This window comes from Ammospiza caudacuta, chromosome 1 (assembly GCF_027887145.1).
Source record: "Ammospiza caudacuta isolate bAmmCau1 chromosome 1, bAmmCau1.pri, whole genome shotgun sequence".
NCBI classification, from domain to species: domain Eukaryota; kingdom Metazoa; phylum Chordata; class Aves; order Passeriformes; family Passerellidae; genus Ammospiza; species Ammospiza caudacuta.
The window spans coordinates 9,241,240-9,363,135 of NC_080593.1; the positions used below are offsets into that span (position 1 = coordinate 9,241,240).

The following is a 121,896-nucleotide window of genomic DNA, read 5'->3' on the forward strand; positions in this document are numbered from 1 at the left end:
TCCCTCCTTGTGTGTCCTGCCACCAATTTTCCCTCAGAAACTCTGCTGTATAAAAGTTTTCCTTCTAAACACCTGTAGAACCTGTCTCTCACAAGTGTCCCATCTGGTCTGTATTATTTAGAAGTTCAGCTTTGCTGCCAATCTCTTCTCGTTTGGCAGTTTAAATAAACCATTTTTGAAGGCTTTAAATAAGAATTCTCTCTTACCCTGGCGGTATACAGAAGGCTTTCCACAAAGCCATCTCATTTTCTTCCTTAAAACATTCTCTGACCACAGTGCTTGGAATGAAATCAAAATCAGGCATTTTTTAGGTTGTGATGGTATCTTTCATGCTGTCCCTGCTTTGCTTTCTTGTTCACTCCCCCTGTACCCAGATTTTCTCATCACAGAGGCCATCACTCCATAGATTGAGCCACCAAAATGGGATAACAAAAGTAACCAGGTGGGATCTAGGTGAACCAAACCACATGCAGGGAAATCCCTCCCCACATTGTTCCAAAAGCATAAATTGACCCAGCTGAAACCTCAAAGCCGTTGCTCTAAAACACAGATTGAAACTGATTTATGTTTGAAGGATGTCATGACCTCACAAGGAAGTGGGTTAGGCAGATAGTTCAACTAAAGGGAAGGCAGTATTCCTGATAGATCCTTTAGTAGCTCTCAAAAGTTCTTTTAAAAGATCAAAGGCAGTTTGTGCAAATTTCAGATGATTAACGATATACATCTGTAGATGGATGAGCTCAGAAGGAGAATTTTAGCCTCAAAAATTAACAAATCCTGCCCTAGAATAATGAGACACTTGAGCAAGGGGATCACCAAAACCCCATGACTTGCTGGGATTCCTTTTTTCTTCATGAGAAATGGGTTTGGATGCACAAGCTGCCTGATGGGGTTTTGAAAGCTTACACAGAACAAATATGTGCTGCATAGTACTGTCAGATTTGTGCAAAGATTCTGGTATGAATGAAGGAGTTTACCCTTTCCTTCCCATCTAGGGCTGAGCTCTCATCTAGGTGTCATCACCTTGCATTGTAATTATTGCAATTATTGCAGGTTGCTCTTCCTTTCTTGTTTTGTCAAACACCATTAAAACCTCACCATGGACTCAAGTTACACATGGCTTGTTACACAAACCTTGGACATTTCTCCATGGATTCTGGTCATCCAACACAAGCAGCTTCTTCTGCTCTTCAAAAGATATGGTAGAGGAAGATTGGTAGCATTTGTGCACTTCTGGTGTTATGACAGTAGAGAAGCCTTTTTATCTGTTCTTGCAAAGCAGGTATAGGCTATTTTCTGTTTCAAATAAACCCCTGATAGATATGATTCTGGCCTTCATTCATCAGGGAGACATTTGCTGTTTGTACAATTCAAGATATTTTCACCTTCTCAAAAGCTTTGTTAATTTCAGATGCATAAAACAGTTATTTCTATTTGGGAAACAAAGCAGGTGTACACCCAATGCCAGACAGTCACTTCCCCAGGTTATTTGATGAAACGCCTGCATTGTACCTCGATGGCCTGCTCAATGCCCATGTGTAGCATGGGCATAAACACATCCTGCTTTATTACATTCTCTAATCCATCATCTTGAAAATATTAAGCAAAAGAGACAAGTGACTGATGGAACAGAGAGCTGCTTCAGAGAGGTGATGATGGTAATTTGAAGAATTATCCCAATTGCTTAAAAGTTCCTTTCCACAGTGCATTTTAGGGTAGTTTTTCTGCTTGTTCCCCTTTTAAATTTTTTTAGAAGACTTTTCACAACCAAGTGTGTGTTGTGAATCAAGTCTTTGAATATCCTTAGATGTGGGGCTGTTGCTTCTTTTAACATCAAGATTAGCTGGAGGTGAACAACTGTCCACAGACAGGTGGGAGAGGTTTGGAAAGATCTGCCAATTTCTGGCTACCCTGAAAGTTTCAAACTTCACAAGAGGGAGCAAAAGACAGCACTCATTAAGGTTACTTTAGATTTGGCACAAAAAGGCAAATGCCTCTGGAATTCTTTTTGTCCTTGGTGTTTCCTTAGCTTTTTTTCACGGGAAAAGCCACTGTATGTGAAAGCTCTCCCTCCAGCTTCTCTGGGCTTCTTCTGGGCTTCACTCCTTCCCCAGCTGCCCCTTCCCCTAAGAGCCAACAGCTTTTTTTGTCCAACTCTGTATCTTTTGTCAGCACAGAGATCATCAGCATTTGGTGGGAGTGTAGGTCAGATAAAGGTGAATTTTTCCTGTAGCCTGTCAACTTTCTTTCTCTTTTGTTTTTCTGCATGTGAGAAACGCTGCATTTGATGTGCATCACCTCTTGAAATGTAATGTCTCTGTTGGGAAAGGGGAGGAAAAATAATCAGATTTCATTTTAAATGTTTGGTTTATCATTTTTTCCTCCAGCCAGTAGTAGTTGCCATTTCTTCCTTTCTGCCACCCCATGTGCTGTTAACACAAAATTCACAATTTCACAAAGTAATTTTGTTTTCACTCAAAAGAGTGCAGTAATCACAGAAGCAAACTGATGACCTTTCAGAATTTTTCATGTCAGCATTTTTTTCCTTTTCAGCTGTTAGAATGCTTTAAAGTCAGGTTTGGTTCTGGGGTTGTTTTCTTTCCTTTGAAAAAACAGGTGCTGCATTCATGTTCCCATGTAGTCCATTAAGGGAGTACATTTTTATATATAACTATTCAAGCACATAATACATGAGTCTTTTAATTAAACTACCTAAGTGAATATCTTAATGAATTAAATGTAATCATCTTGAAAAGGAATTTTGATTCCAGATTTTTATGGTAAGAAATATAATTTAAAGCTATTTTATGATGAAGTACTTTATTCTTTTTTATAACCTTTTTTAAAAGCACATGGGAAGAACATCATTTGTAACTGAGCTACACAGAAGTATTCTAACCTGGAATAATTTAATCCATGAAATTTCATGTGAATATGTGGAGACTTACAAAATTCTCTTAACACTTTTATTTTAAAAATGTGCATGTTGTAGAGTGTTCATGGATTGATTAATTAACTGTTTTTATATTCTGTAATCTAGTCTGTTTCATCTGTACCAACGAGATGAAATATATTGCAAGTAATTGTAATTATAATTATTTTTTGAAAAATTTACAGGTAAAAAGTTGTCCCATGTGTAGAAAAGAGCAGTATCTGACAGGAGTAATACATGATGGGGCATGCTTAGTTAAATTGAATTAATTAGGTAAGCTTTACTTCTGCTACAGGTGTGTCACCAGACAATATTTATTTCTTAATAATGTTCCAAATGCATTACACTTTTAGTAAGAAACTAGACAGAATGTATGCACTGGAAAAGTTAAAGTTAAAAAAAAAAGTAATAAGTCATTGTTTCATATAAATAACTAAATTATAAAAATTCAAGTTTCCTCTTTTTGAGCAGAATTGTCTTACAGAATTTAAGCTTCCTGGAGGGGATATATTGCTAGAAAAGAGTCTAAAGACTTAAGGGAAGCAGTGCCTCCTAAGGATAGAAAATTAAGAAAGCAACTATTTGAAAAAATGCTTTGCTGTATTTGCTTCCTTGGTCTTTTTCCTTGGGGCAATTCAGCTTCCTTAAACCAGAACTCCTGAATATCAGGAGTTTCCTCCCTCCCTTTTCACTCATTCCTTCTCATTCACACTGAACAGGCAGCACTGTTGTTCTGTCAGTCTGCTCATTCCATCCTCTTTGGAACCAGTGCAAAATCCTTCCCTGGAGCAGAGAAAAAGAATACAAAGGGGGCTGAAGAACACTGAATATGAAGGTGACTGAAGAATATGAAGGTGACTGATGTTCCATGTTCCACGCAAAAGTGCTCAAGCCCTTAATTTGGAAAAAATTAACCTGCCAGTGGATTGTGACTGTCCTCAAGAAGCAACACTAGAACAGACAACCCTTGGATTTTCCTGCTGTTTGAAAGTCTGGGGAAGAAAATATAGGCATTTTTCCCAAGAAGGCTGCCAGTTTCCCACGGTCCCAAGACACCATGCAAAGCCATGAAACAAGGTCTCAGCTACAGGAGGCTGGAGAAGGCTCCTAAATGTGCTCAAAGCTGCAGCTGAATGTCAGTGGTCACAATTTCTCTCACTGAAATTCTGCTACGGCACAATCCCTCCAAGCCACCTGCCCTGGGCTGGCTTTAAGGTCCCTGCCTGTGGCACCTGGCTGCCCACATCTCAAAAAGCCACAGGAAGATCTTCATCCAAGAGGGAACAAAATGGGGACTGCTTTTCCACCTTCTATTAAGAATAAATTTATAATGTCCTCTCATAATGATTAGGTTTGAATAAATTCAGTGCAAGTCATGATTAAAGGACCTGCACTTATTTTCCTTAGTGGCTTTCAAGTGGGAACTGTAGATGAGTTTTCCTGCTGTTCACTCTTAAAGTGTTGGTTAATTAAAACATTAAAGAAAGTTTTCACAAGGAGCTATCCATTTCCAGCCACTAAAAAGCTCTTCTAAAATAGAATTTGCTTCTCAAAATTGAACTGTGCTTTTAAAATGTCACTCCCTAAACATTAGCATAATCAAATGGCATCACAATAGCAAAAAAACCCCAATTATTTTTTTAATAACCCTGCCACCTTTGGAAGGATCACAAAGGTTAAATGTCAAGTTTCATATGCTTAAATAAATATCAGAAAATAAAAAACAAGGTCTGAAATATTAGTACTAGGAAGGACACATATTGCTTGTTTCAGGGTGCTACAGTAGCCCTTATTACACCTGGCATTAAAATTTTTAATAATCTAGATCAAAGGAGATAAGAAAGGTCACTGAAACCAAAGTAGGCTACTTTTTAGCACTCCCATACACAGAGAGCAGGGTGTTGCTTCAGCATGTTAGGTAGTGAATTTCTTTGATCCTCCCTATAAATGTCACTCTGTATGTCATTTAATTGTGGTATAGCCTTTTATTGGTGCAGTTAAATCTTTTCTAATGCATTACATTATCTCCAGCTCTGCTAAAAATCCTGCCATTGTTTAGGAAGCAGGAGGTAAGTCATTGGGAAATGATGCAGTTAACTTTAGTTTCTTCCTCCTCCCTCCACATGATTTCTCCCAACGATTTTAATTTAAATCTCACCAAACAGTATAATGGTCCTGGAATTTGTTTAGTCATTTGACTTCCTTTATCACACAGAGATGGTAAACATTCTGTTGCTAACCTGAAGTGGCTCCAAGCAGCAAAACTAGGAGGATATTAAACCAGTAAAAGCTTATCAACTGATTCATTGATATGCTGTAAATTCCAGCCTTTTCATTTTACTTTTGAGGGTTGCCATAAGTCAACACATTAGTAAGCAATTTGCTGACATTGGATCACTTAAAAAGGCTTCCCCATGGACAAAGTTCACCTCGGTGCTTTGTTTCATGGTTTCATTTTATCATAGTCCTGGGCTGCTGTACAGATGACTGATGCAGCTCTGCATACCGATGGGGGATTGCACAGTCACTCTCTGCCACTCTGTCCAAGCTTTAGGAAGTCTCAGGCATAAAATGGACAGGGTATGGTGTTTCCAGAAATAAATTCAATTGCTCTGTTTCATATTTCAAGGCTAAAAAAAAGTTATTCGGTATTATGTATTAAAATTTCATTTTTACATCCTAGAACATGACAATAACAAATTATTTAAAATGCTGATTTCCTTTCCATTCACATTGATAGTTCACACTGATTTACCAGTTAACAAAAATTCTGGGTTAAATTTTAGTTACACTTCTTTCTTTCTTCCCAACCTTAGACTTGATTTACTGATGTGAGCTGGGTCAGATCATACTACAGAAAATCCAAGAGTAGCTCAAAGATGGTATCTTAGCAGCAGAGGAACTTCATAGATCCCTGTCTCATGCAGGAAAATAGTTTTCTTTTGTTTTTTACAGTTCCAGCTCAGGGATACTCACTTGCTTTCACCACCAGGTCAGGTCTGGTCAAGTCTGATACCACTATACATGATGACCAAGCATAACTCAGAAGTGTTTTAAAGTGATCAACCTTTACTTGATGGTGAACAGAAACCCCAAATTATATGAGTTGGGTGTAATCTTACCTTGTTCCTCCTGAAGCCAGATTTTAATATGAAATCAGTAAGAGCGGTTCAAATTGCAATGCAGAGATCCAGTTCTAGAACCCAGCTAACAACGGTCAGGTAAAACTTACCAGGGCTGTTATTAATTAAATACATAATCACATTAAAATATTAAAGATACAAGCAAGGTTTCAATGCTTTCTCATTCAGAGAGCACATGGTGTCACCAGTCAGGACTGTTTGGAGACCACAAAGTGTAAATATTGGAGGAGGCCTGAGGTGGGACTGTTGTTTGTTTGTTTTGTGTTTTACACATACCACTGAAGGTCAGTGTGAACAAGAGACTGGGATGTTTCTTTCTTGGCACTGAGCAGTGCTGAGGGGAAGCACCAGGTTCCCAACCTGCTGTTTGCTACACAGAATTCTCTCAGAGAGTACAGGAGGGGCTGCTGCTTTACCCATCATTTTGGGATTTAAATACATCCACAATACAAAGGCTCCCGGGAAACTTTTATGGTACATTGCTAAATCAGCATTTACTAACAAGGAAACAAATCCTATTTCCACTGACAAATGGATACATCCTTTCAATATCCTGTTCTGTTAAGGATCATCTGGTAACACAGTCAGAACAGTTCTCAGCAGTGAATCAGACCACAGAATCAAAAGAATAAGATCATGTTAGCAGAAAATTTAGGAAACTCAAAGCTTATATAAATTCTTAAGTGAGTTTTCCACATCATCTCTGAAGGATTTTTGTGAGATTTGGGCTCTCAACTTCTTTGGGTCTAGAAAAGTTCATTTTAAATACTCTGATATATGCTATGGAGGGTCACTTTCACAGCTGGAAGGGAGCAGATGTGCTGGTAGAGAAAAGCTACCGGAAGAAAAAGAAGTGAAATAAAACAGTAAGAAAGTGTTCAGGTGCCATGAGGCTGTCTGACCTTGAGCTCAATCCTTCTGCCACCTCACCTCCCACTATCCAAACCACACTCCCTGAAAAACTGGATCCTCCTTTTCCTAGCATGTTTTCTGTCACAGGAAATAAACTGAGAGAAAGGCTCACATTGCCTGGTCATAATACAGATGTCAAAATGTCCCTTAAAACTGCTGCACACATTTATGGGCAGAGATACACAGACCTGTGTGAAACCCTGCAGAGCTTTCAGACACAGGGGTACATTAGGAGGAAGTGGCCACAGTGAGCTGGGGTTGCACTCAAGATGATTAAATTCAAGAAAAGCAATCCTTTTAGGTATTTATTTTGTTGAGTCCCTGTGGGAGCATCTTCAGATATGAAGATGAGATTGCCCAGTCCTATGTGCAATATGCAGAAACATACTCAAAAGGCAGTAAAACGGCATAAAAATACTGAGGACAACACCTGAGATCCCTCTTCTCCCACTGTCTGTCAAAAAACCAAACTAACCAAGCCCAAAAAATACAAAGAAAAAAGTACTGAAGATATGACGTAGTGCCAGAGCTCAAGCTTGGAGGTTTCTGTCTCCACTTGAGCTCTGCATTTCCAAAAATACATAAGCATCCCCACAGACAGCAAAAAGGATGATAAGAGGCCTCCATAAAACTGTTGAGGGAATTGGGATCACTTCTCATATAAATGAAGGGAAATGTAACCTTTCAGGTGTGGAAAATAAAGGGAAATGTAACCTTTCAGGCATGGAAAAAGCAGTGCAAGCAGAAAGACTTGTTTTACTATGGATGTTTGAGAACAAAATTAAAGCTTAAAGCATGGCCAGGGCCCTTGACATTTGACATTTATGAAATCTTGGACAATTAAACAGTGGAATATACTGCCTGGAGACAGCACAGCAATCCCATCACAGACAGCCCTGCCAGGCTGGTTAAATACCAGCAATAATGGAGCTATGTTTGATCCTGTGCAGCTGGATGGATCAAACATCTCCAGGTCCCTTCCAGCCACGTGATCCTTGAACTTTAAAAACAGCCTAAACTCTCCTGTGAAATGGAATTTAAAGTCTGAAGCTGTTTAAGTTACAGACAGTTTAGGAAGCATGGTGGTCAGGGGTTTAACATGTAAAAATTGCCCTTCAGTCAAACTATTAAGGAATTGCAAATTACTTACAAATTACATAATGAGCATACTTTGCTATAAACAATCCCCACTGGCCTAAAGCAGAGAGTTCCAATTAATTGCACACCTGTCTTAAAACACAGGGCTGTGATGCCTCTGAATGTAGAGGAATCTCCATCACATTCCCTACCTCAGATATTTTAGAAACGCGACCATTTGAGAATTTCAAAAGCAGGTTAAACTGGGAGAAAGAGGAAGTGAGAAGAACACAACTATTCATACCAATTACAGACAGGATAACTTAGAATGACAGAGATTATTTCTTCATTGCTTATAATAAAAAAAGGGACAAAACTCTGCTATAAATCACACTTTACCTTTATTGAAAAACGGTAAAAAAAAATTTTCCTACAAAACATTCAGTGTAACATTTCAAACAAAGGAAAAAAACATATTACCACTGCTTTCCACAGAACAGAAGTATCAGCCTAGCTAAGGCAGCAGATTTTTTTTTTGTAACACAACAAAATACCCACAACAGAGAACATTATAAACAATAATTCTGGGTGACCTAAAATGAACCAGGAAGGGTTTGATGGGGAGAAGGTATCTACACCAAAACTGTTGGGATTAAAGTAACACTCAAAGCACAATTTTTCAGCTGTGTTATACCTTGGTCAGATACATCCATGTGAAAGAGAAGTCAGCTGCTCAAGACTGTGGAGTTTACAAAACCTGAAGCACAAATCAGACCAAGAGGGGACCACCAGCTCCATTCAGCACCTCCCAGCCTCACGCAGTTCAGAGATTGTGCGTAATTTAGAATTGTTTTTGTAAATTGTGGTATTAACCAGGAACACTGCAGTGAAACCCTGAATGTGCACAGTGAAGGTACCTGCTGCCATCATCACAGCCCAGCCAGAAGCATCAACAGCCATGGAAAGGCCAGCTCAGAATTGTGGTTTTATGGTCATGCCACCTAAGCACACATGAAGCCAATTCCATGTGACAGGGACCAGGGTGCCAGCAGCACCCTGAGGCAACATCCTCAGCATTCTCACTGGGAATTTTAAATACAAAAATTAGTGGAGACAAGAGCAACACATGATCTCTATTTAGGGTTGGGCTAATGTAGGGTTGGGCCCAAACCCCACAGGAAAGGAAATATTTTGTGTACATGTGTTTCATACACACACACCAATATTTCAAATCCCATACCTAAATATATTTTCTTTTTCTATCCAATTCTCCTTAAAGCAACAGAAATCACACTAACTAAGGCAAAACTACTTTGAAAGCTACCTTTAAGAAAGTAAAAGTGACTGAATTTTTTTGTTATATAAAGCCAAGGAGGAGAAACTACTCAGAGAGATTTTGTGACTCTTAAGAATTTTGGTCCAGACTGGAAAAAACTCATGTTTAGTGAGAAACAGGAAATCATGCACCAGCCAATTTTCTTCTTAAACATTTAAACACACCCACTGAATCACTGCACAGGTATCACCATCATGCCACTTCTCTGAATGACCAACTCACACGGGGAGAGAAGGCCCAAAACATGCTCATACACATGAAATACAAAAATCCAGAGAAAGGTGAAGAGCCTGAGCTCAGCACCTCTCACAGGCTGACCCTGCTGAGAGCTGACACAAGGCGTGCCCACCTCCCACTGAGGGAGGTCTCTGTGCACACCCCGCAGCAGAGCAGGAACCCAGCAGGAGCCACCCTGCAGTGACACCACCCCAGGGCTCCCAGTGGCCACACCAGCTCCTTCCCCTCACTGACAAGTGGGGCTGTACCCTCACAGCCCTGGAAGCTCAAAGCACAAATATATACAATGACTAAGCCCTCTCACTCACGATCCAAACTGACTTGAGCTCTTGGTATATTGTTAGAGGACCCTTGTTAGTGACAAGATTGCTTAAACGGAACCTAGTGGTTAAAAACAAATTCATAAATGTGAACGTTTTTGTAGTGGAAGACCAGTTCTAACTAGGGAATGAATATCTCTCTATGTGGGAAAAGAAATACATGAAAATCAAAGCAGGTGCCCCAATACTTCAATAGCTGGTATCTACGGAAGCAGGGAATAGAGGAAGAATGCAAAATACAGCCCAAGAAAGGAGCTTCATCCAGTGATGCTGACTATAAAACAATGTTATGGGGGTAGGGAGAAAAGCAACAAGTGCTTGGGGTTAGTGATCAACAACCATCCAGAAGCAGCATTCCAAAGTGCTCAAGTAGGTACATATCAACATTCAGATACCTAAAAGCCTTTAAGAATCAGGATTTCCTAATTTCTATTTGATGTAAGGCCTTCATACAGATAGTTTCTAATTAGCTTGGAATCAGTGCGTCAAGAATATCAGAATTTACAGGATATTTCTCACACTATCTCTTTGACTGTTTGGAGTCACCTTCTGTATTTGTCAGAACATATAATGCTATGTATATTTTTAAAAAATCATTAGCATTAAATGAAGCTAAAAAGTTACTGATAAAATATGGCAGTTAACACAAAACTAGCAAGCATCCTAAGGTTTCTGTTGCCAAGACAGAGATACCTTCAGAAGTTCACAGGCTTCTATAAAAGCCCAAGATACTGTTTCACTGTGAATCACAAAGGAGATTTTAAGAAGTGATGAATTTTTTTTCAGTGTCAGTGAATTATTGGCTTATTTAGAGAACATACAACTGACATTTGTATACTAATGATACACGTTATTTTTATCTCTGAAGAGTTCTAGGTGCTTCAATTGTGAAATATTTCAAAAGCCTTCCATTGAAGTTGCCTTCTGGTGTGTTTTCTTACAGTGCATAAATCAAATCTATGTGGATTCTTCTGCTGTTTCATGTTTTGTCTATCTCAAGGGGGCAAGGTAGAAAAGGGGGTAGATATTTTATCACTGTGTGGCTGGTGGCTGTGGCCTTAGTTTGCTCTTGCTGAATGGGATAAATTCAAAAGTAGCATTTTTGTAGAGTTCAAATCTGACAATGTGACTGAAATAACCTGCCAGCTTACCAACAGCAAATTCAGTGTTCATGGGTTGGGGAGGGAAGTCAGTGTAGGCAATATCCTCTCAATTCAACTAAAATAACAACAAAAATCCTAATACTAGGAGGTAGGGAATCTTATTTCATTACAGCAATTAAAGCTTCACAGTTCACATCAACACCTTTTAAAACAAAACTAAGCACATTTCTTTCTGAAGAGGTTATTTATATGGCCTTAATGTCCTGTCTCTGCTTAGATTATTTCACCCTGGTTTAAAAATATGCTATTTTCAAGATCAGAGAATACATTAAACAGGATTTAGCTGTGTATTTGTTACTTCAAAATTTTAGATGCCAGTCCACTAAGGGTAAGGCTCAGTTGCTGTACATACACCACCACCCCACTTCTGGGAGAGGGAGAAGAGATGGGAAATAACCTAGAGCATGCTACAAGAACTCAAGGAAAGCCACATGCAGGAAGAGGCCAACTGCTTTCTGTTTCTACCTTACTCCTTTCTAATTTAGACTGTAAATTCTTTGAGAAAAGGGCCATCATTCATTACACAGCACTGGGCACATGTGAGCACCTCAAATAGCCTCAGCTGCTGCACAGCCTCAGGGGTGAGTGGCAGAGACATGGTGGGAGGGACAGGGGCTGCAGGGCCTTGGTGCACATCACTCCTGGGGACACTGGGGAGATGTGACACCCCTGGTGACACCGGGGAGGAGGATGTGACACCCCTGGTGACACCGGGGAGGAGGATGTGACACTCCTGGTGACACCGGGGAGATGTGACCCCCTGGTGACACAGGGGAGATGTGACACCCCTGGTGACACAGGGGAGGAGGATGTGACACTCCTGGTGACACCAGGGACGACATGTCCCCAGGATCTCTCCCCATGTCCCTCCTGCCAAGCACCTGCTGCAGGAGTTCCTCCCTGCCTGTGTGGGCAGCCCAGCCCTCCCTCCACTGGTGCTCCAGGGGTAATTGGGAGCCAGACAAGGGAAACCACTTGTCAAATCTTTTCATTTCTATGACACTAAAACAGCCAACAGGGTCAAAGGGATCAGAGGAACAGGGCCAAAGATAAACAGCACATTACAGACAGTAAACAAAGCTCCTTATGAATGCAAAACTGTCACTTGTACAGTAACCAATATTACTATTTTTTAGCTTAAAGTGATAAGCATGTGTGCTTCATGCTTAGAAATCCCACAAATATTACAGTTCTGCAATTGCATTTAATATTGTGCTACCAACACAGAAAAAAAGCCAAAAAACAGCTAACTTAAAACACTCAGTTTACATCTATTTTTTGGTCTTGTGTGGTATCTAGTTGAAGATGGAAGCATTGATGTGCTTTTTGCCTCCTAAGAAGTGAGGCAGATGTTAATGTTACTAAGATCAGCTGTATATACCTTGAAGGTATAGACCACCTGACTCTACATGAGTCAAATACAGGAATGTATTGTCAATATCCATTAATGAATTACCAGTTGCTTGTATTTAAGTGACCATATGATTCTGTGAGAAGTATACAGTGACCTGTGTCCTGCATGCAGTGACAAAGCTTTGCATAAGCACGTCATCTTCAAGGCCAAAGGCATATTTTAATGTCACAATATCAGCAGTTGATTTTAAAACACAACACTGCCAGTGTAATTCTGAATTTCTCATCCATCTTGGAAACCACACAGCACCTCAACCATCCCACGGAGTCCAGTGTCAAGTTTTCCCTAAGGTAGCCTTAACCCACGCATCTGCCTGCAGAATCCAGCAGAAGGGGTGGGCACAGTCAAGGCTCTAAAATTTGTTCTGAAAAAGAATTTTAAAGTCTTGCCTGAAGCTTGGGTGCTTCTCAGCAGGAACTGCTTCTGCTCAGTTGAAGTAATTGCCCAACTCACTTGCAGAAGCCACACACACATTAAAATCCACCTTTTTCTGTGTTCTTGGGTCACTGATGCCATGACAAACATCTCTCCAAAGGCACAAAGAGCAAGACTTATGCTGGTTCATACTCCTAGGTTTATTCCTAATATTAATTTCTTCAGAGTGTATTAACTGTCTTAGCATTGTAACAGAAATATTTATTATCTAAAAGCTAACTGGCTTCACACACCACAGTTCACCACCCCATTAAGACATGAGGACAATTTTGGTCATACAATGACTTGCATGGAAAAGGGGACATATTTCACTGGGTTTTAACTATGATGCCAATACATAAGGCTATAAGCTCTAAGAATACCTGGCTGATGCCCCTAATAATATATCTCCCAATATTTTAAATATAAACTCATTTTAGAACAAGTTTTAATTATAGCTCTCTGTTATTGGTTGCAGAACTTTGACTCAGATAAAGATTTCTCACTAAAGTGTCACCACTAAGCAAGAGAAAAGATGCTTGTAAATCTTAGTGAAATCAAATAATTTTACTTTTTCTTCCAAGACTTGATACAACACATCAATAGTCAGTTCAATAAACCTTGAATTTATACTGATCACACACACACAAAAAAAAGTAATCCTCTAGCATCATATTTACTACAGAAATATTTACATTATGCCCCAGTTCAAGTCAAAAAAGGCAGCTGAAAAATGATAAATCCTCATGTGTACTGGAGCATGATTTTTGAAGCACTTCAGGGAAAAAAAAAAAACAAGCAGACATTCACACACACAGCAATAAGGTCTACAGCCCAGAGCAGTCATCTCAAGAGAACAGCCAAAGAGTTTCTGACACAAGGTTTACCTTATTTTGGAACCACACTGGAAACCAAGTTGTCACCAATGAATATAAGACCTCAAACTACAGACAGGCAGACTTGTTTCACAGAAATAGGAATTGAAGAGGAAAATTTTCTGGCTCCCCACATGAAGGGGCACTCACTGAAGGTGTCCCCATTCCAGTCTGTTTGGAGATTACTTGTGGCTGAGCAGGACAAAAGTGCAACCAGATTTTTGAATACTTACTTGTTATTTTTCTTTACTATAAACTGCTTAAAGGATTCCCTAAGGCTGCAAGGAAATGCTACAAGAAAGGACATTATCACCCACTGATGCCGTCTTGAATCTAAGGCCTCTGAGCAGTTCAACACTTCAGCAATTCAAACTACCAAGACTGCACACACACGTTTTACTTACCAAACCACCTACTGTCATCTCTACAACCTTAGAACTTAATTTATGATATCTACACATATAGGCCTATATACATGAATATGTGTACATTAAAAAACAGGCCAGTGACAGATAACTGGGTTATGCCACTGAACAGAAATCCTGGTAACTGAAGTATAAACTCAAGAGAAATTTACTTCAAATTAAAGATTGTAGAAAACTGCAACTGCAGCCTCCTAGGCCTGTGCTCCTTGCATTGATTCCAGGTACTGCTTACACACAGTAGTTCATCAAAAATTTCACAAGGGTCTTGGGTAGGGAAAGGGACCTCCAGGGCACAACAGCTCACAGAACTGAGAGCTGTGACAGAGGGTCTACACAGCTTTTTACAAAGCATACTAGGCTCAGATTGAACACTGAAGTTAATCTTCATCTTGGACTTCTGTAAGACATTGTTTGACCACCAGTAAAGCAAGCTGGCATCTGGAGCTAAGGACAGAGAGCTGAAAACACACTGGCCTGCTGAGAAGGCACCATGACACAGCCTACTGCATCCAGCACTGGGATCTCTCCTGTCCTATTTAACTCACTCTCAGTAGAGCTGTTCATCTCCTGTCATGGGTACCTACTCCAGCTACTTTACATTTCCAGTGAGGGTCATATTGGCCTTCAAGTGTATGTTTTCTTCTTTTTCTTTTTTTATTTTAATCAAGTCCCAAAGTTATTCTTTATAGCTGTGTTTGTATAACACAGGAGGTACTGTGCATTCAAATGGTAGCAAGTCTAAAAATAAAGATGTGAAACTGTCAACAAATAAAAAGGAATGCATTTTTCTCCTCAGCTTCCAGTCTTCAAGGCACCTCCTGCATTAACTTCCTGGGAAATAAACAAGCAGACCAAAAGTTCACTGGAAAGAGAAGAATCCGATACACCTAACTTCCTCAGAAGCACACAGCATCAAAATGAGACAAGGCTCAACCCAAACTAACAACTAAAAGCAATATAAAAATGCTGATGAGATGACAGGAATGCCATGAGATTGATGTTTTCAGCTCTGCTGACTGCAGGTGATTGTTATCACAGTGTTTTCTGATGGCCATTTGCAGAAGGCTTTGTCTCCGGGTCTCTTGGATTGTTTGATAGGTGAAGTTTATCTAATCCTGCAAAACATTACAGAATAAGGAAAAACTTAGACTCCCCCTTGTTTCATGCACACAGGCATTCAAAAGAACACAGAGAACCCAAATCCTACTCTGTGATTGCAGACTTTACATTTGCTGAAGACCAGAACTGATGTTCTACCTCCTCTAAGAATTGCTTCTGGGAAATTCCCTCAGTGTTGTTTAAGTGAGAAAATCCATTATAAGCATGGGAGATGGAGAACCCTCACTTTCCATTGCTTAAATCACAGACTCAGATGTTAAGAACCAAGAAAGACTTGCAATAGTTTACCCTATTGCCTAAAAATACCTAAATAATTACCTAAAATTATTAATTGTATTATTTTGATAATTAATTATTAATTATTTTAAACTAGAACATCTTTTTGTAAATCACCCACTGCTGATCTTAATGTCATTTGTGATGACCAGATCATGTCTCTAAACTATTTATATGTCAAATTACGTTTTTATACTACACTATTACTGATTTATCTCTGTTTCCAGCCATTTGTTCTTATTGCACAATTCTCTATTGTGAGTGCTAATTCAAGTCGCACATCCTGCCCAAGGCAAGCAGTTAAATTACTCTTTTTGAGGAGGAGGGAGATGAGGAAAGATGGCAAATTTAGCCATATTTTATTCAAAAGAGACGTGATGTCAGTCCTTCCTTGCTTGGTACAGTTTCTCTCTGAAGTCTCCTATCAAGTTCTCTAAAGTTAAGGATCAAATCTGGGAAGAGTTTCTTATTCATTTTGTGTAGACTACACTGAAGTGCCATGATGTGCAAAGTTAAACTTCTTGCATTGTTGGAAGTGGAATTCCAAAATTGACTGCACTACTAAAAAATCAAAATCTCCTAAATATTGTCTTATTTCTAGTCCTAATATGTGAATTTTTTGGTCATAGACCAATTTTGGTTCTCATTCTCTGAATTCCATGGGACAGTTTTTAACAGACATAGTTTGTGATGTACAGCACTGAAAACAAACCCAGTTTGTGCCAGGAACCTGCACATTTCAGGGTTTGTGACTCCCTGTTTGTGTCAAATCCAATGATCATTACCCTACTGTGCTTGCATTTTATGTTTCTTAATCTGCCTTCAACATCTGTAATTTTTTATTAAACACTTTATTTCTAATTATTTTACAACAATTTTAAATTAATCTTCCACGAGGATTCTGAGAAGTGCTTGGATTTTGTTTCAGCATCTCAACTCAAACAGTGAAAACTAACATCAGTAACTTCTAGATGATTCTATCTGAATCCTCAGCTACAAAGAAACACTAAAGTTTCACCATTATTCCTCTCAATTTAAATACTACTCTAGGGATCTAAAGAGAGAGGAGCTTTGTTAATTAGTAAAGATAAGACAGGGTGACAACAATAAAAAAATAAAAAACATTTTATGCTCTTAGTATCAAATGTGTTTCAATCCTTTCTTCAAGAAACATCAATGCAAAATTTGATCAAATTTTTGATTATATCAAGTACAGGCTTTACTCAGCCAGTTACTAAGGTTCTGTACATTCTGTACAATGATTTTCTGAATAGATGTTCCAAAAATGTATGACAACAAAGTTGACATCTCTGCTAACTATTTATAGGGAACTACTAGGTTGATTTAGACAAAACAGAAAGACAACCCATAGACAAGCTGAAGTTTAATGTGGAATAATTGCTCCTAGCAATGAGAATGTTTCTATGCTCTCCAAAGACTGAAAATCCAACTGAAGACCAGTAAGTACCACAGGCATATCACTGAAATCAACACTGTACCTTAGCTCTGGACTCTTCAAAAAACAACACGTTATTCATCCTCACACTTTAACTTAGAGAAATTTCCAGAAAAAAAAGTATTCTGTGAGCTGTGACAGAACTTTACCAGTAGCACATCAGGGTGTCAGTGGTGGAGAAAGGGATGGTGAAGCACAGAGTGAATTGTCAGGGCTGTGTTACCTAATGCCTTCAGGAGCTCCTCTCGCACAGCAGACGTGAACTTTCTGACCAGACACAACGTTGTCATGATAGCAAAGAGCAAGTTGTAAGATAACACAATGTAGAAGTTCCCCAGCCAGTTGAACCTTCCAAAGTCTCCAAGGAGATCAAATCTGGTGATTCCTGTTAAATTGCATACAAGATTTAGATCAAAATAATCATAACATTTTTTAGGAAACACAAAAATTTGATTCTATTACATTTACATTTGGATGCAAAATTCTTACAGATAGCACACCAGAAGACATATGGTTAAACACACAAGACAAGGTTTGTTGGTCACTATAAAACTGTAAGACACCTTTATCAAAATGTTTTTTAAATTTCATAGTGAAATGCTTGAATAATGGGAGTTGAAATGAATTGTCTATTCTAGGTAAGAACTCTTTTTATAATATCAGTAAATGTAACAAGGAAAAAATCAGCTTTAGTATGAAAACTGCTTGAAACCTCAGTTTTGATAAAATCCTTAATGATTCCAAAAAAGAATGAAATGCTCCTTGAGCTTTTTTTAAAAAAAAAACAGGTAGCAAACAGCCTTTCTGTGAGAGCCACAACATCTTACGGTAAACACTAAGCTCTAAAGTGTTCTTCCAGAGCACTGCTTTTGAAACCAAAGTTTAAAAACATCTTTCCAAGTGCAGTTTTTCTCCTGGATCCACCCACCACTACAGCCATGGAGCATTTGCACAGAAGGAAAAGAGGCTGAAAGGTGGTGCTGACAGGTCTCCTTCACAGGGCACCTCCAGCCCTGACACTTGGGCTTTGTGCTGATCAAAGGTCTGTCAATCAATAATTAAGTGATCAACATTTTTCTGAAACATGGAAACATCCACAAGGTGTAGGGCCCATGGCAGAAGGCAGAAGAGGAAGAACCACAGGTTATTCCTTTGTCAGGTGTCGTGGAATACTGCACTGAACACATGGCAGAACACTGAGATGACAGCTACATGATCATTGTCTAGAATTCAAAAGCTGCTTTATTCCCAAAAAACTTTGGCACAGATGATGTCAGAAGGAAGTGTGCCCTCACAACAGTGCAAAAGCAGGAAGCTGACCCTGTCCCAGAACTAAAATGGCAGCAGCAAATGAGGCAATCACAAAGTAGCCCTGGCTCTGAAACTCCTGAAAGCTCCTGATTTTCTATCATCTTACTTTGAAAGTATTTTGGGGCTTTTAAAAACTGACTTCAAAAGTGATAATAAATGAGGACAATTAAGGGTCAGCTGCACTTCTTCCAAGGGTAAACCTGACACTTAGGAATCTCACTGTATCTGCACACCCAAGACTTGCAAGGCAGTTATCACAATGTTAAATGATATACACACTTCTTATACTCAGCATCTGTCATTTAAATTAAAACATCGAAATTGAATTTGGTACCTAATGAAAAAATACTGAAATGAAAAGAAGTTTCAAAGGATGAAACAAAACAATCACTGATCAAAACAGCAAAAGAGGCAGGAAGAAATACTAAAAAAAGCACAGAAGGTCTTAGCACAGAAAGAAAAAAACAACTGAATTAACTGGTGAAGAGATGAAGGACAATAAACACAGAGCTGCTTTCCCACTTCAAGGCAAACAGGGTCCTCAGCATTTCCAAAGCAGCAGTGCTTCAGCCAGATTGTGAAGCCACATGAAAATTAAGAAAGTCAGGTTTGAATGTACAGGCTCCCAAAACTTTAAAGGAAAAGGAACAAAACAGGCAGAGCACTGGAGTTCTCTGGGAAAGGAAAAACATTCCTTGACACACAGAGGTCCAGAAGAACAGTGAGCCATGGAGCAGTGTTACCAGGACAAACACAAATGAACCCTGACACTTCTCTTAGAGTAGGTGGAAAAATTATTGTCCATAAATTACATTCAATTACATTCAATTTCTTCTTACAAACAGAAAAAGTCACTGCTCATCAGAAAAGTGACACATAACAGCCTGTAAACTCAAGGGAGAAAAAGGTTAAAAAGGTTTTGATGTCTTTCTTACAGAAGCAGTACCCACTCAGCCCACAAAGTAAAAAAACCCAACACTTTTAATAACTCCTCAGTAATTGAACAAAAACTTGCATATCTAGTGGCACAAATATATACACACAAAAGCTGATGAAATTTTACCAAATAAACTATTAAACAAAAACCAAATGGTAGGTTTTAGACAGCACACACAAATAAATTTAAAATCCCCATTTACTTGTACATAATACTCAAGTGTAGAATTCTAGGAAAACTTCCATACACCAGAAAGTTCAATTTTCTCTGGAATTCTTTGTTTTTTGTATTCTTGACTTGAAGAGCCTTGTTCCTAATTTGCTTCTCTGCGATTAGCAATATGGTGCTGGTGGGAAACATTTCTGAAGGGCTACTAAAAGGCTGAAAAGTTCTGGGGAAATATGAGTTAACTTATTTAAGTAAAATAACTTATTTTAGTTTAAAACTTTCCTGGAGTTCTAGAAGAATGACAGATTAGACATATCCACCACATACATATCTAATTAGAATGCTATGAAACATGTAAGAAGAAACTATTTCCATTTTTTAAAGTTGAAAAAGGTCAGTGCATGTATTAGATAACTTTTGCTTTTTCACCTTTCCCATAAGGATAAAGTCTAGTCTTTTCTCTATAGCCTAGAATCTCGCTTTTTTAATAAAGTGAAAAGACTATGAATCTGCTTAACATATTTATTTCTTTTCATCTATTCAGTGCCACAGGGAGGTGGCATGTAGTGCAACACACATTGATATTTCTGCAAAAGCACCACATGACTCACTGTACTCTAATACACTCTATTAATCCTGTTTGGACAGCTGTGACTGTGCATTTGTTAGCTGTGTGTTAATTGTTCCATCTTTTTTCTTCTTTTATTTATCTCTATGGCAAACTATTCAGGAATTTCACTTGTTAGTCTGGTTTTTAAGTGAGTTTTACCATTAATCTGTTTCCTATGAGACAACAATGGACCCAGCGTGTACACTTACTCCCACAGAATCTGGTTATTATCAACTGGTAATCTCATGGATCATTAACAATTAATTTTATTTTCTTTTAAACAAGTCTTGAATGCAGTAACTTAGTAGACACAAACTCATGTTACAATTCTAGTCTAAACAGTGATTTTTCTATGGCTCCATATGCTAAAACCATTTCACTTCTTAGACCTTTATTATACTGGTTTTATTTTAAAACTCCACTGCTTTAAATACTTGAATTACCCTTTTGCATTTTTGGGAAGTTTTACAACAGATTTTTTTAAGTTCTGGAATGCTTATTTTAAGATTCAACTCTCCAAAATGCACTGCAGTAGGTTTTTTATTTGCTATAAAAATGATTTATAATTTATTAAAATATCCCCTCATACATAGCATGAGAATATCCAGTATAATACTGGAAAACCATGAACTACTCTTGATTCAAGAGTATTTTCCCTGAAAGGAAGAGCAGCTAGAGAACTACTGAGCACACACTGCTGGTCTGTGGGCCTGAGCTCAAACTTCTAAGCTTGTACTTAAGACTTGTACAGCCTGAGGTGAAGATTTTTGTTTTGTTCTATTTAATGTTCCCAATGAAATTCACATTAGTTACAAGGATTCTGCACTACTTAAAACATGTAATAGCCTTGCAATTTAGCTTCAAGAATTCAAGCTGAAGATTACCTAATTAAAGTGAAGATACAACACATTTTTCCAACTGGTTATAACAGATTAACTACTTCAAATGCTACTGCCAATCCTTAGCAATAAAATCAGGAGTTCTTCAGTTCTGCTATGGTAGACTCCAAATTGTTAAATTTGAAAAAAGAAGTTAACAAAAAATACAAGCATGTTATTGTAGGGGAAACGAAAGTAGCCTGGTATCACTGCTGATTTAAAAACTTAATAGATGAAGAGTCATTAACTCTTTTTAAAAAGCCATTTGCACTCAGTGTTACCTTGAATTTCAGACACCAAATCCCAAATGTATTTCTTGACGGGAACTAAGCACTAATTTCACAGTGAACATGAAACTATTTCAGACTGCTCTGGACAATCAGTTTTCCTATCTTTTCATCTGACAATCTCCTGTTTTAAGAAGTTTCAAATCTGACCTTCTTAAAATAATCTATTCCCTAAAAATACTTAACATCATTTTCTTTTTAGAAAGTATGTCCTGCAGTTTCATGTACATAGATGTATGTTCAACGGTTAATGTTTGTGTAGAAACGAAGGCCACAGATACATGTTTTTTCATCTGAAAGTGATGACAAATTACATCCCTATTATGAAAAATACAGGTACAGGCTCTTCTTTTTTCTTGTTTTTTTTTTTTTTTTTTTTAATTAAACATCCTTTATTATGATATTATTTCCATTTCACTTACCCAGTGTCCTTGACATCACTGGCAAAGCAGAGCTCAGCACCAAGATTGAGACACAGTTTCCAATTATCTGTTTGAAAATGACACAGCATTTAAATGATAAACGAGATTGCTGAAGGGAACACAAAGAAAAACAGCAGTCAAGATGAAAAAGAATAATTCTTAAAAGGCACATTCTTCAAATTGAACCTAAAGCAATTTACTGTAACATATTGTTAGTCTTGCTGACTTCTGTCACTCCTCTCCACATGGTATTACACAAGACAAAAATGATTCCAAGAAAAAAATCAAATATGCATTCATGTGCTTTTAATCAAAGTGTTGTGTATGCTCAGATCCAAAATTATTCAAAACAACCATGTTGCAAAGCATCAACTGTTTACTTACTTCCTGTGAATGTTTTATAAAAGAACAATTCCATGGGCTTAGAATGGATGACTGATACATCAGCTTAAGCCTTGGATGTAACTGCTTGCAGGATTAGCACTATTTAAAAAATTACAACAAAGAGCTTCCTTTCAATTCAATGCCTGTTGTCTACTTTAAATAATACAAAAAAATTCACAGCTGTTAGATTTCTTCTTGTTCTTGTAAAGCCTTTAAAAAGAGTAATTGAAACTTTCTTTCACAAGGGATCATTTTCTTCAGGTCTAGTTCTATCAGAAGCCAAAAGGAAAAAAAGTAAACTTGAAAGTAGGTAGACATTTATACATTCACTATTTATCTCCACACTATTCCTGGTGTACTGTAAACAATCAATAGGAAATATTAAGAACAATCCAACTCTCTACTACTTATTCCTCTAATCATTCTGTGTATATACCCACTCACTTCCAACAATTTGTAGTAAAAGTATCTTATTCCATTATTTAAATTAAAAAAAAATATAGAAACAATGAAACATATTGAAAAAATAATTAAATTCAACATCTGTTTCTTGGTTACTGATCACTTTCCCATGTCAGCTGGGGGAATATTTTGCAAAAAAACCTAGGCATGTTCCTCCCAATTAGGTAAAGCATTGGTTATGCTAAAGCCAGTGCTAAATTGTAGAAAGTCAAATTAGCTTCAAATTGGACAATGCTGCTGAATAGCTGTCCTCAGTCTTAGTTTCATTATTCAAATTTGAATTACTTTGTCTTATTACTTCTAGCAACCACGTTGCTCAGATCTCAAACAAGGTCCCTGAAGTACAGTTAACACAATCAAAGTTACTCATTAGCAATAAGTTCCCTTTGAAGGAAGTTCTTTCACTTGCTTTTCTATAGCCAGTTAACAAGCTCTGCCATTCCTGGCTTTTTACAAGTGAATGGATGCCATCCAAACTAAACAGAGCACATCCTTTTTCCCACTCATTCAGCATTTTGACAATCTTCCAGTTTGTGTTTACGCAGCTTACAAACAAATACTGATCACGGCAAATGAGCCATTCAGGGCAATTACTAAGAGAGTCAGTTTGTCTTGGGTGGCAAGAAAGACAGGAGGGGGCCATGCCCATCCCAGATTGTACCTTACCTTTGTCATGGTTGTGTCATCCTTCCTGGGAGTGAAATTCTCAAAAAAACGAAGACTGTAGAAGCCGACGACAGAAGATACCATAAGATAGCTGTGAGAATTAAGGAAAAAAGGAACCCCCAAGGAATGCAAGTTTCACTCAAGTTCTCAGCAGTCTCCTAAAAGTCTTAAGAACTAAAGAAAAAAGAAACAAAAACAAGTGTTTGAGAAAGACTGACCTATCTTTCTTCTTTCCAGGCTAGTGTCTTAGTGTATTATCAGTGTCCCAGAAAACTAGACAGAATACTTGTTAACAGACTGAATTCTTTCAGAAAGGATACAAAATCAAAATGATTTCAAGTGCTGCTCCCACGAAGCCAAAGGTGGATAAGGAGGCATTTCCTATTCCAGGTCCCTACAAGGAAAAAGATACTTTGCATAATTAAATAAGATCCAAGCAAGAGTTCATAAAGTTAATTTCTACCCAGAACACAACATGCAACATCTTATAGGCAATACAGCCTTTTCTCAATTCAGTGTTTCAGGGGGGTTCTGATGTCCCACATTCCAAGTCCCCCCACCCCAAGCAATGGCACCAGCAGCTTTCAAACTGCAGTGAAATGCATTGCAAAGACAGAACTGCAAACTTCAGATTACTGATCTGCTGTAGTGCATCACTGGATCTACATAAAGCTTCTGCACTATTTTAGTAAGCACTCACTAGATGACATGTAATAAATGTTTGTGTGGGCACAGAAATGAAACCTAGAAGCAAAGTCAAGGTCAAGGCTCATTGGTTTCCATGTTATTAAAGCAAAATCTCTTACTTGCACTTCTGCAAGGCATCCAAAGCTTTACTAAAATAATAAAAATTGTAAGAGAAGATTACTTTACCCCCGATCCCTTTGGCATTGCAGTCTCATCAACCAACAGGTAAAGAATGTTGAGAGCGACTAAAAGAACTGAAAAGGACTATAAAAAAGAGGAAACAGTCTTGTTATTGAAAAGTATTCCACATTTTTAATCTTCACATTTATCCTCCTCACCAGACTCCATAATGTCCAGTTTTTGTTAAATGGTCAAGAAAAGAATATCAAGATTGCTGCTTAAACAATCTTCACTGAGAAAATTTAAAACTGTTTTGTCAAATAACCAAGGAACTCTATACTTTTAGCTGGGAAAAAAAAAAAAAAAAGAAAATTCTTACTGTCTCAGTCAGGAGCAGTATCATGACAGCTGGATAAACTAAATTCCTTTCCCAAGCAGAAGCCTTTTTCCTCCGTTCTGTTCAGAAGAGAAAAAACATAAGTCTAATACCATAGATCAACTTAGAATAAAACAAGGAAGAATCATTCAGCTATCCATAAGCTCACTATAAATATAAGTAACAACAGTATCCTGATCTGGAGCAAACATCAACCAGTTCATAAGAACATCCACCTGTACTGCTCTACAAAGCAATGGCAAAAACATGAAACCTCTCTAGAGGAAGGCTGGGGAGACAGAGACAAGCAGATTTTTCTTAGAGGCATGTTTCCCCTTAACTTTTTTCTTCCCTAGCACACAGCAGTTCCATAAAGTTTAAAATCAGCTGAATTTACAAATACACTGTTTACATGTATATTTTAGCATCACCTAAAGGTCAGAATTTCAGATATTTAAATAGTATTTTCCTCTTGTAAGGCAGGAGAGACAGAACTAACTTCACTGGACATCATTAGCATGTGCACGAAAAGATTGTTTGAATTTTACAGAAATAATTCAAACACAAAAAGGAAAGTAATGTCATCAATTAGCACAAATATTCATAAGCATATTATACACAAAAAGCTACATGCAAAGAGGTGGTACAATTTCTCTAAAATAATGTTAAAATAAGATCCAAATCAGACTCCTTACTTAATTTTTTTTTGTTGTTGGAGGGGTGCAATGATTTCATCTAACATGTTTGCAAATGCACAAATTTAGTTAAGAACAAACTGGAATCAATCAAGCAACTGCTCCAAACTAAACACAGCACCTTAATGTCATTTAGTAAACTACAATCTACATGAAACACCAGAAAGTTCATTACCTAGATTTGTTTTCTTGCTTCTCACTTTTTCAAGCTCACGTTCCAACTCTACTGTCTGGTATTCCACTGTGGAAGAGACACCTTTTAAAACAAAAGACATGATTTTCTTTTGGATGTGACTGCAAGGCACACAGTGACAATCTGGATTTAGGAAATATCACATTAAGCACTTGTGAATTTAAGCTGCAGGTGTTTCTTTGAGACTCTTCAAATACTTCTCAAAAACAGCAGAGTCTACCCAGAAGATTTCAGCATCATCTCCTGTGATCCCAGTCTGTTTGCTGATGCTGAACTTTCACACAAGTCCAATGACCAGCCATAGAGTGACAGACAGGATGTCTCAAATGCCTCATTCTTAAATCCCTATAGGATTCTGGTACCAAGATGTAAAGAATCCCCAGATGCCCTTCAGGAGCATTATTATTTAGCAAAAGTGGACCTTTGCCTTTAAAATGGCCAGAGCTCCAGATTCAGCTTCTGCCCCTCCCTCCCTTTTCCTCAGCAAGCTCAGTTTCCACACTCTGACCTGCTTGCTGATGGATCTTGTGCTCATACCAGTGCCTGCTCTGTCCCTCCATGCCAGTCAGATATTCCCACAGCCACCATGAGACCAACCTCTTCCACTTTCCAGTTCACAACATACATGTGTCACTGTTGTGCAACTCCCCATACTTTCTCCTGTACATCAGTTTAGCCCTGACAACCATAATATTAATCCCTTTTCTCCTACTAATTTTCTGCCAAAAAGCTGCTCATCAACTTTTCTTCCTATCCTTATGCAGCCTTGAGGAAACCCAGCCCATTTTCTCTCTACATCTTTTTTCTCTTCCATTCTCTTCTAACCACTCCTCTTTTCCAGTGCAAGCACAATGGGGTTTCCTTCATTGATGCCAGCTCCTCTACAAACCCTGCACAGTGTTCAGGCACTGACACAGCACTGCAATGCTGACTAGAGACCTGTTTCTGCTGTTTCAGTTCCCATCCCATTATTTCTGCTTTAGCTTTCACTATCTGCAATTACAACCTGGAAATATTCTGCCTGGGATAAGTTAGAAACTCTCCACTCACCTTTGTTCAGAAGTAAAAGGGATGAAAGTGGGGCAATCTCACCTGAAAATAAGTTAAGGGCTCATATTTTCCCTGTCTATTCCAGGCCAATTTCACTCTGCAATAACACACCATGGCAGTGACAGTTCAAGGTCTTAAACCCAAAGTCTTCTCTGCTGTTGTTTTGCTGATTTACATTCACACCTTTCACCTGCTGGTCATTCCCTACCCTCAGCCCCACCTCTGGCCATGGGCTAACCTGTAAGAGCACCAAGCTCCATGGACTTTTTTTAAACAGTCTCTAATAAATTTATAGGAGATTAATATTCTTGTCCAGGCTTTTATCTGATATCTTGATCACTTGCCTACAAAATCTAAACAGCACTTAGGCTGCTGGCACAGCAACACTACTTTGTAGTCCAGTCTCATTATTTCTTTATTTTCTGTTGTCTCCTCATCCATCCAGCAACCTCAATACAAGAAAAAAGGTGACTCTTCTTATGGCAGACTATGAAATACTGATTTTTTTCAATGCAGTCAAATCATCAATGAAACATCCAACTGTTTAAAATTTTAAATGTTTAATTGAATTAACTGAATGTTTCTTTCACTCACATTTTTGCATATAACATGCAACTTTTGTGCTTTCTCTAAACATTTATCTTGAATATCAGTGACATAATGGATAATATTTACAGGCTTCAAATACATAAATAACTCTAATCTCAGGACTATTCAGTAAGACCTACAGACACTGTTCCATTACAACATCTTATCAATTGAAGTGCGTGAAATACAAATGTCAGTTCCATTTCTCAGTGTTTTTTAAAAAATTAATCATAATACACAGGTTTTCAGAAAAAGTCTTTAAAAAACCCAAGCCAATTATCCCTATAAAAATAAGCTTTTGTAATGATGCATTTCCCCCAGAAAAGTCTAAAACATCTGTTTTATGGAATGACTAATTACTGTTAGGTGGGAAAAAGGACAGCAATAGAGCTCAGTGGGAAAAGAACATTCATGGAAGCAGCTGAACAAGAAGGAAAACTCAAGTCAACATCTGATGTTTTCTTCTTTTCTGTAACTGATTTAGGAGTCTCTGAGGAAAAGCTCAGTTCAATATATATCTATGTTTTTTTCTCCCCTCAACACAAAAATCCAGAGCTGAAAACACTGATTTCATGGGAATCTATCCAACAAATCAGCATCATCACAGAAGGTCCCTAAGACTCAGGTCAGTAGAAATTCTGAATCATATCTAAGTGCTGTTGTAGTTCCTCCTTAAAAACAGTTGCAAACAACAGGTTGCTATACAAAAGGATATTTTATGAGAGAGGCAAGGTTTCAGATGAGTCAAAAGAGTATTTGGAAAGGATGCAGCTAAATTCTTAAAAGCTCTCTAACATTAGCTTTATTTCAAACACGCACAAAGTTCAATGTCAGCGCTGTCTAGCCAATAAATCAAATTGGTAGACGAGACTTGTTTGGACTAGCAATGAAAAGTTAGAAGGGATTCTCCAAGAAAGCCACAAAGCAGCTCATTTAAGGTCAATTTAACGGTATTATTCTGTTTTTCTTCCAGCCCCGACATAAGATTTCAGTACCTCAAAGGAAATTGTAAGAGTATCTATTTGCATTCCCCCAAGGTGATTGGCAGTTCACCACCAATTAGTTCAAAATTACACTGTTACTAGTGTGCAATAAAAACAACACCTTTCATCTTTCTTACATAGGTAAGGATACCTTCAGAGCCAATAACTTTGATCAAGTAAGTATTTTTGATCCTACCCCACCCGTCTCTTTGGATTCAGGAAAACTAATAGCTGAAGGCAACTTTTTTCTTTTAATATAAAAAAGTCCCAGCTTTATTTTTCAACTGTAGGAGTGATGTGGGTACTGAAATATAATACACTGGAAACAAACATTTTCCCAAAGCCCAGTATCTCTTCAATAGATAAAAATACTGGGGTAGATAACACAATCAAACTTTCCCCTCCCTCCTCCTCTGATTTTCAGTTAGACACTGCAGACACCTGAGGAGGAAGAAAATTAGTTCCCACAAAGAAGATCTACAGTTTCACAGATAGATTTATTTTCAAATATGAAAAGCTTTACAATCATCAGGTATCACTTAAGCCTCTGCTCTGGTCCTCTTCATTTTAATCAAAATTCAACTCTTTAGTTATACATATAAATAAAGTATTTAATTTCAGAGCACTTTACTGGAAACTTGCCCAGCAGGGTTACTTAAGCACCATGGATTCCACCACCAACATGGTGGGAGAGTTGCAACAGCCATGGCAGAGGAAGTGTGTAACTGAATATATCCAGTGTGACACAGCAACAGTGACAATCTGTGTGCTAAAACACAGATTATGGCCTCTAGCATCAGAGACACCTTTAACTGATGTAATTAGCACCACCCCCATTTATACACACTTTAGAAAAGGCAATAAACATGGTAAACATGACCCTTCATAGCTCTGGCAATAATGATGTCAATGCTTCTGGCATGATTTTTTATGTATTAGAAAGGCTTCTGGAAGAGAAGAAAAAGGTTTCCATGCTCACCATAATGAGAACTGTGCTTAAATTTACTAAAAAACTACTACAAAAATCCTGCAAAGTATCTTCCTGCACATATAACACCTTGCCCCAACTCCATGCAATATGCAGTTTAGATTTTCATTTACTTTTCAGCTTAAGTCCTTTAATTTTCTCTGTACATCAACCTAGGGGTTTTCAAGCATTCCTTTTGGGGGTGTCCATGCCATTCCCTCAGCACTGAAACAGAGGGAATCCAGTTCCTCTCCTGTCTCAGGACATTAAATCCCATGTCTTTCACTGCTCAAGAGCAGGCTGATGAGTGCTCCATAGAATATGGGTGGGCTCAGCTCCACTTCTCACTGAATACCAAGCCACGTGCTGAAAGCAAATCCAGTCTCGTGGGACACATCCTAAATCCATACCCAGCTAGCAGGCACCTACAAACAGCCTAGGCTGATGGTCAGGGGTGCTCCCAGCACACATCCTAAATCCATACCCAGCTAGCAGGCACCTACAAACAGCCCAGGTCCACTCCACAACTGATATCAAACGGCAATATAAACAACTCTTGAGAGACTTCTGCAAGAAAAAGAGCAGCCAAGCATCACCTAAATAATCACATTCCCCATCTGAACACTGCTTCCAATAGATTCCTGAATAACTACTGGGACATTGCTCTGTGTTGTACACAAGTAGAATCACCATGACAACATAAAATATTCAGTAACAAATATTTTACAGTTCCCACCTAACATCAAACACACACAATGATTATCATCACCCCATCACAGCTTCAAAGACACTCACTGCCTGCACCTTTTTGTGTGTCTGTGTAAATGCACACATAGTGTGTCACTATAAAGACCTGAAAAGGTGAATGTTACTTTTAAACTGAAGTGATGGCTGATTTCAGCACAAGGAAATCACTACTCCTCCACAAATTTTGAGCCCTGGAATAAAGATGACCACCATGATCTCTGCTATCAAAGGTACTTCCCCTGACCAAGCAACTTTGAAAGGAGACTTAATGAGACCTCAAAGAAGGAAAGCTCAAGATATATGACAGAAGACTGAAAAGCAGGAGAGAAAAACCAGGAAATTTTAAAAATTAAGGCTAAAATAAGTCATCATGACACATACATTGTTGTGCTGTTTTTACCTGAAAATTCCTTGGTTTTCAAAACTGCAGTAATTGCATAAATTATGAATGGATGGCTTATCATGCAGTTAAAAGCAAGTCAGAAGATTTGTACAACATGATTTCCAGGTTTATAGAACCAATAAATTTTCCATAAGTGGTGCCTGCCTGTTGCAACACTCCTTTCTCTTCTAAGTCAAAACTTCATACTTTGCTTCATACTTCATGTTTTTAAACACTTCATAACAAAAACACCTTATCAAGAAATGCAAAATTTTAAGTAAAATTTTAAATACAGTAATTCTAAAAACATTTGTGTAATTAGTAATTTTCCTTACTTATTAATAGAATGTTTTTATTTTTTAAATTCACCAAATAACTCCTAGAATATAATAGAGTGCTCTGATTTTTAATGGATTACTACCTATGATTTTAAATAACGATCAACCAAAACACAAAAAATCCTCCAAATTAGAAACAAAAACTCATATTGCAGGAAGTCAAGCCTCTTGCTAATGTAAGTTCATTGTCCTTCAAACAAGGCTGAAATAGAGTCATTTACCAATCCAAGCTATTTTGCTGAAAGGGTGGTGGGTCTGGACAATGACTCAACTGCCTTCTCAGGCTCAGAAGATTCCCATGTTAGAGAGCTGATGAACAATTCAAAAACAAAGCAAACCACACATAGACAAGAACCAATCTTGGAAAACCTGGTGAGGAAATGTACACCTGTAACATTTGTTACAGGCTAAGATGTTTAAATTTTCTGTTTTGAGAGAAGAGGCTGACCAACAGAAACTCCTGACCAGAACCACTCTACTCTAAATACTGTATCTGAAGCAGTACCATTACAGGTATAGCATACATACCATTAAGCTTCCTCTGAATTGCTTCTTCCTCTAAAGTGATGATATACATCTGCTCATCTAGGTCTTCCAGGATCTGTATTTGCAAACAGAAACATGAACTGAGTATCAGAGACACTTGTTTTCCTGACTGCACTCACACAATCAGATTGACTTTGCTCCTGTAACCTGAACTTTCAATACACGGTCTACAACTTTACAATAGTGACACAAAAAATTCACAGATTATTCCATTCTGTTACACAACTGTATCTTTACTGTAGCAAAGTTAAAGGTTTGATTTTGAGCTAAGGATTTTATGTTCAGTTTCAATTTAAAGAGACAGAACAGAATGTCTGACCTATATTCAAACCATATCAAACATCACACCAAATTTAAACAGAAATAACTAAAGATTTTGAAAAATTGTATTAAAAAGCAACTTTTCACATAAGCCAGTATTTCATGAAAATATAAATTGCTATAAGCTAAAACAAATCAATGAAGTCAGTCTATCTCAGCTACCAGGTGCTTTGAGACTAGAGATAAAAACAGTAGGTATTTTCTTTGTATTTACAGGGTTGAACCAATTATCGAAAAGGAAAGCAAGATCTAAGTGCACCCAAATTTTAGTAACTACAAACTAGGACATGTGACACTGAAGTCACTAGAGCACTTGTATGTGGTACAAACTTCTTCCTTCCCTCACAGCATCCAGACCATGAACCAAAGAGCATCTGTGTGTAAAAAGCTCTTAAAGATGACAACTACCCACATTTCACCCATCTGTGTGTACCCCAGGAACCCTTCTTGTTACCCAGACTTTCTTTGCTCTTGTGTTCTTTGCAACTAAACTCAGAATATGCCCACATATTCAGGCACTGATAAAACACAGAAGGAAATACTGCTAATAAATATTAGTAGCATTGACATAAACAGCAAAATCAGAGAAAGTCTGTATTATTATAAGAAAAACTTGGGAATAAAACCAGGCTTTAGTGCTACATGAAAAAACAGAAATAGCGGTTATAGAAACTGATGAACTGAAGAGTCCTGTAAAAGTGTAAGCATTCTAGATGAAAGTACCCAAATACCATTCCACCTTCTCACAGGTAGCACAGGAGGACAGAATTGGGGAGCACAGGAGGACAGAACTGAGGAGCACTTACTGTTGGTTTCACCAGCAACTGACCCATAACTGTAAACATCCTCGAGAGCCCCACTGGCGTACACACTGCAGGGGAGGAAGAGCATGCAGAACAGTAATTTGTAAGTCAAAGAGCGGGTGTTTTTATTTGGATGCTTAGTGTGCTATTTCACATATCACCATTTTTTGGTTTTGAAAAGAGCAAGAGCTTAAAGCTCCAACATGAACTTTCAAGCACACTGTAATCATACGATTTTGATCAAGACAAGCGTCTCTCCCCTCAGAGCTTAACTGTGACTTTTTGTCAACAAGGAACACCATATAACTGGAGATCTTAAACCTGCTCAACTAATTAATTAATTATTCAAATCATGTGGCACCTGAGGCTATGTCTTCACCAGTAAACTCAGCAGTGCCAGGATGCATTCCTGGGCTCTAAGACTGGATTGCCTACACCAGTAAATTGCTAGAACTATTCCTGGCATGATTTACCCTGGGCCAGTTAACACGTTCCCAAACAATTCTCAGTGCAGTTCTGGAGTTGAGGCAGCCCAGGGACCATTATCATGAGCCAAAGCTGCACAGGCACCTGCTAACTGCAACATCCTGGATGGAGTGACACTGGCTGGCCACAGCACTGAAGAGCATCTCGGGCACATTTCATCTTTTAGCACAGGTGTAGCTGCAAGGCCAAGAGATCCTGAAGCTGCTTTGCTCTGCTGAAAGTTATCCTTCAACTTCCATTGAGAGTAGGCTCAGCTACCAGATTTTAGATTATTTTCTGTGAAATAACACTGGGCTCTTTCTGATCCTAGCCTGTGATGGTTTCCAGGAATGATGCATGTCTGCTTCTTGGGAGAAAGGCTCAGCCATGATAATAGAAAATTCTAACAGTTTAAGGAAAACTGCCTTCAAATGCCAAAACATGCCAGAGATGAAAGAATTTATAACAGTATGGATGAGCATGTATATACATCTATAGTTTCCATTATAGTAAAACATTGTTGCCAAAAAAAAAACAAGATTTAGATTTTATTGTGAGGACTGCATTTATTTTTATTAATTAGTGTTTCCCTATAGCTACTGCATACTATAGGAAAAATACAAGAGTATTCAAAAATCTAGCTTAAGCTAGTTCGCCTTTACTGCAGAAGAATCCTGAAGAAAAAGCCAAATGAAGTGATGCTCAAATCACCATTGCAATAAGCTTTACTCAAACATTGTTTCAGCAATTAAACCAGTTGAAGATCTAAAGCTCTACCCCAGCAGCTGCCCCACTGCTGTAAACTGACCTTTCAGCTACATAGAACTAACAGCTTGGAGGGCCTTCATCTCAGGGATTTGTTTAAGTTGCACATCTCCAAAACCTGGCATTTAGTCACAATAACTTCAGTGAACTGGTTTACAACAGCCTCAGAACTCAGCAAGCTGAGTTTTCAGCTCTACTGAAGCAAACTGCAGGGCAGATTTGAAGTTTTGCAAACCAACTTCCCATTAAAGTGTTCAGCACCTCTGTGAATGCCACTCTGGAAGAGCATGCATAAGATGTTGAGGATCCCATTGTTTAATCCTCCCACCTTCCTCCAAAGTGGATTTGAGAACCTGCACATACAGAAAACCTAAGGAGACTCACTGAGGTCTCTTTCATAGATCTGTTTAAAGGATATCACAAATGATCATTCCCCACCCTTTCTCCACAGTGACAGCCCCACATAAGCTTTGTACCTGTCAAGCTTAGAGAAGGAATGAAACCACAGTAATCTAGAAAGGGAGATGTTTTGTTCCTCTCAGCAATTTTCTAGAAATTATTCAAAGAAGGGGCTGAGATTATAAGTGGGATTTGGAGCCTTCCATCATGTTTCTTATTCCCCTGAACATGAATGACTGAACTCTGGCTAGGAGCAGTCAGTGTAAGTTGGGTTTTTTACTGCATTTGTTTCAGATGCTATTGTGTAACTGCCCTGCAGACTGGCCAGAGCCCAGCTGCGTGATTATGAAAGCTGGCTGCAGTCTTCCAACTCCTGCCTATACATTTTCAATTACAAAAGGAAGAACGGTAGTTTACTGAATATAGGACAAAATGTTCCAAAATAATTTTCTCACCATACTACCAGCCTCCTGCAGACATTTCATTTAAAAATTGTGCTTTTCTTTGCAGAATAGAGTCCCTATTTTTCAACTACCTGCTTTAACAAGTTATTAGTCAAAATTGGGTGAGTTGGAAAGTTTCTCAAAAATTTAAGGTACCATTTATTTAAACTTCAGAACTCAAACCTAACAAATTCACACCTAAATTTAAATTTAATCAAAAAAAAAGAAAATCCCACTTAACTTTCACAATCAAAACTGGTTTTTTAACCATAAAAAAATTGAACACAATACACAAAAAATCCCCCACCATAACACCATCCATCTTTTGGAATAATGAGGAAAATACTTACACAGAAGTAACAAGCATCCCATCAGTGATATACAGGAATATAAATATGGGAGGTAGAATTCCCAGAGGTCTGTAAAGAAAACATTGAGCACAGTGTTAGCTAATTACCAAGAGGCTGCTTATGTCACAGAATTTAACTTCAAAATTGTGCTGACTGAATTAAGACACCTCCTTCACAACTTGTGCAATACTCACATAGCATATACTAGAAATAACTGGAAACCTGCATTTCTGTATTTACAATGAAAGTGGGTGAAGGTTTTTGCATTCCATACCATATAAAGACTCCATACTGGCAGCATCATTGTCTATGAGTGCTGAAGCCACCCATACGATTCCAAGGATAAGCAGTGCAAGAAGAATGAGCATTACAAGGGTTTCCAAGATCCTCGCTCTGATGCCCTATGGGCAGAAGAGGGGAGAGGGAGGAAAAAAACATAGCCAAGAAGTTGGAATCAGGTATTTTCAAACCCTTTTAAAATTACAAGTAAATAGCAGCTCCTTCTTCCTAAACACATACTCACGTTTTATCACAGACAAAAGCATAACATGTAATGCACATTTAAAAGGTAGTGCATAAAAAAGGAAGTACTTATGGCTTTATAGTGCCCAGATTGCATTTTTCCCCTTAAACCCAAAGAAAAACGTTTTAAATTGCATATGCCTTACAGTTCTCATTAATCTCATTATTCCATAAAGTACTCTTTATACCATATGATTTTGTTCGAGCATTTTTAAAAGATGGATTACTTTTCTAATACTTTCAGCAAAGAAAGTGGATTAGCAAATTTTTATCTATGATTCCAATCAAGGGAATGGAAAGCCAATTATGGCAAATAGCCAAATGGCCCGGCAAGCCTTAAACCCCGCGCAGGTACAATGTAGCGATTCCCCTGAAATCGCCGGGCAGCCGTCAGTCTGCGGAGCCCTCCAGCGCTCGGCGGCGGAACTGCCGCTCCAGCACAGATCCCGCAGGGCTCACCTCTGAAAAAGGGAGCAACGCTCCGAAAGCTGATGCTACATTCGCAGATATATATATATATATATATATACATATATATATATATATACACATATATATATATATACACATATATATATATATGTGTGTGTATGTGTGTGTGTATATACACATATATACACATATAGGCGTGCGTATATAGGCGTGCGTATATAGGCGTGCGTATATAGGCGTGCGTATGCATAATATACCAAATAACCAAAAAAACCCACCAAATAACACCAAAAAATCTGATTTACTTTTTAATGGTATCACTAATTTAACTAATTTTGAGTAATAGAGTGATTAGGATGCTTTCTTCATGCATCCACGCCATTAAGGAACTACGAGACTGATATTTAAATAACAATTTTACTTTTTTTTCTTTGTACATCTCCACGAGCAAATCCAACTTGTTTTTCATACAGATTCACCCCAACTTGGAGATACTTTACTGCAAAGAATACTTGATAGTTAAAAGCAGAACATTTGTTTTATTTTATTGTTTTTTCTATTTTTATTACATCTTTCCTCACTCCTTAACTAGGGGGTTACTTAAGGGTAATCTTTATATGACATTTACCCTAAAAATTATGCTCTCTACATAATCACAGCATCCAACCATGAATGAGGACCCCAGGCATCCTAACCATGAGCACTGATCTCTTGTAGCACCCCAGTTCCTCTTCTCCACCAGTCCTCTGCAGAACAGCAAGATTACCACTGACAACTCTCTCCATTCTGCTCAGGGCACAAGAATTTTTATATTGCACAGCACACAGACTAGGATTCACTCATTTAAATACAGTGAAATCATAATACTTTAAAGAACTTTGGGGAAGTGATAAATAGAAATATTCTGTCATAGACACTAATGAATACTTGGTAATGGTCCAGGATAAAAAAGAAATTAAGACACTTAAAGCACATAGGTAAATACTTCATCTCAATTAGGCACCCATAAGGCTGTGCCCTGTGAAAACATTAATGTTCCAGGCACATTTAGTTCATACTTACATACATTAGAGTACCTGCGAAATAGCTGCTATTTGAAAGGAAAGTAAGGTACAGAATTTTCCCCCATGTACATGGAGAAAACCTCTGGAGAATCACAGAATGACTGAGGTTGGCAAGGACCTTCAGAGGTCACCTGGTCCACCTCCAGCTCAAGCAGACACCAAAACCTGGTTGCCCAGGAATCTTTTGAGTCCTCCAAGCTTGGAGACTCCAAAACCCCTCTGGACAACCTCTGGCTTCATTTTCAGTAAGACAAGGTGCACCTGAAGTACTTCTATTTTAAGGCAGTCAAATTTTCATTTGACATTTACTTTTCATTGGCCAAATAATGCTGGGATCCTGATTAAGTTAGAGGAGTTAAAAAAAAAGAAGTCACAATTCCATTTTGTGTATTTTAAGCTCAACCTTATAAAATTAAGTGGACAATGGAAATGCATATTAAAGTGGTTGCCTGTCATACACCCCCTGCTGTACACTAAGAATACTGCTATGACTTCAGGTTACATTTCTGTGCATCAGGGGAAAGGGGTGGGAAAGAAATAAGAGAAGTAAAAAGACCTGGAAAAATATATTCCTTTTTTAAAAGTCTTGTCTAACACAAAGCCTACTATTAGAAAGGGTATTCACCCCTCAAACATTAGAAAATTTGTATCTGTAACCAGGACAATTCCATTTTATCAGTGGAAACAGTTAAAGCAATATAAAGTATGATTGGTTCTTCAAATACCCCTGAAGGTATCAGAGGAAAAAAACAATGAAGAGTGACATGAACAGAGAGAAGAGGTTCAGAAAGCACCCTCACTTTTGTACACACTGGGGTTATTCCTACTCTCCAGGGACATGCAGAGAAGAGTGAAGGCTGTGTACACCAAGAGGGAGAGAGAGATGACCTGGACCACAAAGAACAAAATTATAAAAAAACTAATGCATGCTAAAAAGAAAGGCAGAAGTGTTAAAAAGAGTCTGATCTTTGGTCTTCATGCCTCAACTTCCCTGCATGCCAGTAAAGGAGAGGGACACATTCCCAAGATGGACTCAGGATCAGTGTTTAGGAAGCAAGAACACCTGACAGTTTGAAGGAAGGCAGTACTTCTCTTTCTCAGCAGTGATTTTGGTTTTAGTAGCTCTCCATTTTAATGTCTTTTTACATGAAAGTGTCTAGAATAAAGCATCAACTATCATTGCACTACAAGCCTATAACATCTCTGGTAATTCTGAACAGGAAAACAAAACACACTCAACACCTTCCAAATTCTTCCAGCTGAGTTTCAGATTATCCATAAAGCAAAAGCCACTCCTGCAAGTCAATGCCCTGTGTGGTTCCCTGCTGTCCCTAAGCAGAAGTCAGACACCTTCCAGGCTGACACATAAAAGGAGTCTCTTTTGGAAGATTAAAAAAAAATACGATAAAAACTTTTGGAAGCAAATTACTATAATCCAATAGAAACTGTAATTTATCTATTTATCAAGAAAACTGGGGGGAAAGAACTGACAGATTATACCCTCCAACCCCCCCAACTTCTTTTTTAAACTTCAAAGTTTCACAGCTTATGAGTCCACACAGCTCACCTACACTTTCACTCACAGCATGATTTCAAAATCCACCAAGTTCATGAGCACTTAACCAAATGAAGTATTTTATTAAAGGAAAGATATTTAACACATCAATCCCAGCAGACTGCAACTTGCCAGGAGCTCTGTTAATATCTGTCATCTTCTCTCTGCACTAATGGGGGGAGTGGGAAAAAAAAAAGCATTTGAAGCTCTCAAGGCCTGCCTACAAATAAAAGCTGTCCTACAAACACATTCTAAGGTTCTTGTGGTTTGTACAGCCTTAAAGATACCTGACTCTCAGACTTCTAATTCTTTAAAATTCAATTGTCAAGACAATCAAAAGTTTTCACAGCTTAATCCTGAGCTACTTATACTGCCTGGAGCACCAGACCTAAGGGTTCATGTTTGCAGAAAAGTCTAATTTTAGCAGGAAAGATTTTAATTGTTTTAGAAGTGTCCTGACAAATTTTTAATTGCTACTCTCTATCATCAAAATCTTACCATGTTTCTTTTCTATTCTGATTAACACAGACAAATCATCCCAGATGACAAATAGCCAAAAGATATTAAAAAACAGCACATGGCCAAAAAAGGTAATTCTTCATCTGAAAAACCCAATGAAGTACAAATGGCAACAGTCCTGAAGGAATAACAGATGTCATACAAGCAACTCAGCATAATTACCAAGGAAACCACCTCTCCCTGCAGTACATTTGTGTTGAGGGATGATTATTATGCCACTTATAACACATTAAGACTTTTCCTGCTATATGTGTCAACACAACACCTAGAGACTGCTTTTACTTTAGAAGATAACATGTGCGGTGATAGGTCCTTAGAGCTTTTCAATAAGGAAAAGGAAAACTTCTTGAAAATGGAGGCAAAAGTGTTGGGTGGTTTTTTCCTCCATTTAAAATTCTGTAATTACTTTGAAATATACAAATGTAACACCATTACATGCTTTGCCATTAATCTGGCACCAATCTGGTAACAAGTGAAGACCTTGCCTTGCACACAGGTTGTCCACCAGGTTCAGGCCTCTCACACAACCAGCAGGGCACAGGGATCTCTCCTGACTCACAGGGACTGCACACAAAACCTCCTGCCTGCTCCTCTCTCCATAAAGAGCCACATGAAAGCTCTGGAAAGTTTAAAAGTTTAACTCTGACAACTGCCATTCTAGCAGTGCTAAGCTAAGACATGCACCATATTCCAGGAGAGACACTGTGGAAGGTCATGTGGCACAACCTGGGCCAGAAAATCACAAGATGTTATTTTTTAGGAAAGAATTATTAAATAAATGAAAGCAACTGAGCCATCTGTTGCTGATTTTTTGCTCTGCCAGTTGTGAGGAGAAACACAATCATTATTCTTCAGAAATTTAAGCATAGTTTTAAATGCTGTCCAATGCTGTATGGATTTTAACACATACATCAAGATATTTACCAAGAGTTCTGTTGTTCTAATGCTGATGAATGATCAAAAAACCTTTCAGTATTTTATCATCTCTTTTAGCAAGAGGCAAAATTCCTGGTAAAGGTAAAGAACCACAGCTCCATCCTTACTTTAAGAAAAAGCATTTCTTTGTTGAACCATTACCTGACTGTAGAGATTTTGATGAACATATTATTAGCTGCTATAAAATGGACATTTTTGGATCTACATTGCTAATTCAGGACACAGAATGGCTTTTATTAATTCCACATTTTAACCTAGCTGCAAAGTGCAGGAAAAAAAAAAAAAAAACACCCTATCATCAATGAAATCAAAATTACATGTTACACACAAAACCAGAGAGTTCTAACTAAGTTTCTATGGTGCTGAATATGTGAACACAGTTCTGCTTGGACATCTTGACCTCTTGCAAGGTAGGTAAACACCACTTTTTACACCATGCCCTGACCCATGGGGAAAGCCTGGGAAACATTTCTGCAATCATGGCACATTTAAAGTACACATGAGGCCCATTGTTCTCACGTGACAGAAAGGAGCCTTAGTAACCTCAAGATTTGTTCAGTGAGGGGCTGATGGCAACAAACACACATGATAACATCTGCAGGAGAAGTGGAGGCACTAAAGAAGGGAGGATTTCACTGAGTATGAGGTTGGGGATGTTATATATTAACCCCAATTACATTTTTAGCATGTGACACCCCTCTTTCTCAATTTGTTAGCATTAGTGAAGAGATGAGTGTCAAGCATTTCACCCCTTTCTATGGTTTGACACCAGACTTGGAGCAATCCTTGCTGTGACCTATTCAAGGCAGTCCACAAACAAGTTTTTAATAAGTAAAGGAGAACAACTTTGCATCAGGAAGCATTAAACACATCCTACATTTAGCACACTGATATTTAGTCAAGGGGTCACTACCTCCTGAGACTACACAAATTAAGTCAAAAACAGATGCTGTAGTTTTAAACAAAATCAGTTCATTTTAAAAATGTAGCTGCTAATGACTCAGAACCTTCAAGAAGCAAGCTAAGAAATTTTAATCAAGAAGTAATATATCCAGGTATCAGATTCAAGTAGGGGAAAAAGAAAACCAACATTTCCTTGCCCATACAAGAACCAAATACTTCAGGCTATATTACTGACTGTGTCTTCCCCCACAGAATCTTCACAGCCTACAGGGATTTTAAGATTAAAATGTGCACTCTTCCTCACAAGTATACTTGAAAGCTTATATTTATTTTCTGCACAATACAAACATGAAAAATTCAGTCATAAAACATTCCCAGCAACTTTCAGCTGATTTTTCTGTTAGTATCCTTTCTCAAATGGTTTCACAGTTGTTACCACGCTGTCAATGGAGCAAGAGTAGGAGGCCAAAACACTGAACTTAACAAACTTACCAGCCACACAGGATAAGTAACAAAATTCAGAAAATTCTGAAAATCCAGAAAAAATAAAGTTTTGTTGGGAAAAAAACCCAAAATTTTTTCTTTGGGTACTGGCTAAAGACATGTAACAATAAGCATTAGAGTTATGCTTGCCAAGTGAAAGACCAAAAATCCCTCAAGTAGAGCTCAAGAAAAAGATGTCTTTACTTAAGAGCCTGGGGAGGAGGCCACGTATCCAGGATCCAGTACACTCTCTGCAGTGACTCCTCTGCCAAAGAAAACCTATGCTCCCTACTTCGGTGTCCCAGAGGAGCATCCAAACCACAATGTTACAGCATAGTTTGGGGTCCATACCCATTAAACATTCCTGTTGACACCACTGCACACAACTCAATGAAATAACCTAAGAACCAAGGACTCCTTGAAGATCTGAGTCCTTGGGAACAGAATAAAAAACAGTTCTTTCTCACTTTTTTCTCTGGGATCTATTTAATTATCCAATGCAAGATGGACTCCAGCAAGAACAATACAATGGGATTCATTTACTGCCTAGCAATTAAGGCATTGTTTCAAATACATGGATTGAAATAAATCGAACAAAGATGCTCTTCCACATTAGGCATCACTCCTATAAATTTAACAGAGAAATAATACATTTCTCTGTTAGCTGAAGTACTATTCCTTACAAATTTTTTATCAGAATACATACTAGAGTACAGAATACATCCCAATTTCTTAAAATGAGGAAAAGCTAGACAGAATTGCAGCCCAAATGCAAGCAGACACTAACTGGAATAAAATAATCCCAACCTACAGCTGTCAGATGCACACGACTACCCTGCAGCAGCTCGCCCTAAAAGGGAATGGATGGAGATCTGTGGACATCCAACCCAAACCTTCTGGGGAGAAGGGAAATGAGAAATGAAAGGATAATCACAGTAAAATGGTCACTGTCCCAGTGTTACCCCTTTCCCCCACAAGTTTGTTCTGTTGCTCCATTCATTAGCCCAGCTCTCACTAATTAGCTCTGAGATGATCCACTCCCTCCACCTACCAAGTTTCCCAGACTTTCCAATGCCACCTGCAACAACAACATGGGAGCTGTGGGATTTCTGACACTGTGAGCCTCCCTCTAATCATTTACTTTTGGATCAGAAAGAATCTTTCCTGCTAGACTGGCCTGATAGGAAGACAAATAGATGCTTTCCAACTTCTTTGTAGCTTGGCAGAGCACTAAGATAAGTAACATTAAGACTTGGAATTTGTGATTGTGTTTTGGCAGAATGAAACCCTGAAGACAGCTACCAAAAGCAAATGACATGTACAAGCACAAAGGTCACTTTTAATGTTCTAAAATAAATAAAGAAAACAAAAGTAAATCCCCTGAAGTCATGTCTATTACTAATGCCCTGAGAGGGTGAATAAGCCCAAGAAGAAAGGAACTTCTAGGAACTGGCCAAAGCACCAGAATGCTGGAAATTCCCATTAATAAGCTGGGAAACTCTTGAAAAAGGTATAAAAAAACCCAAAACACAGGGATGGGAGAAAGTCTTTGGTTTTCCCCCCTCCCCTCCTTTGTAAATAAAATTGTTGTCTGCCTCACAGATTTTCACTACAGATGTGTAAGCTCCTTCTTTGTCAGTACAGAATAAGTGACTCCTAATACAGAGTAACCCATAGCGTGAAGTAATTTTAATAATACCAAATAAGTAATACAGACTACAGGCCTAAATATCACATGGTTATCAGTATACAAAACCCACTGCTTTCAGAGAAGGAATAAAAAGTGGTGTCTGCCTAGTAAAGTTTCATTTAATAAATGAAAATCCATTAGAAAAACATTTATTGCCTTTCAATGATTAAGACAATTATATTAAACCTTTCAACTTTTAATATAAAATTCCCTGGAAATTTTCTTCTGTGAATTAAAATTACAATTATAGTAAATCTGTAAAGTATTTTTAAATTTTATTATAAAGCAACAAAAGTGCATAAATAGATTTAAAACAGAGACAAAGTTCTGCTTGTTCTAAACAGCCACTACTTGATGTCAATGGAGACTCAAATGAAGACCCTAACTAATGTGGAAATATTTAAATATTTAAATCTTAATAAGACAGTCCTCACGCATAACCAGACACTTTTATAAAATAAATTATATCCTCCAACTAAAACTAACAGCAAATCAATGTAATGTTTCTGACTATTTATTGAAATAAATCCAAACACTGAGATGGGAAGATGCTCACTTTGCCTCTTGAAGGCAGTGTGCCTCTCAGATATGCCAAACCCGGACATGCCAAATTCTTTGCCTGTTTCCATTGACTAAGAAATGGGTCTGGATCACAGCTACTTCAGGGATCTTGCATGTGTGAATAATTCCTTCCCAATGGATGGCAAATTTTCCATGAAACACTTCGGTTTTAAATTAAATTGTTACATGAATTTTACTATAAACTGATAAGTAAAATAATAAAAAAAAATACATCTCTGGATTTTTGATACACAGCTATCATTTACTACAAACAGAAGGGTCTATAGAGGGTATTAAGAATGCTCCATCCAAACTAAATTTAAAAGCTACTTATTTCTGCTTAAAAATAAGTGTCTTAGGAAGAATATTTTAGAAGCCAGTGCTTCAGTTTACATCAGTGATAAAATAAGAGATTCAAGCTTAGCACTGGTAGCTGTACCATTTGTACACTTTACAAGTAGTAGAAGTATTTAACATGTTTGAACATGTTTAAACATTTTTGCTTGTGCAGAACTCTGTAGGCTATCCTAAAACCAAATAAAATCTGCAAAAAAAACCCTCAATTTATCCCCTAAGAGAGCAGCAGAGGAAAATATTCTCCTCTTATTCCATTTGCAGGCTTCCAGCTACGTGTTAAGGCTGTTAGCAGAAGCTGTGGAAATTCTACAAAGCACAAACTTGCTACATACAGCACAAACGTGCAAGTTCAGGGCAATGTAGGCGTGGGGAAAGCACAAAAGTTCAGAGATGCAGCCCATTCCTGCCTGGGGTGAGGTGGAACAACTAATGCTCCAGTGCTAGCTTCCAAAACTGAGTTGTTTTACAGATGCCTCTATCTACTCATAATGTGTCACCTAGTGGAGTTTCTCAAAGCATGCTAGAGAAGTCAGTCAAAAAAACACATTTCAAAATAACCCCATTTTCTTTGTGCAGTATTTTTATCCCAATACTACCAACAACACCAGGTTCATCTTACTGTTAGTGATACTGGGATAAAAATACATCATCAGTTCAACTATCAATTTCCACAGCTCAAATATATTAAAACACTGCCAGAACACAAACTAACCTGACACATTTTGATTTCCTATCTACATTACAGGATTGGTCACAAAAAGTAATTATAATCTCAACCCCATTCACAGCTGCAGAAAGGCTGAACCCCTGCCCACATAACGAAGCCAGTGAGGCAGCCAGTGCAGAAAAGCTGCACCAAATAAACTTTACCATCTTTTTATCTCCTGGTAGCCTACTTTTTGTACCTTCCATGAGGCCTCTTTAAACGAAGTACCATCTAATTTATGGAAGCAACCAACTGACATTTAACTACTTCAATGAAACTGAGCACAAATCACATCTCATCACATCTTGATCCAATGTGTGCAACAACCAACATTCCCTTATTTCCCCCTCAGCTGTCCCCAGATACAGAACTGTTACTTATATTCAACAAACCACAGATCTCCTATCCTAATATAAAAAAGGCAGATTTTTGCCTATACTGACTTAAGCAAGAAATCTTATAAAAACCTGATAAAATATTTTATATATCTACAAAACCAAATTCACATTAAGCCATTATTCCTCACCTAGCAAGTTTCTCTCTCCTGGCCACTGCTGCTTGAATTTCTTTTTATCTCACTCTCAGTGAAACAGCCTTAAGCTGACAAATACATGGTTGTTATTTACCTGTCCTGCACAGCCTTCAATACTAAATGTCTAAATACAGACATTTAGGCCAAGAAAAAAAAAGAATGTGTTTTGAAGTCAAGATTTTGAAATACAAAAAAATAACACAACCAGGATTCCCAACCTCTTTTGACTTACCTGTAGTAATTTTCATACTCTTACAGCCATTGTGAAAGGACAGCAGACATCACTTTTAGGAAGGTATTTTCATTTTTACACTAATCTACAGTAGAGTTACAGATTCCACTCACAGATTCACAAAAGCAGGCCAAACACTCACCAAACTCTAATTTGCTAATATATATATACCTGTAAGGTAAGAATATTTTTTTTTTCTCTGCAGAAGTGCAGGCAAAGGACTTGGTAAAGCTATAATTGTACAATGCTTTCAGAGTTCAGTGTGACACTTGTCAATGTTACATGCTAACAAGTTATAAACCTTCTCATCTTCCCTTCCCAGCTGTTCTATAAACTCTTCTCATTGTTAGTATTAGATGGGGTTACCCTCTACATGACAAATTACAAACACATTCTACATTTAGCCATGCAGAAGCTGTTTCTGAGACTTTGGTGGAAGCAGCAACCACACAAAGATTCAGGAGAGGCACCATCCTTAATGCAAGATTTACAGTTACATACAGTCCTTAAATACATCTGCACCTTACATCCTACAGATTATGGGTTTGTACAACTGTCAGCTAAGTGTACTTTGATTTTAATTAGAAGAAGTAAAAACTATAATCAAGCTACTTGCCAAATCAAAATTCCAGAATCATCAGGATCTGCTTCTAAACAACAACAAACTCTAATAAATTTTAGGTGGTGTGATTTTAAAGGACTCCAGTTTAAAAACTGGACTTCATATCTGAACTTAAAATGTTAACTTATGTCAAAAATACAAACCCAAACAGCTGCTTTTGATGTGGCTGATTAAACAACTTTTGTCTCTGGCATTACTAATGGAATGAGTAAATGGGTTGTAATGTAATGTACAATATTTCAGTTGCATACCAGTAAACATTTCATAGAGATCAGAGCACTAAAGTCTCACTTCATGCTAAATGATTTTATAGACAAATAAATATGAGCTTAAACACCAAATAAACATCCACTGTCATCAGGGCACCTCAAGACTATTTGGTGAGCCATACACACAGTGGCCTGTGTATGCTGCAGTCAAGGGTAGAAGTAAGCATACAGCACAGTCAAATGCTGTTTGCAAACAATGTTCAAGTTTCTTGAGATCTCAAAATCCATTTTACAGAAAAATTACAGCAAATTTTAAAAACTAATCTTAATTAGAGATAATTTCATATTGGAAAGAACTTCCAAGCCACTTATTTTCTAGTGTTTTGCAATACAGGAACAACTTCTTTCCATGGAAATCTGCTTGAGATAAGTGAAAAAGGTTCTAAATGTAAATACTTCAAAGCTAACTTTGAACATACTTCCTACATTGTCATCACACACTGTAAAATGTCTTTTACAGTAGTCTACACCTATAGATGTACCAGAGTTCTACTGGTACAAACAGCAAAGCTGGGAGTACAGATTTTCTGTAAGGAAAAATACAGAAATTAGAATTTTCGTACACACCAAGAAATAAAAAAGCAGCATGTCCACTTTTCACTGTATTTATTTGTGTTTAGTTACTTGGAATTTGCACATACAATGCACTGCAACACAATACATCAGAAACTTAAGCTCAGTTCAGCCCTATTTCATAGTGCAATGACTAGAAAAAGTAATTGCTATTAATAAAGTGGATCAAATAAAATACTGGGGAGATGGAAGACATACACAAGCTAACAACAGAGTACAGCAAAAAAAGCAGTTTGAAAATTGTTAATAATAATACTTTTGCAAAGCTTCAACTGTCACCCTCTCCCCAAATAAGTAATTTTACTTACAAAACATATTTTTAAAAGAGAAAAAGGGAAGAAATTTGCCTCTAAAAGCAGAAACCCCTGCATTTCACTATTTTGTGAGGAACCTGCACCCCCATGTTTTACTTGCACGGGTTAAGCTGCAGCTGCTGACACAGGCAGGGCTTTGCAGCCACAACAGCCAAATCTTTATACAGTAGCAAGCACAACACAATAAATGTTCTCAGCACTGGTCCAGCTCACCTGCCTTCAGCATATCAACAAACTGCTACATTTTTAAGTGGTGTTTTTATTAAAATAAACTGAGAATTTGGGAAGAGCCATCAAGAAAAAGGCAAGCAGATGGAGAGGCTAGCTGACACATAACAATAGCTGGTGAAATATTACTCTTATTTTCTGTAATAAACACCAAGATCAAAACATTACGCAAGTTAAATTTCCTTGAAAGGTTCCCAGCAGGAGTTTTCCTTTTTGTTTGTGCAGTACACGATTTCCTCTCACCCACAAAAAACATACCAAGAATGTGCATGTGCCACTAACACTAAGCAGCACTTCCTTAATCACTCATTTCCAACAATTTATGGATGATCAGTGGCAAAAACGAGCAAAAATAATGAAAGCATGCAATGAAAGCTCATTGAGACAAACCGGCTTGGACTTCCTACTCATTTCTGTGTCTCTTTAAGATGGGGGTCTGATACAAATTAGCCACTGGGAAAAAAGTCATCTGGTCATAAAATACAGTACAGGGTCACTTTTATGTAAGTTTGCCAAAAGGGACATAAACCAGGACAATTTCAAACTGTGACACAGGATAGAAGTATATTAAAAAAATCTTTGTTCCTCCTCCATTGTGCTGTCATGTTGCTCAGCTTTATAGATGTTCTGAGCACCAGCTCTGGCCTCTTCGCTTCCACCTGGCCCACCTAATTAATTAAGCAAGGAAGTTACCTCAAATTTTTGTACTATTTGTTTTTATTATCATGCACTTCTTTTGATGTTCCAGGAGTTAACCTCTTAATCCACAGACTCTGTGTGTTGTGTTCTGAACATTTTGGGATGTCTGGATAATTTGGATAATTGGTCAGGATGTTGCTGTCGCTCATGTTAAACTTTATGCTATGACTACAAGTTCAAAGATCAGTATTAAGGTAATATACTTCATACAGCCTTTTTAAAACTACACTTGTGATTATGCAATACCTAGTTTTTCCAGTTTCTCACAGTAGTAAATTGCACTATTTGTATTTTTTTAAAGGAAATTACTCCAAAACATCCTTCTCTTTGTCAACTTCAAATAAACACAAATTTCCATTGAAGTTACATCAAGAGAAAGGTCATATTTTAAAGGTCAAGAAAAGGTATGGCAATTATCTCCTCAAAAATGTTTGCCTCCTTCACACAGCAGCACACATGTAATTTTCTGTGCAGTCTGTTACCCCACATGGAAACATCAGCACTGTGACCTACTCTAATGCAAATGGCACAATTTTTCTTTTTTGGAGGGAATGATAAAGAATGAGGTTAATTCTGACATTAAGAAACACTGCTGACAACTTTGTTTCATAACTACAATCTGAGCACATCCATGACAAAGAACTAAAAGATTACCTAAACAAGAAACATAACTTTACGTGCAGCCTCTACAAAAGAAGACAAGAAGAACAGAGAAAGATGTAAAAGAGTTTTTAATACTGATGCAAGAGATTTAAGTGATTTCAGGTACACCAACAGCTCAGTTAACAGCACTGGCTAAGCTGCAATGTATTATGATTCAAAGTCTTGAAAAATCCAATCCATGTGTGCACACAAAAATGTGTGTTCATACATACACACATGGCAGATGCACAGAGACATACATATCTATACACATGTATATTATACAGCTGCAGTACTGGCTGGATTGTTATTATTATTATTGTCCTGACATCAGAATTGTTGAAATGCCATTCAATGGAAATGAACAAGAGCAAAGAGCAGCATTTAAGCTCTTCAGAAGGGCATGGCCAGCCCCCTCAGGCCCCAAATGCCCTTTCTGAATTCACAGAGTGGATTTCATGAACAACTAGCAGAGAATCAGCCTGAGCTCCAGTGCAGCACTGCACCCATCCATGGCCATCACTCATTTCCCCATTTCTCTCTTCTGCACACTACACAAGGCCTTGGTTGTTTTAAACTGCTGCCCTGGGGAAGCCAAGTGAGCCTCTAAAAGAGGCCATGAGCCATTTAGAAAATATACCAGCAGCCAGGGAAAACGGCAAAATGGCCATGGGAAATTGGAAGATGGTTAATCAAGCCCATCCTGATTCAGAACAGTTAAGGGAGCAATGCTACCACTCAGGAACATGGAATGAAAAGTTATACAAAGCTCACAACAGTAATTTATGAGCTATCTGAAATATCAGAGCTTGCAAAAAAAAAAAATCACATTACAGTCAATACACAAAATCAACTTTCATAGCACTGTCTGTGATAAACAAACAGATGGCTAAAACCTTCAGGAGTCAGACCCACATGTGACAATGACTAAAATTACTGTTGCTATTTAATCTGAGCAAAGACATCCATTAAAAAATGAAAAAATCTTTTCAATTTCAAGAATGAACCGCTTTCAATTGTGCACTTTCAAAACTTTTATGGAAGTCCAACAAGTAATTGTCATATTAAAACCTTCAAATAGACATCTTCAGTGCACATACCTATATCCCAAGTGACCTATTTAACCATCATGATGAAGGCAATTCAATGACAAAATGACCTGCATAAAAGCTTCCACTGGAACAGTCTTTTTATCCAAACTTTTATCTGAGCTGGGTATCTAGAACCAACTGCTTTCCCAACTCCCAGCTGAAAGATTAAAGATACATGCCAAACCTCTTTACTGAATGTCTTCACATTTACAGTAGATCATTCTTCTCTTAAATGCTGTAAGTTCTGCCAAATGTATGAAATGTTCTTTTAAATTGAGATCACTACAATCTGATTTTTCCAGTGAACAGTAACAGCATTTGAACAATGTTTTATCTCTCTGGTCCATTACTTTGATGTGGTAAATGACAAAATATGCCTTTTTTTTTAAATGTACACAAAATAATTTGTTCAAATACCAAAATTCTACAAAGTAATCATGGTCTCAAAATCTTCTTGGAAAAGAAGTAAGAAACATGACAAAAATCTAGTGAAAGTAAAACTTGATGGGAAATACCTTTCCTTTGCAGATGCTGGAACTGAAAACCTTACATGTAATCATGAGTTTGATTAATTATGAATTTTCCCAGATTCTAGTCACTCAATTATGTGATATAATTCTTTAAAACATATCTAGAAATTATTACAGGTAGAACCCTCTACCTATATCAGCATCTGAAAAGAACAGCAGATTTAATTTTAACTATCACCTTAATCCAGAAGTGCCATCTGCCACTTACTTTCCAAGAAAAGCAAACAAAGACAAGGTATGTTAATATTACAACATCCAACAATGCCTGAATCTTGACCAGCAGCTTCAAAGCTCACTCCAAAGTGGCAAAACAATTCCATCCATTTTGGATAATTTTAAACAGAGCAGTGAAACAGAACAGACATTGCATAAAGGCCTGGAGTATTTGTAGCAGGAATCACACTCGGCTTCTGGGATGTTCCAAAAACATCCAGAATTCAATAGTAAAAACAAACAAACAAAAAAATAATACAAAACACAATTTCCTCCCCTTCAATAGGTGGGTTTTGATACTAAAATCTGATCTCATCTGCCCCCATGAAGAAGCAAACTTCAAAGCACAAAAAATCATCTTTTCCCTGGCATCTGCAGAAGATTATGGTTCTATCTAACCCATCTTATCTCACAAATGCTCTCAAGCATAAATGTGCAGTGGGGATCTGATTGATCTTGAATGGGATTTACTGATAGCCACTACTTAAGAAAGTAACACATCAACTACTAAAAGTTTCATATAAAGTGCAAATTTTATGTAGCTGGGATACACAAAGCATCTGCTGGAGCCAACAGAGCTCTACCAGCAGCAGGACCTTACCCAGTATGCTAATGGAGAGAATCCTTGGTTTTGTTGGATGGCAGGAAACATAGACCCCTATGCCAGTTAGAAATCAGTTAATATATTTTTAAGAAAAGATAAATATTAGCTGTGGCTAGATACTTAAGTGTCAAAAGGAAAATGGAGTGGCCTCCATAAGAAAACTGGAAAGACAGAGTGGCTAAAACCTCTCAGCTGTAGATACCTGAAGTGAATGAAGAACAGAAAGTGTTTTCCAGCCAAGATGGATGAGTTAAACACAGGACCCCATCACCCAACTCCTTGGAAGCTGAATGCATTAGTTTGGTCACCCAAACTCACAAGTGAAGTGATCTGGCTACTTCCGCAGTTTGGGCAATGCACAGCAATGCTGCAGCAGCTCAGCCCAGGTGACAGCAGACAACATTTACACACCACCTGGGCCAGCCCTACAGGTGTTTTCTAACACTTTTCTACTGGCGGCTGTAACCCACCAGTACCTTCTGCTGTGGAATAAAGTCTCTGTTTATCCACATTATTCTCTCTGAATTAAAATATTCCTTCACGCAGTAGTTCCTAAGTTGTTTTTTGTTTGTTTTGCTGTCCTCTGTTTTTTCTCAAGTGAGCCCAAAAATCCCAACTTGAAAGCAGCATTTCAGTTGAGTTTTCCCTAATCCCACCAAGAACCAAAATACCTTCACTGCCTTCATGCCAGTTCCTGTCACTGCAACCAGGAATAACATTTTCCTTCCAAACACAATTACCCCCTTGTGCCTTTACATTCCATGCCATGCTTCAGTGACTCCTAGCCTTCTGCATCCATCTTTAATTCATTTTATTCTGCAGATTTCAAGATCACTTTCCAAGTCCCTTTGCTTTCTGACAATTGTCATCCAAAGGGAGCAGAATTCCCTCAAGTGTAGTATCATTAAAAACAAAAGTGTAATCATGTGGATGATAAAGATTAATGGAAAAGTGCTACAACTGGTCCCCAGACAGTCATTCCAGTTTAATCGATTGGATATTTATGATTTGAAATTAATTTTGATGTGTCTCCCATTATAGTAATTTTTCACTGTATTTCTTTAGTTCACATATTATTACAATCATTATCATCTTATTGTTGAAAAATGGCTTTGCAAAGTTCCCTGCTTCAATGAAATACTCAGCACTCTCAACCTGAATATATTCAACTGAGTTGAATATTTTAAGACATTTTTTAACATATCACTTTTAATATTGACCATATTTGAACCTTTTTTGGGATGTCTGTAACCTTTAAAATTCACAAATCAAGCTTGCATTCTCAGGGTCATCTGTTTTTTAACCACCCTCCCCATTAGCAATAAACCTGTCCTTTTCCTTATTATTTTATTTCTAGTGCATTTCTTGAACTTTCTCTCCTCTTAATATCAACAGAATCATCTTCCAAAAAATAAAACCTTGATTGAATCATTTAATTTAAAAAAGAAAAAAAGTAATTTTCTTTATTTCAGCACACATGGCTTTTAAGGAGTCCTTCTTCCCCCTGCATACCTGGCCTGTGCCAAAATGTGCAGTTGTATTTAACCTTCACATAAGCACACACATGCCAGCCCCCAATTCTCCCCAATCTGTAATTTCAGTTTCATCAGAAACAAGCGCTGAAAATTAAGTGTACACTGCGATTACTCTGTATTTAATAGTGTTTTCCTACCTTTTTTAAGCCAGCAAATCCTTCTGATTCCAGGAAGAAAAATGCAAAGGGCATCAACACAAATAAACATAGATTTGAAAAAAGAGAGGCAAGATTCCACAAACCTGTAACAGACAAGAAGTTTACATTGTAAGTTTCAAAGTTAAATATATCACATTTTCCTCCCTTACATATAACAATGTAATACATGTACAAGTGCCAGGGGTTATGGATATAGATATTTACAGGTCACTGCTGAAAAATATCCATTTCTCTGCATAATGATCTTCCAACAAAACCTGGACACAACTTACCTTTCAATAACAATGTCTGAAACCTTGGGAGATAAGCTGCAAGCTCAGGTGTACCACTTCAACAGGCTCACTGAAAGATCTTTAGAGAACCACTAAAAGTTCTCTAAAGTTCTGCAGAAGTTCTCAGGTCAAAAGTACTTTACTGCTCTCAGTGAACCTCAGAAAATCCACCTCTGTATACTCCCTTTCTCCCACATTTTTCCAAGCAAACCATGGATTTCAGCATGAGCAATACACAAATGCCATCATCACCTCCAAATCAGAAGACGACATCATGGTAACAGCAGCCTTCCACAATGGTATGACTGACTCAGTAGGCAAAAGAAGAGCAGCTGATCTTTTTATCTCAATTTGATAAGGCTTTCAACATCACCTCCCATGAACCCCCTCATAGCTTAATTAATGAGGTATGGGCAAGGTAAGTGGACTCTGAGGTGGAGTGAACAGTGGCTGAGCTTCTGGGCTCCCAGGGCTGTGTCAGAGTGGAATGGACACCCTAGGGAGCTGCTGGTGGGTTAAACACCTTCATCAGGGACCTGGGTGATGGCACATCCCCAGCAAACCTGCTCCAGAGACAAAATGGGGAACAGCAGTGTCCTGCAGCTCTGATGAACCTCAACAAGTGGGACAAATGGACAGGGAGCAGAGAAGAGAGGACTTAGGGAGATTTTATCCATGTACATAAATATCTGATGAGGGAGGAAGAAAGGAAAGCAGAGTCAGATCTTCACAGTGGTATCCACTGAACTGAGGAGAGGCAATGAGCATGAATTGAAAAACTGGCAAATCTACTTACTCATAAAAGAAAAGAAAAAACCGAACAAACTAAAAATCCCAAATATTTTCCACTGCCACTGTACTTAAGACTGCCCACAGGTTTTGTAATCTCCATCCTTCAACATACTCAAAGCTAAAAGTGGAGTGCCTTGAGCAGCTTCTCTGACTGACCCTGCCTGGAGCAGGTTATTTCCAGAGGTCTTTCCAGCCTCAACCATTCTGTGATCTGTGTGAAAAATCAACAACTGACTACAGCAAGGACACCCGTAAGACACATGTGACATCTGCAGGAAGAGAAAGGGTTTAGAAAACAAGCTGAAGTGATAACTAATCTCTGTTAGGGTATCTGCTCCATTAAGATTTTCTAAGCTGAACACTTTCTGAACAGCCAGTTTCTGGTGCCTAAACATGAATCCATCCTCAATCATCCTATCAGAAGTTGAGCAGGATGCAGAGTTTATTCTTTATAAAAGCAGAAGTTTATCTGTAATTTAGTAGCTAACAGGTCTAACTACTGTCACATGTTCTGCATCCTAAATTATAAAAAAAAGTCTGTAGAGAAAAGCAGATCTCCTTCCCCAAACCACACACACTTCCATAATTCTGCAGGGCTGCATTGTATATACCCTGAATATCACTCAAAAAAGAATATTCCCCCATGATAAATAAATTTTAACTAACAGCCTTGTTTGTTTACTTCTTCCCATGTACACGCTTGTTCCTTTTCCTCTTTGAAACTAGCCATTTTGTAAAGAATAGGGAAAGGAAAAGGCATTTACTGGATGTCCAGGGTATTAATTATCAAGAGAAATCTCTTAATTAGATCCAAGTGTAAAAAACTTAGCAGTGATTTTTGCCTATACCCTCTCAAAAAAATGCTTCTACCATATACTTCCTTTTTACTTAAATTACAGCATTTAAATTTGAAGAAGAAATAAAAGGTGGAGGGGAACAGGGGGCCAAGTGAACTTCACCAATTGACAGCAGCGGGACACCAGCGACCAAACTCAGCCAAACAGGCTACAGAAAACCAAACAAGAAAATTCCAAAAGATGCGTGAAATATAACACTCATTTGCTAAAGAAAACAGAGTGCCTAAAGGTGGCTAAACTCCAGTTAACAAAGAGGGGGATTTTTCCTTTTCAATTTGCTTTGCCAGGAAGCTCCTGTTACCATTCGAGAAACATTCAGGCATGGCAACATCAGCAGGAATGTCATTAACAGCCCTTACAAGGGGACATTAACTCCAGCAGTCTGCACTTTTTTTTTCTTTCCCCCCTAAAAAAGACACCAGAGGAAGAGCAGAAATACAACTTGATGGGGGTAGGAGTCTTATTTCAGCAGTTTTCTCTCACTGAAGATAAAGTGCATTCTGTTACCTAATGCAAAGCTGAATACCTGCTTGTCCTAATTTCAGCAGCTCTATTACATGAGTATCTTACAACAGAAAACAGTGATTAGGAACTGCAGAGAACATTAAGCATTTGACAGGAGAGGAGACTGGTGCACATCCAGGGTAATTCTTAAAAAGTTAAAATCCAGAAATTTACACATTAGTAGTATATAGGAAATACATTTACAGAATATTAAACTACAGAGCTACAATATGCACATAAAGTTAGGAAAGAAGAGCAGTGCTGTTCTGCTGCTGACAGACATGTGCACCTTCCTCAAAGTAAGGATCTTCTCTATTTCTTATTGAATTTGATAGTTCAGAAATCAAATTAAAATAAACACAGAAAAATAATTATTTTCTACTATACAGACTGCATCATAAAATTGCATAAGACACTTGACATCAACATATAAAAAAGCTTTAAGCAATCAATTTTTTTCATTTGCATTTGTAGTGACCTAAGACTGTCCCTTATGAAACAAGTTCATAAAACATAAAAATTAACAATTTCTCAGTCTTTGGCAAACAGATTAGACCCTAAGCAACTTTCCATTTTTCTTATTCATGGCAGTTTCATTACGTTTTACCCCCACCTGGTGGCTGTACCCAAAAGCAGCACAAGGGAACACCGCTGTCAGAACCAGTCGTGGATTAGTTCAGCATGTGTTAATTAGCTGAGTGTGTTTATACTGGATCCAGGTTTGGCCTTTCTGCCTAGCTTCAAAAGTTTCAGGCATGTATTTTCTGCTGGTTTATTTGCCAGATGGAATGTAACAATCTACAGGATTAAACTCTCAGTGTCAGCTCCAAGTACATCAGACGATAGGTGTAAATCATGAATCTAGAAAAATAAAATGTTTTGAAGCAACACAAGTGCTCCGATTTGACCAGATTTTCACGGCGGTACACAAACGCTAGGTGAAGGCGGTGTAGCAGAGTTTGAGGGCGCTGTGCGCGTTTCCGAGCTCAGGTGCCGCTGCCGGGTCCCTCAGAGCCGCGCAGGTTTCTCACCGGAGCCCCGAGCGCGGCGATCCCGGCGACGGCCACGAGGGGGAGCCCGAGCCCGGCAAACGGCCCCGAGCCGAGCCCGCCCAAAGCTCATTGAGCGCCATCGCAACGCACGCCTGGAAACGCCAAAATCCTCGACTTCCCTCCCTGTTAGCCACTGCTGACAAGTGGCAGAATTTCTATTTGGTAGAACTTCTATTTTACCAAATAGAAATTATACGTGTGTCCATGAAGCGTTATTTTCAAACATCAGCACACTAAAAGATGGTCACTGGCAAATTCAAGGGCTTTCCTATTCCAGATATCTCACTGACCCAAATTTTCTGTAGCAACAAGTGACAGTAGCAATTTCTGAAATGGTTATTATATAATTTTCAGTCTCTGATGCATTTTATTGCCCTTTTCCCAGAGATGATTCAGATACAGAAGGATTATCTTCCAATAGTTTTTTTTTTTTCTCATGTTTAGGAATAAAGAATATAAATGTCTGAGCAGCTAAATCCATGTAAAAAAATCTATTTAGTTTTTCCTCCCATGTAGGAGACATACCAAATTAGCAATTCTCCATGCCATGTCACAAAACACATCATAAAATAACTCAACTAGAAAAAGCCTGGGAAGTCACCTAGCCTGACCTGCCCTTAAAAAGCCAAACTGCAGCTGCCATCAGGCTGCTCAGGGCTTTGGCCACCTGACTTTTGGAAAACTTACAGCATCTTCCAGTGCTTTTTTTCACTGTTCAACCATCCCTGCTGTGAAGAATTATTCCATTATGTCCTACAATCACTTCTCACCTCTCATTTCACAAAAAAACCAAACAAAACAAAAATCCAAACTAAAAAAGAAAAGATCCTTGCAAGTCAGGGATCTGGAAATTCATGAATTTGCTATGTGTGAATTTTATTAGACATTTTGCAAAAAGCATGCACTTTTCAGAGAAAAATCCTCCAAAGCCAAATTGCTGTCTCTTTACACAACTAAAGAGAACTCCACAAGTTAACTGTGAATTATTTGTACCAGTTTAAATATTTTCATACAGTGAACATACTTTCTGCAGAAATACCTAGAAAAGAATGTCCTGTTTTCCCCAGTTATTTTATTGCACATCTTTATCACAATACATATATTACACAATTTTCCTTGTTTGCACATAAATCACCAACAGCTGAATTTAACTATCTCCTCTGAGCTGCCCACAGCTAGCAAGTTTCTTAAAACATGTTTTTATTTTGAGAGTAAATGTATAGATATCACCATAAAGAGAAATGCATAATCTTGCATTAACATAAAGAAGTGTGAACAGCATGTTTAAAGTTAGCTTCTAGTAGCTCTTATTTACATTAATATTCAAAGCAGTGAATTTAGTTTAATTCCATCAAGCCTGCATAATTCTTTAAAAAAGAACAGAACAGTTAAGACAGACTTTTGTGATATATCACACAGCAGCAAAACCAACTAGCCAACAGCACATTAACAATTAGCATATTAAATGAAAATGAGTTATCAGTTTTAAAATAAGAACATATCTGTGCACATATAATGAAGACATTTTAATTGAATTATGCTGAGTACTAACCATGAATTAGTGAGCCATTTAACCACTGAATATAGTAGTTTTGTGGAAAAGAAAGCAGGATCTCATTGCTGATTATTGAGAAAGGTAGAAGCAGGACTGCACCAGCTGAAACTGCTAGAGTGAAGGTGCTCAAGAACAGCCTGAAATTTAAAGAAATGTACCACTGTTATCACCAACAAGCTCTGAACAGCGGGAAAAAAGTAATTAAACTACCTGGTAATCAGTGTCTAAAGGCAATACATTCTTATATTGTAAATGGGCAGGAGAAACTGGGATTTCCAAAACATTTGACTTTCAAAAAGAAAATTTAAAATAGTTTACAGAACACAATATAAATAACTTGTTTTTACCAACTACCCTAATTACTCTCTTAGCACATGCATACACTCAATTCCATTGTAATACAAAGGTTAAACTATTGGAGTTCGTTAAATATCTTTTCACAAGTCTCCTCTGTCAGTTTTAATTTCCCACACAGACACATACACAAAAAAATACTCAGTTTCTACATTCTTAGCACAATTTTTAAAAGCAGAGCAACGCTGTAACAACTAAAAAGAGTGAGTACTATTACACATAAATATTTGAACACCAAACTAAAAAAAGTTGTATTTTCACAAAGGAGTTATTCAATTTTTCATCTCACAGATGTAAAGTCAACATACAGAAATTGTCAGAAATGTTGCAAATATTTAAGCTTATTCTTTTTAGGTCCCAAATACAGCTTACACCAAATGCCATCTTGTGGCATTAAAAAGAACTGTGTCCTTAAAATAAATAAGATCAACAAAACTTTCTTACAGAACTAATCTAATGGTATAATAAAACTATAAATAATTCTCCATACAAAATTGCATAACAAAATAAATAGAAAATTCCTACAACAGTAGCATCAGTAAGCTTACTTTTCCTTAATAGTCTACAAATCCATTTTTCATTCATACAGTACCTAGAAAGTATGAGGAAGTAATTTTAACTTTAAAAATATTCTTATGTTATTGTTTTTGTTGGCTTCTGAGATTTTTTCTTTTATTTAAGGATGTTTAAGTATTCTAAACCAGAACTGGGAAACCTAACAAACTTCAGCAAAGTGCTCCAGCCCTTTGCCTTTGTTTTCCCATCCCTCCATACCTCAAGTCCTGACAATTGTGCCACATGAAGAAAAATCTATTTACATATGTTTGAGAGTTATTGCTTTTAGGAAAACAACATGCACATTTAAAGAAGCTTAGGCTGAAAGAAAAAAAGAACATTTTCTATTTACAACAACACTTTTCTCCAAGCTCTCCAAGCCCATCCTTCCAGGGGGATGCCAGCAGCACCAGGGAAGCCAAGAACACTGGAACACAGGAGGAGCCAATTCACACAGCTCAGCCAACTGAGAGGGCAGCAACAGCCAGAGCAGCTCTGCACAGCCTGAGGCATTCTCAAATAGGAGATATTCATATCTCACTTCACACAGCAAGAGGATAAGGAGAGAGCTGCTGGCAGACCAGTAGGGCTGGGAAGTGCTGGTCTGCCACTTGTAACCTTTCTGCAGCGTTTTTACACTGATCAAAGATACCTTCTCCAGAGAGAGCTAACTTGCTTCACACCATCCACTGCCTCCCTCCCATCGACTGCTGTGGCCACTTACAGCACCTCCCATCCAAACACCCACGTTTGGAGACCTAAATGCAGGCCTGGCACTCAATTCCATCTCTTGCACCAGGTCCTCATGCAATGTTCTGGCCAACTTCATACCTGCCAGCAGAACTACAGGTGAAAAAAGGCCTAGACCAAACTTTCACAACACTTTTCATAACTCAAGGTGCCACTATGCCAAATCTTTTTCCCTGAACCTCTAGCAATCTATTTAAGATATTTCAAAGAGATTCTTATTTATTTGGAGACACAGAAGATTCCTATCATAACACATTCAGGAAAAGCAGTTGTGCCAAGAAGAGCTGTACATACGATATTCTGTTCACAATGGCATCTTCATCCTCTTGCTCATCTGAAAATTAAATGACATCAGGTTATATTCAATACTCACTTGTCTTAAGGTTAAAATGTATATAGATAGGAACAATTTTAATTTACAATTCAAATTCAATTCAAATTGTATCAGATGTACTGATACAATTCATGAGCATCAGTATTTTAAGAAGGTTCCTTCCTAAAATGAACACTCTCACCCTGTCTTTTCACTAGTCAAGCTCTTTTCAATCAATGTAACAAAGTTATTTCACTTTACTTAAATATGCAGTTTAGAACTTCTTTGAGCCCTCTTTTGACAAACATGTTTTCAGACTGCTACAGCCACAGCCTCTGCTAGAAACTGTCCCTTTGGGCACCTCTGGAACCACAGAGAGCAGGCAAGCTGCAGGGAAGTGCAAGAGTCCGTGTAAGTTAGCATACTGCTAGAAATCATGTGCAGTATAAGTGTCTTTTAAAAACAAGAAAGCATACCCAGAACAATAGTGATGACTACTCAGTTGCTTCCCTTTACTTACCCCTCTTCCCAGCTCCTGGGATTTGGGGGTGGGGAGGAAGGAGAGGTGGTCATATTCTTGTTATTTGTTTTGGATTTAAGATACCAAGACTTCCTTCTGATACTTCATATTTTAAACCATTTTTATTCACTTACTCCTCACTTAATACTTCTCTAAAACCATCTTTTTCAAACAATATCAATATTTAACTCAGATGAATCACTAACACATCATTTATTCCTTACATCCTTCTCTAAGCACATCAGTAAGCAAATGTAAGCATTTCTAAATTTCAAATAATGCAGGCATTTTGAAATAAAAATTTCTGAATTTGAAATAATTTTACACTCAGCATTCTAAAGTTCTTCCTATTTTCCTTAGGAGATAAAACACTTTGACTTTATTCTTAAATTTTAATACAAAGTTAAGTTCTTAAAGAGTTATGCACACAGTTGAAATGAACACATAGCATATAACCTCATGCTATTTTGAAATTCTTCTCTGAAAGAACCTGGAGGTGTTGGTTTTTTGATGGATATCTCATGGTGTTTTGAAAGACTAAGTAAAGGTCTCTTATGAATAATTTTGGCTAAAAAGCTTCTTGGAAAAGCAGCGAACAATTTGTCCTGAAGAGCTGCAGCTGAGTTAACTCTTCAAACATTTCTCATCAGGAAGATCATAGCAGGCTACAAAGTGTGCCCAAGTACATGCTCACAGAGCTTTCATAAAGTCAGGGCAGCTGCAGAGCAGTTCCTCTTACAGCTGAGGAGATAACTGCCAACAAAAGGTTATAAAAGTGTCTTTGCATCCAACAGTGTTTGCCAAACCAGTTTCCCCTTCCTGTTCTTTCCATCTCCAAATGGCAGCAGCTTTGTAATGTCCAAAATACATATCAGGATCAGAAGATAGTACCTGTCTTCCTGTGTTTACACAGATGTACCTTTTTTCCAAGGAATTAAATTCCATTACAAGTTTACTTTTTAAAACATGAATCCATCCATGACAGCAGCTCTGTCATAACACAGGTCACTCAATAAACAGTTTCCAACAAAGTTCAAAGCACCAAGATCACCATACACAAAAATGTTTCTAAGGCCTGACTATTATCAAGTAGCAAGGTCCCAGATAAGCTGTCAAAAGTCAAAGATTCTGTGATTTCACACTGATTTTTATGCTATTTGTCTTTAGAAAAAATATCAAAGAAAATTACAGGGCTTCCTATAGACTAGTTTCAGAATGGGAACTAGACAGTGCTCCCAAAGGGAAAAAAACCAGAGTATTAGCTAAAGGTATTTTCTGAACTTCAGTGGTGAAGTCAAACAGGTTAAGACAGCTGAAACAATAACTGTACCTGATGAGAGCAGGACTTTTTGAAGAAAGAATGCTACTTCCTTTCTGTAGCACTGGCAACCTTTCCCTTTCCCAGCAAAAGCTCAGAACCTGATTTTGCTGCTAAAACACAGCTGAAGATAGTTATCTGGAAAAGCTGATGTGAAAGGAGAACAACAGGATCTCAAGGCAAGGGAGACAGAAGTACCTACTTTGACATGAACCCCTTTCTTCCATCTCAAAACAATTAACACACAGGCTGCCATACACAACCAGGTCAATCAGGCTGCCATAGACCAGCACCTAACAAACAGTTCTGGTTTTCCACTTTCCTTGTGGAGATGGACAGGAAAAGAATCATCTATTTCTGTGAAAAACAATTTTTTTTCCTGACATATTAAAAATTCTATGCTTACCTGCTTTCCTTTTGTATCTTGTGATTATAAAGTAAGAAACTATGTAGAGAACAGCAAACAGGAGAAAACAGATCTGGAAAAATAAAATTGCATTTATTAGGTCATGAACAAATGCCTGGATTATAATAAGCAGTAAATCTAATTTAAACAATTTAAAATGGAATTCAGATTAATATCAGCATATTTTATGTAAATTTCAAGACTGTTATATCTTATTAACAGAAAGTTAAACCCACTAAAACAGCTTGATTAGAGCAACAGGTATTGCATCAATTATATGGTCAGCAAGTTTTACTCTAAAATTAAGAGAAAAGACTTATTCACAGTGTGATTTTTTTTTTGTTTGAGGGAAGGTGAGTGGAGTGGGATGGACTGATTTTTGAATTTTGAATCTACTTGATTTGTAAAAGTTATCAGGCTTTGCATCCCCTTCAAAAGTCCCCTAAGGGTAGTTGTATTTTACATAATGGGCTCTTGAGGATCCATTTTGGGCTATGCTGTCAGCACATGTGGAAAGAAACAAACATGTTTACTATCTGCATCCTGTCTTGAATCAAACAAATTCCAAGTGACAACACACAGAGAAAACTCGTGCCTACAGTGGATGTCCAAGCATGAGCTCATCAAACATGAGTTTTCCTTCACAGTCAGGAGCCAAGGGCACAACTTCCCTTCTCAAAGGTTGGTGGTTTATTTAGGTCAGATACATCTTCAGCCCACAATGCCTTGGACCAAGTTGTTTATAAGATTTGGCTCTACATTAACAGTACAATAAGATAAGACCAAAATGCCTAAAAAAATGCTGGAAATAATAACTGTAATAATAACTATAGGAAGGGAATTGAACAGCAGGAAAGTTTTAGCCCTCCAAGTCTTTACAGGTTTAAAAAATGAAAAAAAAAAAACACAAAAACAAACCCCACAGATTTTATTTGTTCCTGAATGAAGCATCAGTGGCTCAACACTGCTGCCTTAATCCTGGATGCATATGCCTCTTAAACACGAGTCAGTCAGAAATGCAACAAGAAGCAAGCATGCCATTCTGTTTTGGAAATGTACTCCACTGGACAATAGCTGACCTATTCCTTTAAGCTATCATTTGTAGATTTTTTGCCTTTAAGACTCACTGTCTTAAAAAAAAATCAAGAGCAGAAAGGCTACCCTAAGAGAAAGGGAAAGGTCAAAGTGAAGATAGTGATCATAGCCCTAGATACAGATAAATCTGCATCTAAATAACAATACTGCATCCAAACCAGCAAATCACAGTGGAAAATGATGTATTATTCATGCAAGACAGACCTTCTAATAAATACTGATAAATATAAACTGAAAGGGTTATTTTTCTGGTGCAGTCAGACATTTCAGATTTTAAAAACCAAGTATAGCCAAGTATCTGAGTATGGCATTTGGGTGACTTCCAGGTCCCTCCCTGGGACAACAGTGCTGTAAGTCTGGAAGTGGCAACCCAGCTCATTCTCTGTGCAGGAAACACAGCAGCAACACCCAAAATACAGGCACTGAAAATGAGATTTCATAACTAGATCTCTGAATTCCAATCTTTAATATGAATAGAGCTTACCACTCCAACTTTTTTAAGGATGCCTCAAAGAAGAAATGGTTTTGATAAAGAATTCAGTTCTTTATATAAGTCATTCTAAAGAATGTTATTAAGATTTAATAAAAAAGAAGTTGGTGTATTTTTGAAACAGGAAGAACAAAACAAACTGAGAACAGCCTTGGTTTTTGAGTCCTCTGACACAGCTCGTCCTGTCAGTATTGGAAAATGCATTGCCAGTGCTGAAAGAGAATCCTTCTCTAAGCTTCAGTTCCTCTGAAAACTAGACCAAGGCTACAGCTAGAGACATCTAATTTTAGGCACCCACTTTTGAAAATCAGGTATCACATAAACAGGGTAAGGGAAATCTTTAAAAATCTGTCAGATGCAAATAATACGGTGTAACATGTGTAAAAGAAAAATAGTTTAAAAGTTAAGCTCATTTTTTGTTTAATTTTATTTCAAACAAGAATAAAAATTACTGCAGTTTTGTTTACACCTTCAAATAGAGCAGCTGACCTTTATTCTACCTGTGATAGCAAGGTTCCAAAATATGGGTCTGTACTTACAAGGCACCACTGAGATAACTGAGGTATTTTGAGGGCAGAGCAGACAAAAGCTGTCCAGCAACACAAACTGTCAAATGCTGAATTTCTGGTCTTAGATAACAGCTACTCTGTACCCAGCAATAAGGGGTAACTCTACAGCCTGGTGTAATTCTCCCTTTACTTCTGTCAGATTTGAGAACAACTTTGTAAATGTCTGATTCAGTTTACTACTGAAAATTCACAAAATTTTAAAATTGTTGACAAAGAAAAATTCTATTAAGTTAAAGCTTTATGATCTTAAAAAAGAGCTCAGATGAAAAGTCCTTCATACTGACCAAAACAAGTTAAACAGCAAACTCAGAAACATTACTGCAGTCTCACTTTACACTCAGTGAAACCTCTGATCCTGAACTGTTTCTAACCATGCATTCTGAACAGCTTTCTAAAGGAAGCAGCTCAAGTCAGCATCCCAACTATTTTTAGAGTAGAACTCAGTTAAGCTGGGGAAAAGGAATGTGTTGCCTATGATAGCTGAAGAATAGGCTCCACTGTCCTGTCATCACTGCAACCCTGGGCTCCTATTCCTCATCCTGCTGTTTGTTTCAGGATATTCTTGTATTAGGAAAAGAAACCATCCAGCCTTGTTCGTATTTGCTGTAGTTTCAGTTCATGTTTCTCAATTATGAGTGGCTGGGCTTGTATGCAGCACTCCAGGTAAGATTTTACAGCTGCAGGTAACAGCACTGAGTCCTTCCTGCTGCACTGAAAATGCTTCTCCACACTCACACTGATACCTCAGGTTTTAGCTTTTTGTTCTTTCTTTTTTCTGATTTTGTGCCGGTTTGCTGTGTGGGTCTGGGTTTCATATTAGGGGACAGTAAGGTGTGGGTCTGGGTTTCACATTTAGGGGACAGTAAGGTGTGGGTCTGGGTTTCACATTAGGGGATACCAGGGTGTGGGTCTGGGTTTCATACTAGGGGATGGTAAGGTGTGGGTCTGGGTTTCATACTAGGGGATGGCAAGATTCAGGTCTGGGTTTCACATTAGGGGATGGTGAGCTCTCTTCACAGAGCAGGCAGACACAACAATTCCTTCTCCAGCTGGGGACCCAAGGACAGCCAATCTGGGTCACAGGCCCAGGAGTATAAACAATGTGGACTGAGGAGAGAAAAACAAGAAGGATGGGACTCCATGGGCTGGGGTTGTAACTGGACAATTTGTCCAATATGCTAATGGACCAAAACTTATAAAAATGTGAGATCCTGTCACCAAGCCCTCTTTTGCTTCCAACTTGGAGCCATGCAGGCAGAGCCACAGCTGTGGCTCTGGTACTGCCAGGGTGTGGCCTTTGAAGGCTCTACAGTAAATATTCTCTTTATTCCCCTTAACTCTGTCTAGCCTCTGTTCCAGCTGCTTAAGGCATCAGCCTGAGAGCCACACTGGTAACTCAGCATTAACCTCCTGCCACTGGATCCACCAGCATTGTCCTCCCCAATTGCTTACAGCAGAGTAACTCTCAAGTTTCAGCAGAAATTTGGTTTTAGGGATCAAGTTCATCACCATATATTTTCTTTTTTTTTTAAACCACATCTTAATGTCACAATGCATACAATTATCTATCAATTCCATTTCTAATCTCTTAATAAAAAGCACAGTTAATCATACTGAAATAGGGCACTAGTCACAAAAGAACATAATACACAAAACTACATTGATATCTTCAGTAAAAATAAAAATTTAAAAGAGCCTTTATTCTATTAATTCCATCTTTCCTTCAGAAACTACTGTGTGTGTCAGTATTGGAGGCAATACTGGAATACAATGTTAAATCCAAATTATATTGCGAGTTGTTTCCAACCAAAAAGCAGTGATTAATGCCATCATAACAGCTCACAAAAGGAGGCTGCAAATATAACAAATCTAGCATGAGCTGTATTCCTCAGATCCCCATGTTCTCTGCAAGCTTTTTACCAGAGCTCAAATGAAGCTTCTCCAGGTTTTACTTGGGCAGACAGTCAAGACACTGTGCAGAGAATGTACCCAACTGTGAAGAATAAGGATTGCTGATATTCCCCACCTCACAAGAAATAATACCTTTCTATCTTAAAGTTTATTTCCTTAAGTTCATTCCAAATTTGAGGGACAAAATAGTTGTGGACCTGTTGCCATAATCAGACAGGGAAGCTACTTTAAACGCAACTAGAGTGCATTCTGACCTTACAGGGGAAATACACTGTCCATGTTTAACCAGGTGGATCAAAATATAAAAGAAATTACAAGGAGCCCAAGACTTGTCCATGCTTATAGCCAAACAGTCATCCAAAGCAATTCTTAATAATTTGTGATGTCTTTGTGTGCACAGCACTCAGTAATTGAAAACAAGACACACGGACTCTGTGCCACACCCCAGGGCTCCTTTTTAACACATGGCACGTTAAGAAATCTTCAAACATCAAGCAAATAATTCATTTATATCTCTTCCCACAGACTAAGCACAACTTCTGGTAGGACAAGCAAAAAGCAACCTGTCTTCCCCTGAAGCCCTTAATCTTTACTCAGGAAAGAAGTGCCTTCTGCTCCTGCTTAGATGACACACCAGGAGAGGCTGCCTGTGAGACTGCACTACACTCTTGTGTCTCTTGTGTAGAGACACAAGACTCTTCCACAGTGTCAGACCCCTGGATCTCTCATCCAGAGGCATCCAAGTATGATCCACACCACACTCTTGGATCTGTGCCACACATCTCCCAGCTCCTGTGAGAATTACCTGCATACCCTGTGCCTCTAAGGGGCCAGCACTGAAGGTTACACGAGCAGTAACAGCCTGAACCAGGTCAAATCAAGTTGTAGTTATCCCAGTGGCAATTACTGAAAATCAGCTGACACTCATTTGTCTGTGTGGATGATCTTTAAAACTCTGGCACTGGAATTCATGCCTCAGATTGGGCAAGCAGCATCTTATGTTGCAAGTGTAAGAGCTACACTTTCATGCTAAGAAAGACTATGCTCAAAAATGTGTAAGGTTCTCTTTTTCTCCCTCTCACAAACAAGATTCAACCATCTTTTACAACTGCAATTTGTGAGTGTGATGCATTAAAAGCTGCATTTCTATGTACAGGATTCCATTATATATAATGGATATATAATATCCATTATACAACATGGAATTATTCCCAACTGTTGTGAGGGAGCTGTATTTTACACTGGAAAAAAACATTTAGGTGCCTTGTCCAGTAATTGTTCATCACCCCTCAGTCAGTGTGCCCTGGCAGCACACACCTTAAAGAGCATCCCTGGCTGGATTACCTGAAGCAAAGCAAATAATCATGGGAAGTAATTCTCTCTCTCTCTCCAAACAGCATTCACCCTGTCTATTTTGAGCCACCAGCACAAGAGTTGGCAATTACAGAAAGGATGGTCACCAATGGTCAGGAGGCTGGAACACTGCCCTGGTGTCCTCAGCATGTTCAGCCTGAGGACAACAAGGCTTCAGGAGGATCTGACAGCAGCTTGCCACCACTTATGAGGAGGTCACTAAAAAGAGCTGAGCTCTTGACATGGTGATGAGACTGAGTTAAGAAGAAATCCCCTCCATGAGCAGAGCCAGGCAGGGGAATCAGTTGCCAGCAAGGCTACAAATCTCCATTCCTGGAGGATTTCAAGCCCCAAGTAGTCTGATACCACAGCTGACCCTCCCCTGAGCAGGAGCCTGGAGTGCACTCAGCCTTATTTTCTACTTTCCTGACTAAACCAGCATCATTACAAACTTAGTCACTTCATAATTTATACCCTTCTCCAGGCCATTTATGAATGTGTTATTAAGTGTAAGCACAGGCCCTGTAGGGCTGTGTCAGGGATGTCCTCCCACTGTGAGAGAGGCAGACATCTTGCAGAACAACCTTAGCAGCAAGGAACCACCACAGACCTGCTTCACAGAGAGACGTCCCACACGTAGCAATGTTCTTTAACCTAACAACACTTCCAAGCACGAAACACAGATTCAACACAGGTTCATCAGAGAAAATAAGTGATTGCTTCCTCCAACTTGATTGCATGCTAGCATATAGAGCAGGGAAAATCTGGAGGAGCAAGGGACAAGCAGCAAACAACATTTTACTATGCCATGTATGAAATGAAAGATCAGGAAGCTCCAAAAAGTAGCTCCAAAATGTAAGGGAAGAAAGGAAATAACTTTAAAATGAAGTGGCTGTGTCAGTATTAAAATAAAGTCACTGCTATTACATCCACAAGCATTTCTATGCAAATGATACACAAAACAAGGCTACAGACACATCTCCACTTCTAGCTGCTACTTTACAGAATGTGTCCTTATCTGTAAACAGAGAAACCAGCACAGAGAAAAGAGAAGGCAGAGATCACTCTGGGTAATACCATCATGTAGAATATGTCTATTTACATGTTTAAGTGTTGAAAATGAAACAGTCAGTATTTTGCCTGTGATTACTATCTACAGAAAATAATAGTGTTGTCCTTCTGGGTTTTAATTTCTGTAATAGAGAACAACAAACACACCATTATACATCCATCTCTTAATGCTGTTGAAGTATTTTAATGTGCATTACAATACCACAAGGCAATTAAAAAGCTTCCTCCTACTGTCCTACTTGGCAACTGCTTTTATTTACTCATAGAAAAGATGGCAAGAATAAACAGCAAGAAAATACAGGTGGAGACAAGCAGCTCTGCTTGGTCTATTTCTAATAACTCAATTGAGACTTAATTCTATTTCTAATAGAAATAGGTCTATTTCTAATAACTTAACTGACACCTAAAAAGCAAACAAGGCATTCCACCTGTTTTGGATGTGCCAACAGTAAGTGACAAACCAACAAAGCACACTAAAGAAAACTGAAATCTTTGTCTATGGTCTCAGTTTGACCTTGGCATTCATTGTATCATCTGCTCTGGAAATCTCATTTTTCTCACATGAGACATGAACTCTGCTGTGGTTAGATTAAGTTCACTCTAAACCAGCCAGCCTCATACACTTGGCATGACACACTAAACTTAACCTTAGGAGAAAATATCAAATATGTTCTATGACTGTCTATGACCAGAGATGAATTTTGCTCATTAACACTGCTCTCCATACCTATGATTCCCCTCCATGTATGGCCTCTTCTCAGGACTCCTCCCTGGCTTAAAACATTTGCAAGAGGCTGACCCACTTTTTTTGACTCCTAAGTCATGAAGAAATTATAAATGGTTCAGAGGCATGTGCCTAGACTTGCTCATCCAAAATAAACACCCAGGATCCAATGAAAAGTAAGAAATACTCAAAATATATATTATATTTTATAAATATATATTACAAACATAAATATAAATTATAAATATATTCTAAATATATTTCTGTGTACCAGAAATTCTGCTGAAGATAATAACCAGCTTCTACAGCCCTTCACTCAAAAATGTTTTTCAGCACAGGAGCAAGATTTAAAAACACTCTAGAATTAACACAATAGCACCAACCTAGATCATTCTAACATTCTGTCTCTGAATGAGGCATAATTCAACACTGGAAAGTCAGGCTGTAATAATTAGTTATATTAAAACTCCAGAGTCATACATTAAAAATTCATTTCTGTAAAAATAACCTCAAAAGCTTCATTAATATAGACTTGGTAAACAATTTATTTAAGACAGCCTCTTTGATAATATTAATTTTCAGGGCAAGATGCAGAAGATCTTAGAAGACAGTTAATAAACTTTCTTACCCTAACACATAAAAATACTCTTCCTTGTCTTCTCACACATATATCCTGGAACATTTTTAAGTGGCACTCTCACTCCCAAAACACAAACATATTTTAACTGCAATAGCTGTATGTTTTCCCAATTCTCACCGATTATGCAGACTGTCCACAAGTTACCACAGTCTGAAACTCAGCAAATATTTGAGACATGTTCCTATTGTCAAATTCAACTAAAACTCATCAGCACCAATTTTTCCCATAAACACATTAAAAACAGAAATTACAGGTAGATAATGGAAAAATTGGATAATCAAGGCCTAAACAGGGACTTAAAATCAAGAGTAGTGTGGGATCTCAGCACCTCAGGACGGAGGTGCAGAGTGGCCGAGACCACCCTTGGGGGGCTCGGGAGTCCTGGAATGTTGCCAGAAGTGTCTGGTGGCTGGACTTTGATCCTGCACGGGAGACGACACCTGTATGAGGATGGGAGGATTTCACTGGGTGAATGGTGAAGGGATAAGTTAATTAGAGTGTAAAACACAGGGTTTAGGATTTTGGTACAGGGGGGGGTCTAAAGAAGTAAGATGGAGGAATTGGGGCGTGTCCTGTTCTTCTTCTTCTTCTTCTTGGCCTCCATCTTCTGTGGTGATGGTGGCACTTTGGGATTGGTTATTACTAGAAGTGCACCGGTTAATAAGGGTAGAAGGTATTGGGGAAAAATGATAAATATTGTACACGTAACTTCAGGTATAAATATAAGTGACCGCCCGGGGGCTTGCGGAGTGTGCCCATGGCTGACTTGCTGTGCAGACCTCTGTCGGGCTGAAAGAAAATCTTTTAGATAAACAATTAATAAACACCGAGACCGAGACAAGATCAGAAGTCTCTCCTCGTCCTTTGAAGCGCCGGGCTCTTCAAGGCCATCCCTGGGCCTTTCCAGGCCACCTAGACAGAGCAGAAAACTTACAAGCCTAAACAGCCGAGAAACCGAGCAAGTGGCATCCCTGAGCTATCTCCGGACATAAATCAGCACCGGGAGAAACAGTGAAATCTACAGAGTAGAACTGAAGCACCATGTTTTGATGACAACTGTGAAGCCTATGCTGGAAGCCCCACAAGAAGGCAAAAGGGGAAAAATGACACACAATACCCTGATTCAATCCTCTGTACATTAACCCAGCCATGTGCAAACTTCAGTGCCATCAGTACAGTACACACTGCCTGCTGCAGGGCACATGGGGTTTGGAAATGGAGAAACTGAAACACACTTCTGTATTTTCCAGTTAATCAAAGCTTTCAAAAATAATTCAAGTGCTCAAATATTAGAACAGTACAAAACCCAGGGCTCTCTCTTGAAATCATGCTGATGGTAGTTAGAAACAACTTTTATATCCAGCTAATCAAAAAACTAGAAATCTCTGTATGGGGAGCAACACATACATGAATATTCAACACCCAGCTGATAAAACAGCAACAGGAGTTTTGAAACATCTTTCTGAGGGTCAGGTGGGTCCCAAAGAGCACAGGTCAAAGCTGCTGAAAGCATGAAGCAATCTCACCTGTCACACCTAATCAGGGGTCAGAGCAGCAGCTCCTTCCAGGTCACCTCTACCTGCCTGTCACCCTCCAGTGACACAACAACCAAGGCTGTTTGTCACTGCAGGCATAAAAACAAACTCCAGTCATGACTTTCAAAGTCTCTCCTCTTCCTGTGCTAGAAGTTGTTTAAATTCTTGAGCAAGATTGTTCTTTAGAAGGCAGGGCCCCAAGTCATTTGACAGCACACATGAAAGAATCAGTGGTTTTCAAGGGAAAGGGGAGAGTGGGAGTAGAGAGTGATGCAGAAGTTAAGATTTTCTCAATAAAAGTTATCACTGCCCTCCTAAATGAGAATAAATACCCAATTAAATAGGAATGGCTAAAAGACAGGAAAGGAGAAAACACTTCAGTTTAGAAGAAAAAAACACGTGCATAATCTTCAAATCCAACCAGTAAACTTATACTGAATGAAATCTTTTCTTTAGTGTTCCTCAACCCAATATTCCATGTATGTCTAAATAACTGAGCCCTGAATTTATCATAATGTCACTGTATTACCACACCTGTGTGGGTGCGGCTGGTGAGAGAGAGACAGCGAATCTTGTTTCTTGAATCAGGAGGCATATTTATTAAGATATTATATATAATACATTATTACTATACTAATAGAATATAGAGAGAAGTTTGCAGAGCTGCTAGCTAAGCTAAGAATAGATAGAAAAGAATCTACAACAAAGTTGTGTTCAAAGACTCAGTCCCCTAACTTGCACTGGTGATTGGCTCTTAATTATAAACATAGAAAATGAGCCAATCAAAGTGTTCCTGTTGCATTCTCTAGCAGCTGATAATAATTATTTACCTTCTCTTCGGGGCCCTCTGGCCTCCCGAAGACACAGAAATCCGAAAGAAAGGATTTCTGTAGAGAAACGTCTGCGACATCACTGGCAATGTGCTTCAGATTCTCTCTCCACTCTGACTTTACCTCCTCTGCTACTCTGGTCACCTGCTCACCCATCTCTCAACTCTGTTTAACCTCTCTGAAAACACTTATTTCCAGGTGTTTTGTGTTTCCAGGTATTTCCAGAGGCTCTTGTGCTAATAAACTCAGGAACACTCAGCAACCTCCTCTCAGCAAAGACTGAGCTGTTATTACAGCCCTCCCATCTCACCCAGCCCCTCTGCTCCATGCCCAGCCACTTAAACAAAACCCAGGATGGATATGCTTGGTTTAGATCACATTATAAAAAGCTGGTTTTGTTTGCTGTCAATTCTTCCTCTTTTCATTAGATTTTCTCAAGTCTAATTACACCTTAACACAAAATTTTCTTAAACATATGCCTGTACCCTCCATGGAGTTTGTTGCCCTTTTGGTCAACTGCTCCTCCAAAAGAGCACACCAGTAACTCAAAAGGAATTATTTTGAACTGGAACTATTTGCCAATTTTTACACTTCAGCCTTTCATGCCTATTTTATGTAAACAGAAATAGTGGAACTCTCCAAAAGCTGTTTCTGTTTTGGGAATAAGTATCTCTCTGCACTTGTCCATGCCAAGTATTTTGAGATGTCTATTGATTCCAGATGGATCCACAGTGCTGATCCCCAGGACCAACAGCCAGAAGATGATTCATCACTTCTTAAAGTTCACTACAGCACCCTTGTTTACAAGTAAAGTTAAACTTTTAGGATTACAGATTTATGCCAACATTTTATATATGTAATTATGTTAAATATGCACCAATCTTTCAGCTTTATGTCTCATATCACTGCTACAAATACTTCTTTATTCGGTCACAAATATTTCCCAAAATATTTAAGGGGAACAAAAAAGAAGCAATACTTAGAAATCTAGGCAAAATTATTTTCTGAAATACAAGAAGCCATTTAAGACATAAAGCAGTCCTCAAGTTTTCAGTGTAAGGTAAAAAAAATTGAAAGGCATCATTTTTTTTAATAAAAGAGAAACTTGCATAAGCATTCAAACAAAATCATTTCAGTATTTAATGAGTTTATTCTGATTAGAAGCATGGGTGATTTGTAAGAACATCACTGCTGGCAGAAAAAAGGGACTGTGAAAATCTCAGTTTGTTAAGGATGCACAACTGGTCACAGACAAGAGCCCACTACCAACAGAAGTGCTCAAAACAGCTCCCTCATTTTACAGCCTTACAGAGGACAGATGCCAGCAGTAGCCACACTGAATTAACTGAAGAAATAAACAAACAAAGATTCTCAGAATATTTAGCATCTGAAGCCTGCAACCCTGAAAACATTTAGTCCTTCAAATGGAAGCATACCACATTTAACATAAAACTCCATATTACACCAGTTTTAGTATCTGCCTGAACTCACATGGAACACTCAGAAGTTATAACAGCACTTTTGTATTTGAATTTATTCTACCAGGACTGATTTCTTTTCATTACATATTTAATATAATGAATTTATTTCCAAATATACTATGTTTATTCCTAACTAATAATTATATGGTGCTAATAATAGAACCTGGTAGCTCTGTTGTGTTCTTCCACAGTTTTCCCCACATTACAAATGGCAGCAGATTGTGTTTATTTTGCCAAACAACCCTCATCACCAGGTGTATGTGTATATTTTTAAATACTCAAAAGCCCACATTTGTTAAGCTGAAAAAGAACAAAAAATTTAGCTTGTATTTTTAAAAGTACAAGCTAATACTGCAGAGTAGAAGACTCAAACTGGAAAAAAAAGGAAGTTAATATTCTAAAAAGTAAACCCAGGGGACCACAGAGAGGCTCAAGCACTGCACTTGTTCCATTTCCATTTGAATAAACAGTTCACAACAATACCAGCTGAACATGGAACACTTTATAAACAGGCATAATAACAGGACCCAAGGGAAAAGCAGCTCCCTAGAAGTTCAAATATGTTCCATGGATGTGCAAGATCTCAGCAATTATAAATGAATCTGAAGGACCAGGAAGGTTAAACTAACAGAATATTGTCTGGCATTTTCAACTCCTTCACACAAATACTGACCAAGTGCAGAACACAAACCCTTTTCTGTACTTTGCCATCAGCTAAAGCTGCTCTGCAGAAAGATGCTCCCTTTAGCCAGAACTGAGGTGGCTCTGGCTTTGTTGAAATCAAGGATGTCACTGACTCCAAGCAAACTCTTGGCTTTGCCATCTCTTGCACTGGGTCACCAGTTCAGAGTCCCCACATTCACCTCATTGCATCTGAATTCTGAAGTTCAGACTCAGACCAAGTCTTGGTGTTTTCAACAACTGTCCAAAACAACAGCTCCTCTGTAGAGCAGATTGATGTTTGCAGAGCCATGCCTGCCTGGGGAGTTAACCACCTTCTAGCAGCACAAATCATCCCCATGAAGCAACAAAATCCAAGGCAGATGATTTTGTTGCAAACAGGCACCCTCTTGAAAAACAGGTGCCATACAGACACTCCAAATGAGGTCAAGAGCAAACAGGCCTGAGTTAAATTAAGCATTAAACCACTGAGTCACTTCAAAAGCAGATGAAGGATGTCTTTTTTAAAAAATAATCTTTTACTACCCTTGCTCAATCTATAAACATTATTTCAGAAATATTTGGGTTTTGAAGGTGGAATTAGCAGAAGTTGGCACCTGCAGAAAGAGACAGGCACCACCAGCAAAAGCATAACAAGGCTTGAATTTTTTTTTCATGTTACACAACTTTATGGAAAACTTTGTAGCTTGCCAGTTCAGAGAATACATGAAACAGAAATAAAGCATTACACTGCAGCTAAACTCAGCGTGCCCTTAGGACTCTGATTCCATCAGAGAGCACAATATAGAAATTCCGTATGCATTCAAAGAGTATTTGTAAGAGCAAAGTGAAAAGCATTTTCTTTTCAAGTACATCAGCTCACTTTGATTTCTGTTCTCCCACAAATGTATCATTTTAGATTCCAGTAAAGGCTGTGCCACACAAATAGCTCTTCAAAGGTTCTTCTAACAGACAACATAAAATTCTCTTGCTCCTAACAGGCACAGAGAGGTCTCCTCTGGTGTAATATTCCACAAGTGGAATGGAATGGTTTGGGTCAGAAGGGACCTTAAACAACATCTGTTCCCAACCCCCAGCCATGGGCAGGGACACCTTACACTGGAGCAGGTACCTCATAAAGCCCCATTCAAACTGGCCTGGAACCCTGCCAGGGATGGGGCACCCACAGCTTCTCTGGGCAGCCTGTGCCAGGGCCTCACCACCCTCACAGCAGAGAAATTCTTCCTACTATCTCATCTAAACCTACCCTAACCCAGTTTAGAACCACATCTTTTAATATCAAATGCTTCTTTGAACTGCTCTGCTGCCCCCAGCCCACCTGCAGCTGGAATCAGGGTTTAATGCCTGTGTCAGAGGGGAACATGTTCCCTGCTCCAGCTGAGGGCTGATGGTTACACCCACTGCCTACACAACAACCATGTATTTGCATATTTTAAGAAATTCTATTCACCATGTAACTTCATGGGCAGCAAGGGCAGGACTGGGAAGGAGAGGATTGAACATAATTGCACATGTAAGCAGCATGCTGTGTGTGCTCCAGCATGCTCAGACTAACCACAAATGCGCTCACAGCTCCAAAATTCTGCAGCCACGTGGGAGCCACAGCAGGCTGCACACCCAGGTGGGGGTGGCAGCACTCCATGCCCTCATAAAACCCTGTGGTGCTCCAACATTAATTAAAGAGCACAACTGCACCAAGGTATGACTTAGAAGGCAACATTGTTATTATTATTCCTACTGATTAAACAATAACAAAGCTGGCCTGTGATCAATATTAACATCAAAGTGAAGTTTCAAGAGCAAGAATATTCTGAGTCCACTGTCCAAACAAAACAACACTGCACCTCTAATATATGAGTTACTGGTGTGTGATTTCTCACATGACTACACCAGTAGGAAGAGTCACCAACTGCTCTGGAGGGGCTGAAAAAGTCCCTGTAACTGTGGAGAAGTACCTGCAGTACAGATGAACTAGTTCTTCAAGAATTTAATAGACTTCACTATTTGTAATGGTACCTAGCCATTCCTTCAGACTCAAAAATCTGTTTCTTACTGAATGAAACCACAATATGTAAACACCCAATTCATCAGAACAAGACTCTGGTGAAAGTAACTAGGAGATAATTAGCACAAAATGGAATACAAATGGAAAAACGGACATGAGGGAAAAGAAAGAAGATTTGTACATACATTCATGTTCTCTTACCATAAAGGTGATTAAGATAATACTTAGAGTCCTCTTTACAAAGAAGTATTTTACTTTTAGTGCCCCTCCACTAGTCAGGACTTCCAGGACATAGACTACATCCATGCCCACAGAAGAGAATTCAAAAAAAATCCCATAAAGTAACTGCTCTCCTCATACAGGCTTGTTTTGCACTCTTCAGAAAAAAAGGTCCCAGAAATAGAATATTTCACAGGAAAGGTCTTAACATGGATTTGTATACTATAGAAGAGTAATCAACACATTCCAAGCAAGTCTGCTATCAAGTGACCTAGCCACACTGCTACATAAACCAGTTAACCATGGTATTTTTAGAGTCTCCCAAAAAGGGCTGAAAAACCTAAAGCTAAATTGTGAAATTCTATTTTAATTCAAGAAATCTGTTTTTTCCTCCCAGACAACAGGGGTGGCAAAGAAAACTTGCTGAGCCAGGACAGCACGTTCACAGGACACCGTGATGCACGTCTCCCTTGCTCAGCCTGTGTTTCCTTCCTGGAATTGAAGCAGGAGAGACATGAGCCCCATCAAAACACCTCTATCAGATCTGAATAGTCCTGAGAACAATTAGAGGCTGTCGGAGAGGAAAGTGGAACTGCTCTGTCTGCACGCAGGGTGTAGTGCTGAACCTGCCTATGCAGGGCTGAGAGGGGACAGCACAGGCACTGCCATGTGCTCCACTGGGACAGCACGGGCATGAGGGAAACACCAGGTTTACACACAGCACTGCAAACAGCCCAGCAAGGCAGGAGAATCCCAGTATGACAAGCCATACCCTGAAATCCCATGCACACCTGACAGGAACAAAGCTGCACCTGAGGACTGAGGTGTTCACAGAATCCCAGAATGGGTCACAGTGGAAGGGACCGCAGTGGGGCATCTGGGCCAACCTCCTTGATCAAACAGGGTCATCCCAAAGCACGGGATTGCATCCAGTTCTTGAATATCTCCAGGAAGGGAGATGCCACAGCTCCTCTGGGCAGTCTGTTCCAGTGCACGGTCACCTGCACAGTAAAGAAATTCTTCCTCATGTTCAGGTGTTTTTTTTCCATTGCCTCATCTCCTGGTGACTGGCACCACCGAGCAGAGCCTGGTCCATCCTCTGGGCGCCTCACCTTTAGATCCTTGTGCACACGAATGATGCCCGCCCGCAGCCATCCCTTGCCGAAGCTGAGCACTGCTCACGAGGCTGCTGCACCGGTACCTGTTCCGAGAGCCCTCCCATGGAACACACGGTGCCCTGCCTCATACACCGCATCTCCATCTTCTGCTGAGGGCACTCGGAGAGGAAAACCCTCCAGCGGGTGAGCTGGGCTGCTCCAGCTCCCGGGGCAGCTCCGGGAAGGTGCCCTCACCGCTCTGCCCACCCGAGACAGGCCCCCGAGTCCCGCCGGACACTGGGCGAGGGGCGGGCAAGGACAGCGGGGCAGAGCGGGACAGCCCGCCCGGGGACAGAGCTGGGGCAGAGGGCAGTGACAGCTCAGGGACGGTCTGCGGCGGCACCTACCGTGTACTCCCGCACTTGGCTGTGGAAGTTCTGCTCCCGGATCGTCACCTCGTCCGCTTCCATCCTTCATAGTACCGTGGCCCCCGCGAGCAATGGCGGCCGCCGCCGCCGCGCCTGCTCCTGCCCCGCCGGCGACGAGCGGGCCACCATGGCCGGAGGCAGCCCGGCTGCTCCCCCGGGCCCCGGCAGCGGCTGAGGAGCCCCGGCTCCGCCGCTCTGTCCCCGTCCGGCGGGCGCGGAGGAGGAGGAGGAGGAGGAGGAAGGGCGGGAAGCGCCGCCTCAGCTCCTCCTGCTGCGTCACCGCGCAGCGACCCCGGCGGGGGCGGGCAATGGGTGGGCGGGGTCAGACCGCGGGGGGCGTGGCTTATGGTAAAGTGAAGGGCTGGCGAAGTCACGCCCAGGGGCGGGGCCAAAGGAACCGGGGAGGCGGGGCCGTGGTGGGGCGGGGCCGGAGCGCCAAAGGGGCGGGGCTGAGGGGTTTGGGGCGGGGCCTGGGGCGGGGCTGGTTTTACCGGCAGGACGGGAACACAGAATCGCGGAATTGTTCAGGCAGGAAAGACCCCCGGGATCATCGGGTCCGGGCTATGTCCCAACATCACCGTGTCCACTAGACCGTGGCACTAAGGACCACGGTGTCTGTCCTTAAACACTCTCAGGAATGGTGACTCCCCCAGCCCCCCGGGCAGCCCATTCCAATGGGTAATCTCATTATTCCCTGTTCCCTCTACATGCACGGGCAATCTTCTTCTGAGTTTGCAAGTAGATCAATTGTCTAAATATACACGGAAGACCATTAATCTAGGAGATACTATAAATTATAGATTGTGGTTTAGCAAATCAAACTTTTATTTCAATCCAGGTATGTATAATTAGTCTAAAGAAGTTTCAAAAATAAGGATCATAATTTTCTGCTTATTTACAACTATCGATACATTATACATGTTGTCAACGCCAATTATAATTCCAATTATATTAATTCCCCAGTCTCTGGCCCATTTTCTTGGTTAAAAGCAGATGGTAAAGTATTTATGAAATGTTAGACTTAGAAAAAGTAATCTTTGATTGATGTATTCCTCGTAGTCCTGAATGGATGCAGAAGGTCCTGCAGCTTCAGTATGGCCACAGTCCCACCCTTGTTCTTCTGACACTTGTGAAGACACAGACAAGGTATTTGCAGGCACAATCATACCAGGGGTGTGACAGGCCAGAAATGTTCCTGTGCTCTCTCCTCTTGAAGCTCACTGCTCAGGGAGGGAGACTTTAGGTGTTCACTGAGGCTGTAGGAACAGAATACCATTAAAAACAGAGTTGAAGGAGCAGGGAGCACAGTTTTTGAGCTGCTTCATGGGAAAAGCTGTCCTACTTTACAGCTGTTTTCTGCACAGCACTTGATTCTGTCTGGTATTAGTACTTGTCTGGGGTTTTCTTCTTTGCCTGTTCCCATTTCTCTTCTATCTCCTTTTCTTCTTCACATGCTGAAAGTGATGAAAGCATCCCTAGTTTCCAAGATGAATTTGACAAAGAATTAGGCTTTTAGTTGAAGCCTAGTTCTAATTTTTACTAGAATTAGGCTAGTGCTGTTCTCTGCTCAAGAGCTGGTCCAGACTGAGCAGTGTTACCAAGGGCAAGGTTATAGGTAGACAAAATCTCTTTTATTATAACAAACACAGTCTGGCATGTGCAAACCTGACCCCAGGGAAACCAAATTCTCTTAGAGATGCCTACAGAAGTATTGGAATAGAACAGACAGGATCCCAGCTCTCATCATCTTATATAAAAACCCACACAATAAATGACAATGGTATTGGAGCCAGGCTGTTAGGAACAGGATGGATTCAATGGATTTGTGATGGAGAGAGAAATGCTGACACCAGAGCAAAGCCACTCTAAGAACTTGGGAGAGCAGATGGCCCAGCCAAAGAGGAAGAACAGGAACAACCAGAGACTCAGCCAGCAGTCCAAGCCTGAGGGGAGGGTTAGTTCCTGGGCTACCTGGGAAATGACTCAGCCACTGCCAAGAAACAGCAATTCAAGCATTTCTAACTTTGCCTGCAGACATATTCAACACTGGAAGATTGTAAGGAAAATTAACTGTATTTTGGTAGCTTATAGAAATTGAAATTTAGAATACCTGAAGCTTCCACTCCCACGTGGGCAATATGTGTTCTTTTTAATTTACTGAATTTGAAGTAAACCTAAGGAGGAGATATAGTACATAATTTGTTTCATACTGTAGACTGTCAAGTTCTTTCTTCCAGTTGAGCAGATGAATCATCAGAAACAACATACACATTTATATTTACTGAAAGGCAGGGGAGGGGTGGAAATAGCTTCCATCCTTTCTTGGGCAGAAGTTATGCTCAGTTCTGAGGTATCTACATCACAAAGGAAGGTCAGAGTAGCCACCACAGCAAAATCTATTTATACCACAGGAAATTCAGTCTAAAGTGGCAGCTCTTGCAAACTGATGCATGTATTGATCTGATGGGGGTACAAAAGTAGTAATTGGAAGCATACTAGATGTAAAACTACCAAAGCAAGTCTGTGGTACTTTACACCAGAGAGTGGTTAAAAGATCTCTAGGGTGTTGATCATGGTATAAAATAAACAAAATGTTATCATAATTATGTACATTAAGTTTGTTTATTAGGTGATTTTTTTCAGTGTCTTATATGTTGTAAGCTAAAGCATAGCAAGAATTGCGTTATAACTTTAGAAATCCAACTCAATCAGTCTTGGCTCTGGATTCAGCTTAAAATATTGCTAACTTATGCTTTCTATTTCTTTGGTGTATTTTAGAAAAAGAAGGAGTTTTTTTGGTTTCAAATATTTCCAGCCCATATTTTCATTGAGTCAACCCAGTAACAACAACTCCCCAGATAAATGTTGTATTATAGCACAATATATTTATTTTAACTTTTTGAAACAGCAAAGGGAAAGAAATTTAAATTAAGAATTACAATGTTGGCATGAAAAAAGAGGATATAAACTAGTTTAGTATAGACTCACATAGGTATGTGAGTCTGGATTTTATACATATATATAGTCATAAATGTATTGATGAATATATATTCCCCCAAAAAGAAGAACAAAGCACAGTCAAAGTGTTCCCATTTTGAACAAGTTTGTAAAATTAACATTTTAGTAAAAATATACACCATTTATAACTTAAAGTTGGTTCACTTGTAAAAAACTGAGTGAGATTGCTTTCAATAACAAAGAACTAGATTTAGGAATGAATAAAACCTCTTTGAATCTTTACGTTTCCCTCACTGACCGGAGCCTAGAGTCAGAAAACCTGCAGAATTTATTATGGTCAGAGGCACAAACTCTGCAGGAGTTCAGTGCTGTCAGGTAAAGGAAGCATAAGTCACATCATAAGCTAGAACAGTTTCTCTTCCATATCTAGCAGCATGGAGTGACTGAAAGCTCACTTTGCCTCCATTCACCCTTAATGGGTTTTTCATGTCCTCAAATCAAAACAAAGCAAAACTCACACCACATTGCAGCCTCAACTTGATTAGGAATAAAATGAAAGGTAATATTCAAGGAAATGCAGCTGCATCTGCCAGCCAAAATTCACCTGCTGTGCAGATATGAGCAAGGCCAGGGTCATCTGTTCCATGCTGTGTACCTGTGGCTGTTTGAGCTGATTCTTCAAAAAGGTATTTATTGGTAGAACTCTGGAACTGCTGTCTGGGGCAGTGTTGTTACAGAAGAACCAAAGAACTAAATCAACTTTAAAAAAAAATGTATCCCTTTCACCAGTCTATGTCTGGTTTTAGCTCAGAAATTAGTGTTAGACTCAATCAGCCTCTGAAAAGCATTCAGCTAGAGCAGATGGATGAAAAGAGTGAAAATTCATTACTTCTCCTTATGGTGTGCTCAATATTTAATTCCTGCTAATCACAATTCCCCTCAAAATCTCCTTTTCAGTCAGTTAAAAAGATTTACTCTAAGTAAATTTACCCTTTGAAGATTTTTCTTAACCATGAACTCTTTTTTTTCCTTTCATCCCTGAATTGTCTCCAAACTTTTAACCTTCTCATTAAAATGCAGACACAAGAACTGAAAGCAGTATTCTAGGCTCAGTTTCAGCAATTCTATGAAGAGATGTAAAATCACCTTATTTTATGCTTTTGTTACAGACCATTTAATCATTACAGAGGAAAACAGCACACAGATTCAGAGGTGAAACACATGATTGCTTCCCAGAAGTAAATGGAATGTGCATTTGAAGACACTTGTATCTACTCCTGTCTCCCTGCTGTCAGAGGCTGTAGGTAAAAGGCTGCCTTGTGGTTTTGATTGCCGTGTCCACTTACTTCCTCACAGAGAGTAAGGCCAATTTTATGGACATTTTAATCCAAATGCTATAGCAATCATTTCCTTGACACAGAAATTAGTGGTTTCCTCTGAACTTCACTCATACCAATGAGCAGCAATCTGTAATTTCTATTCTGAATCACTGCCCTGCAGATACAGCCCTGGTTCTGTAGAAAAGACATCAGCCCCTTGTTCCTGGTGCATTCATGGGCTTTTGACTGAATTCAAGCCTCTTCTGTTTTCTGCTTCCCAAATATTTCAGATTGCTCTGTATGATGAGCTCATCTTTGTAATTTACCACTCCCATTTCCAGTATTTGCCAGCATTTTTGTGTTATCTGCAAGTAGCATTAGCAGTGATTTGTCAACCAGAATAAACACATCCTTTTAAAAATGTCATTACTGTCTCTGTGGGGCTTTTTAAAGTTTTTCTTACTATTTTTTTCCTCGTCTTTGGAAAGTTCCTGATGTACTAAGTACATAAAATAATTATTGTACTGGTTGCAAGTGTGATGTTTGCCCATATGTAACAGGAGTTTGCCAAGATCATGGGTTGGTTCCATGGCAACACCATAAGGGGATTAAAAGAATTAACACAGAATCACAGAATCACAGAAATTCTAGGTTGGAAGAGACCTTTAAGATCATCGAGTCCAACACATGTTCTAACACCTCAACTAGATCATGGCACCAAGTGCCACATCCAGTCTTTTTTTAAACTCTTCGAGGGATGGTGACTCTACCACCTCCCTGGGTAGATGATTCCAGTATTTGACCACTCTTTCTGTAAAATACTTCCTCCTTAATTCTAGCCTGTATCTCCCTTGGCGCAGCTTGAGACTGTGTCCTCTTGCTCTGCCTGTTGTTGCCCGGAGAAAGAGACCGACCCCCAGCTCACCACAGCCACCCTTCAGGAAGTTGAAGAGAGTGATAAGGTCACCTCTGAGTCTCCTTTTCTCCAGGCTGAACAACCCCAGCTCCCTCAGTCATTCTTCATATGGCTTGTGCTCCAAGCCCCTCACCAACCTCGTTGCTCTCCTCTGGACACGCTCAAGCATCTCAATGTCCCTCCTAAAGTGAGGGGCCCAGAACTGGACGCAATACTCCAGGTGAGGCCTCACCAGTGCTGAGTACAGGGGAAGAATGACCTCCCTGCTCCTGCTGGCCACACTGTTCCTGATACTGGCCAGGATACCATTGGCCTTCTTGGCCACCTGGGCACACTGCTGGCTCATATTCAATCGACTGTCAACCAGCACCCCCAGGTCCCTTTCCACCTGAGCACTGTCCAGCCACACCGTCCCCAGCTTATAACGTTGCAAGGGGTTATTGTGGCCAAAGTGCAGGACTCAGCACTTGGACTTATTGAACTTCATCCCATTTGATTCTGCCCATCCATCCAACCCTTCCAAGTCCCTCTGCAAAGCCCTCTGTCCCTCTAACAGATCAACACACGTTCCCAGCTTAGTGTCATCTGCAAATTTGCTAATAAAGGACTCTAAACCCTCATCCATGTCATCAATAAAAATATTAAACAGAACTGGCCCCAGCACAGACTCCCTATCCAAGAGTGAAGTCAATATTATTTGTGTTAGCAAATAATCATTAGAAGCTTTAATGCTGTTTTACCACTGGCTGAATTGCAGCACCAAATGTGGCTCTGAAACCCAAGTGTCACAAACAATTCTTCTGTTCTTCCAGGAGAGATGTTCTCTTCACTCTGCTTTCTTTTCAATTTAATTCCCACTTTTGAAGAGCCCACGTGGTCCCATTTCAGATGACCCCAGGCCCTGCTGCCCTTTGGTTTGTTGTGTCCATGGCACCATGACACAGAGCTGCAGACTCTGCCCCTGGGCTTCCTGCACCAGCTTTGCTGATCACTCACCTTGTTACTTACAGCTTTTCTCTGTCCTTTCAGAATATTCTCCTTTGATTTGTGGGCCAGTCAACAGCTTGCATTAGATATCTGAGTCTGCCAATCTGCTATTGATTCTGAAAGATGTGGTCATGCATTAGCTGTATTATAAATGACGAAATTGCAAATATCCACCCGTATGATCAGTTCCTGCCTACTTAACATGGCTGTAATCATCGTCCTTTAAAAAAAATTAAATCATTAATCTGCTGGGCCATCTGTGCTTACTCTGAACTATCCTCAAGCTATTTTTTTGTTAGTTACATAGTTTTGAGAAATGAAATTTTGCCATTTTTGGAGAAGAGAAGTTGCACTTTGAAGTCCCTAAACAATAATAAAAAAAAATTTGGTATTAGTTAATTTTTTTTCTCTAAATTCAGCATCTGACTCATCATGACTAAGATGCTTGCACTGTTAAATACCACATGGAAGGCATTTGAAAAATCTATCCAGTATTAACTACAACCGTTTTTCAGTCTGGGTGTCAAAAATCACATCGTATAAATTTAGTCTTTGAAAGTAAGCCATGCACCTTTTATGAAGGACTTTTATCCAAAATGCTAGAAATTTTAAAGGAAATTAATCATCTTAATTTCTTAAATTAATAGGTGCAAGATTTATTCTTAAATCATGGATACTCCTTTCTAATTAAATTCAAATGTGTTTAATGCATCTCAGGAGTGTTAAGATAATAAGTAGTCCTTTTCTGGAACTTAACATCCTCGATCCCTGTCAATAATTATATTGGGTGACTAATAAAATATGATGCCAGGCATTTTTTAAATCTTTATCTTCCTCCTCTGTCTCATTAGCAAAATGAATAGGTTTGCTCCACAGGCACCACCTAATCTGGGGAATTCAATGTTGTTCAAGGACACAGCAAATAAATTTCAGCAGGTATTCCTTCCTGCAACAGTCACATATAAAATGCACTTTTACAGCATCTGCCAGTTGCTGTATAAGATTATTGCCATTGTAAAAGCCACCAGAGGCTGGAAAACCAAAAAGGTCTGTCAGGTAGGAGAATTCTCCTAAGTAGGAGAATTTTATGCAGTTATCCCATCAAAGACTACACTCCTCATAGAGCTCCAGTGTCCAGTAATTGATCCACAGGAGACATGGCACCCATCCATTCCACCAGTGGTCTATCAGAAAATGCTGACATCAAGAGAGCAAGTTATTTTATAACATAAGACAATACTTATTTTCAGAAAGTGGACTCAGCTCTAGCAGGCCTTTTAACAAAAATCATGCCATTAATGTGAAATTACCTAATTTGTTCTTGAGAGTTTAATTTCCTTTCTCAAGTAGATATTACATTACAGTAATTACACCTGCAAGTAAGAAAAAAAAATGGCAGGCTCCTCAGTCCCTGGGATGATAGATAGTCCTCTGGCCCTCATATAAAAGCAAAATCCATCTCTAGTCACTTGGGTATATCTAAGTATTTGAATGGAGGACTCCAGAGATTTCATTCCACATGACAGTAGGAGGACAGAACAAGGAATAGGTTGTGATTCATCCAACTCCTTGAAATATTTTCATCTTTCTAATTTTAGGTCCTGTACACCATACATTGAACTCAGATGATACCCACCCTGCCAGTGATTGCAGCTGCAGAGATGCTGCATGCTGATCCTCCATCTCTGCCTGTGCTACAAGGCCCTTATGTGATATTTGACCACATTTTACATGTGGCTTGTCACCAAGAATCCCAGAATCTTCTGAGTTGAAAGCCACTCATAAGGAATGTCAACTCCCTGCTCCTTGCAGGACCACCTGGAACTAAACCATGAGACTAAGAGCAATGTCCAGATATTCTCTGAACTTTGACAAGCTTTTCCATGATCAGTTCTCTGGGAAGCCAGTTCCAGTGACCAACCACCCTGTCAGTAGAGAACCTTTTCCTAACTGAAGTCCAGTATGAACTTCCCCAACACAGCCTCATTCCATTCCATAAGGCACCTCTTTGAAAATCACTACCACACTGTGCCCCTTGATTTTTTTCCCATTTTATTGAGTTGCAGCCCTTGGCCTGAGCAAGAGGAAAGGTCAATCTACACAACATACAGAAAAGCATTTGGCTGTCCTACAAAATCTCTGAATCCAAGGTTTGTTTAAAGACTACTGTCCATATACTTCATCTTACACTGTGAGTAATTATCTTACTTAAATTGCAGAGGTAGTACAAAGTCAACAAAGTTTCATAGGATATATCCATAGTGTTTTACATCATATGTATTGATACTTCAAAACTTACTTGCTTCTACACAATATTTTTTGCATGGTTTATAATTTGCCAACAGCTAAACATAAAAGAGTACATTAGAAGTCACTATAAGGCACATGGAAAAACCTGAATACAAAAGGGTCACTTCATCCTGAATATTACAAGCAACAAACCATGGGAAATAACTGCAGTTTGTAGTCACTGGTGAAGCATTGCAGAGGAAGTAGTTTTCATTGCAGTACCATTAACGCTGCATAGCACATGACAGCTTTGCTGTTTATGCAGTCATGTGTGTTTCTGTAGCCTGACATCCCATCTCCCTACCCCACACTCTGTCCTGCCTTCCCTGGGGGTATCCAAGTGCCAGCACCCTGGGCATATGCCAGTCTGACATCATCCCCACCTTTAAATCCTAGCCTGCAGCACCCTTTGGTGCATTTATAGACACATGCCCCAAAATTAGCATAATTAGAATATACTTTCAGACCCATTTGCTGTCTCGTGTATTAACACCTGGAAATCATCAACAAAGTAAGAAAACAACTAAACTCTATGTGATAGTTAGTCTGGAATGCATTCAGGCTGCTAGCAAATGTTAGGGAATTAATTATTGAACACTGCTCTTGTCCTAAATAACACTATGGGCTATGACAAACATTTGGATTTTTTGTTGTAGTGACAGAGATACCACCCCAGTGAGCTCATTATCTTTCCAGGTTTACCCAGCCCACAGTAAATCACCAGCAGCACCCTGGTGAGATGAAATTCCAGCCCTGCTCCTTGCCTTCCTCTGTCTTGCAGCCCCACATGACTCCCATATTTAACACCATCACCCCACAGCAGGATCTGCTGATGCATCCCTTCATATTTTCTCAATGGACCTTGAGTCATGCCAGGCTTGAGGGAACATTAGCTTTCCTGTCAACAGCTCTGCAGGAAGTCTCAGATTCCTCCTCTGTGCCCTAGAGCACCTTCTAGAAATTCTGAATCAAAAACTATTTTGTCTATTCAAGTTCTAAAATTTTCACATAATTTGGCACTTGTGAATGAATCCTGCAGCAGACACTGCACAACTCTAAGTTCCTTACATCTAATTGATTTTTATATTACTGCAGACTAATAATCTCCACAAAGCCTCTGAAAAACCCAAGTGAGGATTTCATTTGAGCACTTTGCAAAAGTACTCAAGCAAGCACTTGTTGGGCTGTAGTGCTGACCCTGTCCAGCTCTGATCATGTTCAATTTATTCCCACTACCCCTCAGCAGCACTGGCACAGCCATATGTGGCTGATCAGACCTGGGGAAAATAACTGAGCAAAAATAAAATATTTAATCAGAATTAATTCTCTGAGCCAGTTCATTCTGCATTCATACAGCAGGAGCAGTGATGTAAACTGAGCATAGAGAGCTACTCCAGCCATCACTGTTGCAGAGAGAAATGCTTGTGATCTTCAGTGTACATGTAAAACAATCACAAATATGTTTTTCTGTTTGACCAATGCCATTTGTAGTACTGAGAGTAATAGAAAATGTGAGAAACTATATTGTCCTTTTGCTCTATAATCACAATCCTCATAAAGGATTTATGAGCCCAGATATAACTACAGACCAATAATTTTCACACAGTTCTTCCTGCCTTGGGCTATGGAATAAGAAATATTTATGCAGAATGTCAGCAGTACAAGTTTATTGCATTTTTTAAGAGTTTTTTCAAAGACTCAGTCATGCAGTGGATTTTAAACTCTACATTTTCACATAATTGAATGAATTTATATATTGTATGCATACTCACACATAGTGTGAGTCTGTGTATTTATGTCTCTATATGTGGTGTATGTGCTTATTTTTATTTAAAATTCCCCAAAATATAGTTACTCTGCTATAGTACTAAAATAAGCTTGTACAGAAGAGATCATTGGGTAGTGTCCTCTAGAGAATTTCTTTACAAGAGCCAAATTACATAATTTGTATGCTGAGTTAAAATCAAGAAAGGTATGGGTATCAGCTTTTTGGTGTCTTTACAAAATCATGGTCTAGTGACTTTTCTGAAAATGGTATTTTTGCCTTTAAAATGAAGTAACAGTTCATATTATTCTTTCATGTGAGTTTATATGAGTATTTATATGTAAGAAAAAGATAGGTTAATTACTGATAAGCTAAAGAGGGCCTCTTTAGCTTATCATTTTTTTATGCAGTGCCTCTTCAGCTTATCATGTTGTCATGCAGTGTCTCTTCAGCTTATTTTTTTCTGCAGTTTATATTTTATTTCCTTAAGAGGAGCATTGAAGTTTGTGCCCCAAATAAATTCTTTATTTTAAAATGGACAAAATATTTACATGGCTGCTTAATATAACACAAGAACTAATAAGCTAAAGTGTTATAAACTGAAATAAATTATTATAGACAAATCTGAAATATACACCATATTGTCTTTGTTATCTTCCCCCATTAGATGCATCACTGCATGCACAAAATCATGTAGCTCAAATCAATGTCTTCACTTAAACTATGCTCTGGAAAAAAATGGGAGTTTTGACTATATAGAAATATAATAATAATTCCACAATGTGACCTATAGTTTTACAGAAATAAATTAATGGATGGCATGCAGATGCCAAGATTAAACAGAGTAATAACAAAACATTAGTAAGCACTTTTAGTGTAATTAAATTTTTGATGTATTGCAATTTTTAGTGTGTAATTATTTTTGAAGGAACTGGAGAGTAATCCTGGATCACACCCTTATTCAATCTAGTTACTAAAGAATAAAGTGTAGTGATACTTTGAAATTCTATTGCAGAATAATGGTGTATTGTCCATCACAGATAATGATGGCAAGGTTTTTCTCATCTGATAATCACTCATAGTGATTACCTAATAAAAGGACAATCCTTGGTACTGCAAGAACCCCTGGTCAGTGCAGAATGTAAGCAAGCATTAAGATGTGCTATTTAAAGCATCTCAGCTTGCAAGTGACCTTGAATCTGCTTCCTTACTGCTGGAGGTTGGGATTGTTCCATGGCTGTGTTCCCAGTCTGCATCAAGAGGCTGCTGATAACATCAATCTTATACACGAGTCTCTAAAACTATTTTTGATGTTGGCCTTGAACAAGCCTAATAATTTCACTTAATCACCTCTGTTTCTACACAAAAACTGGAATCTAGGCTGACTTGTAATTTTTCATTCTTGTGAAATCCGGCCATAGGTTTTCTGTCTGCAATCAAATATCTGGAATCATAATTAGCTAAAATATGTCAGATGGCCTGTGACTCCCAGCCATCTTTATTGTATGGAAGTTCACTTTCAGCTAAGAGTGGAATAAATTCTGTTTGTCTGAGAGGTCAGTCCTTGGGAAGAAAAATGGGAAGTGTGTTCATTCGCATATTCAAACATGCAAATTGAATGCATCCAATTTGCCTTATTTGTCTCCTAATGACAATGACCTTTCCTGCTGAAGGGAAAAAGCAATTGAAATTAGGCATGTGAAAGGTATGGAAAATACAAAATTCCAATCTTTAACAAAACAGGTCAACTGCTTGATCCTGTGAGTTAAAAAATAGTCAATGTCATATTGAACCCCAACTCGTGGTGCTTTCTCACCTTTAGGTTCAGTATCTGAGTTCTGCTACTCAGATGTATCTCCCATAACACTTCTTGCCTAGCACAGCAGGAAAAACATCTGAACAGTTCTCCCACCACTAATGCAGCTCTGGTTTACACCACAACATCTTTATCATTAATTTGCATAACAAAATATGAAGCTGTAAAATTCTAAGATCAAGTGACCTGCCCAAGGTTACAAAGAGGATGTTACTACATCAGGACTGAAACTCAGTTACATCTGGTCTTTGGTCCTGTGCAGATCAAGTTTCTTTCAATACCCAAATTGAAACAGAAAGAAGCCATGATCAATTTACCAAGAAAAGGAACATTAAGATCACATAGCTGGTGTTGTCTCCTTCTGTGAATGCCAGAGGAGAAAACAAGTCCTGCGCATGGGCAGCTCATCCATAGACAGATATCATCATCACTACTATGCCATGCATTAATATGCATTAACTATCTCCTCTTCTAGGAAAAGAAAAAGAAAAAAAATATATATGGCCAAATTGCTAATATGCTTCTCTTCCTTTCAAGCTTCCTCTTTCATCTGCAGAGTTCAAAACCAGGCAGAAGTGTCACCACAAAGGTAACAGATCTTAGAACTGGAACCACTCAAGTGCAGGATTCAGGACTAATTAAAGAGCTCAGAATTCAAACCAACAACTTGACATGCCTTAAAAGTAAGAGCACAGTTATTTATTCTTGGTTTTGTTGTTTCTTCTTCATTATGGGGCTGCAGGAGTCCCACATCAGGGATGAGGGCCCCACATTGTGAGGATTTATTTAAACACTTAATGAAAATACCACACTTGCAGTTAAGAATTTACAACTGCAATTTTAAGATGAAGAATAAAACTGTCTCTTCAGTTGATTTCTGTAATCATAAAATTCTAAATTATACTAACATATGCCTCAATTTAAGTGTGTGTTTCCCCATGATTACTTAGAGGAATAGGATGCAGTAAGTTTAACACTGCCATTCTGAAAGTGCATCCAGACAAATGTGGGTTGTCCTAAAAATAGATTTCTTACCTTTAGCCACCAGTAAACAAGGAGGAAATTTCCACTGAGGAAACAAAAATGCAAGCTATACAGACTCAGCCAGATTCCTAGGCACACACATACATTACCTTACTTGTTAGTGTACTTTGTTTTTTAGAAAATTATTAAGAAAAGCAAAGAAGACAAACCCTTTCATGACAGTGTAATTACACAAAAAAGGGTTTTGTAATTGTTCCTGTTTTCACCTCTCTTTCAAAACCTGTTTCAGACTGGCCAACAGAAGGGCCAGCTGTAGCTGTTGAATAATGAATTCTCCCTTAAAGCAGCATGGGAAATAATTCTGACACAGTAATTTCTGTAATCTGCTAACAGTGTAGTTTCATAACTGTGCTGCTACTGGAAGAAGTTCTCTTCCCTTTCCCACAGCTAGCTACCTCTCTGTGTAGCTGAATAACAAAATTAAGCCAGTCCAATTTATAAACTTTTTTGTTTCATTCTGATCAAATCTTGAATTTGGTGCATTATGCTGTGACTCCTGGTGTTAACATGGGGAAAAGCATTACCTGGACAAATTCATGGTAGATTGAGGTTGACCTAAAGCAGCTGCAAAACTGCAGGTTTGAAAGATGGGAAGTCATCAAGTGAAGGAGTAGATCAGGGTGGTATCTAGTTTTACATACTGCCAGACACAAACTGTAAACACGAGGTTACTTAAGGTCCTGTGAGGTTTTGTTTTGCTGCCCTGACCTTTGCATGAGTCACCTCATGAGGTATCTGCAAGGCCATTGCCTGCAGCTAAGCCAGCCATGGAAGGCAGCCTTTTCACCCTGGGCTGAGGGAGTCTACGGCACTGATCCTCTTGTCCTGATGCAGAAGCCCTAAGATGAATTAGATGAGGTTTTTTTTCTCTAAAAGTCATTATTTTTCTAAAAAACAGAGAGCAAGGAGACTGGCTCAGCTGCAGGTGTCTGTCTAAACTGAGGGAGAAGGTCTCTGCTGTCTGACAGGCTTAGATCAGTGTGGCTATTTCAAAGTACTTTGAGAGAAGGGTCTGTAACCAGAGATGTGGCAGGCACAGCCCACTGCTGCACTCTGCTTATAGTCATGCAAGTAGAGCTCCTGATCAGGAGCTGTACCTTAAATCAATACTGTATTATACATAATAACATCATGCTTTATAACAACCGGGATTAAAATATGGAATGGCAGCCAAAATGTATGAATTGATATCATTGTCTCAGTACACTCTGAAGAGACCTCCAAATTCTTCATTGTATTTGGCTCAGACACACGATATTTTGCATGTTTTGCAAAGCCTCAGGAAAAATGCAGTAAGAGTTTTGTTAATAGCTAGGAGCACCTCACTGAGCTGGAAAAGCTGCTGCAGATTGTCTGGAAATGATCACCTTACACCATGGACCAGAGACAGGGGATGAACAGGAGCACTGCACACTGCTACTGCTGCCACTGCTGCTGTGTCAGTGGCACAGCACTTGCTCTTGTCACTGTCTTCACTTTTACAAGTAAATAAACAAACAAACAGGTAAAAGGCGACTTTAACAAAATGACAGTACCTGTTAAGTTTAGGGAATTTGTCTGTTGAATTCAAGCCTTCCCAGGTATTTGTTCTGGAGTGTCACTCTAAGCGTTCTTTTTCTGAAGTTGCCTTGTCAGAATTAAAGAAATAGCTAATAAAGACTGATCTTCGGGGAAAAGAATTCCAGCTGGGATGTTAAAGCTAAGTAATTAACAACAAAGGAGGAAGAACAGAGGGAAAAGGATCCCTTGGTATGCATGTACAGGTTTTTGATGAAAACTGCCTTCTAAATGACAATACAAGTGTTCATTAGATAAGGTTGGTGTTTAGCACTAAGTCTCCCACAGAGACAATTCTTGGCACAGAAGCTTTGATTATATAAATTTTGTGTGAAAAATGCAAAGTGCCATTATGTGGGACTTTGATCAATGGTGCTAGTCTGATTTACAATTGTTTATTTTTAAACTGTGATGGGCACAAAACACTAATTTATAAGCTCATTTTAGTTGAAATTTACCTCTTCTTTTTAATAGCAAGAAAGTAATCTGATTGCATTTTTTCAGTCATCCTTGTGCAACATATTAGATAATCTCCTTATAGTTTAAAACTAAAAATGCTAATGGATTGGGGAAATGGGTTTCTGCTTTCACTCAGCATATCTGTCTTTTTTATGCTTGTCTTTTGGATCATTTATCTAAATAATAACCTTTAGTACCCACTCCTTCCTTCCAATGAACTAAAATATATTAATGATTTAAATCAGTGAATATGTATTTTCTCCCTACTTGTGTTTTGCCAGCAGAAGTTTCCACTTTCATATTCTGCTTTTTTGGAGGGGAGGGGGAAAGCTCCAGACATCCCCATGTGAAATACTCATGGTTACTTTCTAATTTGTCTCAATCAAACAGCCTAAATGAGCTCAAACTAATGGCAGATCTCTTTTAAAGATTATCACCAGCAAGCCCTGACTCAAATGGCATTGATTTCAGGGACTAAAAGAAAGAAATTACATTATAAACTCAGCAAATCTTTCAGGCAGCACATCTGTTGGGGCAGCCTCAGAGAAGAGGCAGGAATTACACCTCAAGGGGAGGTGCTCTGGGTGGAACTTCCTCAGCCAACAAACCTGGAGATCCACAAGGATCCACTTGTTTGGGTTTAGTCTCACAATGATGGAAGGAAGCTCATTTTGCACAAAGGCAGCAGAGGGAAATAAATGACCAGCCCAAGGTCGGGTACAAAGATGATGGAAATGTGGGAGAAAGTGCCAGAACAGATATTTTTCTAGACTTTGTGTAGTCAGTTCTCAGCATGCCTGGCTAAGCTGTCTACAGACTAAGAGTGCAGGAATTGCTTAGCATATACACCCTGGGAAAAAAAGAAAACCAAACCAAATCAAAAACCAACAAAAAAAAAAAAAAAAAAAAAAAGAAACAAAAAAAGAAACAAACCCCCAACAAACCAACAACCAAAAAAAAAAAACCCCACCAAGATTCTGAGCAACAGGGATGTATCTTTAAAAACACTACAGAGACCACTTTCTTCACCTGCTAATACCTTCTGCAATAGATGGGACTGAAACACATCTGAAGAACCAGCAACTTTGTACTGCCTTGAGACTCTGGAAAATGCTTTCCAGAAGAAAAGTGCCCTTCCACAGACCAAATTTCAGTTCTGCTGATCCCAGTGGTGACAGTATGGCATGGGGAGAGGCAGTAGATGGATGCTGTGCTGGGTACTCATGGCAGAGTCACTTGCACTCTTCAGAGGCTCTCTCTCCTCAGAATAAACTCATTCTGGCCAGAAGTTTTTATTCTGTAGAGTCAAAAAGGCTTTGCATTTAAAGCCATGTTCTTACGTTAGTCAGGTTGTTTTCTCCATTGATGAGAACAAAGAGCCACCCTTATGAGCTCAGTCTAAAAGTCTTTCTGGTGCTGCTTGGATATTTCCTGTGGTGATAAATATTCTCAATAGCTGCAAATTACAAGAGAGCCAGAACCTACCCATGTGCATTATGTAGTCACTAAGGCACATTTTCATGGCATGTGGGAGGGGATCAGGACACAATGGCAGACAGGCAGCTAAAGGAATTGTATTCTGCTCATTCTGCTGAGGGCTGGGAAATAATAATCCATTAATATAAAGTGATAGGAAAGGAAACCTGCTAACAAAGATTATCTCAGCAGGAAGCAACAATTCTATATGAACTTTCATTTCCAGTGAATCATGCCATTATGCTCAATTTTATTGCAAATGTGAAGCCTGCCCTCGTGGCTTGTTCTCTGATGTGGGATCACTGTCAAAACAAAGAACAATTACAAAATGTTCCCTCAGCTCCAAATTCCTGTTTGGTAAGTGATGCTCACATGATGCAGGGATCTAAAAGTGAAATTTGTGAAATGGAAACTGGATTTCCTCCCTTTTCTGGTATTTAGACAACACAGGAATGTTGGAAGAGTATTTGGCAGGAGTTTCTAATTTATTCATATTTTAGACCTTAAGAAGACTGTATTTACCAGTTACTCAAAGCCAAATTGGTAAATGTAAAATAATAAACCACAATATTCTGGGATAGGATCTGAAATATTTGTTGTAATGTATTTCTTTTGATAAGGCATCACTAGATTTGAAGCTGGATTAGTCTATTAAGCAGATTGGTATTTCTTTAAATATTAAATTTTCTTGACTATGGTATTTATACTTTGTCTGAAATATTGTTTTAATTCTTTGAAAGTATTTTTACTTCAAAAACAGGTAATAATAATTCTATACACACATTTTGCAAAAGTATCATGCCTATTTTAGCCCAAATTTGCGATTATGCAGTTTAGCAAAGTACATGCTCTTCACATTTTGCTTTGTGACATGAATTATTGAAGAAGGCAAATAATGGCATTTTCTCTCTTTGAAGATACATGAAATTTCCCATTATTGGAAAGCTCTCTTTCCCTGACTAACAAATTACATTATTAAACACAAGGAAGATGCAAATCTTAGGGTTCTAAAAGCACCTAATATTTTCTCAAATTATATTCAGCTGTATTTATCTTGCATTATGGCATGCTGCTGGACTACTGTTATCAATAAATCTATAAATAGGATGCAAAATGCATGTGAGCTGTCTGTGCATGAATAAAGAGTGGCCTGGCAATAAATTACAACATAATATATAGTTTAAAATGTAGCAAAAGGAATGTCTTGACAAATCAATGCAACATATTTTGTCAGTAAGGATGAAAGATTCATTGTGCATCAGCCTTGAGAAAGCTGAATTTCTGAGGCATGGGTCACCTAGGACATATGATGTAATCAGAGAGTATGGAAACATGCATAGAAAGACAAAAAATAATCTTCTGAGTAATAAAGCCATAATAAATTGTCAGGCAAAATGTAAGTCCTGTGCAGTAGTTCATTGTCCAAAAGAGATCAGGAGTACCATGACAAACAAAATGGAACCTGACTTCCTCTGGATTTGGCCCCTTAGCAGGTTCAAGACCAACTCCTTTTCTGAAACTGGCTCTTGTGTGCTGGCTTTCATTTGTGTTTTTCTCATGTCTGCTAATGTCTAGGCTCATCTTGAGGCTCTTTGTACAGCCAAGAAATTCTTTCCTCTGCCCAGTTTTCAATGAAACTTGGGAAAAATAATCTGTGTTTTGGGGAACTCCAATCATGTGCCAGACATGACTGGCACACACCCAGCAGGCTCCATACATCTGGAGCACAGCAGAGACCAAAAATAAGCTTGACCAATTGGTTTTCCTGCTGACAGCAGCAAACTGCCATGGGACATTTCATTTCCCCTGATCACATGGATGACAGACAAGCTGTCACCAGCTGTGCAGAGCCAGGAGGATGCATGCCTGTTGCAGAGGCACAGGCCCCAGCAGTGGCATCACCTTGTCATGAGCTCTGGTGAGGGTGGAAATGCCCCAAGAGAAGTTGGCACCAGTCACAGAATGCCAGAATGGGTCACAGTGGGTCATCTGGGCCAACCTCCCTGCCCAAGCAGGGTCATCCCAGAGCACACAGCACAGGACTGCATCCAGATGCTTCTGGAATTCCTGCAGTAAGGGAGACTCCACATCCTCTCTGGGCAATCTGTTCCAGTGCATGGTCACCCACACAACAGGGTGGAACTTCTGTGCATCAGTTCCTGCCCATTGCCCTTTGTGCTATTGCTTGGTACCACTGAGAAGAGCCTGGTCCATCCTCTTGACACCCTGCTGTGACCGTGGTCACAAGGGTTTGCAGGATGAGAGAGAGATGAAAATGTTGACTCTATGATCAGAAGGTTTGATTTATTATTTTATTATATATATATATACTACATTATAACTATACTAAAAGGAATACAAGGAAAAGTTCTCAGAAGGCAAGCTAAGGATAGAAAAGAATGATAACAAAGGACCTCTCTCCAACTCTGTCCCAGAGACAGCTCAGTCCTAGATTGCCCCTTAATTATACACATCTAACATGGGCCAATCACAGGTAGACCTGTTGCATTCCACAGCAGCAGATAACAATTGTTTACATTTGTTGTTGAAACTTCTCAGCTCCAGCAGGAAAAATCTTAAGAAAGGATTTTAATGAAAAGATGTCTGCGACACCCTCCCATAGACATTTATATACATTAATGAGATCCCCTCTCACTCATCTCTTTTAGAGGCCAAACAGGCCCTGCTCCCTCAGCCTGTTCTCATAAGGGAGATGCTCCAGTCCTTTATTTCCTCTTTGTATCCTCCACTGGACTTGCTCCAGGAGCTCCATGTCTGTCTTGTCCTGAGGAGCCCAGAACTGCACACAGCATTCCAGATGTGCCTCACAAGAGCTGAGCAGAGAGGCAACATCACCTCCCTGATCTGCTGGCAATGCCCTTCCAAATGCACTTGAGGATCCCATGGCTTTCTTGGCCACAAGGAAACACTGGTGCCTCATGAACAGCTTCTCATCCATCTGCACCCCCTCTACAGAAGACCATGGACATGGATATTGGCTCTGGCACACTCAGGAAGAGACATCTGAGCTTTTGGCAGTGTTGGAAGGGGTTTAAAATGTGGATCTTGGCAGGTGGAGGGGTGGCCAGGGGCTGGTGTCCCTCAGCTCCTCAAGAGGCATCAGCGAGAGCCTCGTGCCCCATGGGAGCCTGTCACTCTGATTTTTTAAGATTTTCAAAGCCTTCTGATGTTTACATTCTTGCAGCAAACTTTCTCACACACTTTCTGTAAATAACTTATTGTTTTGCATTCTTTTATGGAGGAGGAGAAATTTGATGGACTGTTGGTTTGTCCAGTGTCATTGGAGAGGTGGCACTTTCACCCTCCAATCTGCTGTCACTTTTGGAAAATTACAAATGTTGGAGTCAGAAAATAAACTTGCTTTTTCTTCACCTTGAGAGCAGCAGTGTGTGCACTTGTGTTGTTTCATGTCCTATAGTGACAGGAGCCTTGTGATCACAGCCAGGGCTGTCGGACAAATTCCTCCAGTCCTTGGTGTAAGAAGGACAAGCTTTGTATTCTCTTTCTGGAGTTTCTTATGGGCAACAAAGCTGGTGAAGGGTCTGTAGCAGAAAAGCAGTGGCTGAGGGAGCTGGGGTTGTTTAGCCTGGAGAAAAGGAGGTTTAGGAGTGACTTTATCAGTCTCTACACCACCTGAAAGGAGGATGTAGCCAGGCAGGGTTTGGGACCCTCTCCCAGGTAACAAGTGATAGGACGGGAACACAGCCTCAAACTGCACCAGAGGATGTTCAGGTTGGACATCAGGAGAAATTTCTTTTCAGAAAGGGTGACTGGAATGGATTGCCCAGGGACGTGGTGGAGTCCCGGTCCCTGGAGGTGTTTTTTAAGCATTGTACTTAATGCCACGGTCTAGTTGCCGCGATGGTGTTCGGTCATAGGTTGGACTCGATGATCTCAGAGGTCTTTTCCGACCTAATTTGTTCTGTGATTCTTAAATACATGCGCACAAACGAGGGCATCTCTACCGACCGAGCGCCTCAGAAGCGGCGCTCCAGGGTCGCGTCCCCTCAGAGCCGCCACGGCAGCCCGCGCCCAGCAGGGGGCGCTGTGCCCTGCATGGCGGCCGCGCGCCGGAAGCGGCAGCCCGGCCCCTCTCCAAGATGGCGGCGCCCAGGCGCGGTGTGGCAGCGGGCAGGATGAAGCGGGGGGCGGCTGCCCGCGGCCGCCGCGGCGGGAAACTGGACCGGCTGCGGCAGGCGGTGCAGGACTACGTGCAGGCGGCCGGTGGGCAGCCGTCGCTGGCCTTGCTCAAAGATTCGGAGAGGTACAATCGCAGGAGCCGCCGGGAAGCCAGGAAGGAGAAGCGCAGACTAAAACGGAGCCGCCGCCGCCGACTCCAGCGCGGGGAGCTGGTGGAGGCTCCCACCGCCCCGGCCAAGCCCGCTTCGGCCAAGTCCACTCCGGCCAAGCCGAGCCAGGCCAAACCCGCTTCGGCCAAGCCCGCTGCAGCCAAGCCAGCCCAGTCCAAGCCGGCCCAGGCCAAGCCGGCTCCTGCCGCCCGTCCCGGAGCCCCGGCTTCGCCCGCCGCTGGGAAGCAGCGGCCCAGGCCGGTGTCGGCACCGGCACCGACAGCCCTTGAGGCCCCCTCCGCCGCCGCAGCCACCTCGGCGAGGAAACGGGCCCTGCTGGAAGCCAACGAGGAGGAGGAGAAGGAGATCCGGCGGCTGGAGCGGCAGCTGGGGCTCGGGAAGCGGCGCAAGAAGCAGGAGGGGCCCGCGGCAGAGCGGCTGCCGCAGAGCTTCCTGCGGGACGGGTTGGGATACGTGCTGGGAGCGCTGGGCACACGGGCCGGGCTCAGCCAGCTCTGCGACAGCAGCGACGACGAGACCGAGCAGCGGGACACCGAGCCGGGACCGCGGGAGCGCCCGCCGGGGAAGGAGGAGGATGGGGAGGACGAGGAGGATGGCGACGACGAGGAGGATGATGAGGACGAGGAAGATGGTGAGGACGAGGAGGCTCAGGAAGACGCCTCAGAGCCCTCCGACGCGGATGGACATTGGGAGAGCGAGAGCTCGTCCCCCGAGGACGGCGGGGTGCCAGAGGCCAGCGAGCCCTCGAGCGAGGAGGAGGAGGCAGAGGTAGGATGTTCGCCTCGGATAGCACAGACCTGCTTCCCAAAGCACCTCCTGAGCAGAGAGCAGAGTTGCATGGCCGCTGTTAGGCCCAGGTGTTCGCTGTCCACTCGGGCCACGTGGAGCGTTGTCCTGGTTCTAAACCGGGACAGCGACACTGTTGACTTGAGGGGTCTGCCAGGTCCTGGAGACACTTGTCAGACATGGAGGGAGAGTTCCCAAGTTGTGGGGGTCCCAGTTGCCAGGGTACTGGTCGTGGGTTTCTCTGAGTCTGGATTGAAGGCACTTGAGACAGTAGTTCATGTTTGGACTCAGGTGTTTATTATTTCTTACCAGTAAAACAGTCTCACTACTGTGAGTTTGGCAGCTTTTCATTAGAAGGCACAAAATGGCCAACAATGTCTTGTTCCAAGGTCTTTTAAGACTAAACTATCCAATTAAGAACTGACACTCAGATTATTTTCCCTTTTAACCCAATAACTGATCCCAAAGAGCTGCCATGTGGACTTTTCTGCCCAATTACAAAATGCCACCCAAACCCATGAAAATGAAGGAAGAAGAGGCATGAAGAAGAAACCCAGGACATCACCCTGTGCCCTCCATCTTGCTTCCATCCACAACATACTAAAAATCCCAAAACCTCAATTTCTCACTAAGTGATACACCAACACTACTCTCTATAATCTATTTCACACTTTTGTGGATTCTGGTCTATCTTGAAGTCTGGGAAACTTTCTCCATGAATGACGGTCAAAGTCAGTGCTGCCCTGGTGGTCAGGGCACCCCAGAGCAGACAGGGAAATATTCCCAGTGCCCTGGGTTTCCACACCAAGTCAGGCTGGTGGCAGAGAATATCCTACAGCACAAGGCATGTGGGAGCTGTGTGTGAAATCCACAAATAAGAGGAGCTGCCCTGGCATTAGAGTGTAGGAATATGATCAAACCCTTCTGCAGAGAGAGCTTGTGTTGAAATCAGCAGTGGTTACACACTGAAATACTACTTTCTGAACGATCTTAGAGGTTCTGCCAGTATTAGGTCTTGTTGAATGAGTGGAGGAGAGGAGGTCACACAGGGCATTTTTGGGCCTAAATAAAACTTGAGTAAAACCAAGTAAGACTTAAGATGCCAGGTTTTAATAACCATAACTTTAAGAAAGTTAGGGAAGAGGGGCTTTGCTGTCATCAAGTTTGTCATAAAGGGTAATTTTTTGCCTACTTCTTCATGTTGTTCCTTTGGTGTTGATTATTAGATGGTAAGATATATCCTTAACGAAAAGTTTGGTACTTTAATCTTAAATACAAATGTATATTTGTGTTCAAGTGTTTAAGACACTGGTCTCATCTGATTCCTTGTTTTCTTGTTTTCCTCCTAAGAGTGATAACCAAGGTGCTACAAAGTATGTTCCTCCACAAGTAAGGAAAGCACAGGAGACACTAGATGACAAGAAAAGAGAAGAATTGGGAAGACTGAAGAAAATGGTGAATGGCCTCATTAATAGGTAGTGTAATGAGGAAAAAGTAATTAATCTTTCTGGATCAATGTGACAGTGCTCATCATTCAAGCCCAGGTGGCAAGGATGTGACTTTTCTCTTCACAAACTGATTTTAAGTTGGCAATCATGTCTGCTATTGTTAAGAATAATTATCTTTATTGGTATAAATTCTTCAAAGTTAGTCATTGTAGATGTTGAGAAATCTAGAAAATAAATTTAAGATTGGGCTGGATTCCACACAGCAGTTCCCTGCAAGTGCTAGGTATAATTCACTGTCAGTTGGAGTATGCTTATTAAAAAAAAACCCAGAAGAAAACAGGTTTTGATTTGTTGTGGGTTTTTTTTAATAAATTAAATTTCTCCAACACTACAACTGAGAGGGAGCAGCCCTTCCTAGGTTAAAGTACTGCAGAATAGAAAAAGTAATTAATATTCATTTCAATTTTAGAGTTTTTTTAAAATCAGGAATCTATTGGCAATTTTCATCTGTTACCTGTAAAACATGGACTAGAGTTTGTTCAGTCATTTGAAATTTGATATACCATATATGTTAAATTATGAATTATTTTCATAGTTAACTTCTTCAAAGACTCTGATGTGCCACAGTTAAAACTGCTCAAACCAGTCTCTTTTTGTAAAAAATCTGTTCAGTAAGCAGATTGACAGTGCTTTGTAAATAGTGTTGTTAACATGTTTTTACATGGTTTTTTTTTTTAACTATACTAGAATTAAATGTACTATACTTTTTTAGTTTAGTAAACACAGAAAAATACAAAAAAAAACCTTCCAGTCATCTTATCAATCTTCAATCTTTTCTTAAGTCCAGCTAGTTTCTCTAAAAAGAACAGTTGTTTGTTGGGTGAACTCAAAGTTGTGGAACCATGTAAGGAGACTAAAAGTGAACACTGGATTTTGTTTCTCCATAGGCTGAGTGAACCGAATCTGTCCTCCATCAGTGGACAGATGGAAGAGCTGTACATGGCCAACAGCAGAAAGGACATGAATGACACTCTGACAGACATTCTCATGAGTGCCTGTGTCACTGCAGTTGCCATGCCTGCAAGACTCCTGATGGAGCATGTCCTTCTGGTCAGCATCCTTCATCATAATGTGGGAATTGAGGTAATTCTTGTGCTTGGGACAAATTTTTTTATAATAATACACATTGCAGAGTGTTTTCCTTGACATTTTGTTTGACTTGCCTTGTAATTTTTAACTGTGTGGCACTGACAAGCATTTTTAGTTGAGTTTCATCATTATTTTGTGGCTTATTTGTAAGGCTTCACAAGTGAAAGGGTCTAAGTCCATTGCTTATCTGATTTTATCTCCTCCATGAGTTACCACTAGTCTGTTATAAACCCATCCTTATTTCATCACAATCTTTCTGCAACCAGTAGAAAACTTTCTAACCTTCAAAGTGTCTAACCTTCAATTTCTCTTCCCTTTAGCTGATGGATGAGGATCAGTTTCTGTTCTCAAGGATACGTGAGGGTATTGGTTTTGAACTATGTGTATCCAGATAAGAAAAGTGTTGCAGATGCAGGAATCCTTTTACAGTGGTGGATAAACTTCTTTCCTAAGCAAACAATGCAAATCATCAGTGGAATTAAGTAGTTATAACATAGAATATTAAAAACTTCAAAAAGCATGGCAATTCTTGGAGGGGATTTTGTTTTGTGTTTTTAAGCCTGATGGATGAGATAAAATCCCTCTTGCCCAAGCTGATGTCAAAGGGAATATTTTAGCTAATTTTAGTGAGATGTCTGTCAGGAAACAAAGTTAATTCAGCAGTGTATTCCTATTAGATTACTCTTTTTTCTTCCCCCCACATCTCAATGCAATAGATGTATTAATGCAAGTTTTTCAGTTTGTCATACTGTGGCCTGAATGCTGGCTCTGAAACCATATTAAATATCAGATGGATGCAATTAAAGCAGCTTTCTCCATAGGCTTGGCATTAAACTTTTATTTTGTCCCTCTTTGCTGCTTGAAAGGCGGTTTGGACTGCAAATACAATGTTTCTGTAAAATAAATGTACAATATGCATTACATGAAAGTGTGACTGTGCAGCTGCACTGAAGATTAGGCTGAGCAATGCAGAAGTTGCCCTGTGTTTATAAATTTGTGCACCATTGGATAGTTAACACCCCAGCTGGGTCAGGGCTTGTTATGCAGGTCAGTACTGCTGCTGGATTTCTGTTTTTTCTTAAGGTCAGCAGATTTTAGCACAATCATAATGGGTGAGGGTCTTACTTAGCAGCAATGTATTCATTGCCTCCCTGTGTTTTAGAGCCTGTAGGCTTTCTAATCCCAGCCTTTAGCATCAGTTCACTCTTCAGAAATAAATATATTGCAAAATTTCTTTTCCCAGCTGTACCACTGCACCTTATGCTCAGCAACTGTGAAAACTTGGTATTTTGGGGTTTTTTCCACAATATAATTTTTTATCCTTCTGTTAAGGATTTTGTTCTGGAATGCTACACTCAGGAATGTGTTTGCTTTTTGACATGCAGCTTTTCCTGGATGAATGGCTAGCAGTAACAGCATGCTAGTCTGACAGCTGGAAAGATGCTAATATGTGTCCATGAATATTATGTAAATAAATGCTGGTGTATGTGTACAGTAGGTTCATAATATTTGTTTTTCTTGCACAGGCTTTAAAAGGCAACTGGATGTCAAATGTGAGGTGTAAATAACATGGACTTCTACAAAAATGTCACACCACTTAAATATTTGTGTATGTAAATGTAGAACATCCCTATTGGTTGAAAGGAACAACAGTATTTCTTTAAAATTAATAGTGGCAGTGACCCAAAAATGAGTTTTACAGATGTCTGTAAAATCTACTTAGAGTTAACTGCTGGATTTTTTTTTCCCGTAATGGAATTGTTGCCAGGTCGGTGCTCACTTTTTGGAAGCTGTGGTGAAGAAATTTGATGAACTCTGTAAAAGTGATGCTGAAGGGAAGGAATGTGAAAATCTGCTTGCCTTGATTGCTCATCTGTATAACTTCCATGTGGTTCATTGCCTGCTGATCTTTGATATTCTGAAAAAGCTTGTTAGCACTTTCACTGAAAAAGAGATTGAGCTGATTTTGTTTCTTCTGAAAAATGTGGGCTTTTCCTTAAGAAAAGATGATGCATTGGCTTTGAAAGAACTGATTACTGAAGCCCAGAGGAAGGCAAGCACAGCAGAGAAGAAATTCCAGGATCAGACAAGGGTATGTGTTTGTTCTAAAGATTTCATGTTCTCAACAGCCTGTAATAAGTACTTGGATACATAGTTTAATTTACAGAAATGTTTTCTGCTACATTCTATTCAGGTTCTAAATTGCCGTTAGTGTGACATTCCGTTATTTGCATTCTTCTTGTTTGTTTTTCTTCATTAGTTCTTAGGACACAAGTGCCAAAATGCTCATCGTGGGTGGGACACGACTGGTTTGTGTCTTATGTAGTGGACAGGTTTTGTGTTTCATGATAGTTTGTACACTTCAAAAAATAGGTGTTTAGCAGATTAATCTTGTACACAAATTAGTGTAATCGGGATAAAAGCAAACATGTTGTATTTAAATTTTGGTGTATATTGGCAGCTGAGCTGCTTATTCTGACAGAATAGTAATTTCAAAGTGCACTCTTGTACTTTATTTAATAAACCCACAGCTTAGAATTGACAGAACTGTTTCTTTTCCCCACAGGTTCGGTTCATGCTGGAGACCATGCTGGCACTCAGGAACAATGACATGAGGAAGATCCCTGGCTATGATCCTGAGCCAGTTGAAAGACTCCGCAAATTGCAGAGAGCTCTGGTGAGAACTTGCTTGGCTGGTGTAGCCTTGTTATCCTTAATCCAGGAGTAATTATTTGTATTGGATGTCGGTTTTCTTGGGGATTTTTTGTTGGTGTGTTTTTTGGGGTTTTTTTTTTGACAGAATGGGCACTTTGTCTAGAACAACCCAGTATAAAAGGGATGAAAATAATTTATCAGTGCAGGATGTGCATATCAGCTTAAGAGGCCAGGCAAAAACAAGCTAGGTAACCTAGATCTGTAGGATTTCCTCTCTTAAATTTTTGCAGTCCTTCTCATGCACTTCTAGACTCTGTTGTTGAAAGTTCTTATTTTCTTCATAGTTTAATTTTTTTTTTATTTGAGCTGTACAACACATAAGGCAGTTTGTTGTGTTGTTATTTGTATACATTGATGCAATGTCAGCATCCTCTGAATTCTAATCGAACTTTGTGATTGGAAGATACCTACTTTTTAGATTAGCATCTCTTTTTTCAAGTAAAACACCCAGGAGCTTCTACATGTAGATTTATGCAACTTTATGCATCTAAAAAATTACATCATATGGGAAACTTGTAAATTTTTTTCAGGTTGCTGATTGAAACAAAGATTAGGGAGGAAACATAGGAAGACCTTTATGAAGATATGAATTTATATGTTTGAAGTTTTTGTTTAGAAACAATTTTAAGTAATTAAAGTACTTGTTTTCTCTAAGAAGAAAGAAAAAGTTTCAAATAAAAGCTCTTCTGTTGGTTTTTATTTCTGTTTTGCCATTCAAGGTTCACAGCAGTGGTTCAGGAAAGGACACCCAGCTCCGCGTGTCCCTGGAGTCTCTGCTCAGCGCTGACCAGGTCGGGCGCTGGTGGATCGTGGGCTCATCCTGGAGTGGAGCACCAATGATCAGTGATACCAAAAGCCAGGCTCAGCAAAAGCTGCATGTAGGAAAGGTAAATCCAAATTTAAAGTCTAAGTGTTTGTGATCTCTTGAAAATTTGTCAGGAAGTTCATTTCAGAGCCCACCAAAAAACCTTCACATGCTCTTGTAAGATCAAGCTTTTGGACCGTAAATTCTGCTCTCTGTTTTTTTTAAACATTGTACTCATGTGCTTCATAACAGCTGTTACTACAAATATGCTATAGCTTGTTTTTTCTTATTGTGTGGAATTGCTGAGGTGAGAGAAGAGACTTGATTCAACAGTGGATTTGCTAGTAGGAATTCTGACAGGTTGTGGTGTCTGTCTGTGGCATATATCCAAGCTGATTCCAAAAGTGATGTGATGAGATAGTCATGGTGAATTATTTATGTTAAAGAAGCATGTCTTAAAATTAATTGGCACAATTAAAGTAGATTAAAAGGTATTTTCATAGTTGAAAAAGCTCCTGATGATGCCTGTGCCTCTGGACAAAAGCTCAGGACCTTTGGATTGGTGATTTATGGTTTACTGGAGAGCTTCACTGATGGTGTTATTTAAGACTGTACAGAAATAGTTTTTTTTAAGGCAAACAGAAATAAAATAGCATATAACTTTATTTTCAGGTGAGTTCAAAAATAATGGAGCTTGCTCGTAAGCTGAGAATGAACACAGATATCAGGAGAAGTATTTTTTGTGTCTTGATGATGAGTGAAGACTTCATGGATGCCTTTGAAAAACTTCTGAAGTAAGTACAGAAATCAGCCCAGAACTAAAATCAGGTTGTAAATGCAACATTTCTGGTCTAGGCTTAAGAGCATTCAGATGATAATGCAATTAAAAAGTGCATAGCTAGGGATCCACACGGGGTAAAAGGGCAGGAGAAGGAACCAAAGCCCTAGTGTAAGGACTAATGGAGGCAGGCAGAACTGACTGGCAGTCAGAGGAAAGGAATAGCCCCTGTTGTTGTTGCTCCTGGCTGTAACTGTGATTTGCAGCATCTTCTGATGTGAGGAGCCTGTGTATCCCAGCAGAGTGGATGGAAGGCTGTTGCAGGCTTGTTTCCTTACAGAGGCAGACCAGAAGCCCCTGCAGATCATCTCTTGGATTTTTTGCTGGATTGCTGTGATTTCTGTGCCACTGCCACTTCTTTGACTTCTTGCCACCTTCTTAAGCCATCTCTGCCCATACTTGCATGACCTGGTAGTGCTCTAGCATCTCCACTTCCCTCTTGCAGAATTTATTAGCTTTGAGTTTGCTTCACATGAAGACCAGTTCCCTTAGCTCTTGACAAGCAGCTCTTCAGAAGAAGATGTGATCAGGGAAGAGCTCAAACTAAGCTATTCCTTGTGTTGGTCAGAATATTATTTGTAAGTCTGTGGGAGCTGGGAGGTGACAGATCAGGTCTGAACTTTTCTGTCTCAGCCTTGTAACTCAAGGGTATTGTCTTACCAGGATGGCATGCAATTTTTAAATTTGCTTACCAAACCAAAACAGACTTTGTAATAAAGTCAACTAATATTTGATTAAATGCCACTTTTGCAAAACACAACTTGGACTTGAGACTGTGATGGAGTCATTCCAATATCTTAATATGGCCTGTTCAATTAAAAGAAATTAGCTGTTGCTGCAGCTCTTGCCAAGACCTGGCAGCTCAATTTGCAAATTGGACTTGACTCTCATCTATGCTATTTAGGCTAATACACAAATCTGAATACATACAGGCTTGGCAGAAAATCTCTCTGCAGGCTGCCTGCTGTGTGTTGGTGCTGATGTTTATACAGCAAACTCAAAGAGAGGAATTCTTAAATCTGCCCACATCTGGCAGAGTATAATGGAAAGTACACATAATTGTCAGTGAAGGAACTAGCTTCAGTGTGAACATGTGCTCCAGAGTGTATGGGAGTTTGTATTTGTATGTTTGATGTCTCATGAGGAAGAGAATATAAAGAAATATTTTAACTGCTCTTGTTGATTCATCTGCTGCTAGTTCTGTGGCAGAGTTGAGGTGTGGTTAAAGGATGATTTAAACTATTTGAAATCTAGGCTGCTATAGTTTTTCTAGTCCCTTTCCTCCTTACTGCAGATGAAAGTATTAGTTTGGAGCCAGAACAGCTCCCTGAAGTGGCTCAGTGATTGCAGAGGTGTCAATGAAGAGGGCTGGGAGCATCACTGGTGACAGAGGAGAGAGTGAGATTGGATGCTCTTCATCAGCTGAAAGGCCACACCTTCTTCACAAACCACAGTTTCACTCAGGAGAGAGAATGAATGCTGCTTAAGTTTGATGGAGAAGCAATTTTTGAAGTTATTTTGTAGAAGAATAAAGAATTTGTGAAACTTCACATCTCAGAAAATACTGAGCCACTCATGAAAGGCTCAGCTATCCTATTGGAGTGAGATGTGTAATTCAGGATAACTTTGTGTCAGCAAGTTTTTCCTTACAAAATGATTCTCAATTTCTTGCTAAATACTCACTACCAAAGTGAGTGTATCTACTAATATAATTTGAACTGACTTAAAAGGGGATTTAAGAGTTGCTCTTTTTGGTCTGAAGGCATTGATAGTCTTGGGCTTCAGCTGAGGATAACTAACCTACTTGGAGGCAGCTTCTGCTGGTGGCAAATAACCTGATTCAGAGGTTATCCCATTTACAGCAGGATCAAGATATACAAGTTCATGGGAATACTGTAACTCATGAATAATTGAATCGGTGAGGTGGTTTCACATCCTTTATCAAAGAATATCAGGCTTATGAAATCTACACAGGTTTATGCTGAAGCTCAACAATGAAAGACAGTCCAGATTCTTATATTTTAGATGTTTAGGAGTTCTAGTTCTGTGAAGAAGTGAAGGAATTGAATATCCGAGTGTTGTCACTTGGTTACAACTCTGGCAACATGAGTATTTCCTAAATAAGCAAGTCATGATAGGAGTGATGATGATCAAGTAAAAGGAGAGGGTGCCAGACCAGTGATTGCAGTGTAATTTCCCAAGTCATCTATTAAATACAAATCTGATGGTTGAAAACCTGTATATTTGTAAAAAATCCTTTTGTTGCTCTGAAATCAGGTGGCTTGGCTGATGGGAGAGCAGGTGGGTTATGACACAGACACAGCACTTCCAGTACTGACCCCTTTAGAAAGAGCAGACTTCTCAATCATCCCAGATTTTCCTACTGTAAAATTTAAATTCTAGGGAGTTTGGGCTCAACAAAGAGTTTCCTCTGTTAATCTGGGTGTCTGTGGTCACATGCAATGCAGATGTCTGGAGCTGTGTACAAAGGAGGGATATTGGCATCAAGTAATGACCAACTACCCTACAGACAGTAAGGCAAGTTCCAGTGGAGTCAGACTTGGTTAGAAAGTACTCTTGAGTTGTGCTAATGCCCTGTGAAACTTGAACTTCAAGCAATGAGAAGAATTTGGTTTGATATTTTTCAAATTCTAATTTGATGCATTTTTCATTTGAATTGGTTTTAATGCTGCCAAGCATTTGGCAGCATTAGGAAGTTAAATCACAGACCAGGTGCATTGTGAGTTAGTCACCATTCCATGCCAGAGTGTCTCAGCCCTCTTTTACACAAAAATGAATTTCATGTATCAGGTAGCATGGATTTGACCCAGAGATTAAAAAATTCATACCACCAAGTAAGAAAAACATCTACAAATATGTTCTTATTCCTGCTATGCAACACAGAAGTGAAGGGTCCTGGAAATGTTTCTCCAAATAGGCTTGCACTGATCCAGAGGCTGGTTTTCCTCCCATGACCATGAGTACAAGCATGAGATGATCACAATGGGACCCTGCAGTTCTTGTTTCACTATTTAGCCTTTGTTTCACAGTTTAACCCTTGCAGTGGTGCCTGTGGGTGCAGTGCTACTGCTGGTACCTCTGTGCCCTCTCTTCTGTTCATGGAGAGCTGCAAACATGGAGTGGGATTCCTTTCCTTCCCTGGGCAATGATAATACTTTTATCATTCCACTTCTGTTTCTTGAGGTCTTGCTTTTGCATCTCCTCCTTCAACACCCATAATGCTTCAGCATTTCCACAGTGCCATACCAGGATACTTGTTTAGCCAACAAGGTGGAGTCCATTAGAAGTTTTAAAGACTTGGTACTTTGTAACAAGTAAAATTTAATGTGATGTGTGGAAAGATTTTAAAGTATTACTCTCAGATGTTGACTGTAGCTCTTGCTTTGTTTCAGCAAGTTTTTCCTTACAAAGTAATTCTGAATTTCTTGCTAAATTTTAGGCTTGGACTGAAAGATCAGCAGGAGAGAGAAATAGTTCATGTCATCCTTTACTGCTGCTTGCAGGAGAAGACATTCAACCCCTTCTATGCCTTTCTGGCTAACAAGTTTTGTGGACATGAAAGACGATTTCAGGTAAAGACAAATCTGTTCCTTCATTGGTTTTGTGTCATGACTGTGGTTAGGAAGAGATTTACTGAATACCTGAGAGTGGGTGCATGCCTTGATCCCAAGGAAAAATTCTGCTGGTATGGCTAAGCATTCAGTAAGGCATACTCATGGTCAGATCTGAATAGGAAATGAAATGCTGAATGTTTTATTTCTTCTGTTTTATGCATTTTAAAATAATTGGAACAGTCTGATCAAGCATTTCTGTTAATTAAAGGAGGGCTTATAAAGAATACAAGGTCAAAAGGTTTGTTATGTTGTTACTCAATTAAACAGCCACTTGATTTGTAGGATTATTTTTTTTTTACTTTGGACCCCTAGGTGACATTTCAGTTTAGTATTTGGGACAAAATCAGAGACTTAGAAAACCTGTCAGTTGCTGCCATCTCCAACTTGGTTTCACTGCTGGCTCACTTAATAAGGACAAAATCACTGCCACTTTCAGTTCTCAAGGTTGGTGTGTTTTCTTTTCAAATCCTTCTGTGTTTTCCCTGCATTTGCTAGTGGAAGGCATATTTTCTCTGTTACTTATCTGGTACTTTAGCTGATTATGCTAAGACAAACTTGTTTTAAAATTACTAAATTGTTCCAATTGATTATGGTAATGCTGTCATTTGGGGAAGGGAACCTGTGATCACCCAAGCATAGAGAAATTCTACATTTCTTTATCTAGAGCAGTTGTGAGATTATTTCCTTTAGAGTATCCAGAGCTGGAACTGAGGCCCCTTCATTAGCAGGCTTTGCCAGTGGTTTTTGTGCTGTGGTTTTTAGCTGATGTTGTTTTTATTAGACAAGAAAGTGCTGAGTAGATTTCTTGGATTTCAGAATGGGTAGTCCACAGAATTCTATTAGAAGAGTAACTGGAATGTATTAAACAGGCAATTAAATGGATTGTGCCAGGTACTTACAAAGTATTTATCTAATTGAGAAAGGACATCTGGTATTCTGGTACCAGGAGCCTTCTATTCCTTAGAAGATTCTTTGCTTTCATTATTGATTGGCTTTTGGAGGCAGCCTTCTCAGGTAATTATTCTGTGCTAAACTCCAGGCTCAGTGTATGCAGAGGCCAGTTGGTGTGCTGAAAGTTCTTCATTTAGGAGAGAAGAGCAGCTGTTTGAAATCCTTGAATTAATCTAATTGTCCCTCTCTGTCTGCCAGGTAATTGAATTCAGTGAACTGGACAAACCCAAAGTCCGTTTCTTGCGACAAGTATTAAGCACACTGTTAACCAAAGCAGATGAGGAAGAAATTACTGACATTTTTATGAGGTAAGTGATCACTGGCATCTCCAGAGAGCCCTTGTTGAGTAGTAATTAAGAAGATAAGAAGTTTGCCTATTCTGTTTGGAATTACACTGTGCCTTTTCCACATATCAGCCCTCCATCCCTTAAAGTGTGAGCTCTTCCTGGCTGAGTGGGGCCAGTGTGTGTTGGCACAGGCTCTGATAAAGATGCAGCTGTGTAATGCAAAATAAGGCTTCCAGATATTCAGTGTATCATTTTGGTCATAGGATTTTCATGAGCAGAGCTCTATAATTCCCTGTTTCCCTTATTGCTGTAACACCTATGTGGGGTGAGATTCACTCTGCCAGCTGTCATTGCTAGGCTGTTTCTTAAGAAGGAAAAAAAAATGAAACTAAAGAGACAAATGTTTGGGGTATTTTTAATGGGTTTTTTATCAGTGTTCTCTGAAAAATCTTATTTTTGATATGAGACAGGGTTGCCTGGAGAGGCTGGGAAATTTCCATCCTTAGAGATGCTTAGGACTTGAGTGGATAAGACTTGCATAAACTTTGAAAAAATCAGGTGTTGATGTTTCAGCTGTCATGTAGCAGCACAAGGAAGCTTGAACATGGAGCTTGCCTTGTTCTTTGCTGTAATGTAATTGTTTACATAAAGCAAGCCTTGGGCTGCAATATTCCATTTTATTGGTGAGGCCAGTTGTATGTCGAGTGTTTGGGCTGCTTGCCAAACCAAGGTAGACTTGGTAATTTGAAAGCTTCTTCAATAAACCTTCTTTTATAGGCTGGATTTTTTTCTGCAGCTCTATTTGAAGAAGATTATAAACTTCTGAAATGGGAGAAGACTAAATGATGGTTTTGATCTGTATCTTTACAGGATATCTGACAACCCCAAACTGCAAATGCTGCGGGAAGGCTTGAAACTCTTCCTCACCCACTTCTTACTGAAACATGCCCAAGCCCAAAAGAGTGCTGAAGAAGCTGGCTTGTTAAAAGAGAGAGTGGAACTAGCAACCAAGGCTTTAGAGGCAAAAGAACCCAAATTGAAGCTATAGTTATATTTTTTCTAATAAAACATACAGAAAAACCAAGCTGGGGTCTTTCAGACCTAAATAATTGGGAATGAGGAGAGCTGTTTTACTCTAAAGGATCCATTTTATTTATATAAACAGTTACTTCACTCTATGTGCTAGTCAGAAGTTTAATTGAAGGGGATACAAGGCCTTTTTGAAGAAAGAGAAAATGTCATTTTGTCATGTCCCTTTTTGGGACAAGTGCTTCACGTTGACTTTTGGTATCTGGAGAAGAGGGTGAATTCCTCTTCTGTGATACTTTGTCAGCAGTGGTGTTCTGCATTGCATATTCTAGCCTTTCCTTTAAAGTAATAAAAGAAGCAGCCTAACTAAAGGCTTTTGATAAGGAGCCCTGGTACTCACCTGAAGAAAGGAGCCACTAGATGGCACAAGCACTGGTGAGTCGGTTGGGGAAGAAATCGACTTTTTTCTTAAAGTGTTGGAAGTTATTTGCTAATTCTGTGAATTGATTCCCTGACTGTGGGTCAGGAAAGGATCTTCAGTTGGATTCAAAGCTGTAGCAAAGCAACTTGAAGATCTGTCTTTGCCCAATTATATTGGGCTTAGAGATCACAGCATACTTTTATGGCTTTTTTAGCCCATTTTTCACAGCTTTAGAATTGGAGTTGCCAAATCACGTGTATTAATCAGATTTTTCTAGACTTAAACAATATCATCAATATGAGTCTTAAGAAGAGAATACCTCCCTTAAGAATTTGTTCACATTTTTCATTTGGATGCTTAAATAAAAAATAGGCACATTTCTTTCTGTAACACTCTATAAATGGTTTGTTTCTTTTGTCACCTTACCACTACACATTAAACTGCCATTTTTCTAAACGCTTTGGTGTTTGTGTTAGCTTTACTCTGGCTGTCCTGCCAGGAAGGGAATGACCTGAAATTCAGTGGAGAAGGGAAGTACTTTCTTGTGTGGAATGTGCATCTGTGATCTGCCTGTGTTGGAGCTGTCAGCCCTGTTTCTGTAGCCAGACTTGCCTCTGATGTCCATTGGGCCATTTACTTATGGTGCCTCCCAATTTGCCTTTGATACCAACTGATCTGTTCCTGTTGGCAAAATTTATTTTTTAATCAAATTGTTAAATGTAGTAAATTCTGCTTACTTAGGTGTCCTGTTTCCATGTGCAGAAGCGCCTCCCCCAGCAGCCAGGGAGTTGTTTGGTTTTTTCTCACCTTTCCTCTGAGAGGATAGGGCAAGCTTTAGGGAAAAAGGTGTCCTGGGAGCAGAGACTTGCTTCCAAAATCCTGGGTTACACAGCAAAGTGACAGCAGAAGAGATTTTTATCAAAATAACAAAGCAAGATGCTTTTTTCAGCCTGTTTTTTTTCAGCCTGTTTCATACCACTAGCAGCTTTGAAGTGTACAAAACATAAAAATTCATTGTGATAAAATTAATTCCAATATTTTCTAGAATTCATACCAGTTAACAAAGTGTGGCCAGCAGCAGAATTGATGCTATTTTGGTGTTTACAAAAGTCACAACTTAAGGGGGTGTGTGCAAACATCTTCCCTTACCACCAACCAAGCCAAACCTTAAAGTTTGGAGTGTGGATTCAGGAGAAAATCTGTGCAAGCCCCTAGAAATAGCTGCTGTGGAACACATGGGACTGTCTGAGTAAAAATTGCTACATTTAGCCACTTAATTGCCTTTCACAGGAGTTTAGGTAGACCCAGCATGTGTGCGTGTTGGTGGTTTAATAACACACAAATGGAAGCCCATTGCTCTAGCAGGGAGGTTTGAGGCAGCTGTTCTGCTGCAGATAAATTCTGAATCATCTTCCTTAGCCCAGAGGTGCCAGGCTGGCTGTCCCTGCCTGGTGTGAGGGTTTTGCTTGGTGCTGGGAGCTGACCAGCTTTGCTGCTGTGGCAGCACTGCCAAGTGTTTTATGGGTGTGAGCATTCCCTTGCTGCAGCTGCCTGAGGTGGTGCAATGCAGGTGTTGCTGTGCAATTAGAGGAGATGGTTTTAACCTTACAGTTGAGAATTACAATTGCTTTTTTTTTTTTTCCACCCGCTGAGACTTGCATGAATTGTTATTTCTCCCAAAGAACTCATATGTTTTGTTCAAAATTAGTGTTATCAGAGCCATTGTTTTGTTTGTGAAGAAAACAGATCTTGCCTGCCTGGGATTTTGCATTCAGCAGATTTATGTATAAATATCATTAAAAAAAAAAAAAAAAAAAACACTTTCCAAGGAAAGCAGCAGAAATACACTGCCAGCCCACAGTGCTGTAGTCACATCAATGATAGGGTTTGTGGGTGATTCTGCACAAGTCCCATCCTCTCACTGTGATTCAGTGAGTCTGACAGAAATCTGACAATTCCAAGATGTGTGTGAATTCCTGAGTCTTGGATCTTGTCGTATTTAACAACTTTTTCCATGGTCCTACTGACCAGACTGCCACAGCTCAACAGAGGTGCAGGCCTGGCAGACTCTGCTGTTGATGTACAGAAGCATCTGCAAGCTGTTGCTTCAGAGGTCATTACATTCCAAGGATATAAAGCATGTGTGAAAAAGAAAGCAGAGAGGATTTTGTACTTATTTATATGTGTATTTATATTAAAATATATATTCATAATGTATTTTATAGGTATTCTGCATGTATGCTTCCTGTCTAAACATATATTATACACAATGTATATACAAAATTATACACAATAATTTTTTGCAGGTATCATACTTCTAACCCTGGAGAAAAGAACTTGTCCCAGCAGAGGTGGCCCTTCCAGAGTCTCTCCTCCTTCTAGCAGGGCTGTGAGGTCTCTGTAAGAGCAGCAAGACCAAATGCTGGCAGTTGCCTGTGACTGTGTTCACAGGGGTCTCAGGTTGAGGGAAGAGATGAGGATCTGACTCCATGTTTCAGAAGGCTTGATTTATTGTTTCATTATATATATTACATTAAAACTAAAAGAATAGAAGAGAGGATTTCCTCAGAAGGCTGGCTAAGAATAGAATAAGAAGGAATGATAACAAAGGTTTGTGTCTCAGACAAAGTGTGAGCCAGCTGACTGTGATTGGCCATTAATTAGAAACAACCACATGAGACCAATCCCAGATGCACCTGTTGCATTCCACAGCAGCAGATAACCATTGTTTACATTTTATTCCTGAGGCCTCTCAGCTTCTCAGGAGGAAAAATCCCAAGGAAAGGATTTTCCATAAAAGATGTCTGCAACAGTCACCTTCCTGCAGGACTGCACACTAAGCTCTGCCTGCCAGCAGAGGCTGCTGGGGAAGTTACGCCTGCCTGGGACACATTCTGCTTTGTCTGCACAGAGTAAGTGTTCAATAACATACACAAATACAGCCATTGAGGTTTCTTCCTGTTGAGTATTAGTCTGGCAGCCCCTGTCAAACTCCTGTGAGAAATGGTCCCTGATTGTTCCAGTAATGGAGATGACACTTAAAATGTCCCAAATTCTTCCATACAGCAGGTTTGGGAGAGTTACTTAATGAGAAGAAAAGGGGTTTGGATTGGTAAAAATACAATATTCTGGAAAGCCAAGCAGCTACAGTTGCAACACTAATCCTTACTCCCAGCAGACCCATGGAAAACCCAGTGTGATTTGCTTTAGATGCATTTAACAAAAAGCCGGATGTTTGATTTTTTAGCTGTGTAGCAGAAAATTTCAATTCCCCCTTTAAACAGCACGATCCTTTCACAACTATTATGGCAGCTTCGATTTTTGTTTTCTTTCAAGCTGGACAGCAAACTTTCTCTGTTTTCTGTATCAAAATGAACAGGGCAGTGAGGTCTGGTTTTTAGCTTTGGCCGGAGTGCTGCGCTGATAAATCACACACAAGTCCTTTTGGCAGGGTTTTAACGCCACACCTGAACGAGCCAAGTATCTGCAGGGCTTTTTTGCACATGACATTTTTCCATTGTCCTGCAGGCCGGGGATGAGGGGCTGATGTCAGGGGTGCTCCCAAGGTGCGGAGCAGCGGGGCTGCCCTGCCTGCTGCTGCCCAAGGTGTGCAACCCAATACGGGGCTCACAGCACATCTGGGATCGTTCAATTCCCATTGTTCTGCCCGTGAACTTCGCGCATGAAAAGCCACAGCCCGGCGGCACAGCCGGTGCACGACAATGATTTCAGCTTAATAAATGTGTGAGTGGCAACTCTAATGCTCCAATTTTTGTTGCGCTGATCGTAATTGCAGCTTAGTGCCCAGCTACATCCCGCGTGTGTGAGTCAGTTTGTGATTTTTTTTCCTGCAGTTGATAAAGCAATTTTGTTTTCAGGAGACAATTTGATCCTTTAGGGTCACTTTTAAAAGGCTGAGTGTACGTTTACCTAAGATTTTTTGTGTTGGACTGATTTCAGTGATTATGACTCTTTTACTTTTTGTGATTTCATCTCCTGGAGGAACTTTCCCTCACCCTCCAGTAAAGCACAGTTTAGCATGAGGCTTGCAGGCATGGTCATAACAACTGCCTGTCTGAAACAGCTGTGCTACCCCCAAATGCTGGTGTGACCTGCAGCCTTGCTTTAAAGCTAATTACAGTAGCCTTCCCCTAATTTAGATGCATGCACAATTCCAAACTGGATACCACGTGGTTTCCCTAATAACACTTTAAGGAAATAAATGAGCATCTATCAAGGATAAGCTTAGGAAGAGCCAGCTGGCACCAAAAAATCCTTAAAACTTGTGTCCTAGGACAAAACTGTTAACACACCAAAACCAGCTCACCTTGTGTGAATTGAGTGGAATTCATTTCAAAGTGAATTAAAAATGACTGAGTAATGGAACTAGAATGAGAGGTACAGAGCAAAATTAAAGCAGAGACCATTTTTGAATTGTTCCTTAATAGTCTTTTATCAGCTACAGTGAAATGGTTGTTTCATTTTCATAAGTGAAAGATTTCCAAGCACTACGCATTTTTCATTAAAAACTCCATTATGGACCTTTTACAGTTCTGATGATAAGAGTACCCTCAAATCTCTCGTGGGTGCACAGGCCCTCATGGCTCTGGTGTGGAATAGCAGGAATATTGTTGGAGGCACTGAAGTTCACTGGAGAGCAGCCATTGGTTACAGTCAGGGGACAGAACAATACATTTTTCTAATATAGAGACAATAACCCAAGATATGCTTGGTGTCACCTTGAGGAAAAATAAGTCACCTTGATTGCATTTTCTAGGCTTGCATCTTCAAAAAATAATCTTTCCTCCTCAGCCAAAGCCTTAGATTCTGAATGGAATTTTTTTCCTTACTCTGTAGTTCAAATCACCCTTAAAATATTGGCTATATGGTATTTACTTTCCAAATTTCCCTACCTAAATGGTTTGAAACTGTGTGTAGGTCCCTTGGGGATATTTGTTATGCCAGGGATGATGCAGGTACTGTGTGTCAGGGATGAGGAAGCAGTGCAGAAAGGCAGGGACAGCACCTGGGAATCCTGGATGGTGCCTGTGATGGTAAAAGCTGTGGAGGGAGGCTCATGGGAGCTCTTCACCAGCACTTCAGAGCTTGAGCAGAAGGCAATAGATCAGCTCAAAAGCTGCTGTGGGTTTTGTATCAGTTCAAATCTCCTATCTCTGGTCTGAAACCTGTGTGAGGATCAGATCTGGACAGAGCCTAGACCCATCCATGTTTCTGGGCTGCTTCTTGGGAAGCCTCACACTGGGCTTGTGAGTTTAAGGAGCCTTCAGGCTGCTGAGAGCTGGAGAAGCAAACCTTTGCTCCTGGCCAGGTTTTTGGCACCCTCACTGTCTGAAGCTGAGTGACATTTTCCCTGAAGTGGCCTCTTCCAGGGAGGAGCCAGGGCTGAGGTGGAGCTGTCAGAGGCACAGGAGTTACAGGTTGTGCAGAAAAACACATTTATGACTTTTGAACATTATTCCTTTTTCCTCTTCTACCTAAACCTACCCTCTAATCTAACCTGTGGATGTAATTATCTGTCCTAGAGATGAAGATCTGGAGGAATAAAGGAGGGGGGGGTTCAGGTACTTTGCCATCCATAGCTGATGAAAGAGATTTCTTCCTCCCACCCCAAAGCCAGGGGAACCCATGGGGTTTGGGGTGCAGAAATGGCACATTTCAGAGGCACAGACAAGGCATCACACCCCTGCTCAAACCTCCACCATCACACCTCTGCTCAAACCTCCACCATGGCCTTTCCATCACCTGAAACCTGTGTTACACTGAGGGGAATCTGAGCACAGGCTGAAGAATGGAGGTGTGGATGAAATTCACAGGTTTGCCACAGCAAACCACACACTTAGATAGCTGTTATTCCATCTCCTCCACTGTCATTTATTGAGGTTTCCAAGACACACAAATAGGCAAAACCAGGTATGAAGGCCAGCCATTTCCTGAGGTGGAGGCTGAAGGAAGGTGAAGTAGCTTGCACACATTGTTTGAGCAAATCATTTATTGAGGGGAGTGCCCTGATGCTCTGAGTGGAGCAGATCACTGCCTCACATCACCCAAATCTGCTTCTCCCAGCACCCCCAGCTCACCCTCACAGTACCATGTGAAATGCTGTTAAACAGCTTAAAAATCCTCAGGCTGTGGTGAGAAGGCCCTTCAGAAAAGCCAGGCAGGAATGAGGGGAGAGAAGAGATCCCTGAAGGAGAGTGAGAGCTGCAGCAGGAGCTGGGAGGGGAGAAGGAGACAGCCCAGACAGCAGGAACCACTGGCTGATGCTGCTCAAGTGTCATCTTAATTACCCCTGGCAAAAGAACAGTGATTAACATCGATGACTGTGGACAACCTTTATGTAATTACTCATTAACATTTCTAAAATTGCACCTAGCTGCTACAGCAATACATGCTTTATAGATCTATCATTTTGAAGTCCAGAAAGAATCATTAGATGGTCCAGGCAGGCCCCAGCACTCTGCCAGCCACTATTACACTGCAGAAATCAGCCCTGGAGGCAGCTCAGCAGCTCCTGCTTGGCTTCCACGTCCTTTCCAGAAAGGCCATCCAGGGATACAAGCAATGGACAATCTGCCCCATCCCTTGAGGTGTTCTAAATTGAGATCCCTCCCCTGCCCCAGCCTTATATCAAAATCCATGCTGGCTGCTGGTTTTTTATCATTATTTATGGATATTTTCTTATTATTATTACCCACAGCCAGGCAGGGCTGGATGGGAACAGGAATTCTCTGTCCCCATCTCCTCTGAGCGGGAAGAGAGGAGGGAGCTGGATCAGGAACTTCTGCATTGTGCATCCATACTGCCTCTCCAGACAGGAGTCCCACCTGCCAAAGGGCTCCATTGGCCAAGAACATTCACAGAAGTCCTGTGAATAATAATTTTAAATAGTGGATTAATTAGAGGAAATTGTGATCTGCTTGCAAATATCCTGCAGGTAGAGAAATGGAGCTAAGCCTTGCAGCTACAAAATCCATTGCAAGCCACTGCCTCTGCTGAGTTGTACTAGAGGAAAACATCATTGTTCTTTACTCATTTTAGAGACCAGTCTCAGACTAATTCAGTAAAATTCTGGGGATTTTCCAAAAGGAAGTGGAAAACCTAATTATATTGTAGCTTGTGATGAGAGAAAAATCACTCTGATTTCCTGCATGTTGCAGGTGATCCCATTTCCATACAGGCACTTCCATTTCCACCTAGGACTTAGTTAAATTAAAGTTCTTCTGTCTTCAGAGTAGGGAGAAGACAGTAAGTACCTCCTGGATCCACTGCCCTTGTAGAGAACTGTTTGTAGAGACATTACACAACCCTCAAGGCAAGAAAAATGAAGCAAAAATACCCAGAAAAGACAAAACCACCTCTTCCTGATATGGAGCAACCTCAATCCACTGTTGCTGTGATTCTGGTTGCATGAGTATTGGTGAAAAATAAAAACTTTGTCGCAGTTGCTGAGAAATTCTCAGAGAAATGTGCAGTTGGTATTTAACTCTGGCCAGACCAGACCTGACCATTTTGGGGGGCAGAAAAGATTGTAATTTGGTCACTACACAGCACCCAAGGGAGACTAAGGAGCTTGGGAGCTTCATCCCTTCCACTGTTTGTCCTGTGTGTTGCTCCTGGGATTCAAACAGCCGACCAAGGAGCTCCCTGGAACAATGAATTAACAAATTCTGCTCCTGCTTTCACAGCTGAAGCACAGGGTGGTTATCTCAGCACCAGGGGAAATTTGGGAAAGGAAGAAGGGCATCTACAATAAGATTCTCTGTCCTGGGGCATCTCTGGTGTCACCTGGCAAGCCTTGGTGGAAAGCAGAGGAATCGGAGCTGGGACAGGAACCATGCTGGGAGGATCCACGGGAGCAGCAGGCACCGAGGGAAGGAGTGTGAGAGTGTGAGACAGAACCGCTAGAGAGCCAGGGAAATCACTGAGAAATCGAACATGAATGTCTTCCTTTCGGATGGACCTAACAGTTTGGACTCCCGAAATAATCAATAGTCGTTCTGCTAGTGGAGTATTTCATTCGCAGCACTTTCACGGAGAGTTTAGGGGAGATTATATATTTATGGTTTCCCATTTGAAAGACTTTTAGCAGGTTTACCTCGAACATATGGATCCTGTTTTGGTTCTTTTGTTTTAGCACTTAATGCTTGTGAAATTGCCAGTTAATGACATCCATGCCTAAAACCACGTTGCTTTTAAAAGCAAAATGTCTACCAAAGGTCCGCGTTCATACTTACCACTTCTCAAGTACAGCAATGAAAATTTTAAGAGGTTTCTTACCTACTGCGTCTGGGGAGGGAATCGGCCGAACAATGAAATTACAAACAGCAGTTTAGATTAAAGCCCTTAATGTGCTGGGTCTTGAGGCAGAGCAACCGCACCAACACCAGCGGGGCACCGCGGGCTGGGTGCGGGAATGTCGGTGTGGAAGGGGGTAGGCGGGGAGCGGGCGGCTCCTGGGGCAGGATCCAGGAGGGTGCCGGGGATGGGTCCGGGGATGCGGGGACACCCCGGAGCTGTTCGGGGGGACCCTGCTGCAGGCTCAGCCAGGGAGTTCCACTCCGCCCCAGCCGCTGGCAGAGCAGCCTTGTGCCTGATATCGGGGCCCCTTCGGTGCCTCCCGGCTGGGCCCCCCCGGCTGAGCCTTCCCCGCCCGGGGCGCTCCGAGAGCGGGCGCGGAGCTCGGAGCTCGGAGCCCCCCGGGCCGGGCTCTCCCTGCTCGGAGCTCGGATTTCCCCGGGCCGGGCTCTCCCTGCTCGGAGCTCGGAGCCCCCCGGGCCGGGCTCTCTCTGCTCGGAGCTCGGATTTCCCCGGGCCGGGCTCTCTCTGCTCGGAGCTCGGATTTCCCCGGGCCGGGCTCTCCCTGCTCGGATTCCCCCGGGCCGGGCTCTCTCTGCTCGGAGCTCGGAGCCCCCCGGGCCGGGCGCTCCCTGCGCGGAGCTCGGAGCTCGGAGCGTGTCGCACACGGCGCCTGCCCCGCTAATCGGCCCGAGCCTTTGATTTTCCCTGCACGTGGGGACGAGCCTCCGCACTTCAAAAGAGCGTGGGAAATCCTGATTAAAAGGCTTTTCTCCCCCATTGGGACCGACACCTTCTTTGAAGCCCTTC

General features: G+C 39.8%; 3 protein-coding genes across 8 annotated transcripts in view; 2 read left to right on the plus strand and 1 right to left on the minus strand.

Moving 5' to 3' along the window:
* Positions 1 to 5,973, plus strand: part of RNF32 (ring finger protein 32) — an 11,200-nt gene extending 5,227 nt beyond the window's left edge. The window contains 3 exon segments of the mRNA XM_058818996.1: positions 3,041 to 3,205; positions 3,404 to 3,532; positions 5,888 to 5,973. Of these exon segments, the coding sequence (XP_058674979.1) occupies positions 3,041 to 3,205; positions 3,404 to 3,532; positions 5,888 to 5,973 (380 nt within the window).
* A 2,527-nt stretch (positions 5,974 to 8,500) lies between these two features.
* LMBR1 (limb development membrane protein 1) lies at positions 8,501 to 78,048 on the minus strand. 6 transcript variants are annotated; one of them, XM_058824878.1, is made up of 17 exons: positions 77,769 to 78,048; positions 61,661 to 61,733; positions 59,398 to 59,437; positions 57,442 to 57,581; positions 52,392 to 52,495; positions 34,717 to 34,843; positions 34,443 to 34,511; positions 32,024 to 32,088; positions 30,879 to 30,951; positions 25,278 to 25,358; positions 24,411 to 24,487; positions 24,098 to 24,175; positions 23,545 to 23,618; positions 23,225 to 23,315; positions 21,713 to 21,779; positions 17,323 to 17,484; positions 8,501 to 15,363 (listed from the first exon to the last, which is right to left on the minus strand). In XM_058824878.1, exons 1-17 carry the CDS (start codon positions 77,829 to 77,831, stop codon positions 15,281 to 15,283), a joined length of 1,467 nt encoding a protein of 488 aa, XP_058680861.1. In that variant the 5' UTR covers positions 77,832 to 78,048; the 3' UTR covers positions 8,501 to 15,280. The 6 variants fall into 6 exon arrangements, with proteins under 6 accessions (XP_058680861.1, XP_058680889.1, XP_058680879.1 ...); XM_058824906.1 differs by lacking the exon at positions 77,769 to 78,048 and adding an exon at positions 77,077 to 77,128; XM_058824896.1 differs by lacking the exon at positions 77,769 to 78,048 and adding an exon at positions 77,056 to 77,124.
* A 20,448-nt stretch (positions 78,049 to 98,496) lies between these two features.
* NOM1 (nucleolar protein with MIF4G domain 1) lies at positions 98,497 to 113,208 on the plus strand. Its single transcript, XM_058813710.1, has 11 exons — positions 98,497 to 99,474; positions 100,843 to 100,967; positions 101,888 to 102,083; positions 103,858 to 104,181; positions 104,656 to 104,766; positions 105,524 to 105,691; positions 106,282 to 106,403; positions 109,908 to 110,040; positions 110,395 to 110,526; positions 111,232 to 111,341; positions 112,191 to 113,208. The coding sequence occupies exons 1-11, from the start codon at positions 98,497 to 98,499 to the stop codon at positions 112,366 to 112,368; spliced, it is 2,577 nt and encodes an 858-aa protein (XP_058669693.1). The 3' UTR covers positions 112,369 to 113,208.
* Positions 113,209 to 121,896: the final 8,688 nt, after the last annotated feature.

Coding starts and splice junctions, on each gene's coding strand:
- NOM1 (XM_058813710.1), top strand. CDS start 98,497: ATGGCGGCGCCCAGGCGCGGTGTGGCAGCGGGCAGGATGAAGCGGGGG. Junction 104,767..105,523: donor GCAAATTGCAGAGAGCTCTG/GTGAGAACTTGC, acceptor TTGCCATTCAAG/GTTCACAGCAGTGGTTCAGG. Junction 111,342..112,190: donor ATTACTGACATTTTTATGAG/GTAAGTGATCAC, acceptor GTATCTTTACAG/GATATCTGACAACCCCAAAC.
- LMBR1 (XM_058824878.1), bottom strand. CDS start 77,831: ATGGAAGCGGACGAGGTGACGATCCGGGAGCAGAACTTCCACAGCCAA. Junction 23,316..23,544: donor CTTGAAATCATTTTGATTTT/GTATCCTTTCTG, acceptor TAATTCTCACAG/CTATCTTATGGTATCTTCTG. Junction 21,780..23,224: donor ATGACACAACCATGACAAAG/GTAAGGTACAAT, acceptor ATTTTCAAACAG/ATAATTGGAAACTGTGTCTC.